This window comes from Sminthopsis crassicaudata, chromosome 1, assembly GCF_048593235.1.
Source record: "Sminthopsis crassicaudata isolate SCR6 chromosome 1, ASM4859323v1, whole genome shotgun sequence".
NCBI lineage: Eukaryota > Metazoa > Chordata > Mammalia > Dasyuromorphia > Dasyuridae > Sminthopsis > Sminthopsis crassicaudata.
Genome location: NC_133617.1, coordinates 199,782,698 through 199,926,876, shown reverse-complemented (window position 1 = coordinate 199,926,876; position 144,179 = coordinate 199,782,698). Strand labels below are relative to the sequence as shown.

Here is a 144,179-nt window from a genome sequence, read left to right as displayed (position 1 = left end):
AAAAGTAGCTTATCATTACTGAAAGTACTACTGCATTCTGCTCTCCTTTAAACCTTCGATCAATCTGGCAAACACTGGCCTTTGGGGAGGAGACATAATGAAGCTGGTGATATCCTATTTCTTATGATTTTGACAATCACATTTTATCTTTTATTCTTGTTCCATTGATGGCAACATGTACTCCCCAATCAATATTCTTAGATTTCCTGGGGGCTTCTATCTTGCTAACACATGCATTAAAGGACAAAGAGACAAATAGAAGCAATGGTACCTTGGGGACTCTGTCATTTCTTTGGACACTGAAAGGTGACAGCTGCCCTCCAGAAAACCAATACCACCTTGGAAAAACAATGCACCACTAGAACATGAAGGCTCACCCTGGTTTGGTTTAGAATAGGGTAATAGTTCTTTAAGACTACCTAGTGACTTTTGGATAGACTTGGATAGATTTAAATCTATTGGATCATTTGCCCAGATTTAGTTACTTTCAAGTATTTTATATCATACACATATACTTACATATACATACAAATACATATATACATACTATATATATATATATAATGTACACATATATGTGTGTGTGCATATTTGGTGCTCCAATTTATGTATGCAAATTTTGGAGGCCATGGAAGCCCACCCCTTCAATTCATAGATAAGAACATTGAAGCACAGAGAGATTGTTAGTTGCCAAGAAACATATAGCATGTGTCAATCAGAATCATCCTGAACCCAAATTCAGTGTCTTATCTACTATACCATGATGTCTTTCATTAAATAAACATTTTGATATTAAGCATCTTCTATTCTTATAAAATTCTGTTATTATACAACTAAGTTCCTTGAGGGCTTTCATTTTTGTCTTTTTATCCCCAATATCTACCACATTAATTGAGAAATAGTTTACTTAGTAAATGCTTGTTGAATTGCATTGAACTATAAACATGAGGCAAAATTTACTTTATATAAAATAGAAATAACATTTATACAAATAAAAAAACTACTACAGTCAATCCCTGTCCATCTAGTTTTAAAAATACAGCCTGTCCTCACTGTGGAAACCAATCAAAAGAGGCTACTCCCATCCATGTGGCAGAAAAAAGTACAGGATGCTTATTAAGTAAGCATGCCCTGGTCAAATCTCCCAGTGTATATAAATCAAATACAAAGTAATTAGGGGTGGGGTAGGACTGGAACATGGAGCTAGAGAATACTTGGGCAATGAGGAAAAGCTACAAGTGAAAAATAGCATTTAAACTGAGGCTAGGAGAGCTTGAGATTCCAAGAAGTGAAAGTGGGGAGAGAAAATATTTCTGAAATAAAAGTCTATGCAAAGGCAGAGAAGTGAGAGATGTTATGTATAGGGAACAGAAAGTGATACATGACAGAAAAAGAAAAGAAAATGGACTTCTGCATTTGAGATCAGATTTGTCCATCTTTTCTTTGTGATTCATTGGCAGTGTGTCCTTATGGTTCTTACTGAAGTAAATGGATTGTGGAAGGCTTCCTTTATTCAACGAATTGGATAAAAAGCAAAAAGCTAAGTTGTGTGCTGCATCTTTATTGACATGATATTCTTTTTCAGTTAAAATATAACTGTTGCTATGGCTGGCACAAATAGTAACACCATTTCAGAAAAAGTCTTTGAAAGTTTAGAGAAAAGTGACATTTTTAGGAAAGAGAGAGAGAGAAGAGAGAGAGAGAGAGAGAGAGAGAGAGAGAGAGAGAGAGAGAGAGAGAGAGAGAGAGAGAGAGAGAGAGAGAGAGACAGAGAGACAGAGAGACAGAGAGAGACAGAGAGAGAGACAGACAGAGAGAGAGACAGAGACAGAGACACACAGAGACAGAGACACACAGAGAGAGACAGAGAGACAGAGAGAGAGAGACAGAGAGACAGAGAGAGACAGAGAGACAGAGAGAGACAGAGAGACAGAGAGAGAGAGAGACAGACAGAGAGACAGAGAGACAGAGAGAGACAGAGAGAGAGACAGACAGACAGAGAGAGAGAGAGAGAGACAGAGAGAGAGAGAGACAGAGAGACAGAGAGAGAGAGACAGAGACACAGACAGAGAGAGACAGAGAGACAGAGAGAGACAGAGAGACAGAGAGAGAGAGAGAGAGAGAGAGAGAGAGAGAGAGAGAGACAGAGAGAGACAGAGAGACAGAGAGACAGAGAGACAGAGAGAGACAGAGAGACAGAGAGACAGAGAGACAGAGAGAGAGAGAACAACTAGGATATCAGTAAGTACCCAAACAATCTCTTTGGCAATCAGTTCTTTAAACTCACTAATCACTGGGAAAGAGACCAACGCTTAAGCTAAGAGTTTTAGAGACATGTTTTTACACAATACAAAAACAACTAAGCCAACAGCACTCAAATACTGAAATGAATCTGTGATCTCAGTGATTTCATCAGTGATGCAGAGAGAAATCTACCTATGTAGATTTCTACCAGAACACTCATCTACATCCTTCTAAAAGTTCACCACAGGGAGTCTTATCAAACAGGGTGGAAGCCTTATTGCCTCCTTCGCAATAGCACGAAGTTATCAGTGAAGCCTCTGAGGCATGTTTCTGTCATCATTTGTGTTCAATATGTTTTTGCCAAGCTCATCTTTTTCTGTCATACAATTCTTTGTTGACATCATTAATCCTGTTCTTCAGGATTTGCTTGCACTCACCACTCACCTTCTGTTGCCTTCTTTCTAATACTCATCTTTAAGTCTTTGGAGTTTCACCCCTCGTTGCCATACAGGAAAATATTTATAGTCAATGAATGTATCTTTGACATTATTGGAAGCTTGGAGTCACTATAAATTCTTTGGATTTTTCCAAAAGCAATCCATTCCACTCTTCTCCTCCTTTGAAATTCTGGACCTAGCTTTATTCTGTTATTACATCTTCAAAGTAATCTTGACTGATTATATCTATTCTACCAATTGAATACCTTTTCATAATCACAGACAATAAACACTTTAGGATCTGATATTCTCTTCTTCTCTGTCAATTATGAGATGGGGAAAAAACTATTCCATTTCTGAAGGTCACTTGTAATAATCTGCATGATTTTTCTACAAGGATGCCATCAATTTATATTTATATATATATATAGATAGATAGATAGATATAGATATAGATATATAGATATAGATGATCCTCAAAGATTTTATAAAGATGGAAGAAAAGGTTTATCAGTCATCAATTGTTGATATTTTCTCAGTCATTTCTTTTTTGGTGTGCATATGGAAATGATTGGAGATAAGGAAAGAAAGGAATTTATAAGATTTGAGATTTTCTTCTACTCTGTGACATTTTTTTTCCATCTTTAGATACCTGTAAATCAGTCTCTCAATCCCCTCACAATTATATAACCTCTGGGACATCCATATAATTGATCCAATCTGATTGCTTTTTCTCTCTTTGGTCCTAGTGCCATTTCTATGTCCTTTATAGAGATATCAACTGGACTTAGTAGTGGTTCTATTTATTCTTAATGGAGAAAACAGTTTGTTGTTGTAAGTTTTGCAAGTATTTTCCATTGTTCTTCTGTTTGTGATCCTTATTCTGTTTTCAACCTTGAATGCCCTTAGAATGGCTTGCTTAACTAGACATCTTCTCAAATTGTTTTTTAACCAGTTTTATCAGCTAGTATTTTTCTTTGACATGAGACAACAGGGCTTGCCATCATGCATCATCCTTTTTCCTAAGCTTTTATACATAAGTTAATAATCTAACCCATTATTGCCTTTGCCACTTCTCTCTCCCCATTTGGAATTAAGTCAAATACTTGTAGAATAATTCTTTCCTGGACTCTTTTGTTCTTTTGGTTGTAGAAATTAATTTACATTTGATGTTATTTCTATTCATTTTCAATAACATTTTAATAATTAAGGATAAGTTTTCTTTTGCAGGTTTATTTTTTCTCATTATTATTCTTTCTTCTTGCTTATTATAAATCATTAAATGAGCTCTAACTGTCCTGACTTTTTATGTTCAGCTGATATAAGAACAGCTTTATATTAAGACTTTACCTAAGTGATAAAAATTTAGTCACTTTAATTCTTTTGATATAGTTTGGTGCTTTTCATGTCCAGTACCTACTAATTATTTTTTTCTTTCTTTACAATAAAAAGAAATCATGACATAGAGACATGAGGCTTCTTTATAATTATGTCATTATTTTCTCTCATTTCTTTTTTCAGAATCATACTTTCCCATATTCTTTCCATTCTGATTTCTTTCTACTGTTTTCATTAAAGTCAACAAGTGCGAGTGTTTCTGACAATACAACCAACTTTATGGATTTTAAAATCTAAGATAGAATTACATTGGCAGTTTACATTAGCGTGTTGATGTGGAATATAGTATGGCCATTTGGGGTGTAGTATAGCTAGCTTGAATACAACTTATGGAGCTGTTATTTGTGGATTCTATGTCTTCATGCTAAAAAGTTTCTAGCTGCTATTTCTTCTTTAAAGAATTCATCAGATTCCTGTTTTCCTCTTTAAAGAAATACATTTCTTTTTGTTTTAAGAGATATTCTTAGATTCAGTTTTCTATCATATTTAGGTTATGTCTAAGATCATGTCACTGAGCTTTGTCTTGGCAAAGATTTTTCTTGCTTCCCACATCTCTCTAGATTGGGACGGGAAAGAAAAAAGAATGAAGATATAATTCTAATGAGGACAATAAAGTTTTAATTAATAGAAATATCTTGAAAAAATTAGTAGTCTGCAGCAGGAGCAACTTGCAATTTTTTCCTCTAGTTATACAAAAATGTTGGTATGTTTCTCACAACTGTATCTTGGGGGGCATCATTTTATAAATATAATAGTTGATATAGTATAAATGCACTCAACAAAGAGAATATGACAGCAGAAAATGAAAACATGTCATATGTGACTGAGATGAACTGCCCATGACAACATGGGTTTTAATATATTAATGAAATCTTAAGCTAAAGATATGATGTGCTAACTTCAGAATTACAGACATCAGCCAAGAGGTGGTGTCTGGGAAGGGCTGGAATGAGTGGTGTACTTTGAGGGCAACAGGGACTTTGCAGTGTCACTATATATATATAATTTCACTAAAATTATACTGTGCAGAAATCAACTACTCTGTGTACTGCTGAGGCCCCCTAATGGTATCTGCCTGATAGTTGGATGAATGATTAAATAGACTTACCCTTTTAGTAATTCAGCAGTTTGTAACTATGTAACTATGAGGCAGTTGTATCAGATCATAGAAGGCCTGGTAAAGTCTGGTAGAAAAGGTATGCCTTAAAAGTCAATCAGGTCAGTAGCAATTCAGTCAGTTTGGGCCACATTACATAAAAGCAATGAAAGGGAAAATTGTGGAATAGAAGTGGAATACAGAAAAACAAACAGATGAAGGAGTGTCCTAAGTGGCATCTAAAGCAAGGAAGAGGAACAAAAAGCCTGGGAGAAATTGAAATAGAATGAAAAAAATAATTGACAGGGAAAAAGGATGTGAAAACCCAAGCAAATATATCAAGTAACAAAAAGTCAGAAATCCATAAATGTAGACTGGGCAACAGGGATCAGAATCTAGGCAAGGCAGCTAGACAAGATGCCCCCTTAGCAAGAAAGGAACTCATTACTGAGTCAATCATTCACCTCTTTCCACAGATTTTATGCACAGATTCCTAAATTTAGCTGGCCTGAGAGTCACATAAGAGAACACTTGGTTATAGTGGTAAGTATAAGAATGAAGAACTAGGTAGTTCCTGACTAGTAAAATGATTCAAAAAACAAATCATGAAAATATATTAGTTCTTCTTGGAGGGTAAACACATGTTGTATCTGAATAGAAGCAGCATTTTGTTTTAGATGAGTCTATTTGGATTTGTTTTCTTAATACCAAAAGTTAGAGAGTTGCTACAAATCCTAAATTGCTACAGAAGTCCAAGTAGATTGCAGCTATCAATAGCAACTGCAAAAGGATGATGTTACACAGAGAGTTAAGGCAGCAAAAGGCAGAATTAACTGTTGATCTCTTTAAACAGACCAGATTTAGAAAGAGGTTAGGGATAATTGAATCATAGAGAAAATGTTTTCAGTCAAAATTAATGGATGACAAGTGTGAAAGACAGAAGATTTTTCTAAAATAAAGTCTTATGATTTTCAAGTAGACAATGCTATTGACAGGAGAAGGTGAGTCAAGAAGGTATTTTAGCAATCACATAAATGTTTGAGCAAATAGATAAATTGTTTTTCAATCATTTCAGTCATGTCTGATCCTATCTGGAGTTTTCTTAGCAAAGATACTGGAGAGCTCTGCCATTTCCTTCTCCAGCTCATTTTATGGATAAGGAAACTAAAGCAAAGATTAAGTGACCTGCCCAGAATCACACAGGTAATAAGTGTCTGAGGCCAAATTTGAACTCATGGAGAATCCTCTTCCTGAATCCAAGCTCAGTGCTCTATCCACTGTATCACCTAACCACCAAACAAATAAAAGATCCCTGCTATTTTTCAGCTGTTGGTTTCAGTTTCCTCATTAATCAAATGGTAAGGTTGGGCCAGATGATGTCTAAGATTTCTTCCAGCTCTAATATTTAGTATGTTATGGTTTATATTTAGCACACTTTGAATACAAATTGTTTGAATACAAATCTTGCTTCTTAAGGCTTCAGCTCAAGTGGGAAAATATTTCCCTTGCTTATAACATTAATTTGCTTAGCAAGCTCTCCTAGAACCAAATAAAATCCCATTATAAGGATTCTATGTGACAAACATTTCCACATCTCTGGATTTAGCCTATAGTAACAGTGCTGTTGTTGAGCTGGTTAGGAAGCAACTTCACTGCAATGAATGATCTTGTCAATAAATGTTTTCTTTTATCCGTGACCTAAAGAAATATAGATAGTGGCAAAACTATGGAAAGAAAATCTTAGAGTCATCAAAAAGCTCAAATGAGCCCTAGACACTATCTAGGTGAATAACCTCATTTTAATAGTAGAGTAACTGAAGCCCATATAGATTAAATAATTTGCCTAAAGTCACATAGATACTAAATAGAAGAGACAGGATCTGAATCTACATCCTCTGACTCAAAATTCAGTGCTCTTTGTTCTGTAGCATGCATTGCCTTTTAGCTTGGGCCTCTCCAGCCCTCCTCTAAGTAGAATGGAAATTTCTAAATGACAGGACTGGTGTGTGTGTGTGTGGTGTGGTGTGTGTGTGTGTGTAGGTGCTTAAGGAATACTTGGTAAATTGAATTGAGTTCTGGCTCTGTCTCTTAATAATTGTGCATCTTTGGTCAGATTTCTATGGCTCTTAGTGAAAAGGTTCCTTTTTGGTAAAATGAGTTCTCTATATAAAATACCAAGTGAGGATCTCAAAAGGGAACTCAAAAGTCAGCAAGTCTGCCACTCATTTTATATGTGAAGAAATCACATCCCAGAAAGACTAAAAAATTTGTCTTAAGTCACACGCACAGTAAGCATCTGAGACAGAATTTGAATCCAGGTCTCTTTATTCCAGAAACATTTCTCTTTATATTGTACCACACTACTGTCCATGAGCACACAACAGAAGAGGGTTATGAACTTCAATATTCTTGACTCTGCTATGCTGCCTATCCAGTGGCATCTAGAGAGCTACATAAAGTCATACATTGATTAAATAATCTCTATGGTCCCTTTACTTTACATGCGAACTGTTGTGGGAAGTTAGGCTAGATTATTTAGTAGAGACCTTCTAACTCTAAAATTGTATGACTTTATGATCCTATATTCTCATTGAAATTTGTAAATTGGTAGATTTTTCTCTTTTGGAGGTCTTCAAAAAAAGACTAGATAACCCTTGTTAGGAATATTGTCTTTTACAGGTATTAGAATAGGTGGCCAATGAAACCCCTTTCTTAAAACCTGTAATACTGTGAGCTTCTGAGTTATGTCCTGTTAATTTCACCAACTTTTGCAGTTAAGATGCCTATAAAAAGTATTTAGTAATGTTGAATATTGCTTAGGTAATATTCATATATCCTCAACCATCTTGTAGCTCTTATCAGTAAAACCATCCAACACTTTCTCAGTATCAGAGAATTTAAGTCCTTACTTTTATGCTTAGTACTTTTTTGATCTTGGGCAAGTTATCTATAAAATGAGGAATTTGGAATATATGACCACTAAGGCCTATTGCAGCTTTCTCTACAAGTAAAAGATCTTATAGTCTATGATCCCATGACAATATTTTAACAGATTCATTGATATGTCCTTCCTCCAATAAATATAGATTTTAACTTTTTCATGCCTTGATAGATATAGTAGAAATCAATAATGGATATCAATATCCATGAAATACATTTGAAAGATTTACTTAAAATTCACTTAAAATATTCCCATGCAGGGTACATGAGTTTCTGAAGGGTTAAAACAATCACTACTTTCCAATGATGAAACTTTCTGAATTGAACCATAGTTCATAGAACTCATAGAAAGGAAAGATTTATATATTCTATTGCCCATACTCAAAACTCTTCAAATTTTAAAGAACTTCCCAGAGCTTGATCCTGGGTCAATGCTCTTCCATTCTATTATGAATGAGGCACTAAAACCTTGGAAAAGCACTTGTTGTATAGTTCTGTTCCTTTCATGAGCTGTGAGATCTTCTCTTAATTTGTTTCTTCAACCTTGCAATTGGTAACCCAGCATTAACTTACATACTTTCATCTCTCTGACTTTTCTGATTCCTAAAACAATTCCATAATGTGTTCTATTATCTGTACTTTCTCTTCTGACAGCATCTTAATCTGTCTTTTCTTTTAAGCCTACTACCACTGTTCTCTTCTCCCACACTCTGACAACCCTAGTTAATGTCTTTATTCTTGTTTAACCTTTTATCAGCATGATCACATATATATGGATTTCTCTCATTTTATGTTTGATTTTTTCCTATTTTTAACAAAATGTGCCACTTTAATTTTCCTCTGTACTTTCCCCTGTTTATGGGCTTTGTTAACTATTTTTGCACTTGGTAATATTTTGTTTTATTTTTAAATTATTTGGTTTTATTCCTTCCCTGAATCTTCTTTATATATAAGAGCAGACAGAGAAGTAGAAGAAGATATAGGAACTGTTGTCAATCAATAAACATTTACTGTCTGCTATGTGCCAACCACTTTGTTAAGAACTGGGGATACAAAGAAAGGTGAAAGATTGTCTGCAGTCACGAAGATCATAATCTAATGGGGAGAAAACACAAGAACAATGTTCAAACAAGCTCTCTTTAGGAAAAACGGAAGATAATTTAAGGGGTAAAATTTTGTGCATGACTGTAACAAAATGCTGAAATAAGGAAAATGATCCATGCCAACCTACAAAGTTAGAAAACAGAAAAAGGAGGCAATAAAGTTGCTGATAAAATGCAGGATTGCATAACAGGAGATATCTAGATACTCTCAAAAACAGAAAGTCTTTAAAACTAGAAAAAGAACTTGTTTCAATATTGTGTCAACTGAGGAACAATATTTGATAAAGGAAGAAACCAGTTATTTGATCAAGGATATAAAAATTGGAGCAATTTGCAAGAATTTTGTATTCTCTTCTCAAAGACTACCTGAATCTATATATTCAGGTTATATGCATGTATTCAGACTACTACCCATGACCATCAATAAACTCATTCATTTGAGATATTTTCTGCTTCCTGATTTTTATTACCCAACATAATCAACAGAGGGAAGGCCAGAATAATAATTCATCTTTATAAAGATCATTAATTTAGACCCAAGATTTGTAGAAGTTAAGTGACTTGATCAGGATCATACATTTAGAAAAATGTGAATTCAGGTATTTATCATTCCAAGTCCAGTGTTCTTTCTGTATACCCCAACCTTTACAATACTGTATAACTTGTGTTGGATCAATTCACCAAACTGGGTTTGATTTTCCTCACTTATAAGATGCTCCAACTGGACTAAAGTGTCTCTAAAATAATATTCAGTTTGAAATCTTTGATTTATGTCTTTCTTCCAGAAAAGACCCCAAGAAGGTAAACAGCTATTCCCAGTTCCCAAAGTCTGTCCCTCTATCTTCCAGAGGTGGAATCCTAGAGCTCTGCCCCAAGAAAATAAGTACCCAGTTTATCTGGAGGTTCAAGGTCCTGGTGGGCTTTGGGCTGGGGCAGGAAATGGGGCAACAGTCAAGGAAGAAGCTATTTCTCCCCCCTACTCATGATTTGTGAGGCAGGGAAAGGCCACCACTCCTACAGGTCAGGCTTGCTGGGATGTGTCCACAGGGAGTTGAGCTTTGGATTTGCCATAAAGGAAAAGAAACTAATCATGAGAGCTTTGCCTAAATGTGAATTCTCCCCAAGTAAAAGTAAACAAGTGTGTTGTTTTTATCCGAGGTCTTGCAGCAAAGGCTAGATGACCACCTGTTGCATCTTGTGTAGAGAATTTCTCTTCTAAGGGAATAGATTGGTATCAATGGTTCTAGAAGGAGGATCTTTCTGTGAAGGAACCCTCACCCTCTACTATCCCTCAGGAAATCTCTACCTTTGAAAGGTCTGTGGTTTTTGTAAGGATAAAGCCAGTTCCCCAAAAATGGAGCTCAGGAGTCCCTGAAAAGCAGGGGAAGGAGAGGAATGAGATTAATGCCCAAAGAGATAAACAGATTGATGTTCATGGCCCATGGGGTAATGAAAGCAATAATGCCAGAAGGGATACCTGGGACAACATTAGGGTAACACCTGGCACACTACTGTGGGTACCATCAAGATGTTGTTACAGGCCTTAAAGAAAGTGATACCTGAGCAACACCTGAGGGGAACTGGAACCTGTGGTGAAAGCACAGCTCAGACAAACACAGGGAAAGGCAACACCTGTTCTCTCGAACCCATTTTACTGAGTCAAGACTGAAAGAGCTAGTCATTCAGACTAGAGTGTGCCTGGGTCAGTGCAGAAGGGGTCAGGAAGCCCTTTTCAGTCAATAAATATTTATTAGTGTTCTCTGGGTGCCAGACCCAGTGCTAAAACTGGAAACACAAAAAAAGACGAAGCAATTCTTGCTCTCAAGATCACAGTTGAATGGGAAGAAAACATACAAATGACAATGTGCAAACAAATTCTCTCTCTACAGGATGACTTGGAGAAAATCAGCTGAGCAAAGCACATGTATAATTCTGCTGCTTAAGCTCCCTGCTCCCAGCAGTCAGCACTCTTGGTACCCTTCTTCAAACTATTTCACAGGATTAGCTAACAATGGTTCTCTCCTTCAGTTCATCAAGTAGCAATAGCCTTGGGATCCCCGTGGTCATTCATTCCCTTTATGACCCTAGACCAGCACCATTGTTCTGCCATACTGAGAACTGAACTAGCAGAAATCACCTGAAATGTACCATGGCCATAAATAAAAGATGCAAAAGTCATGTATTACACCCAGAAATCACAGACTGAATAAAAATGAAGACAAAACCGCCACCTCTTCGAGCATTAACTGTCAGAGTGATTTCACATCTCATAAGGAGGCTGGGAAATATTACCCACATTTTAATACTAATCCATTATTTAAAATGATACAATATTTCATGTATTACTTTTTTTTTTTGCTAAGGGTTAAGTTACTTGTCCAGGGTCGCATAGCCAGTCATGTATTACATATTTTAAAAAAAAAACATATTAATAGGAAAATTATTTTCTGATGAATACTTTTCTTTTTTTCTTTTCCTTTTCTGTTTTTTTTTCCCCTGAGGCAATTGGGGTTAAGTGACTTGTCCAGGGTCACACAACTAGGCAGTATTAAGTGTCTGAGATCAGATTTGAACTCAGGTCCTTCTGACTTCAGAATTGGCGTTCTATCCACTATACCAACTAGCTGTCCCTGGTGAATACTTTTCTTTGAAAATTTATATCAGAGCAACATTGCTTTTTATGTCTTATTTACCTAAATATATATATAAATGTTATTTGTGACACAAGAAACTATTTATTTATGCCTCTGATAAATTCCCTTTTAAAAGATTATTTAGATTAGTTTGTAATTTTGTTGTGCAGTTGTTAAAGTTGTGTATAATTCTCTATGATCCAATTTGGGGTTTCCTTGGCAAAGATACTAAAGTATTTTGACATTTCCTTCTCCAGGTCATTTTAGAGCTAAGAAAACTGAGGCAAACAGGATTAAGTGACTTGCTTACAATCACACAGATAGTATCTGAGGTCACATTTGAACTCAGGTTTTGCTGAGTCCAAGCCTGGCACTCTATTACACACTTAGCTGTGTGTATTCCAGTAATTTTAAACTTAGAGATTTAATTCAATAGTAGATCATTTTTATTTCCTAAATTTCATGAGTTTGAGAATGTCATTTTTGCCCTTTCATTCATTATTCATTCAACCCTTTTTAAAAAATGACTATTCTTTTCAACAATTGGTGTTACACAGAGGATAAGGGAGAGTACTAGTGGTATCATTTTGCAATAAAGGTAGGTAGGTAGTTTTAGTTTATACTTAAATTGAATCAGGAAGACCTGAGTTCAAATCTGGCCTCAGATATCTACCATCCATGTGACTCTGATTAAGTCATTTAACCTCAGGCTACCTTAGTTTCATCTACTAAAAAAGGGGGGGGTGGGAATAATGGCAGCACCTACTGCACAAGATTATTGGGAGAATCAAATGAGATAATATTTGTAAGGCACTTTAGCACAGTGATTGGCACATAGTAGGCACTTAATGAGTGTTGTTCTCTTCCTCACTTTCATCTTTGGCAGTTGCATAATTATAGGTTAGCCACTGACAGCTTTCTCAAGTCAATATTGATCAAATCTCCCACTTGCATTATACTGTCATTATCTTCAAGACATCCCATCCAAGGCGAATTCTAGTACTTCTCAAACAAAAATCTTCCCCTGGATTTACATGTCTGAAATGATTTTTATATGGTTTGCTGGAATATCTATATATCTATATATCTATATATCTATATATCTATATATATATATATATATATATACACACATACATATATATATGTATGTATATATGTATATATATACATATATATTCATTTGTGTAAAAGGCATTAGAAAGGTACAAAAATCAAAACATTTTTGTATCTATGTTCACTTTAAAGAACAAGGTTTAATGTTATAAAGGGTAAAATTAACATTTAATTTTTTGAAGAAACTATGGTTAATGCCTACAAAATGCCAAAAGTAAATCTCTAATAAAGATTAAATTCTTGTTGATGGTTTATTGAAAGGCATTACCATCCTTCTAACCATCCAGACTTAGAAACTCTGAATCACTCCCTATAATCCCATCTCCCCCATGCTCTACATACACTCTTTGACAAGCTATCAATTGTAATTCCACTGTAATATTTGTGTTCTTCTTTTTAAAAACGTATCAGTATCTAAGCTTAAGCCATCATCATTTCTCATCTGGATGTTTGAGAACCTTTTTAATGGTTTCACTACTTTCAGGTCCAACTATCTTCATTTCATTATCAACATGACTGCCAAATATGTATTTCTAAAGTTTATGTCTATGTTATCCGCGCAGGAAAAATCCGTGGCTTCCTAGTGCTTCTCTATTTGATATTTAAAAGCTTTTACAATATGGTTCTAACCTATCTTTTGTATTACTATTCTTCAGGCACGCTATATTTTTTGCAAAGCTGAACTACATAGTCGTTTTAGTACATGCCATTTCAACTCTTACATTCATGTCTTATTCATGCTGTTTTTTGTAAATGCTTAAAATATTCTTCTTCCTTACCTCTGCTTCATGGAAGCACAGACTTCCTTCAAAGAACCACATAGGTGCTGTTTCATTGGGGAAAAAAAAAGGTTTTCCTGATACCTCCAGTTATTAGAAGTCCTTTGTCTTTCTGAAAAAAAAATCATAGAATAATTTTCTATTAACTTTATATTCTTAAATATTCAAATAGACCTATGATTTTCATTGATTCAGCAGTTCCCTTCAACAATGTAACCCATCCTAGCCTATCAATCTTGTCTAGTTCTCCAAATTTCACTACAAAGGTTCCTCCCAAGGACAACAAGAAGTGGGAGAAGCCAGTACAAATTATTAGAACAAATTTTTGTCAAAATTACTGAAACTTTAAAATTTGATGAACCAATAAAAACAAAAAGCAATTCCATTTTGTTTTTAATGTTGCATTCTAGAGTATTTATTATGGTATAAATTATAATAATGTAATGAATTATCTCAATTTAATTTTTAAGTATTTAAAAAATAAACAATTTATTTTCCTAATCTATGTTCTATTTGCATAGGAGGCAGGGCACATTTGCTTGATTGGTTTTTCATTTATGTTTTTGCCCATCAATTCAAAATCCCATGTAATTATTTTTAACTATAATTTTAATCTCCAATTGTCCTTTCCCCCTTCCTTTTCTCCATTGTTCCCCTCTTCTTTTCTCTTCTTCCTAATTTTAGCCTTTGCTGAGGATTCTAAAAAAAAATTTTCATTGCAACCCAAACTTTCTTTGGGCAGCTCTAGGTCTACCCCAAGATTCTGAAGATTTTTTTTCCCTAGGAAGTACCAAATATGTAACTGTCAATACTTCACTTTTGCCATGTGACCAGCACATTTTTCTCTCTATTTTACAATTTCTTGATAACATTCTTTCTTCTGTTTTTGTTTAGAGGAATAGTTGCTCCTATGTTGTAGTTTGATAACACCCACCATGTACATCTCAATTACTGTTTGTGGAATACTTAGCTTAGTGCTTCAGAGGTAATGTCCCACACTTCATTGCCATATAATAATATCAATATAGGTCTTTGCTTTCTTGAAAACTTTGTGGTCTGAAAAAAAAAAACTTTATAATTTCTTAGAAGCAATTCAGCTCGTTCTCTTCTTTCTCATCTTTAGGCCTAACTTGTCAAAGGTAAAAATGATAGGACTTTGCAAAAGATTGTATATGGGAAGTAAGAGATAATAAGAAATTTAGGCTTCTAGCCTGAATGACTGGAAGGATGGTGGTAATATCAATAATAAAAGAGAAGTGAAGAGAGTATTTGGGGCAGGGGGGATGATTGTGAGTAGAGTTTTGAATATGTTGAGTTTAAGATGCAAAGGGTACACCTAAAATAGAAATATCTTATAGGTAGCTAAATATGCAAGTCTATGAGACAAGAGAGGAGTTAGGTTTGAAAAAATAGATATGAAAATCATGAGCATGGAGATGACGGTTTAATCTATGGAAACTGATAAGATCATTAAGTGAAAGAACATAGAAGGGAAAAAGAAGCAAGTCCAGAAAAGAGTCCAGTAGAACAACCATGTTTGGCAAGCTTGACCAGAATGAAGATCCAGCAAAGGAGAGTGAGAAGGAATGGTCAGACTACAAATAAGAAGAGATAAGTGTCACAAAAAGTAAAGAGAAGGATATGTCAAAGGGAAGAGGGTGATTGAAAGTATCAAAAACTATAGAGAGGTCAGGAAGGATGAAGAATGAGAAAAGGCCATTAGATTTACTACTTAAGAAATCCTTAGTAACTTTGGAGAGAGCAATTTCAGTTGAATGATGAGTTTGGAAATCTCTTAATTTCAGAGAATTAAGGAGTGAGAGGAAAGGAAGCATAAGCACCTATTTAGCAACAAAGAGAAAACAAAATATGGGATGATAGCTAAAGGGGATGGATAGAAGAAGTGACAGTTTATTGAGGATGGAGATGACATGAAAATGTTCTTAGGTAATAGAAAAGCTGGTAGCAGACAGGGAAAGATTGAAAATAAATTAGAGTAATGGTGAGGAAAATGCTGGAGAAGATGGTTTATTGGGATCATTTTTGCGTGTAGAATAGTTTGCCTTGGCAAAAAAAAGCCATTCTACTATGTGAGAAAGTGGTGAAAGAGAATCTTGTGGCAGAACGTATCTGTGTGATGTCATAGAAGAAGAGGCAGCAAATGATCTTAAGGAAAGAAAGAAAAGGGAAGAACCTGTGATCAGACACTGAGCAAGGAGAAAAAAGAAGAGTAATAGAATGGAAATAGATTACATAAAATAAAGATCATTAATATTGAGCACAATTCTCTCTCAACACCATTTTCTTTATCCTAAAGCACAGGAGCAGGGAGGATCAAAGAAAAGAAAAGCATAAAATCATAGGGTAGAGAGAAATATACAGTTAACAGTCATAATATGAACACAAATTAAACATAAAATGGAATAGAGTAGTAGAATGAAATAGAAAGCAAAATCCAACAATATTTTGTTTACAAGAAATATGCTTCAACAAAAAGATTCAGTGTTAAAATATGGTGCTAGAATGTCTATTCCACTTTAATTGAATTGAAAAATAAGATTTAGCAATTGTGATTTCAGGCAATGCAAAAGTAAAATTAGAACTGTTTTAAAAAATGAACAGAGAAACTATACTACAATGATAAATATTCCTTTAAAGCCACCCAAGACAATTAATTACTATCAATTTTAAATAGATAGATATAGATATACACATATTTTATGTGTTTGTAAAGAAAACAAATTATATAACGTCTAAATAATTAAGAGGATATTTACTTATAAGAAGAAAGAGATAATAAAAGTATAATAGCTAGAGATTAACACATATCCATCTCAGACTAAACAAGCATAATCAAAATATAAATGAGTGAAGTCAAGGACCTGAATAGAATTTTTGAGAAATTAGATATGATAGATTTGTTGAATAGGAACTGAAAAAACTAGACAAATGGCAAAACTATATATGGCACCTTTTCAAAAATTTATCACCTATTAGTATGAAAACCTCACAAACAATTATAGAAAAGCAAAAATATTAAACATATTCTTTATTAACTGCAACTGAAAAATTATATTCAATAAAGGGTCTTTGAAGAAAGTAGTAAAAAAAAAAATAGAGACTAAATACTTTCATCCTAAGGAATCCCTGGGTTAAAGGACAAATCCTAGAAATATTTTTTAAAATCATTAACTAAAATAACAACAATGAGGTGATACAGCAATATTTTTGTAGCCAAAGCAAATTTTAACAAAATGTATGTCTTTAAACAATTTACTCAAAAAGGAAAAAAAAAAAGAAAAAAAGAAAAAAACAAATTAATGCAGTGGACTAAAAAATAGAAAATAACCGATTTTTAGAACTCAATTTAGTACCAAAATAGGAAATCTGAACTCAAAGAAAAAATAAACAAATCAAAAGCCAAGCCTTGAATTGATAAGTAAAACTAAAAGTTGTATTTTGGAAGAAAATTATAAAAATAGATGACTAAATCTGACTTTTCAAAAGAGGAAAGAAAGTCAAATTGCCAGCATAAAAATGAAAAAGAAGAAAATGATAACATATGAATAAAGAAAATTATTTAAAATCAATTTGTCCAATATGTATACTAATAAAACTGAGTTTGAATGGAATAGATGGATATGAAATATCCAGAATAACAAAGAAATTAAAATTTTAAATAAATTGACCTCAGGAAAAAAGAAATTGAATAGTCTGTAAATCAAGTATTTTCAATTGGCATCCATTGACCCTTAAGGGATCCATGAATAGATTTCAGGAAATAAATGAACTTGGGCGTGGGGAAAAAATGATTTCTTTATTTTAACTGGCCTCTAATTAAAAATTCAAATTTTCTTAGTCAAAAAGAAAAAAAAAAAAAAAGGAGTCCATAGGAGAATATAATACAAGAGTTTAAAAATTGTGTTATAAGTGAATCACTAAAGAATAAAAAAATGAGTCAATAAATTTAAAAGCAAATACTATCAAGACTAGGAAAATAAAAGAATTCTAATATTAAATTGTAAAAAAATAAAATAAAATAAAATAAAATAATGGATCCTACCAACTTTCTTCCATGACTTGATACCTAAACTAGGGAGAACAAATCAGAGAAACAAAATTATAGACAAATGATTTATTATATAAATTAATGTAAAAATGTTAAACAAAATATTAATGAAAAATTTTTAGCAATATGTTTAAAAAAAAAAAAGACTGCATTATAATCAGGTAGATTTTATGCCAGGAATGCAAAGTTGCTTCAATATAAGTAAAACTATAAATATATAGGAGGCCATAAAAATAATAAAAACCATCAAAATCATGTTGTTATATCAATAGATGAAAGAAAAGGATATTTTGACAAAATACAATACTAATTTTAGTTAAACAACAACATTAAAAAGCAGAGGATAAATATACATTTCGTTAGTATGGCAGATTAAAGAACCCAAAATTATATGAAACCAAGAATTAGTATTAGTTCAGTTCAAAGTACAATACTAACAAGCAGGGTGGCTTTGAAAGAAATCTGGTGAATTTATTATATGCTTTTTAAAGAGCAAGCTGTACATAATATAGATTCATGATTTCACATACAATCTTTATTTTTCCTTTTAATGAATAGAAATTTTTTTTTAATTCAGATTTGTTTTTTGCTCATCTTTTCCATGTTTCTTCTTTTTGAAAATTTCCATTTTCCTTCTTGAATTCTCTGGGGCTTACTTAGATAGTTTGATGCACTTTATTTAATATAGTTTTATCCTCCATTGCTTTTTTCTGCTTTATGGGTAGTATTATTCATAATTGTGTATCAGCCTTCTTCATAAAATTTTATGAACAAATTTCTATTCTACCCTGGTCTTGCTTATGGTATCCATCTCTCTCCATTTTGCAAGTAAAGCTGTTTGCCAAGGCATTTTCTGGCCTCTTTTAGTTTTCTTCTATGGCAATTAATTTATATTGGTTAAACTGTCAGATGAAATTATTATAGTCAGTATTTATTTGATGACCGGTGCCCATAACTTTACATATACTTTGTATTTATTTATCTGTGTATGAATTATATTGCCCTAGCAGCCTGTAACCTCCTTGAGGGCACAGACTATTTTGGTTTGTTTTTGTATCTCCAGTGACTAGTACAGTACCTTATATACTCTGTATGATATAATAAATGTTTGAGTGAATTGAACTTAGAAAGTCTAATCTAAGAAGTGCAGGTATATAGAACATCTCTAGCATAAAGAGAACAAAGAAAATTTCAGAGAAAATGGAAACACTTAAGCTTATTTTCATACTCAAAAAATTGCCATACATGATTTCATATTTAACATCTCAAGAAATGAATTGCTAGCACTGACTTTTTCTTATAGCATATTTCTCCACAACACACTAATTACCAAAATGAAACATGTCGTAAAAAGCATGGACTTAGGATTTTATTTTATTGTTGAAAGGGATCTTAGAGACCATTTGGTCCAATCCTCTCATTTTACACATTACTAATTAAGGTCCAGAGAAGTCAAGTAATTTGCAAAAGATCACACAGAAAACAAGTGGAAGAGATATTGTAAAGGGTATCCCAAAAGTTTTCCACGTATTTTGGCTCTTAAAAATTCATCTGTCTTCAAAACCTACAACTATCTCATTCTTATTACTTATTATTCTTACTTCCTAAAAATCTTCCACCTTCTTTTTATTTCCTTTATCAAGGCTAAAATAACACAAACAAGATAAGTAATATCTCCATTTCAGAACTCTTCTGGAAAAAATGAAGTAATAAAATATTCTAGGTTTGTTGCCAGGCCTCTATGCTCTGGATTAACATTTATTTTTAATGGCATCCCAGGAAGTCTAGAAATGCTAAGAACATAAATTGGCACATGGCTAAAACAGTCAACTACTTTTTCAATATTTTGGTACAGAAGCCACCATTTTCAGGGGATTTACTCACAATATAAACACAAAGAAAATATGGTTTTGATTCATTCATTCATAAGGATTATGGGCATCTCTAGCAATGCCAGCAGTCTGTGACTGTATGATATAATGACTTAAAGCCAAATAATCTCAGCTAAGCCAGTTTGAAAATGCAAGTATAAGCAAAGCTATGCTGTCACATTCTGTAATTTGCTAAATATCACAATCTCCAAGTCCAGAGTTATTTGTCCCTGACAATAAAGGTGGAACAGATGAAATTATTCAGCTCCAGACCTGAGACAAAGAATAAAGTCATCACTAAGATAACATGAAGTCTACTGCCAATCAATCATTCAATCAATAAACATTTATTTATTAAATTCCAGACTCTTCAAGACTCTGTGTTCTGATCGGTGTCATGAAATGATTGAGGAAACAAGGATGGGTCTTTTGAGCTTATCAATTTATTAAGCAATACATGGCAATTTATCAACAAAGAAGAAGACATCCTCAGCTCAGGTCTGGATCCCAAGTATGGGAAGACAGACCTTTTGATCAAATAAGGTCAGTTAATGAAAACAGTACAACATTAGGCAATCTGATTTCTTTTGGAGGAAAGATTAGAGACTTATCAAGTTGGGAGGGGAAGAGCAAACAGGCATAATTCCCTACATTCAGAAACAAAGGTATTCCACTTCCCCAAGTGTCTGTAAACTACCAAAGGAACTTGGAAACAATAATTGATAAGACAAGACACATGGGTTGCTTGAGATGTACATGTATGAGATAATTCCTTACATAAATTTTATATTCTGATGGAATTCTTAGTCAGCATAATCTAAGTCCTTGTTAAGGGTTTCTAAACAATAGGAAGAGATGGTCCAATTTCCCACCCATGTACAGGTAATTTCAAACAACGGAATAAAGTTTTCTCCCAATTCCCACAATTAAATAAAATTTTCTCATAAAACAGAAGATGGACTAAATCCATAATTAACTAGGTCTAACTTCAAAAAAACTAACAAAAAAACTAACAAGATGAAGTCACTGTGGTTCCCTCAGTTCCCACAATTTACTCCTTGCTATGCTAATTTCCTCAATTTCTCAGTGGTAAGGGCTGGAGCAAAAGAATTCTTGCTCTCAAGGAGCTTACAACCTAATTGGGGAGAAAGCATGGAAATATATAGAAAGCAAATTACATTCAGGACAAATAAGTTAAAGAGAGGAAGGCCTAGAATTAGGAAGAGTTAGGGAAGACAGATGGGATTTTAATTGATGGAAGTCAAGTGACCAGATCTAGTTTTCGTATCATTATCAGCATCTTACAGGCCTTTGCTGTCATGTCAGATATGGGCTTTGGACTAAAAAGAGCCAAATGATTTTCCAACAATATCTTTTTCAAAGGTAGACCTCTCCTCCATCACATATCACAAGTATTCTCTCAAGAGAAGTCCATTTTTACCAGAAGATCATTATACACTTCAACAACAACATTATATGATGATCAGTTCTGATGGACATGGCCCTTTTCAACAATAGGATGAACCAAATCAGTTCCAATTGAGCAGTAATGAACTGAACCAGCTGCACCCAGCAAAAGAACTCTAGGAGATGACTATGAGCCACTACATAGAATTCCCTATCCCTCTATTTTTGTCCACCTGCATTTTTTATTTCCTTCACAGGCTAATTGTACATTATTTCAAAGTCCAATTCTTCTTGCACAGCAAAATAACTGTTTGGACATGTATAGATATAGTGTTTTTAATTTATACTTTAACATATTTAACATGTATTGGGCAACCTGCCATCTGGGGGAAGGGGTGGGTGAAAGGAGGGAAAAAGTTGGAACAAAAAGATTTGCAGCTGTCAATGCTGAAAAATTACCTATGCATATATCTTGTAAATAAAAAGCTATAATAAAATTTTTTTAAAGAAATCTGGAAACAAAAGAGAGAGAGAGAGAGAGAGAGAGAGAGAGAGAGAGAGAGAGAGAGAGAGAGAGAGAGAGAAGTCCATTCTAAAACTGCTTGCCTATGTTGCTTGAATTCTGACTTTCTAGATATCTCCTAGCTTGAGTCCTGTTATTATGTGTGATCCTAACTTAGGTTTGTCTAGAGAATGGATCACTACTCACCCACTCTAACTCTGTCTCTGACTGTGGCTATTATCTGTTTTACTCTCATTGATTTACCTGGTATTTTGATTCAAGGTCTTGACCTTGCATGTCTCATAAATTTCTATCTAGAATTCATATATCTTTGCATGTTCATCCCAGACCCTTGATAGAAACAAATTAACAGATATTGTCAAAAATATTATTTTTTTAAATTAAAATTGCCTAGTAAAACATGAACACATTATCACACTAAACACCAAACACAATGAAATACTTCCACCTTAAAAGAATCCAGAGAAACTGATGACTAACAAGTGTCTTTTCCTCCTTAGAATTCCCACTGATTTGGATGTACAAAGATCACCAAAATAACAAAATAATGAAATTCTTGACCTCATTTTTCCTTTTAATATCTATAGGAATAGAGATGTGGAGAAATCAGTTTGTCTAAACTAAATACTTTTATCCTATAACTTAAAAGTTCATTAGCTGCAAAAGGGACACAGATTTAGACCCTGAAGGAATATAATTGGTCATTTTGGAAAAGGTCACCTTTCTCTTTGCCTGCACCAATTCTTCAACTTAAGTGCCAGATCTCTCAAGAGATCTTTCCTTATTCCTACAATTGTTATTCTTCAATCACTTAGCAAATATCTTGCATCTAGTCTGTATTTATTTTCGGTGCATAAGTCCTACCCCCCTATCTAGAATGTAAGTTCCTTGAGAGTAAGGAAACCCCACTTCTGTATTTGTCTTTTCAGTACTTTATAAATGCTTATTGATTGAAATGATTTAATCCAATATAGTGTGGAGGAGAGAGAAAAGCTGCAGGGTAGGCTGGACTAGATCCATGATTTTATTAGTATAGTGAGCTCTCCATAAAGAAATTACCACCATCAATTCAAATTGGCAACTGTTTAAAAAGTTATTCTTACAAAATGACTACTCAAGTTTATACACCCAGAATGTGTCGGAAATATGACTTTATAACACACTTCTTACTGACACAGTGTAACCTATTTTATTCACTATGTCATACTGCATCACAGTCCATTTTACAAATGAAAATGAAGCTCACACATAGGTTGTGAGATTTGAGGTTTTACTGGCAAGTGTAATGTTCCAGTTGGTTTTCTGGAGGTCTCTGGACCAGCCTTCATTTCAGAAAATTAATCACCCCAAGAATAGCCAGGGTTAAAGTCCAAATTTTTTATTGTCTCCTTCGCCTGATGCTCAGCTAGCTTTCTTGTGGCATTCAGCCGGGATTTGGTTTCAGCGAAGAAATGAGAGAGAGCCACCAGGAGCCTGATCAAAGATGGAATGTCTGAGTCCCAGGATTTGTGCTCCAGCCTTCAGCCTCCAGTCTTCTGTCTTTTCTGGCTCTGTCTCCAAGCCTTTCTGAGACTGTCTCTGGCTCAGATGGGCCTTTGGTCTCGATGGAAAATGCAGGAGGGCAGGTGTGAGATGGAATGAATGAATCTGGCTGAGTTTGTCCCAGCTTATATACTCTATTATAATTACATCATCATAGGTGTGAATCTTGTAGAACTATAGTAAATACTAAGTACATGAACTGAACCAGAGAACTGTTAATTACCATGCTAAACTAAATAACCATGGTCTTATCATTTCCACTTACTTAACACCTTGTAAGAATCCGTGTTTCAAGTTCAGAGTTCTGGCCATAATAGGCAAGTAAATTTTAAATTATTTAATTTTCATGTTGCTATATTCCTTTTTTTAAATTCGGTTTTATTTTAAAAAATCAGAAGTTTTTAAAAAAGGAAAGAAGAAAAGTAAAAGAAAACAAAACAGAACATTATCAAGTGCTTAGCAGAACATGGAGGATTCAAAATATATAATAATAAATTACCAGTTCAAGAAAGGATCTATAAGAATAGGAAGAATTATATTCATGAATGTCCATCTTTGCTTACTTGAGGGTTATTCATTTGTTCTCTGCTATGCATATTTTATTTTATTTTTTCCCCTTCCATCTCTCCACCTTTACCAAGCAAGCAGATGCATACATACATACACACACACACACACGTATACATATATATACATAAATACACATATATATACACACTTCTCCCACCCCTCCATACACACACACACACACACACACACACACACACATACGCATTCACACCCACCCAAAGACTCACTTACATAAACATTTACCCAAATATACACATAAGGAAAGCAACATGCATAAATATCTACATGTATTTAAACACACATATTCACATACATATTTACTCATATGCAAACATGCATCTAAAACAGTACTAGTATGGCTGATGTATAATGTCGATTTCTTTCTTGATTGAATTTTTAGGTTTGACTTTTCTTTCTTATCCTTGCTATAATTTTGCTCCTTAACTTGCTTTGCTATTACTTAACCTCTCCCCACCCATGAATCCCTCCCTTATCTTCTTCCCCTATCCTTTGCTTCCCCTTCTGCTCATCCCTCCTCTATTATCTCTTTATAGAATTTAGAGGGTACTATGCCATTCATATGTAATGTTGCTTATTTGATCCATTCCCACTGTGAGGAGGTTTTCAGAACTACAAATCCTACTCCTCCCTCTAATTCCTTTGTGTCTATTCTTCCTCTGCACCTCATTTGTAGAACATAATTACTATTTTTATCTTTTTTTCTAGGAGTTTTTGCTTTCTAGAATCAGGTCATAATCAAATCTGCCCCAATCTTTCTTTTGAGCTACCCAGTTGCTGGTGTCAAACTTAAACATGTGCTATAAATTTCCATGTAAAAAAATAAATAAATAAAAATTTGTCCATGTTAAGTTCCTTTAAATTGCTCTTTGATGTTGGCTCTTCTATGTTAAATTTTCTATTGAGTTCAGGTTTGGTTGAAAGTCCTGAAAATCTTTAAGTTCATTGAATGTTCATTTTTTTATTCAATATTATGGATAAAATTGCTGAATATGATATTTTTGGTCACAGGTCTAGTTTTTTTGTTTGCTGTTATATGATTCTAGGACCTTTGGTCTTTTATTGGGGCTGCTGATAAGTCTTGTGCAATCCTAATTGTAGCTCCATTATATCTGAATTGTTTTTCTCTTGGTTCTTACAAAATTTTCTCTTTGATCTGGGGGTTTCAAAATTTAGCAATAATATTCCTGTGTGTTTTCCACAAAGGATCTCTTTGTGGATTTCTATTTCTACTTTTCCCTTATGTTCTATCAATCCAGGATTATATATATATATATTGCATTATTTCTTGATTATTGTGTCATGGTCTTTTTTTGGTCTTAGCTTTCAGACAGTTCAATTATTCTTATATATTCTCTTTTTGATCAGCTCACCAGATCTCATTTATTTTAATAAAATATTTTACATTCTGTTCTATCTTTTCACTTTTTTTTTTTTACTTTTCACAATATAATTTTATTTCTTGGTCTTTTATAGCTTCACTGGCTTCCCTTTGCCCAAATCTAATTTTTAAAGAGTTATTTTTGTCTTTCAGAGTCTGTTTCTTTTTAATTGGTTAACTTTTTTCATAATCTTTTCTTTTTTTTTTTAAATTTGACTCAGTATGTCTCATTTGATTTCTAAATTCCCTTTTGAGTTCTATGAATTCTCTCTGGGCAGGGAGTAATTTCATATTACTCTTTGGGATAGAAGTATTTTTTACTTCAGTGTCCCCTCTGAAGATGAATCCTGGTCTTCCCTATTCCCATAGTAAGTTATTATGGTTAGCTTCTTTCTTCTTTGTTAGTTCATTTTTTTTTATTTATTCATTTTTTTAATGAGAGATATTAAGTGTAAGCACTTCTAATTGTGGGGTAAGGGAAAGGTGCATCTAGCTTCACTTCAGCTCTCCCTTCAGGCCTGGAACCTCAAATCTTTTAAAAGCTCCTCCCTCCTGCAGGTGCCCAAAGTCTATAACACCCCTGCCCCACTACTTCTCATTGGAGTTGCTGGTTCCTTTTTGCCCAGGGCTGTGTGCAGCTGGTGCCTCTGGTGTTCCTAATCAGCCCAGATTCACTCAATCTTTTGGTAATTAGACCCCAAAGTCCCAGAGGTGGAAATTTCTGTGGTTCCTGTTGTGGCTCTAGCCAAACCCAGCTAATCCCAGGGGTCCCCACTCAATGTTTCTGAGGAGCTAACCTGGAGATGTGTACACTTCACACTAGTTAATCCTGACCTAGGGTCTTTCTTCAGATCTTCTTGGGCTATATCAGGACCTCTGCTGTGCCCCAAATCTTTTTGAATCTTCACCAGTCTATGTTCACCCTGAGACACAAATTTGTTCTGTTTGTGGAGGAAATGTGGAGTTTGAAATGCAGTGATCTAGTCCACCATCTTCCCAGAATCTTCCTATTATAATACTTATAGTACTTTACAATAAATTAATTTCTGTCCAGAGAGTAAGGGGAGTCCCACAGAAACCTATTGGTATTTGTGGGGCCATATGGAGATATAGGGTTTCCTATTAATGTAAAAGAGAGTTTCAGTTCCAGGTTGGCTCTTCTGCCCCTACACACATACATACACACACCTCTATCTATGGATATGAGCTATATAAATTTATATATTATTTTTATTTCTCATCCAGTGGCCCAAGTATAACCACACCATTGACATGATTATTTTAAATAGTATTTTATTTTTTCCAATTACATGTAAAGAAAATTTTAACATTCATTTTAAAATTTTGAGTTCCAAATTTTCTCTTCCTCCTTCTCCTTCCTCTTCCCTAAAAAGGTAAGAATTTTAAATAGGTTATATATGTGCAATCATGTAAAACATTTCTATATTGGTCATGTTATGAAAAAAGCAGTAGACCAAACAGGAAAAACAATGCATAATAATGTTAAAGAAAGTAAAAATAGTATGCTTTGATTTGCATTCAAACGCATCAAGTTCTTTCTCTGGATGTGGAAAGCATTTTCCATCATGAGTCTTTTAGAACTGTATGTATTGCTGGGAAGAACTATATCTACCATAATTGATCATCATACAATGTTGCTGTTGCTGTGTACACAAGTCTCCTAATTTTGCTTACTTCATTTTGTATCAGTTCAACTAAGTCTTTACAGGTTTTCTGAAATGTCTGCTCATTTCTTATAGCATAATAGTATTCCCTTACATTGATACCACGACTTGTTTAGCCATTCCTCAATTGATGGACATCCCCCTCAATTTTTAATTCTTAACTAATCCAAAAAAAAAAGTTGCTATAAACATTTTTGTAAAAATAGGTTATTTTCTCTTGTAAAAAAATTTGGGGGAGGGGGGGATACAGATCTAGTAATGGCATTGCTAGAGCAAAGGGTATGCACAATTTGACAGACTTTAGGGCATAAATTTAATACAATATAGCATCATATAACTAATGATGAAGCACTACATTTGAACTAATATCATCCCCCTCAGTGTACTACAGAAGTGGAAATAACACTTGTTTAAAAAGACAAAGAAATGCATCTGTACAACACACACATACATATTTGGAAAATATGAATACACCAGTTTTCAAGATATTTTTGAAAGTTAGATAAAAATGACTGAGAAAAAAATTGTGACATATTACTTGGATCAGGAGATAGGAATGGGTATGGCAATCATATCTATTTCTGATTTTGAACCACCTGACAGCACCAAGACCTTTGATGCTGAGAATTTAATTTTTCTGATCTTCAGTAATTAAAATGTCAGAACTTCCAGGACCAGGAACAAATCTCAGGTTGCATCTCTATTGGGGGTGCCTCTACAAAAGGTAGCTTTGGATGTTAGACTGGAAGCAGGACTGATGGCCTGAGAAGGTGCAGCCATTCCTGGCTTTGGCTTACCTACCAAATAGTGACTTCTGGTCAACAGTCAGTGGTGGAGGTGGCAGCAAAAACAGGCACTTTCTCTACAGTGATTGATTCTTTCAATAATGGTTGTGAAGCAATATGACTAATATGGATTGTTTAAAATGAATATACATTTATAACCTATAGCAGACTGCTTGCCATTGTAAAAACAGGGAGGCAAGGGAAAAAAAATTTGGAACTCAAAAATCTTACAAAAATGAATGTTGAAAACTATCTTTACACATAATTAGGAAAAAAAAATACTATTAAGGGGGAAAAAATGGTTGTGAAACCCAGGGCTAAAAGCAGCCTGGATGATTTTGTTCATCCTTTGTTTTCAAAGGCAAATGACATCATGTGTAATGTCTTGATTTGTAAATGAATTGTATTTAAGTCAGATTTGTACAAAGCATGTCACTGGTGTTAGTCTTTCCTCCTCAGTTGATGTCCAGTGCCAGAACAAAAGTCAAGACACTGCAGTGGATGATGTCTTCAACGTCTGACCAAGCTCTAAGTGCTCTACAGCTTCAGTCAACACATGAGCATATGTAGAGGTTTGGGTATATACATACATATATATAAATCTAATAGGTCTCTTCTTACACATATATAATGTGTGTGTGTATATATGCACAAACGTAATACATATATTCTTGGATTAAGAAGTAGGATAAATTGGGCAGAAAACAGAAGTTACCAAAAAAAGACTTCTTGAAAAGTTGCTTTCCCAAAGCTGTGTCAGTTAGAAACAGGTTGATTCATCAACTAAGTTATTCCTAAATGGCTGCATAGAGAATTGACTTTATTAGTAAAAGCACAACACTTGAGACTTATTTATATCTCAGGGTTAAATCCCAGCATCTACCTCAGCATCAATACTGTTTAGTAGGAAAGTTATCTCCTAACAACACTGCCAGTTATTGAGCACTGTGTATGACACACTTCCACACTTTATTCATGAGCAAAATACACTTTTTTTATACTTTGAAAGATCTGGTATTTCATTGATGATTACCTTAAACTGCAGTGTCCCTATTACCTGGTGACTAACTTTACTGTGATGAGTCTATCTTACACTTATGTAAACTTTTTTTTTTTTTTTTTTTTTTTTTTGGAAAACAGATAAAGCCTCTCACCAAGACCATAAGGACTTTTTATATTAGTAAGACCTGCCAGAGCTTGCGTTCCACTGACAACCTTAAAAAACTCAGGATGATCTCCTATACCATGATTCTATGTTCCAATCATTTACCTACCACACTTAATAAAACATCTCCAGAGTTATAAGATTTATATATTATAAATGCAGTATTTGTTTAAACCAACTTGTTCAATGAATTTTATATACAAGTGGAAGGTATAATTTAGTCTCAGGGGAAGTAACAGCATGACACCAAAAGATCAGTCATGAGTACTTTTTTGATAGGTAAAAATAAAACAAGGTGAATAAACTTCATATTAGCTAAATGCAAAAATTAGAATTAACTTCAAAATATGAAATGTCACTTATCTGTATGCTACTTTACTTTCATATACTTAATTTCTGAGGTCTAAAACACGTTTTAATTCACTCAAAGAGGTATTTTATGTTGATCTTTTTACTTGACAAAGGCAAATCTTTTTGACCACATTAATCTCTTTTTTTTAAACTAGTTTTAAGATTTAATTTCTTAATGCCACTTCTACAATGACTTGTTCTTTTAAATAATAATAAATCTTCCCAATGTTTAAGACACCTTTATTTCCATGATTTAGGTCATTTATCTACTTTGCTAAATTTGCTGATATAAATTACTGAATACCATAAATAAAGTCCCTTCTAGTCCTAATAAGCTTAGTGAAAGTGATATTTAAATAATATTTTAATGTTCTGAATTCCTACCCAGTATAGAAAATATATTTATAGCACTAGTGATTCCATACTGATAGATGAGCTATGTTTACTTATGTAGCACTATATCATTTCAGATGATAACAAAAATAAATGTGTGTGTATTTCCTTTATCACAATCTTTACAGGAAGATTTTACTGTGCTATTAATTTTTCATATATTTTAATATCTCATAAGTCATCCAAGAAAAAACACAAAAATAACCATACTTGATATTTTTTCCACATGAAAGGCACTAGACATGTGGTTGCAATCATGGTACAAGTTTTATTTTAACTTATACAATACCAACAACAACAACAACAAAAAAAAACAAACTAGTAAGAAACAAAACAATTTCCTGCCAGACTGATGATCAGTAGTTTGTTCCAAACCAACTGTTTACTTTTTCTATCCTTAGGTAAAGAGCCAGGCTAACAACATAATACTCTTCTGTCTCTTCCATCCATACCAGCTCCAAATTCACTTTTCCTACTGAGTCTATGTAGGTTACATAAAAGTGACGTCCTCTGTAATTAAAAAAGTCAGAAGATCTGGTAGCAGGTCTCATGCAAACTGGGGAACTGAAACACCAAAATGGTTTCTCTGTTTCATCCAAAAGAGTAACATCCATCATATAACAATTCTACAAAATAAAAGACAAAGAAAGTTGTAATACACATTTACTACTTAATTATACAGTATTAGCCTAGATTTCTGAAAGTTATTGAGAAAAATATGTATTCGAGGCTTTCAAATCAAAATGTAGGGCAGTCATTTTCAATATATCCCCAACTTTCAAAAATATCTTGCTTTAAACTTTGATACATTGAAGGTTTATATTTAATTTCTTAATAAGAATAAGACATTTATGGAGACATGAAATTTGGTTTCTAATATCAGTTCTGCCATTGTATAATCCTAGATCTGTCACTTTCCCTCTCAAAAAATCAAATTCCTAATATATAAAATGAAAGGGTTGAATTAAATTCTTTTTAAGGTTCCTTAAATCCCTAAGATTCTGATCCCTTTTGGCACTAGATTATTTGAGCCAATGCTTCAACATAATGCCATATTTAATGAATATTATGTTAGAAGGATATAGACGTTTGTAGAGAAAACCTCTTACAGGGAAAGAAAGATTGGGAAACTGGCTTCACTCATTATGAATGTCCATAAAAGAGAATTCTTTCAAGCATGCTCTGGCAGGTATTGGACTGTTGCATCTAACAGATCAGAAATGGAAGAATCAATCTTATTTTTATCAGATCTTAGAAGAAAGATCTCAGGAAAAGAGAAAGGAAAATCTTCTGGTAATTTTAAGGCATTTTAGGGTTGTATCTTCCTTCCCCAGCTGCCAAATCTTTCCTTAAAGTGAACAGGAAAACCATAATAACTTAATTCAATAGTATACTAATATGCTCCGCCATACTCCAGCACTAAATTTTATTTTTTCAACCTAATTTTCAGTAGTTCTTAACTCTCCCCTTTCTACCCCCATCCTCTCATTTTCATGTACAAAAAAAACTGAAACAGCATAGTATCAAATAAGGTCTAGGATTTTTAAACTTTGGTCTGATATCAATCTCCTTTAGCTATGTGTGAAATGTAAGCATTAATGCAGCTAAGTAGTAGTCAAAACTAAATGAGCAAACAGTTTTAAAATCAATTTTCTGCAAAACAGTCCCACTTGCCATGCAAGATGTCAGATTCAAAGGTCTATCTTTGGGCAAGCTATGGCACTTAGATATGAAGAGTCAAATTCTCAAAACATAAATTCCTTTTTTACAGATATCATTTATTGTCTATATACATTCAACATAGCATCACTTCATTAATTAGCTAGAGTACCAGTTCCTAACTTAAATACAGCTATAGTATAAAAGGGCTTTAGCAAGGGAGATCTTATATCACCCAGTCCATATATTTCTAGATTTCTTTAACTCAAAATAAACTGTTAATTATATATTTTCAATAACTAAAGCTGAGGCCAACTCCCACACATCTATTTGTAAACATTAATGCATAAACATATTTCTCCACATAAAGCAGGAACAATATAAAAAAGGTATTGCCAAAGTTGACAGTACTAACATATGGAAAAGAATAAAATATTAGATTCTAAATTGGATTGAAGGCTGTAATTGACTTACCTTTTATAGTAACTACTTGGCCCTTCATTTTCTTAAGTAACCATGTGCCCAGCAATTAAGTACCTAGTAAATGTTTGTTGAATTGACTGAAATATAGCAACTGCTTTACACACACACACACACACACACACACACACACACACACACACACACACACACAATGTTGTCATAGTTACTTGAATCAATAGAAGCATTTCTAATGTATGCTTAGGATCAGTAGACAGCATCAGCATGGAGGTCAGGACTTCAAATCTAGCTTCATACACTTGATATCTGCTAGCTGTGTAACCCTAGGCAAGTCACTTAGCCCTAACTGTCTTGCCCTACTGCCCTCCTCGCCCACTTCTAAAAAGAACATGCTTAGAAATGACTTCATCCTTCATATTGATCTCTATCAACCTAGTAATACTAAATCTAATAGATATAAACTGCCATGTAAAATGTTAATCTCAAACTGTTAGAAAAAAATTTTTTTTTTTTTTTAATTTTAATCCCAGTGCAGTAAAAAGGACATTGGATTGCAGTAAGGGACAGGTAATATAAATTCCAGCTCTACTGCATATTGACCCAGTTTTAAAATGTGCTATCATATATTTTATTGTATTTGTATTTTATTATCTCCCAGTTACATTTTAATCTAGTTCACTCTGCCCCTAGAAGTATTGTGAGCTACATATAAATGTGGGCCACATGTCTGACACTTCTGCTCCAAAGGTCTGAGCTAAGAAAATGGGTAAATAATGCAAAAAAAAGGAGCTTTAAAAGGAATATATTTAAAATTTTCCAATAATCAGTTACCCTAAGGTGGAATAAATTGCTTTTGGAAAAAATGATCTCTTCCTCACTGGAAGTCTTGCTAAGAATATTGTAAAGAGATCCTTGGTTAATTATATTTTGGACTCCATTGCCCCTGAGGTTCCTTTCAACTCTGAGATTCTGTGAATAGAAGAATCCTTCAGTATCCATAATAAAGAGAGAAAAGGAAGTAGAAGAAGCCAAGGAAAATAAGCCTCATTGACAATTTATAAAGTCTCCACTTTTTTCTTTTCACCTTTTCCTTCTCTTTCACTTCAAGTCTCAGCCACTGAACTGGTCAAAGGAAAGAAAACATCTATGGGCCCAAATTCTCAATATGTATTTTTTATCATAAAAAAAGTCCATCAACTCAAATAGATCTAATAGCTCTTTATATCAGTTTCCCCTGTGGAAGAGAAAAGTTCTGATTTGAAGGTGTCTGGTGCTCTTTTGCTTTCTTTTCCAGGCTGCTAACTCATCTCAGACAAGGAAAACAGGCAGTTAAAACATAAGATGGAAGCACTGTTGCTTAGTAGCCTAAAGCCATACAATATGCTATATACATCTTAAGTTCTTCCTTATCTTTTAAAGCATCTTTGTACAACTCAGAATTCAGGCATAAAATTAAAGTCAGAGTTGAGAACATGGACAGGCAAAAGAAATAAAAAAATAGGAACTCTAGAACCACAGTGGGGACAACAGTAGATATTTTAAAACCTTCTTCTAGCTCTCTCCAAAAGTAACCCCTGGATTTAAAACCACTTAAAGAAAACTTAACTTCAAATCCCAGCCCTGCCACCTGAAAGTACCTGTGTAACTCCTATCTGAGCTTTAGTTTTCTCATCTGTAAAATGATGACCTGACTCTACATGTATTATGCATGGGACTGGAAAAGTAAAGACTTAGAAAATATGCACATTCTTATTAAATAATGATCTAGCTACCTTAAAGAGAATGGAGAAGGTTAAAAAAAAGTTTAAAAAACAATCAGTTACCTGTATACAACCTGCAAAAGCATCTGTTTTCCAACAGAGGCCAACTTTTCCAATGAGAGGTAAATGCTGTGCATTGTTTTTAAAACTTATAACGATGAGCTTCATGTATCCATTTTTAATGAAATCTGAAAAGATTTTAAAAATAATTACTAAATATTAGTATAGTATCATCAAGAATTAGTCATTACTTAACTTTCAAAATTTCTTTGCCTAGTTCATTTCTCTTATATTTTATTTTGGTCCCAGAAGTATCATATGTCCTTATATCTAAATTATCTGAACTAGGAACAATATTAGTACAGCTAAGAAAAAATAGAAGAAAAATTGCTAGAAGCATTGTCTGGATCAACTGAGACCAGGGGTATGATAGTAATATCATAGTAAATGTAACCAGCTCTCTCCAGGGAGGGGAAAATGGCACATAATATGGTAGAGTTTAATCTGTATTATCAACATTTCCTCTAACATTTTCTTAAATCTAGACAATCAACAAAACAATAAATCAAGCCCTGATCTGAAGCAACTGCAATTTTCCAAAGTGTAAGTAAATGTTCACACTGAAAATATAATAATTAACTCCTTCAAACTAGTATGAGCTGATATGCCCCTGCTTGTGTGATCCCTAGAGGGAAAGTTCAGAGACCTAGAAAAGTGTTTTCTAGGAGAGTCACTAAACAGTTCTGTTAAAAGAAGAAAATAATCTTCTGATCTGACAATAATGGAAAAATATGAAAACAGCTCCATTTCTATTAAAAACAATGGAAGAAAGTAACAATAAAGTTATCTTGCAACTGAAGGTCCTGTTAAAAAAGCTGAAAGGAAAGAGATCCCAGAGATTTTGGAGAAATCAAAGAGAAGTTTTATGAAGCAGCAGTAAGAAAAATAGCCACTAATTAATAAGATGACTAAAAAATGGTATCATCATAACTAGGTGAATAGAAAAGAAAAAAAGATCCAGAGCATAAAAGCTATGAAGTTATAACCTAAAGCTAGAAGTGGTCCTACAAAAATCAGTAAGTATAGCCTTAACTATATCAATAGATCAGACATTTCTATAAAAAATATGACTAAGTATAAGAATTTTCAATAGTACTTCCTATTTTTGGTAGACATAAATCATCTTTCCCTCACCTGTACTCACATAACAAGCTATCTTTTGAAGCAGTTAACAAGCTATCTTTTCAAGCAGTTACCACCTAACTAATTTATAGACACGTGTAAAGTTTTTTTTCCCTTCCTTAACAAGTCATATGCTATTTTGTATCAATACAATCTACATTTTCTACAAATTTATATTCTCTAAATCTATTTTGTGGCTATAATGATGCAGTTTGTTATGGAAATCATCTAGGAATCCTACCTGCTTCCTTTTCCTATTTTCTAACAAAAATACCAAGAAATCAAAGCTCTCATTCAAAAGAAAAAGGAGAAATATGAGTCAATAACTTTTGACGTCCTAAAAACATTGTCAGTATTTTTCTCTCCACTAGCTATACTGCCATAATCAGTGACTTCATTGTTCAGAATTCTTAATTCTTTCAATGGTATTTTCCCTTAAATTATTGTGGTTATTGTGTAAATTGTCCTGCTCGTTTCTATTTATTTTGCTCTATATCAGTTCACATAAATCTCCACATATTTCTCAGAATTCTTCATATTTGTCATTTCTTATAGAATGGCCACATTCCATTTTATTCATATAGCATAATTTACTCAGCCATTTCCAAAATAAAAGCTAGCCATTTTATTTCCAGTTCTTTTCTACTATAAAAAGCACTATTATAAATATCTATGGGACCTTTCCCTATTTTATCTTGCAGTATATGTCCTGATGTTGTATCACTGAGTCAAAGCTTATACATGGTTTAATAATCTTTCTAGTATAATTCCAAATTGTCCAAAATGGCTCAAAGTTCTACCAACAATGCAGTATGCCTATCTTCCCACAATTTAACATATTTTCATTTTTGCTCACTTGATGGATGTAAAGAAAAACTCAAAAAAAAAAAAGATTTTTAATGGGCACTTCTCTTATTAGTTTAGAACATTATTTTCCCCCAGACTATCTAGAAGTTTTGTTGATTGTTCTTTTTTTTTAATGACAAACTTTATTGCAGGCATTGGTACAGTACTTTTTGGGTTTTTTCCTTTTTTAAAACTTAATTGTCTTTAACATTCTTTTTAAATTTTGAATTGATCTGGATCATTCAGTGTCTGATTGTATCTTCCGTTCAGTGGGGAATGGCTCCAGTCTTATATATGGATCAATTCTCAATAATATTGGATAGCAAATATTTCTCCACAATATTTATTGGGAAGATTTTTTTTTAATTTATGTTATTGGACATAACTCAGCCAAGAGCATCACATTTCTCTCCTTTCTTTTCCTTGAGTCCAATGGAGTGCTTTGTCACTGAAAATACCATATTGTTGCTTGCAGATATTTTGTTTGTTGTATTATTTTGAATGGAATTTCTTCTCAAGTTATTGTCTCTTTCTTCTTGTTTTAATTATAGATGTGAGTAGCAAATTTCATTTGTATATATACTCAAGAAATTTTTAAAGAGCAAATATTCAATCAAAAAAAATTTTTTTCCTCAAAGAAACTAAAATGTTTTTAAATGATGTTAACTAAAAATTCCTGGAGAAAAGAAGGAGGACAGACATACATCTGACTCTCAACAGGAGCTAGGTTCCAATAAAACTGAAGTGCCCTAACAGGAGAATGAGGCAGCACTTCAGATGGTATGAAAATAGGTCTTTGAGGAGCCCTGGACTGTAAGGCCACTAATGGCACCTCCACCTGCCTTCTTCACCAGAGCCTCAGGAAAATGGCTGAGGAAAAGCAAGTGAGAAGCAAAGAAAGAAAGCAAGATGGTGTGTGCAGCAACTGAGGATTCTTCATAAACTAGGAAAGCACTCCCCTATGTCTCTACTCCATATCCAGGTACCCTATCTTGTAGGCAAATCTTTAAGCTTAGAACAGATACATGGTCCCCCAAAACAAAGAAAACTATCTGGCAGAAATTAAGTAATATGTCTACTATGCAAAATATGGCAAAAAGTGACAGAGGAAAAAGCCAGGATGTAATAAATGCTTTCCAATCTTGACTTTGTTGACACATAGCTTGGCTCTTTTAAAGTGGAAGATGTAAACAGATGAACAGATAAAGGTGTGAACTACAGAGCACAAAAATGATGATATACACAGATGTGTGGTTAGTCAAAGCCCTACTGTGGTGATCACATACACTATTCCACAAATGAAGGGGAGGCAATAGATGGAATCTACTGCTTCCCTGTGTGCCTCCCTTGTGACACAATGGCCTGCTTTATAGATAGATATTTCTGTGCACTGCTGGAAGACATTAACAGTATAGCCCACATAAAGTGAGTCAAGCTGTAATTATCTGAAAGTCTTCATTCTAGCCCAAAGACACAGGCTGTGCACACTTCCTTTGCTGCTGCTGAGTAATTAGCAAGAACTATGCAGCTTACCTCTCTTTTCCCCAGGCATAAGAAAGGATGCCAGATAAACCCTGACCCTTGCCAAACAACAGCTATACTGTTGTCTCAGCACACCAAATGGGGGCAAAGAGGAAACCTGTAAAGCAGTGATGCCTCCTGAGGAGAAATAACAATGACATTCTGAATGAACCAGATGTGACTCTGCCCTCCTCTATTATTGGACAACCATGCACAAAATCAAGAGACTCTAGACTAAGTGAGACTAAAGCAGGGATGTGTAATGGCAATCAGATTACTGCCAAATGAGGAAATAGTCACTTATTTTTCTGTGTTGCTTATATATACCAGATTGCAGAAAATGGCAGTAATTAAAAATCAACAGTTTCTGAATGGTAATGTCTGAGCTAATAGATATTAATTCCCTTTAGTAATCACAGAATGTCTTTATTTTGTCATTTCTAGAGAATCCCACAGCTAGAATAATCTTTTCTCTTAAAGGTCAAGACTTTTCACAATTACTCTGTAATAACTTGCAGTAGGGAATGATACTTGGAAAGTTGTTTTTTTTTTCGTTTGTTTCTTTTGTTTTGTTTTCCAAGTTATACAATGCATTCATTACATGTACACATACATGAAGGCTGGAAGAAAAATCAAAGAAAAATATATACACACACACACACACATATAACATATAAGTGCAACTGCTAAGTACTTTACAAACATTATTTAATTTGACCCTCATAACCCTGGAGGTAGGTGCTATTATTTATTCCCATTTTATATTGGAGAAAACTGAGACAGACAGCAGTAAGTTATTTGCTCAGAGTCACATAGCTAGTAAATATTTGAAGTCATATTTAAACATTGGTCTTTGTCATTCTAAGGTTTGGTATTCAAGATATATAAACAATTAATTATTTACTGTACCAATTAGCTGCATCTAGTATTGAATCAGATTTCATATTTCATAGTGAATTTTTACTCACCTAATGCTGAGTTTTTGATGTTGCTATAATAGTTCTGTTTTACATATACTAAGCTCATAGTATTTATGCTACTGAACTTCTCACTTGCATTTTGAAATATTTAAAGACAGAAGTTTAAGTGAATAAAAGTGAGTATTTAAGTATACATTAATGCTCACATCCAGAAATCTTTAGAATTAGAAAAGCTGTCAAAATTAAATAACAACTTGAGAACAAACATTACCTCACATTTCTATGGTGTTGTATGCTTTAAAAAAATCAATTTTCTTACGAACTATTCTCTGAAATAAGCAATATCATTAACTCTATTTTGTAGCAGTAAACTAAAGTATTGGTATGTGAAATAATTTGCCAAGTGCCACAATACTACTAAATGTGAGCCAGAACTCCCTTTCCCTTTCCTTCTTCTTCTTCTCTTTCTCCCTCTTCCTCTCTCCTCTCTGAAAGTGGAGTTAAGTGAATTGCACAGGGTCACACGGCTAGGAAGTGTTAAGTGTCAGAGGCCAGATTTCAACTTGGGTCCTCCTGACTTCAGAGCTAGTGCTCTATCCACTGCACTACCTAGCTGTCCCTCCTACATTTCTCTTATTTAGTTTTCCTATTTTTGTTTCCCTCCTAGTTCCTAACTATGAGTATTCCAGAAAGCTATGCTCTCTTCATATTTTCTTCTTTATTACATATTCCATTAGTGAATTGATTCACTTAACTGCCCTCAACTCTTCTTTCTATCCAATAGAACTCTTTGCACAGAATAAATATTTTTAAATGTTTTAATTTAAAAAGCTATCAAAAAAATCCCCCTCTATCTCCAGCTCTAATAGCCTTCCCAACATAATATCAATACTTAAAACTGCCTATGGGATTTCTCATGTTTGGATTTGCCATATAAATAGTATCTAAAAGTAAATTTCTCATTCTCAATCCCCTCTCTTTTCTATCGGGGATTACCACTATTTTTATAGTCTACAAACTTTTTAAAACATATAACCAATCTCTCCTCACAGTTATTCCAATTAATCTCAATATCACTTGTTTTTTGTCCATCTCCATTTGTACTATTCTGGTGCAAGCTCATATCATCAATCATGGATTACTGAAAGTGTCCTAGATGGTCTCCCTAATTTCCATCTCTTCTAATTTCTAATCTTCATGTACACTGTGGCCAGACTTTAATATTTACTCAAGTGGTCTGTTATTTTATAAGTTTGTATACAGCTTTCATCAACATATATTACAGATCCACTAAAAAAATAACTAGTCATTATATTCAGAATTTTCATTGCTTAGTTGGCAACCTTTATGATGATCCTTTTCCCTCTGCTGGAAAATTTCCATCATCATCATCATCATCATCATCATCATCATCATCATAATAATAATAATAAAAGGGTCATTTCCACAATGAGGCATCACAGCAATTCCTATGCCACTATTTTCATTATGTAATTTCCCCATTCTTAAACCTACAATAACCTATTGCATAAAGTACAGTCTCTTCTGCAAAGTTTTCAGAGCCCTTCATAGTCAGATACATGCTATCTAGCATTACTTCTTACTTTGGTGGCCAACCTTCTCATTTTATAGATAAGGAAATTTAAATCCAGAAAGAGTAAGTAACTTGCACATAAGTGGCAGCACAGGTACTACTACTAAATTCAAGCTTTCTCACTCTCAGTTCAGTGCTTGTTCTAATATAATAGTTTGATCTTTATTTCTCTTTTCTCCTCTGCTTACTGATTTGGATTCAATTTTCTTAACACACACTATTATCATAATTTGGTCATTGATATTACCCTTTTTGAGAATAGGTTTCTGTCTTTTTATTTCTCTCTCAATTTCATACCTCCACTTCATTATAAACTTGAGCTTCTCTATTCTTTCCTATTTTCCCAATCTATCACTCCTTCTCTAGTCTCACATTTGTTCCTTCACAGCAGAAATTCTTGACCCTTCTGGTGTCACAGTCTTCTAGATAACCTAATTAAGAACTCAGAATAATGTTTTTAAATGTATAAAATGAAATAGAGATGATTAATAATAAAATCAATTATGCCATATTAATCGTTAAGATATTTTAAACTATTCATTATCCCTTTATGTTACTGACAGTCTTCCTGTTTCAGAGCTAAATTTCTTTTTTAAAAAAAAGTATCATCTACAGGTTCTGTCTTGATTTTTAACACTTCTCATTCACTCCTCAGTCCTTTTTTTCCCCCCTCTTTTTTTCTTTCTTTCTTTTTTTTTTTTGGGGGGGGGGGGCTGAGGCAATTGGGATTAAGTCACTTGCCAAGGGTCACACAGCTAGGAAGGTTAAGTTCCTCAGTACTTTTTAAATTCACTTAGAACTCCACCTTTGGTCTGAAAGTGAATCCAAGGTTAATGACTCTTTCAAATGAAAAAGTCTCTCTGGTTCTTTATACACCTTTGGATACCGTTAACTATCTCTTTTACTAACTGCCTTGGTTTGCCTCATTGACACTTTCTATCCTAGGTTAATGTCCACCTGTCTGATTATTTTTTCTTCTTTTAGTGGATAATCATTCATCTCATTTTCTTAGATGACTGCCCCTTAAAGGTTCTATTCTGGACCCTCTTCTCTTAGTCTACATATTTCCCCATGGATCTATTCCTATGGATTCAAATGTCAATTCTAAGAAACAGAATTCTATGTTTGTGGCAGCCCCCTTTGTAGTAGCCAGAAACTGGAAACTTATGTGGATCCACATCAATTGGAGAATGGCTGAATAAATTGTGGTATATGAATATTATGGAATATTATTGTTCTGTAAGAAATGACCAACAGGATGATTTCAGAAAGGCCTGGAGAAACTTACATGAACTGATGCTGAGTGAAATGAGCAGGACCAGGAGATCATTATATAGTTCAACAACAATACTATATGATGATCAAATCTGATGGACGTGGCCATCTTCAACAATGAGATGAACCAAATCAGTTCCAATAGAGCAGTAATGAACTGAACCAGCTACACCCAGCGAAAGAACTCTGGGAGATGACTATGAACCACTACATAGAATTCCCAATCCCTCTATTTTTGTCCACCTGCATTTTTATTTCCTTCACAGGCTAATTGTACATTATCTCAAAGTCCTATTCTTTTTTACAGCAAAACAACTGTTTGGACAAGTATACATACATTGTACTTAATTTATACTTTAACATATTTAATATGTATTGGTCAACCTGCCATCTGGAGGTGGGGGGGAAGGAGGGGAAAAATTGGAGCAAAAGGTTTGGCAATTGTCAATGCTATAAAATTACCCATGCATATATCTGGTAAATAAAAACTATAATAAAAAAAAAGAAAAAAGAAGAGGGAAAAAAAGGGAAAGAAAAAGAAAAAGAAAAAGAAAAAAAATAAATATTTATTGACTGAATGGATTAAAAAAAAAAAAAACAGAATTCTAATCTATACATCTAATCCTAATATGACCTGAATTTTAAGCCCCACATTAGCTATCTACTGTACATGTCTACTCAAATATACCAAATATCAACTAACAAAAAAATGTCAAAAATTAATATTCTCTTTTCCAACTACCCCTCACCTGCCTTTGCTCCAAATTTTATTATTTGTGTCAAGGCCACAACAATTCTCATAACAACCTACATACATACTCTTGGAATCACCTTTGGAAATGGCAAAAAGATAAAGAATTTAATCAGGTGCCACATCCTGTTGATTGTGCTTCTACAAATCTTTCAAATCTGTTCCCTTCTTTTTACTTCCAAGGAGTTCAGCTCATCATTACTCCTTATTTGGGGTAACGAATTGAATTACTGCTATAACCAATTAATTGCTCCTCTTGCTTCTAGTCTCCCTTTTCTATATTACTTCTTCTATATAGATGCCAAAATGATACTCTTCAGACAACCATCTAATCATATCACTTTCTTGTTCAAAAATTCAATGGCTCCCTAATATCTCCATGGAATAATGCACTAGTTTATTGTTAGATTCTTACTAAGTGCTAAATCGGTACTTAACAATTCTCTAGTTCACACCTTTGGTTCTGGCCTTTAAAGGGAGTTTACCCCTTTGAACTTCTGAGGAGAGTTTACATAGGAAAAGGAGTTTACACAACCTTTAAAAGGAGCAAGTTCATTGGTTGAAGTAATTTTCCCACAAGCCCCTGAGTTCTCACACGCCCATTCTCTGGGAGGATAAAAGACGACAACACTGAGCCTGGAGGAGAGTCTACTCTAGGACAGAGTTGGGACGGCTCTCTGGAGGAAGAAGAGTCTACTCTAGGACAGAGCTGGGGCAGCTCAACTGGAGGAAGAAGAGTCTAGTCTGGAATTGAGTTGAGACAGCAGATCTCCTCCCAGAGAGCGATCGGCAGTTTCTGGAGACAACAGAACATTACAGTTTATATTAAATTATACTGAAATGAAGTTATCAAAATATTAAAAAAAAATTCTCAGACTTCCAATTAAAAAGCCTTGAGCTAAGATGAAATACAAACTCTTTGGCCAACATTTGAGATCTTCATAAAATAGCTACTTTTCCAGCCTTATGCAATAACTAATCTTCTCTTTGAATTCTGTTTCAAAGAAGGTAAAACAGAAATACCTGTTGATTATACTCATCCCTCATCCTTCCTTTCTGAAATTTCTGCTATTTCCTATGCCTTGGAAGCACTCCCTTCTCATCAAGATTTTTAACTTCCTTCAAGGCTCACTTCAAATGCTACTTCTTTGGTGAAGCCTTCCCTGATGCACAAAATTGTTGGTGAATGCATAAAAGCATAAAACCTCCTTGCAACTTTCTCTTATCCATTCATCACCCCAAAAAATTATCTTTTATTTATTTACTTACTCATAAAAAGTCCTACATTCCAAAAGTAGAGGTTACTGGGTTCTTACTGACTCCACAAACATTGCACAAACTCTGGCAGATTCTACATTTCTGGAGAGCCCAATGAGTCAACTAATAAATATTTAATAAGCAACTACTATGTGCCAAGCACTGTGCTAAGTAATGCAGATACTATAGAGAAATAAAAGACAGTCCCTGAACTCAAAGATCTCAGAACCTAATGGGGAGAAACAAGAACCAAACAAATATGAACAAACTATATTACAGGATAAATAGCAAAAGAAACTAGAATTAAATTGTATAGGGAAAGGCTTCCTGGAGAAGATGGAATTTAGTTGGAACCAAAAGGAAACCATTAAGTGAAGATTAAGAGGGAGAATATTCCAGGTATGAGGGACAGCCAGAAAAAAATGTGCAAAGCCAAGATAGTAAAGAGGCAGTGTCACAGGATCTAAGAGTACTCAGAAGAGAGTAAGGTGTAATTACATTGAAGGGGAGGACCCTAGGTTGTGAAAAATTTTGAACATGAAACAGATGATTTTGTATTTTATTCTGAAGGTGACAGAGAGCCATTAATCAGTTGGACAAGCATATTAGGAAAAGGCTTCCCCAAAATGATTGATATGTATACTATATACACTTTCTGAAGACCAGGATAATTAAAGACAGGGAAATACCACCAAGGAGCTAGGTACTATACAATAAAGTCTCTAGTCATGACATGGAAAAAAAAAAATAAAATACACAACAGCCTACATGCCTATAAGCATTGCCTTCTACTTCTTTAGTAACAATAGTAAAGTGGTAGAAAGTAGGGTAGGGGGTATTAAAAATGACAAAGATTTTGGGGTCACCAATAGTAGCAACTATAAATAATAATTACAGCTTATGTGTTAACAGCTATTGCAGTTTATGAGGAAGTCAAGAAATTATATGAAGGATTCAAAATGGCCCTCAAAAGTAATTCAACATACTACATGATATTCGGTGACTTCCAAGTCAAAAACAAGATGATTTTTTTTTTAAAAGTCACAAAACATAATCCAGAGAATGAAACAAACAAACAAACAAACAAAACCTGTTAAAGACTCATAGACGACATATAATCCTCAATTACTATCTTGTTATAGGTATGTACTGTATTTGGCCAATAAATCTTTAAATTTGTTAACTCATTCTATAGTACACATATGGTTTTCTGATTGAGTATTTGAAAATGAAAGTACTATTAGTCTATTCTTTATGAATGTAAACATTGATTGTTTCTAAAGAATATATAGGACTCTCCTCATTCAGGAGATCCACAAATGTCAGTGAGGTGCTGTTGTTAATTGCCATGTGGAAAAACTACTCCACTCTATGTACATTTTCCAAACAAAAATGGATCCTCTAGGAATATTTGCTACATAGAAAATATGTTGAAATCTTAGTCTACCCCACAATCCAATGTGCCTTTAATGTATAAGAGCCCTTTTGTGAAGGTAGAATTAGAGGTTAGATTAAAATAGTGTCTATAGTATTAGCTTTGTTTGACTTTCCAGATTTCTTGCTTGCCCCACTACATCATTCTCCTCCTCCTCCTGCACTCCCCCACACTTTCTGGCTCCATTTTATGTGCTATCTTCTCTCATTAGATTATATGTTCCTTGAGGACAGGGGCAGTGTTTCATTTTCCTTATATTTTTATCCCCACCATTATTTTAGCACAAGCTCGGCAAAGAGTAATTTCTTACTACAAGACTATTGAATTGAAACACATCACACATCCCCCCTCAGTCGTACAATTGCCTAAAAGGTATATAGAACATAAAATTTGTGTTTACTTTATCTATACTGTGTTTACCTGTGTATAAAAAAAGCTTTTGACTTGGTAGAGCAAAATGCTATTTTAAAAGATCTCTTCCAAGATGATGTTTCCTATGTATATATTAAAAACATATATAATTCACGGAAAGATGCAACAGAGATTTGTTGTTCAGTCATTTTAGTTATGTCCATCTCTTTTGTGATTCCATAACACACCAATAATACCCTTGGGGTTTTCTAGACAAAAATACTGGACATTTTCTATCTTCTTCTCTAATGGATTAAAGCCAATATTAGTTAAGTGACTTGCCCAAGATCATACAACTAGTAAATGAAACCAGATTTGAACCCAGATATGCCTGCCTCCAAGTCCACTGGTTCTAAATTTAGGAATGATTATATCAGGAAATGTGACTGTACAATCATTCAGGCTTCTATAATAACTGAAGTAGACTTTTTACAAACGTTTTATTTCACCTTAAAATTATTACTTGGATATCATCTTTTCTAATTATCATGTAAATGATTTTTCTACCCTTCCCCACCCCATGTAAGAGATGGCTGCCATTAGACACAAATAGGTCTATATAATGTGTGTATCTGTAAATCATTCTGTATATATACTTATATTTGTCAGTTCTCTTTCTGAATGAAGAAAGTGTCTTTCTTCATAGGTCCCCTATAGTTAATTTGGATATTTATAATAGTCAAAATAACATTCACTCAAAGTCATCCATAAAACAATATTGCTATTACTGTATACAATGCTCTTTTGGTTCTGGCTCACTTCATATTTCCTTATTTCATGCAAGTTTTTCCATGGTTTTTCAAAGATCATTGGGCTCATCATTCCTTTAGCACAGTAGTATTCCATTAAAATCATATACCACAATTTGTTCAGTCAATTCCCAATAAATAGGCATCCCACAATTTCCAATTCTTTGCCACCACAAAGAGAACTGCATTTTAGCACATGTAGGTTTTCTTCCTTTTCCCCTAATCATCTTTGGAAATAGGCCAAGTAATGGAATCAACCACATATTTAATAAGGGTCAGTAAAAGATCACAAAGAGAAAGAACAGGTAATATAATGCCTAAGGAATTTCGTTGCAACTAGAAATAGCTGAGTTATGAAGAAGAATCTGGTACAATTGGTACAAGTGGCAAATGAAAGCATTATTAATGAGGGAATGAACAAATAATTTTATGAATGTATCATATAAATTAAAATTATGAAAGAACAACCTTAAAGAGAAATAAAATATGAAATAAAGGAAGGAACATATGTTCTGAAAGCCTCCAGTAAGATTAAGGATTGTCTTATAAAATCTGACTTAATTTGAAAGGCATCAAGCTCTGGTCTTTAGAAAAGCTTGAAAGTATAGTTAACAGCTATGGTTCTCAAACTTTTTAAATAAGGGGCCAGTTCACTGTCCCTCAGACTGTCTCTGCCCCTCAGCCCAATTGCCATAACCCGTCAGGCCGCATCAACGTCCTCAGTGGGCCGCATCTGGCCCACAGGCCATAGTTTGAGAACCCCTGGTTTACATTATAGGGCCTGAAACAAGCAAGTTTTCATTGTACCTTTCAATGTATCCATAATCAATGAAAAGTGGTTTAAAAAAAAATGGTTCCTGACAAGAAAAAGTAAACTTTAAAAAAAAATCTTGGGAGTGGGTAGAATACCCATGTGTGTATATGTATGTTATGTAATACTTTGATATTAGTTTGATATTAGTTCATGAGGGAGTTTCAAGCTAAATAACAAATATAAGGAATAGCTTTTTTCCCTACAGAGAAAAGGAATAAAAGGAGAAGAATGAAGGGTAGAGAAAGGAAATGACACCAACTTAGAGATACACCACCTCTCATAAACCTAATGCCAAAAAATGTTTGACAGCATAATATAATAAAATATTAAAATTCTGAAAAAATGACCTTTCTTCCTCATTTCTGAGATCCTACTCCTTTTAAAATCAACAGATGAGATATGATACCAAATTGATAATGGAAATCTAAGTAAATGGTTATGGTAGGAATAGAAAAGGAGACCAAAGGAGACTAAGAGTATTCCTGCTATTGCAATGCAAAACTGTTTCCAATAACCACTAAATTGAAGCCTTATATTTTCCCTTGACCTTGACACAAAAAAGACAAGAAGCAATAATTAGATACAAATCACTCATACACAGCAACATCCATTTACATCAAGTAATATCCATAGGCAGGATCTGAACAATCCTATTTCCTAAATAAGAGATATACTTAGCAATTCTAAAAGAAAATGCTAGGTAATCAGCTACACTGTCTCCTACATAGCAGAGATTAAAAGCACAATTTTTATGGCAAAAGATCTTTGTGCATGAATTTGCTCTTAGCTCTGTTTTTGCTATGGCTAATTAGTTTTTAAAAAGAGGCAAGCTCTGAAACTAGATCCCATAAACTTTTCTAAAATTTAAAAAAAAAATTGAAAGTGCCCTAAAAAAAAAAAAAAAGTATAAATGCAGTAATGGCCTATCAATACAAAAACACAATTTCTTACTGAAAAAGCAAAAAAAAAAAAAAAAAAAAAAAAAAAAATCAAAAAAAGTTCATTCGAATTTAAGGGATAAAATACTTTTAAGCATAAATGAAAAAAGGAAAATTAAATCTTGCTAAGCATAAAATTTACTCACTGACACAATTTCTCAATGCAGGGAATGTGTCTAGATAGGAATCAAAGGAGGAAACCCATTTTCCTGAACCTATTTAAATACTAGTTGCTATACAAATAGTTGCTAGGGCAACTGGGTGGCTAAATGGATAACACCAAGCCTGAAATCAAGAGAACTCAACTTAGTGAGTTCAAATCCAACCTCAGACAGTTAGTTAACTTGTTTGCCTCAGTTTCCTCATCTACATATATGAGCTAGAGGAGGAAATGGCAAACCACTCACTAGTATCTTTGTCAACAATAGCCCAAATGAGATCATAAAGAGAGATACAACTGAACAAAAACAACAAATAAAAGCTTTCCAAGTAAAGAAATGTTACAATATTATAATGAATGTCAATCCTAGCCAAATTCATATTTCTCGCTATTTATATAAAAAATCAGCTTGTAGACATCATGGTCTTCTTAGATACCTAAGCAATTTCACTATAAGAACACAAAAAACTATTTGCCATTTTGTCAACTGATTTTCTGAAGGGGGGGGGGCTGATGATAAAAGAGGAAAGGAGCATATGTGTTTTAGGGTCAGAGAAGAGGACAGAGAGAGAACTGGTATATTGGTATATTTTCACAAAAATGGTAATACTATCCAACTGACAGAATTCATTTGAAAATCCTGTTAGACAATGAAGAACAACAAAAAAGGTGACAAGTCTGCTGATATAGTTTTAATTTTGGGGAAATTATTTCACTTGAACCTCTGTTTACTCACTTGTAAAAGAGGAAGAGTAGGCTAGATTTGTAGTACCTCAATTCAAAGGCCATTAAATCATATACAAAGATTCTTATAATTTAGAAAACTACATATTAGTAGTATCTATGTTCTTTTTTATTATTTTTGTTAAATAATTTCCAATTACATTTTATTCTGGTACAAGTTAAGTTGTGTGCAACAATGCAGGCTACAGTGTACAGATTTTAAATCTCTGTATTAAGACAATCTCCAAGGTCTCTTCCAATTCATAAACTGAGTTTGAAGCTTTATACCTAATTGAAAATTCAATACTAGGGAATCATTTTTGCCTTATCCTAAGAATGATATTTGTATTTCTCCTATCCTAAATCTTGTTTTAGGTGACATGATACAATAAAAATCATAACTGATGGTCATTATTGGATATGCTGAAAGAACTAAGATCAACATTTTTGATGGATAAAATGTAGTTTCAGTGACAACCAAAATTTTTCTTGAAAGAAAAGTAGTCTAAATTTAAAATCAAAATTATTAACAGCAAAATGAACTAAGCATAAGATGTAATCAAAACTACAACAAAAGTAAAATTAACATGAAGAGCAAGATGGTATAATATTTTATCTTTTGGGGTCAAATGAAAATAGAGTTTCTTTTTAAAGTAACCATCTAAAAAGAATTCTTACTTTCACCACTTTCCCTTAAAAATTCATTTTCTTTAAATACTTCTTTATTATCTATTATGCAACTAAGGACTACATAGGAAAAAAAAAAACAAAAAAACAAAGAAACTTACCTTTCTGACCAATGGGTAAATAAAGGATATCCTAAACATCTTAGTGAGGAAATTTTAAGTTTCAATAGCTTAAAAACTAAGACATTTGGGGACCATATATTATTGTTATCTATAGAGCTCTTTTAAATAATAAGATCCATGACAGTAGGAAAAAAGTTTCTTATTGAAACCTCTTTGATACTTAATAAAATATTCTGCATACCCTAATTGATTAATAAGTGGAACTGAATTCAACCAGGTAGACATAATATGGTCACTTACCTTAGATATATTTTTCAAGATTACTCTTACATGTTTTTTCTATTTGTTTAATTTTAAAATCCCTTATTAAATAGTCCAAGAGGCTCAGGAAAAAAAGGAAATAATGGGGAGAAAAGATGGAGTCTTTCTAATATTAACATACAAAGGTTGACTGTATGTTCATATAAAGAAGAATAAAAGAATAATAGTAATAAATTTCTTCCTTGAAATTAATGAAAAAAATGCAAATGAAGGGAGCCTAGTTATACCAGACCTAAAACTATATTATAAAGCAGTGGTCTTTAAAACTATTTGGTATTGGCTAAGAAATAGAGTAGTCAATCAATGGAATAGGTTAGGTTCACAGGACAAAATAGGCAATGACTATAGTAATCTAATATTTGACAAACCCAAAGGCCCCAGCTTTTGAGATAAGAACTCACTATCTGACAAAAACTGCTGGGAAAATTGGAAACTAGTATGGCAGAAACTAGGCACTGACCCACACCTAACATCGTAGGCCAAGATAAGGTCAAAATGGGTTAATGATCTAAAAGAGTGATATTATAAGGAAATTAGAAGAACAAAGAATAATTTACTTCTCAGATCTGTGGAGAAGAAAGGAAATTTGTGGCCAAAGAAGAATCGGAGCTCATTACTGAACATAAAATATATAATTTTGATTATAGTAAGTTAAAAAGTTTTTGTACAAACAAAACTAATGCAGACAAGATCAGAAGAGAAGCAATAAACTGGGAAAACATTTTCACATTCAAGTATTCTGATAAAGGCCTTAGTTTCTAAAATATATAGAGAACTGACTCAAATTTATAAGAATTCAAGCCATTCTCCCACTGATAAATGATAAAACTATATGAACAGACAATTTTCAAATGAAGAAATTAAAACCATTGCTAGTCATATGAAACGGTACTCTAAATCACTATTGATCAAAGAAATGCAAATTAAGACAACTCTGAGGTACCACTACAAATCTTTCAGATTGGCTGAGATGACAGAAAAAAGTTAATGATGAATATGTTGGATGGGAGGTAGGAAAACTGTAACACTAATACATTGTTGGTGGAGTTGTAAACTGATCCAACTATTCTCGAAAGCAATTTGGAACTATGCCCAAAGGGCTATCAAACCATGCATACACTTTGATTCAGCAGTATTTCTAGTGGGCTTATATCCCAAAGAGATCTTAAAGAAGGGAACGGGACCTACTTGTGCAAAAATGTTTGTGGCAGTCCTTTTTGTAGTGGCAAGAAACTGGAAACTGAGTGGATGCCCATCAGTTGGAGAATGGGTGAATAAGGTATGGTATATGAATGTTATGGAATATTATTGTACTATGAGAAACTATCAGCAGGAGGATTTCAGAGAGGTCTGGAAAGACTTAATAATATAAACTAAAGCTAAGTGAAATGAGAAGAACCAGGAGATCATCTTATACAATTATAACAACAAAATTATATGAAGATCAGTTCTGATGGACGTGGCTCTTTTCAACAATGAGACAATTCAGGCCAGTTCCAATGATCTTGTAGTGAAAAGACCCATCTGTACCCAGGGAGGAGTGGTTCACAGCATAGCATTTTCACCCTTTTTGTTGCTGTTTGCTATCATTTTATTTTCTTTCTCTCTTTTTTTTCCTTTTTGATCTGATTTTTCTTGTGCAGCAAGATAATTGTATAAATATGTATGTATATATTAGATTTAAGATATATTTTTACCATGTTTAACATATATTGGATTACTTGCCATTTAGGGAAGAGGGGTGGAAGGGGGGAAATTGGAATACAAGGTTTTGCAAGGTTCATTGTAGAAAAATTATCCATGCATGTGTTTTGAAAATAAAAAGCTTTAAAATACATTTCTCCTTTGAAAAGTAATGCTAAAGGTACTGAACTACAAAAGAAATATTTGTGTCTGATTTAATTTGTGAAAGTTCTGTGTTTTGACTAAGTACATCTGGTTCAGTGTTCAAAGTCATTAAATCATGTAAAAAGTGAAGCCAGAAAACTCTGATATCTACACACAGTAGGCAATTAAAATGATTTGCTAAATGCCTTTAAGAACATATTTTACTAATCCATATTACAAAATTCTATTAAGTTATAATGTTATAAAATCTTATAATATGTTTTGCTGTGATTGTTTTTTAATGATTATTGCCCCTTTATCTGCCAAGACAGTAGACTACAACTAAAAGTGTTCTGCTATCCAAATGCCTTCACCCAATTAGAGGTCAAGATGCAATCATAAAAATTATCAAATACCATTAATTCCATTTCTGTACTATTCATCTAGACATGATAGTCTTCATATTCCTAAACGAATGATCAGAATTTCTTTCAGCTTAAAACTATTTGGTCTGCCAAGAAATTTAACAGTTAAGGAAAAGGGTCCTTCTAGCAAATACACCCCCACATAAGGAGAATATTTTTAAAAGAAAAAAAAATGAGTGGAAGAAAAAAATAACCAACAAAATCAAGTGATAAATCTAAAAAATTTTTAAATAGACACAATCCACATCCATATATGTTCCAACTGTGAAAAGAAGTATGTCTGTCTTACCATATCTCTAATGCCTGGCCATGCTTGTTTTTGATAATTCTGTACATTTACTATTATTTTGTGAAGCTTGGTTTTTGTTTACATATAGGTATTTATATTGTGCTATTGTCTGTTATATTATTTACTTTGCTTTGATCAGTTGTAAGCCTTTCAAGCTTCTCTATATTCATCATATTCATCATTTCTTATAGCACAATAATTAACATGCCACAGATCATTTAGCCATTTTCCAATGTATGGGCATCCAACTCATCTCTAGTTCTTTGCTACTATACAAAGTGCTTGCTATAAGTATTTGGTGAAAATGGTGAAATTATTTTTAATGACAAAAATTTCTAAGGCTTATATGCCTAATAGTGGAATCTCTAGATCAAAAATTACAGACATTTTGATCAATTCATTTGCATAATTTTAAATTGCTTTCCAAAACAACTATACTAATTCACAGCTCTAATAACACATTAGTAATTCTTATCTTCCTACATTCTCCACCAACATTTACTTTTCCTATCATTTGTCATCCTTGCCAATTTGCCAGATAACAGATGAAATCTTAAAGAGATGCTTTATTTGCATTTTTTCTTATTAGTGATTTGGAACCCTTCTTTCAGGTTATTAATAGTTAGACATTCTTCTTCTGAGAAATGTCATATCCTTTGGCAACTTATCTATTAGGAAATGGGATTCTGATATATCTATTCATTTTACTCTCTTAACATCTCTCATACATATCTTCTCTCTCTGACACTATTACTAACCAAGTATATACTATAGCAATAGCTCACTACTTGGAATCCCTGCAATGAATCTTTTCCCACTCTAGCTCACTCTTAACTCATGCAGCTGTCTTAAAAGTTAACAGAAATGAACCTTCCTATTCCTTTTATCATTTTTTTTCTTCAGAACCTTCAAGGGACTCATGTTGAGTATCCCTATATTCTACATTATTTTTTCTCTGTCTACTGTCCTACTAATTTGCTTCATTTTATGCAGGATTTTTATTCCTCATCTGCTGATTACCAGATGTAACCTTTCTTCTTCATCATTGGCATGTATTAGCCATGTGACCATGATCTGTCTACTTAAGTTTCTTCTGCTGAATAGCTAGGTTGCACACTGATTCTAGAATAAGACTCACCTTCATGAGTTCAAATCTGGTCTCAGACACTTTCTAGCAAACTACTGCATCTTTACCAGGAAAATCCCAAAAAGGTTCATGAAAAATTGGATATGACTTTAAAAAATGACTGAACAACAGCAGGCTAGAAATAATAGCTACTTACTTCACTATATTATGAAGAAAATGTTGGCAAAACTTTTTTTTTAAAACTATAGGAATGTGGCTTATTGTTCTTTTGCAAATATATTTATTCCCTAGGAAACAACAACAACAAAAAAAGATAGAGCTCCAAGGGCTGCTATCAAAAATCAATTATCTAGACAAAACTATTTTAGCTAATACAGGAACAGAGAACAGCAGCATAAATTCTAAGGATGAATGCTATGACAAAACAGTTAGGAGTGGGGAACATTATGCAAAATGCTGAATTCATCAAATGAAATGACACAGCAAGAGTTACTAATACTAAATATATACAGAACCACATGAGACTTACTCAAAAACTGTAGAAGGACACTGTTTGTATTTTTATAACTCTGATGGCAATAGTGTCCTCTATTGAATTCTCACAAAAGCCAAACTGTATTACATTTGAACTCAGGCACTCAATTAAGCTGAAGTAAAGTCAATTTTTTTTCCAATTCCTTTTTTTAAAAGGCTTCCAGCTAGGTAAAAGGCCATCTTGTTTCATTTAATTATTCTCCTAGTCCTCTCTCAATCTTCCTAACAATATCCTATTGGTTTTCTAGCCAATCTTTTTTAAACATTCATTTATCTATAAATGGAACTACAAATTAAGAAGACAAAGCAGAACCTTAATCTTGGGAAGTCTGAATTCTGAAAGACTTATACTTGTGGATAGAGGAGAACACATCTTTCCAGTCAGAAAACAATGCACACTGACATTATACAAATCCAAATGCCAAACCAACATATAGCTTAATTAGAAGGTTATATACAATCAAGTTACTATGCAATTCTCAGGCAAATTATTAATTTCAGATTAATCCACACACCTGTCAGGATTGGCTAAGATAACAGGAACAAATAATGATGAATGGAGGGGATGTGGGAAAACTGGGACACTAATACATTGTTGGTGGAGCTGTGAAAGAATCCGGCCATTCTGGAGAGCAATTTGGAACTATGCCCCAAAAGTTATCAAACTGTGCATACCCTTTGATTCAGCATTGCTGCTATTGGGATGATATCCCAAAGAAATACTAAAGAGGGGAAAGGGACCTGTATGTGCCAAAATGTTTGTGGCAGCTCTATTTGTAGTGGCTAGAAACTGGAAGATGAATGGATGTCCATCAATTGGAGAATGGTTGAGTAAATTATGGTATATGAAGGTTATGGAATATCATTGCTCGGTAAGAAATGATCAGCAGGATGAATTCAGAAAGGTTTGGAAAGACTTACATGAACTGGTGCTGAATGAAATGAACAGAACCAGAAGATCACTGTACACTTCAACAACAATGCTGTATGAAGATGTATTCTGATGGAAGTGGCTATCTTCAACATAGAGAAGATCCAACTCACTTCCAGTTGATCAATGATGGACAGAAACAACTACACCCAGAGAAGGAACGCTGGGAAGTAAATGTAAATTGTTAACACTACTGTCTATCTACCCAGGTTACTTATACCTTTGGAATCTAATACTTAATGTGCAACAAGAAAATTGGATTTACACAAACATATATTTTACCTAGGTTATACTATAACACATGTAAAATGTATGGGATTGCCTGTCATCTAGGGAAGAGAGTAGAGGGAGGGAGGGGAAAATTTGGAAAAATGAATACAAGGGATAATGTTATAAAAAAGTTACTCATGCATATATACTGTCAAAAAATTTATAATTAAGAGGATCCAACTCACTTCCAGTTGATCAATGATGGACAGAAATAACTATACCCAGAGAAGGAACACTGGGAAGCGAATGTAAATTGTTAGCACTACTGTCTATCTACCCAGGTTACTTATACCTTCAGAAGCTAATAATTAATGTGCAACAAGAAAATGGTATTTACACACATATATTTTATCTAGGTTATATTGTAACACATGTAAAATGTATGGGATTACCTGCCATCGGGGGAAGGGAGTGGAGGGAGGGAGGGGATAATTTGGAAAAATGAATAAAAAAAAAAAAAAAAAAGAAAAACAAATGCCATCTTCTGTTCTTAGAGCAGAATTGACTTTATGATACATGGGAATACTTTTAAATTAAAGTTAGTTTTTTTGTTTAAAAAAATTTATAATTATAAAATTAAAAAAACAAATTAAAAAAAAATTTCAGTTTAATCCTCATTTGACAATCACCTATGTGCAAAGCATAGTGACAAAGGACCAAAAAGGAAGATAAAATTAAATAGTCCTTGTCTTCAAGAAGCTAACATTCTACTAGAGATACATATACAGAGACAAGTAAATTCAACATATGTGAGGAGAAGAACAATAACAACTATATAGATTAGGGAAAGATTCACAGAAATTACTGTTCTGGAGCTGAACTTTAAGGGAAAATACATAATCTGAGAACTGTAAATAAGTAAGAAGAGTATTCTAAATACCAGGCAGAAATTATTCAAATGCAGAGGAGATGAATATAGAGTTGAATTAAGGAAGAAGTTAATGGTAAAATCTGAAGATAGCAGTGTAATGTGAGATAAGGTTTGAAAGACAGGGAGGAGCCAGGTTATGAGATGCTTTATAAATCAGGCTGAGGAATTTCTATTTTATCCTAAAGATAATAAAAAACCACTAACAGTATTTAGCAAGGGAGTGACATGATCAAACCTATACCTTATGAAAATTACTTTGGCATCTAATTGGTATGGATTGGAGAAGGGAGAGGCTGTAATTAAGGATCTACTTAAGGAATTATTACTCCAGATAACTGGTGATGGAGCCCTGAAATAGAGTAACACTTATATGAGTTATACATTTGCATGACTGGAATGATAATGTGCTACCTCAATAAGAATCAGAAAGCTCAGCGAGACAATTTGCTAAGGGGAGAAGAAAGAGGAGAAGGGAAGATGATGAGCTCAACTTTAGAAATTGCAAGTTTAAGATGCTTTAGAGACACTTGGAGAAGTTCAATAAACAGTTCAGTGATACAGAAAAGAGGTTAAAGTTCATTAATTTGGGTGACACAAAACATGCTACTAAAATCACTGATATAAAGTGTAAAGACAGAAGAGCTAAAACCTTGAAAACTCATAAGGGTATATTAAACTATGGACTAGCTTCCTGGAGGGCCTCAGGATCAGCCAGAGTCAGGATAAATCAAAGTCCTTGCTCTTTAGGGGGAGAAGTGAAAGAGGCAAGCAAGCTGCCACGTGGCTTGCCAAAGATGTATGCTAGATTCAGGAGTCCAGAGTCGCCACCCTCTCTCCTCCTCGTCCTGCAGCTAAGTGACTCTGACTTCTCTCCCCTAACCCTCAAATCCTTGCCTATGATTACCTCACCATCAAACATTCAGCAGGCACCTATGATGAGGAGAGTCATCACATCACCACCTCATATAAATATGTATATAGAGCCATTATCTCACATGGAATAGGTAATTAGCCTTAAGTGCTCGGTTGTCCGATTCAAGCATACCTTTTCAGAGTTTCAGCTTTCTACCAGTGAAGAAGACTGATTAATAGCTGTTTGACATGTATGAGAATGAGAAAAGAACAGCAAAAAGTCAGGAATGAAAATGTGCAGAAAGTCAAGAAGTACAATAACTAAGCTCTGAGGCCAGTGTATTTAACAGTTAAGACATCAACAATAATCTGTGAAAAAGCCTGTTTTGGGAGAGCAAGACTATATCAGAAACCTGGTGGTAGTATGGGCGAAAAAATGCATTCTGTTATATAATAGTGGAAACACCAGACTGAAAAACACAAAAGCCAAGGTCTGAATCCTGCTTTGAACACTATTAACTGTATAACCATGGTCAAATCACTTTCCTATCTCTCAATCTCAATAACAACTGCAAAATGAAAGAGGTTGGACTTAATACTTCTGAGTTCTCTTGCAGATCTAAACCAATTATCCAATGTCTGAGAAATAAACAAATATTAACATGAAACTTATAGGAGAGTTAGGTAATAAAAAGATGAAATAAAATTAAGTCCATTTACTGCAAAAAACTAGCATGAAAACTTTTAATTTAAAAAGGAAAAGATTTGATCAGTTTCTTTTATCCATTTTAATTTCTTCATTTAATCAAGAGATCCTTCAAACAAGTAATTATCAATCAACAATTATTTATTGAATGTCTATGTGTCAGACAATGTGGGTTATGAATTCTTGTAAGGAAAGGACTGTCTTTAAAGCCTTTCTTTGTATCCCCAGTGCTAGCACAGTACCCAGCACATAGGAGGCACTCAATCAATTTTAATGACTGACTGGCTGCTGCTGGGGATACAAGTACAATAAATGCCTTTTTGAAAGGGGCCTATATTCTAATGGGGAAGCACATGTTAAAATCTAAAAAACATAAATTAAAAGTTAATAAATAAATACAAATATATGAAGTATTTTTTAGGAAGGAAGGATCAAGAAGAATCAAAAATATTTCGTGAAGAATATGGTGCTTATATAGTATAAAGGAAAGAAGGACTTTATGAAGCCAGGGAAAGAGACAGAACATTGACCAATGCAACGCACAAAGAAAAGAGATGGATTTATAGAATATGGGAAGGGAGTAAGATCTAATGAGACTTAAATAGGTGGTGACTAGGTTAGATTAGGCTTTAAAAGCTAAACAAAAAATTTTGTACTTCATCCTGGAGGCAATAAGAAGTAACTAAAGTTGAATAAATAGCACAGTTATACAGTCAGATCTACATTTAATGAAAATAATTTTAGCAGCATTGTATAGTGTGAAATGGAATAGGGAGAAATATGAGTCAGGGAGTCCAACTAGTAACTAGACTGAGATAAACAAATTCTGAACTAAAATGGGTAGCTTTGTAATTAGAGAGACCAAGTCTTACAACAAGAGATGTTGTAAAGACAAAAGCAGCAAGATTTAGCAATTGATCTGATACATGGAGTGAGAGAAAGGAAAAGGCCAGAATAGTGTCAAGTCAACAAAAGAAATTAAAAAGGAGTAGTCAGGAAGGCAGAAAGAGAACAATATGACAAAAACTCAGAGGAGAGGCAACATATAATACAATATGGTTAGTAGTGTCAAATGCAGGAGACAGGAAGAAAAGAATAATGTCTGAGAATACTAAATCAGATTTAACAAATAAGAGGTTAAATTATTGGTAACTTTAGAGAGAGCAGTTTTAATTGAATGGTGAGAACAGAAGCCAAAGAGTTAAGTTGTGAAGAGTGGAAGTAAAAGTTGAGAGACAATTGAGTAAAAGTTGTTACTATTTTTCAATTTGTTTGGCTGTGAGAGGTGAAGGGAAATTTATGATAATATATGATGATACTTTGAGGAGATAGTGACATTTAATGAAGCTTTTATTTTATTTTTAAAGGTGGGGAAGCCTTGGACAAGCAACAGGAAGGAACTAATAGGGAAAGGCTGAAAATTCAAAGAAAAGAAGGGATGAAGATACACTCTAATGAAAAAAAAATTATAGGAAATGCAATAAAATGCACATCTCTTTTCAGAGACTGGGAAATGAATAAAGAATGGGAGATATCCAAGGGTTTTGAGATGAAGAAAATGAGATAAAGTTCATATAGAAAGGCCTCAGTTTTTTCAGAAAAGAGTTAAGACCCTAAAAATAGAGAGAACAGGGCTTGAGTGGGAAAGATGAGGTTTGTAATAGTTTCCATGGAAAGTGAGTCAGGGAATTAATTATGATGAAAATAAAGGAATAACTTGATGCAATGAGAATCCAGTTGAGGTTGCAAAATGTGAATCTGCAAGATGCACAATGAGCAAGATTAAAAGACTTCCAACAGCTACATTCAGAAGCTAAGAGGAGGCAGGAATATTTCAGGATTAAAATCTGGTAAAATAAGAGCAGCAAAAGGACAAAGGATCAAAGGATTAAAAATCTTCTGTCTGCATTAGGAAGAAAAGGAAATATATGCCTATTTTACTTAAAGTATATTCTTGCAATTAGCTAGACAGCACAATAGATTGAATACTGAAACTGGAGCCAGGAAAACCCGAGTCAAATCCATATTGAGACTAGTTTTACCCTAAGTGATCCTGGGCAAGTCACTTAATTTCAGCCTGCCTGAATTCCCTCAAACATAGAACAGGGATAACAACAGCACTTACCTCCCAGGGTTGTTGTGAAGATCAAATATTATATTTGTAAAGTGCTTAGCCCAGTGTCTGGTACAAAGTAGGAGCTTAATAAATGCTTGTTTCTTTCCTTCTTTTTTTCTTCTTTTGTGTAGATGATAGGTGAAACATTATATCCAGATTGGAGCAATGATATATCAGCTCCAATGATACCTTTCCAGTTTTCTCTTTTGCATGAGAAAAGTCCCTCCTCTGACATGTGTTAAAAATGCTCCCTCCTTTTGGAAATTTGTAATGGGTGCTAAGAGAGGTCAATTAGGGAAGAATAAAAAAGATTACTATGTAGCAATGAAGGCTTCATTAAAATTCCTAATATAAATCTGTAAGGACACAACTAACATGATGTCCTAAAGCAACCTAGAAGAGACAGGGTGGAACACTGAAAAAAAAATCTGCCTCTATATTTAAAGGAAACTCCTCTCATAACTACTAGGTTTCTGACCTTTGGAAAGCCCCTTAACTTTCTTGGGCCTCTGAATCCAAGGCTGAGTTCTGAATTCCATCATCTGTAAAATAAGGAGGCTAGACTTTGATGCCCTGTATATTTCCAGATTTATAAACCTATAAGAAGAATTGGATAATGGGAATAATGAAATATTGAGGACTAAAAAGGCATGAGTAGCAGAAAAACAAGAAGCAAAGGAATTACAAGTGAATGAAAATGTATAACTGAACTGCTTAACTACAGGGTAAAAGATTATAAAAGGAGCATCCTATAGGGATGAGAGACTAAGCATAGAGAAAAAGAAAGTAGACCTTGTGATTATAGCCAAGGAAAAAGAACAGATTTAGGAAGCTATGGGGAAAAAAGGAGAAAAGATGGAAAGACAGTAGTATTATCAAAAAGGTTATGAAGAATATGGGAAAGTTCTATAGGTATAGAAAAAGACAATTGATCTAAATATTTTTAACTGAAAATAAACCACTCTTTTCTAGAGGGAAGAACCAGGCCAAATGGATAGAAATTACAAATATGGAAATCTAAGTATGATTTCAGAAAAAATTTCATAAAACTTGAACTGTCTAAAAGCAGGTCAGACTATCTCAGTAGTCTGAGTAGAAGGCTCCCTTTCACATATGTCTTTAAGCAGAGAATGAATGATAACTTGGTAAAAGTATGTTAAAGTTAGGAAATTCCTTCTAGTATGGGTTGTAATGGATGGCTTAAGACCTTCCAATACTGAAATTCTGTAATTACATGAATAGAGTATGCAAAGTATAGGCCAGTAAGCTTGACTTGGATTCCTAGCAAAATTCTCTAACATGTTAAATAGGAACTTGGTAACCACTTAGAAAGGGAAATAAGCACCAATCATCAAAGGCCAGAATGATTTCACAAAGAATAGGTCATATCATGTTAATTTGATTTGGAACATGCAAACATGCATAGTTAGATTGCAAGAGTATGCTGACTAGGAAAAAGGGGTGTAGTGGAGCAACCCAAAGATCTTTTCTACTTAATATTCTCATCAATGACATGCAAAAAAGCATAAGTGGAATGCTTATCAAATTTGCAGATGAACAAATCTAAGAAAAATAATTAACACAATGAATGATGGGAAAATGCAAAAAAAAACCATCAAGGTCTCTTAGAATACTATGAGAAATATAGTTAAGGTGAAATCAATTAGGAATGAAGGTCTTATATTTACATTCAAAAATCAGTTCTTCAAATATAAAAGTGTAGTATATGACTAAATAGAAGTGCATCTCAAAAAGAATCTTAGCATTTCACAGACTGTTAACTTAATATTAACTAAATATAAGATATAAAGCTGAATGAAGAAAAGTACAGTAACCAGAACTAAGAAAGTTGGGATTCTATATATGACCACTGTTTACTATGTATGGAAATAACATATTTGATTTTAAGTATCAACATTTTAGGAAAGACATAAATTAGTTTGCAAATATCCAGAGGACAACCAGGACAGTAAAAGGCCTTGAGAGTATGCTACCTGAAAAATCAGTCAAACAAACTAGTGATAATGCAGAAGTAGCTTCAAGCTCTCCATTGGAGGTATATGCAGGGTACTTCAAAGGAAGATAAACTGCTATAGCATAATGTAAATATGAGTTATTATTCTATCCTTCACCACTGCTCCTGTGAATTATTATTGCCCTAATTCTACCTAAGCATATCTCACAGCTCCTTAAATTTCTTCCTTCCATTCCATCCATTCCTACTCCATCCATCATCTCCTCTTGCTTCCTTCTTTTTAACTTAATCCCCAAAAGTTCCCCAGCTTTTCCTTTCTCCTTTGCTCCTTATCTCTTTTTTTTCCCCTGAGGCTGGGGTTAAGTGACTTGCCCAGGGTCACACAGCTAGAAAGTGTTAAGTGTCTGAGACCAGATTTGAACTCAGGTCCTCCTGAATTCAGGGCTGGTGCTCTATCCACTGTGCCACCTAGCTGCCCCCTTTTGCTCCCTATCTCAAGTTTCTTTCCCTTTCTCTTTATATGACTAAACTCAAGCTCAGCTATTGGCTTGGTTCAGATGTAATGAATAAGAAGAGACAGCACTAATCTCTTTTTATCCTATTTTATTTAAGTCCTATATTCTTTCCTCATCATTATGCTATATACACATCCACCAACAATTTGAAGAATTATAATTATTTTGCAAAACCCAGTTCTAGAGCCTAACCACATTATTAGGAAATACGCTGGCACTAAACATTGAGTATAATCAGCCCAAGCTTGGTAGGCTACAGAAGTATGTAGATCAAATGGGAAGAAGCACAGCCATTAGATGATGCTTCTTGCCAATATCCCTCTCCCCAGAATTTTGTAACCCTCCCTTATAAACAAGGAAATCAAGAGATAAGGGGAAGAAAGGTATTTGAACATAGTACAAGCATCAATGGGAAGATGAGAAAATGGGTGCCACATTGGGAACAGTTATGGTGCTAGAAAGAAGCAAAGAGAAATGCAGAAACAAGTAGCACATAATTTTGGAATATAAGATATATAGATTATAACTATGAATATGCATAGGGAAAAGTTGTCATAGAAGGGAAAAGGGAACACAAGTTAAGAGAAGTGGATAGCTTTTGAATAGGGCCTAAAAACTGCCAGTTATAACTTTGTCCACCAGACCCTCTTACTTCAAAAATGTGAAATAAAAATTAAAATTCAATCAACTTCACCTTTCCTGCTGAAGAGATTACGAAATGTACCACAAAGGTAGGAACTTCCACCACTGTGCATGTCAACATGGAGCTGATAACCATGTAGTCCATATTGTTGGTCAATGTCATCCAGAAAAGGAATGTGAGGCGGCAGCATATAAGGGCTTTAAAAAAAAATACACACGAACATGTAACTCAACAAACAATATCAAATGTCAAACACAAAAGTTCACATTGGGCCCTTAAGATTTAGGATTATATAATTTTATTTTTTAAAAAAACACACATACCCCATTCACTGCAACCACTATTAAAAAAAAAAAAAAAAAAAAAAAAAAAGGCTTCCTAATAATTCTCAACATTATATAACTAAATGAGGTTTAAAATGCTAACTCTTAGAAAACGTTTATTTCTCAAAACCACTGGAAGATATCAGTTCTAGAAACATAAAATATGCTTGGGTAAAGCCCACCCAGGGTGAATACATTTGAACCATGATGTTTAGAAATATACTCCCAGGATTCTTGACTGTCCAAAGGCAAATCTATCCCTTTCTTAGCATTCTAATCAGCAATAAAAGATTACCCTTCAGGCAGAAAAAAATGTGCCAAAGGTAATAACTCTTTTTCTGAAAACTAGGGAGAAAGATTGCAATTCAGAAAAATTAAACGATGTTCAATAAAGGGAATAAATTACAAATTTTTCCTAAAAAAGAAATCAAGAAAGTCCTCAGCAAGGAGGACTAAGAAAAGCAACAACTACTTGTTATAATGTTAGTTGTTTTTCCTTTAATCATCTGTAATCATGACACATTTTTAGTTCCAAACAAATAAAGGAAATGTGCTTATGAATAATCTAGTAACTTTAGCAGCAACATGCCACTAGGCTGTGCCAACTGATTGAAGATCTATGGTAACTTAGCATAACTTGATTTGAAACTCTAATTCTCTTTCACATTTACTCTACAAAACGTGAAAAACAAGAATTCAGTACGTACACAGTGGCTGAGCCTAAAGTGCTTCTCTCCACCAGTAGATGAAAATGAAGGTTCGCCATAACAAAAGCCATTTCCTTCTCTTTCTGGAAAGTTAATTACAAAGAATACATTTTTCACCCAGACTACTTTAATTTTTTATGAGGTCTTCTTAAAGAAAATGGCATATAAATCTTGCCAATAAATGATGCGTCATCCTACTACAAGATTGGTACAATGTTTGTATATTATTACTGCTAATATAGAATTACTATTTAATAAGACTAATATAGTATACTAACAGGAAAGCCACAATTCACACAAACACTTATTATAAGTAATACTTATAAAGACTTAACATAAAGCATCCTGGCACTTATGAAGGACAAGATACTTCAAATGTGTGTATGTGTACGTGCGTGTCCTTAATTATTATTTTTTACAAAGCGAAAAAGAAATCTAAAAATAATATAACTTTAACATGAATAGTTAATTGCCTCTATAATTATCATGACTAATAATGTAATTCCTTAACACCTTCATCTACTCTCATGGTTTCAATTATCACTTCCATGCAGATGATTCCAACAACATAATCAACCTCAATCTCTTCCCTGAGTTCCACTACTATACTTCCAACTGTATGATAGATATCTCTGCTTAAATATCAAATCAGAACTTCAAACACAGTCTGTGTTTTCTCCCAAAAAAAACTTTCTCCTCCCACTTCCTGTTCCTGTTAAAAACAACATTAACATCCAAGCTACCCAGGCTCAAGAGCCTTGAAAATATCTTTACTCCTCCCCTTCTCAATATATATAATCAGTTGTCAATAGCTATCAATTCTACTTTCATATCTCTTGCATCCCTCCGTACCTATCTACTCAATGTACAACCTAAATTCAAAGTCTCATTACATCTTGCTTTAGATTGGTTTAAAAAATTTAGTCTTCCCTGACTCTTATGCTTTTCAAAATATCCTAAACATTGCTGACAAAATAATCACTGTTCAGAAGTGAGTCTATCAATCTACATTTACAGCTTTACTTCTCATTACTTTCTTTTGCCCTCTAAATTTCAGCCAAACTGGACTAACAGCTTCTCAATCTATTCCTATCTTTTCCTTTATCTCTGCATACAAGCACAGAACTCATGATTTATGGGTAGCCTCTCCATTTCTCTTAACCTATTAAAATTCTTCTCTCCCTTTAAAGTTGAATTCTGCCAACATTCCTTTAATTAAGCCTTTCTCAATTGTTCTAGCTCAAAGTGATTTTCTCCTTCCTCAAATTTCCCATAGCACTCATATGGAATAATCTTTTGCTCCTATCAGATTGTATTTTGTAATATATTTATTCTTGAAAATGTTTTGTCCCCACCTCTCTACATTTTGCTCTTATCAGATTGTATTTTGTAATATATTTATTCTTGAACATGTTTTGTCCCCACCTCTCTACCCCGGCATTAATCTATAAATCCACTGAGAATCAGAACAATGCTGTATCCCCAGGACCTAGAACAGTACCTTACATATGATAGCCATTTAATAAATGTCTGGAGATTGAACTAAATTTCTAAAAATCACCTCTATAGAATAACCTGAAGGAAACTAAATAAGAGACAAAAGGAAAAAAGATAAGAAACACATAATTTAAATCCACAGAACAAGGAAAGGAGTAATAAAAATCACATGAGACATGATTTTTCATAATATCCCCCACCCCAAAACCCCATCTCTTTTAGACATTATTCCCAGAATAAAAATGGTAGCATAAAATCCTAAATAAACCACTGTGGATAAAGCCTTATCAACCAATTAATCAGACTTACAATGGTTTGACCTAAGTATGGAAATATAAGACTATACTTCAAGTTGTGGTTTCTTTACTCAAAAAGTCTATAAACTCTATAAAGGACAGCCGGCAACCAACTAGCACCACTGAAAAGCAAGAAACTAACCTAAGTGGGAAAGGACAAATGGTCAAATTCTCTTCTAAAATGGTAAATTATGTTCAGCGTCCTATCCAGTCAATCAACAACATTCAATGACAGCTTGCTATATGAAAAGCCCCACAATAGGCATTTTGAGTGAGTAAGCAGAGGAAGAGCATAAAAGAAGCAAAAGACATGCTTCTGAGCTTCATAAAACTTGATATCTAGATAGAAAATAGAACACACATGGATAAAACAACAGAAGAGCACATGAACTAAGCAGCATATCAACAGATGCAACATAAGAGTAATAAAGAATAAATAGGTGCTGAGGAAGTAACTAACTGGAGAAGTTAACGGGGAAGAAGTGACAATCATGCAATTTCCTAATAGAAGTGAGTTCTGATCAAGTTTTTAAGGAAAGGTTGCAGAATGAGGGGATGAGTATATCTGAGGCAATAAGGATACACTTAAAGCAAGTTACAGGGTAGTGTAGGAGAAATGGAAGGATATTTGCTTAAATGGAGAAATCTACACAGAGCATTTTATATACAAAATTAGGTGGGAAGATGATGAACAAAAGGAACAGAGATGGTGGCAAACCTTTAAATACCAAGGTAAAGAGTTTGATTTTGATATGAGAGTCACTGTGAAATCCTAATCAGATTTGGGGAAAATCAAGGAAGTGACATGATCCTTCACTTAAAATTATCTTATTAATTATATGTAAAAATGGATTCAAATAGGGAATGATGAGAGGCAGAGGAAAAAATCAGGGAGTTGGCATATTAATCCATCAAGAAAAGTATGATGGATCATGGTGAATTTTGATGGAAAGTAATGACTGTAGAACTGAAAAGGAATGAGAAAATTCAAGACATTATAAAGAAGGAATCAGCATAACTTAGTGATATATTAGGTATAAGGGACAAAAGAAAGTAAAGAGACAAAAATGTTTTGAATCTAAAGAATGAAGGAAAAAAATGATGTTATATCTATATCTATATTCTGTTATATCTGAAGGTTAAAAAATTTTCAACATATGTTGAAAACATGTGCCAGTGCTTTTTAATGTCCTCATGATCACTAGAAACTGAAGAAGTCAAAGCCCTACAGCTAGAAATGTGGACTGTGATTAATAGTTAAATAAAAATTTGAGAATAAAGAAAAACTCATTATAGCAATGAGTATAGTATAGTGTGATAATATAAGCCTTTTCATAAAACCTAATATTGGTATGTTATAAGTAGCAAATGCAAAACCAATCTTTTCACACAGAAGTAAAGTGAACTCTACTATACAAAAAGGATTTCAATCTTACCTTCCATAGACCAACTAGAAGCCCTGGGTTTAAGCAGAAGGTCCGAATAAGTCTGTCAGAGCCAATCGAAGTGGATTTAGTTAGGTTAGTCAGATTGTACTCAGCAACTAGGGAACGCCTTCGAGGTCTTTGAACATCAATGCCAACCCGAGGAAAGACAGAATTGAGTTTTAGTATTATTGGAATTTATGTCAAGTAAGACGATATTTTAAAAAATCTACTTTTACAATAGATTGACAACACTGAGGAAGGGAAAATAAATCTAATTTTTGTAGACAAATAGGAAAATATCAGCCCATCAATTAATTTCATTTCACTTCTTATTTAAATTGTCTTCTCTCCTACTTTCTCTGCAAATCAATGTCTTAGTCAAAAGATAATAAGGAAGACAAAGGTATCTTCTCTCTTTCCTTTAATAAAACATTTCATAAATGATGCTGTCCAAATGGAGGAAAAATAATAAGTCTAAATTGATTTAAAATTCATATCTAGAAACAAAAATAAAGCTCAAATTTATAGAATATTTTATAATTAACAAAAGGTTTTCCTTGAATATTCTTAGTCCAACGATTATCCTTATTTTCATCTGAGGAAACAGACGATAACATTAAATGACTTGCCCAGGATAATACTTCTTAAGTGTAAGAGCCAAAATTTCAAACCATGTTTATCTTGCCCATTATTCTTTGTACTATATTATCTTGCTCTTCAATAAAATAAATTGGTTGTCTAAAAAGTCAGACTATTGTTGAACTGAAAAAGCCTTCAAAATTCACTATTAATATAGAATTTACAAATGTTAACTTGATAATACTAAAAACAAATTACAAAAAGAAAACTTGTTTTTAAATTTTCATACAAGGAGACATTGTAGATTTTTTTTGATTGGGAGTAAATATTATAAATAGCATAAAGTAGAAATTTTGAAAAAAGTTAAATAACAGATTTTAAAATAAACTTTAACAATAAAATATATTTTATACAGTACTATCATCTAATCATCCTTAGCAAACAACAAAACCTTTTTTAAAAGATTTCTTCTAAATATTGTTTTGGACATTAGAGTTCAGGGGCCAATTCTAAAGGCCTTATTATTTGCTATATAGCTGACCCCTAAGTGCAATCTCTATATGAAAAGGGTAACTGAAAATTCTCTACTAATGTATCAAGACATTTTAATATATTGTAAAACAAAGTAGAAAGATCACTGGCCTTCGAATTAGGTGACCTGGATTAGTATTCTGGCTCTGACATTTAAAAATTTTATGACTACAGGCAAGCAGTTTAGCCTTGGTTTGTTCATCCATAAAATTAAGATTACATCCTACTATCTACCTCACAGAGATACTATGAAGAAAATGTTTTGTAAATATTAAAGTGCTTTATAAATGTGAGGTAGAAATATACCTATGTGAACTTGGAAAAGTAACTAGGCTCGTTTCTTCACATGTAAAATGATAAGACTATATGGCCTCTCACGATCCCTTTCTAGACATAAACCTATAATCCCACTATTATACACATTGAAGACATATCCTTTTACTGTGCTTCCCCAAATCTCATACTACATATCTCTCTCCCTATTTCATGAAACTCTACCTATAAATTATCAACTATTATTATAATTATTACAAGCTCATATTTATGGTTTTCACCTTCTAGCAGACAAAACTGGACTGCTCCTATTTAAATGCATTTGCTCATGTATTTCCCTAAACTTGAAATGTCCTCCACACTTGCTCAATTTAAAGCATAATTCAAATGCTGCCTCCCCTAGGAAGTCTAACTTTATCCTCCCTATCCAGAATCAAGCATATATTTTCATACTGTACATATGTACTACTTATATTTTTCTAGCAAACAGTAAGTCTTATAAGGATAAGTTACTTACTTCATCTAAAATTTTCTCACCCAAATCTGAGGACAGAACACAGCAGAGGCATAATAAATGTTCATTTCATTTTATTCTGTTCCATTGTCCTAAACTACCTGATCCTTAATTTTTGAAAGTGACAAGTTAACCAAGAGGACAAGAATTAAGGCTGGTTAGTCTAATGGTACCCGCACATGCAAAACAGACATTTCTATACCTGTTAATTCAGCAAAAGCATATTCCATGTGATTATAGGAGACAAAGACAGCTTTAGAGTGCAAAATGGGAGTGGGGAGGAAAGGGAGATAGGATAAGAATAACTTTATAATAGTCTCCATAACACATGGGTATTTTGTTTTGTCTTAAAATTGCTTATGTTTCAGTGAAGGCTAAAATCCTCAGGTATAAAAAAAACACACAAAGAAGGTACCAATTTTCAAATTTTGAATAGAGGTTTGATGAAGAATTTCATGGATATACATCCATATATATATATATATCTCCTCTCTCTCCTCTCTCTCTCTCTCCTTTTTTGTTAGGTGACCAGATGAACGTGGATCATACTTCCTTGTCTGATACAAAATTTATATACCCTGAGCGGGAAAAGATTGGAGAATTCAAGAGAATAAAGCTTTGCCTTTTTAAAGAAACACCACTTAATCAGCCTTGTATTCAAAAGCAACAATGGGTATATGTAACCAAACATTTCCCCAAAAATCTAGGGCAATATAAGGCAAAGTACTTAAGCTTCATTATATTAGCAATTTAAGAAAATTCAAAAGTGTGAGGAGAAATGCAAATCATGCCAAAATGGAGTTTTGATTTATAAATCTTCAAGTAGTTATAAAGTAAGAAAAGAGGGAGGTCACAATAATTTCTCCCTTGTTATGCTAATCTATTACAATATTCCTACTCCTTTCTAATGAAAGCATTTATATCTGCAATAAAAATGTCTAACAAAGCAAATACATGAAGAATGTTTTTACTGTATATTTACTATAATTTATAAAGTACTACCTAAAATCCATTGAGATTCAATGGAAATAAATTACAGCCAATAAGTTTCCCGAATAATATCTACCATTTGTTATTATCTAACATCTATCATCATGCATATTATGATAATCTTTAGATAAGCAGTGGCTTTTACCTAGCTTTCCAGCTCAATGCAAAACAATATCTGCTTCAGTTAAATTTCATTTATTCATTTTTAATTAATGTCTGCACTTTAGACCTAAAACTTGTAAACAATATGCTATGTGTTCTCAAGTGATACAATGTTTTTTGCATCTAAAGAAAATGATACAAAAGGCACTCTCCAGAAATGGCTACATACATTATAAAGCTACATGCTCTGTTAATAGGCTAATTGCATTAGGCATGATAATTAACAGAAGTCACATAAATTACTCACTCAAACAAAAACATCACCAAAAATATACTTCAAGTCTTCATTAAAATAAAAGTTTTCCTGCCTACTTCCAGAAGAGTATGTATGGACACATAAAGAAAAAGAACAATTTATCTAAAAGTACCCTGCACCTGAACAAACTCAATTCAATAAAAGCAAGAATCAGTACCACCACTTAATAAGTGTCTATTATATGCCAAATGCCATGGCTAGACTGTAGAACAAAACAAAACAGAATGTTCCACTTAGGTTTGTGTTCACTAAAATTTAATCCCATTCTTTAGTGATGGCATTATAAAACCCAAAGAAGTAACAATATTTCCCAACAAAAGAATAATGATGTTCTCCATTTTTCAAAAAAAAAAAAAAAAAAAAAAAAGTCAATTTTGAAAAGAAAAAAAAAAGTTCTGAAGGCTGTTGAAAAGAGAAAGGATACTGATAGTGAAATTAAAACTTTTTAAGGTATAAAATAACTCACTATCACATAATCAAATTCATAGCTATGAGTGATCTTAGAAAATATAAGACATGAATTAGTTTTGGGAGGAATATGTACATGAATGTGGATTCAAGTAGACCTGGATTCAAACCTCATGAGAAACTTTTATAATTTTGTGACCTTAGGTAGTAAGTCTTTTAACCTCTTAGCCTTAGTTTCTTCAAGTGCATAATGGAGATGTCACCTGTCACACAGGACTTTGATGAGCATCAAATGAGGTAATCCACGTAAAGTGCTTTGAAAAAACTTACAATACTAAACAAATTTTAGCAGTAGTTATTCCCATCATTTAAAAAAAAAATCAGAATAATGAAGTAGAGACTTAGATGGCCTCAGAATCAGCATGTCCTGGCCTCAAAATCCATTTATGACATGGACCACTCATGTAACTTTTCAAGGCCTCCGGACAACTTTCTGAAACTATAAATTATACAAAAGGTGCAAATGTGTGTTGGTGGAGGCAGTCTTCTCGTCTATAAGTTCTCTACAGCTATGAAAGCAAAGGTCCAGCCTCTTTCAATAGCATTATTAGAAAAGTAGTCATGTGGTTTGAGATGAAGCAGTTACATATTTTATATTCCACTTTTATAAAAGACAAAATAGCAAAAAAAAAAAGTTGATAGAATTTATTCAACCTATCACTTGTTTTGTTTGAATCACAGGGCCAGTGAAGTCAAAGTACTACACAATTACAATAAAATGTAACAACTTCTAATGATGACACTGAATCATTATGTAAAGGTTAAGTTGTGTTTCTTAACCTTTAAGGATGAAAAAAAAGCACATATCAAGCACCTGCAGGCCCTGTGTTAAGTAAGCTATTATCTTATTTGATCCTCAAAAATAGTCCTAGCAGGTAGGTGCTATTATTATCCTTATTTCACAATTGAGGAACCTAAGGAAATAGAAGTTAAATCATTTGCCATGGATCACAGAGTTATTAAGTATGAGGACAAATTTGAATTCAGGTCCTGATTTCAGGCTCAGCACTCTACCTTTTTACAGTAAGTACAACAGAATGTAGTGAAGAGTACCATACAAAAGTAGACCCAAAAAGTTTAAAGATTCCATTATTTAGAGCATGACATTTTAGACAACTAAGATACTATTATATACATAACTATACAATGACACCATTTATTTCTCCTGTAGCAATGATCTGGAAGTGAGTTTTCAGATCCAATATTTATACTTTATAGTTCTTAGAAAAGTTAACATCAACCAACTTTCACTAACAAGTTTTTCTAATCTAACAATAATGAACCTGGATGAAACTTACCCATTTTTGGTGGGGACCTTATAGCGGTCCAAAAACACTGGTGTCACACCACATAAATCTAATGTTGCCAGCTTGTCTATACGTGGCCAATTATTCCCATGCCAAACAACTGTGACAGATGTGTCATTCACAGAAAACTCAGCTTGCTCCATGATGTACTCTTTCCCATTTTTCTCCTTCAACACAATCACCCAACTCAAACCAGATACTCTATTTGGGGAGAAAATGTAGTTAAAGACCTTGAATTTATTTTTTAGAAGATATAAATTTTGTATTTCGGAGTTCAAATAAAATTGAATCCTATAAACAATGAATCATATTTAAAGATCTTGTTTTTTTCTATTTTTTCTCAATTACATGTAAAAAAAATTAACATACAATTAAAATAAAAAATTCAAGTTTCAAATTTTCTCCCTCCCATTCTCTCCATTCCTTGCAAGACAGCAAACAATTTCACATAGATTATACATGTGCAGTCATACAAACGATTAAGGACAGAGGGAGGGAAGTAAGAAAGGAAGGAGAGAAAGATGGAAAAAGGAAGGAAAAACTGCAATCAGAATCCATTAGTTTTTTCCTCTGGAGGCAGATAGAATTTTCCAACAGGAGTCCTTTAGAATTGTCTTGGGTCATTGTATTGCTGAGAATAGCTAAGTCATTCATGCCTGAGCAACATACAGTATTGCTTTTACTGGGTAGAATGTTTTCCTGTTTCTGTTCATTGCACCGTGCATTATCAGTTCATGTAAGATTTCCCAGGGTTTTCTGAAACTAGCCTGTTCCTCATTTCTTACAGCATAATAATACTCCATCACAATCATAAATCACAACTTGTTCAGCCATTTCCCAATTGATGGACATTACCTCAATTTTCAATTCTTTACCACCACAGAAAGAGTTACTACAAATATTTTTGAACATATAGGTTCTTTTCCTTTTGCTTTGATCTCTTTGGGATATGGACAAATAGTATTTTCAGCCAAAGGGTATGAAATGCTCTTAAGGCATAACTTTAAATTGCTCTCTAGAACAGCTAGATCAGTTCACAATTCCACCAAGACTACATTAATGTTCTGATTATTCAACATTCCCCTACATCATCTGTCATTTTCCTTTTCTGTTATATTAGCCATTCCATTAAATATGAGGTAGCACTTCAAAATTGCTTTAATTTGTATTTCTCTAATCAATAGTGCCAGACCACTTTTTCATATGACTATACTTTTCATTTCATCTTCTGTTCATATCCTTTTACTATCAATTGGGGAATGATTTGTCTCATAAATCAGTTATCCATGTTTGAGAAATAAAAGTCTTCATTAGAGAAACCTGCTTTAAATATTTGCCCAGTTACCTGCTTTCCTCCTTATCTTAATAGCATTGATTTTCTCTGTCCAAAAACTTTCAAATTTACTATAATCAAAATTATTCATTTACATCCCATAATGGTATGTATCTCATTTGATTTTAAATTCTTCCCTTATCTGTAGACCTGAAAAGGTAAACTTTTTTGTACTAATCTAATTTTCTTATATCACTCTGTCACATACCCATTTTGACCTTTTCTTGCTGCACGATGAGAAATGCTGGGTCTATTCCTTTTTGTTGTTGTTGTCAAGTCATTTTCAGGCATTTCTGACTCTTTATGACTACCATTTGGGATTTCTTGGCAAGATACTGAAGTCGTTTACCATTCCTTCTCCAGATCATTTTCCATATGAAGAACTGAGGCAAACGAGTAACATGCCCAGGTTAACCAGCAATAAGTGTCTTAAGCCAGATTTGAACTCAGGAAAATGGATGCTTCAGATTCCCTGGTCTATTCTTAGTGTCTGCCAAACTGCTTTCCCATTTTCCCCAGAAATTAAGAGTTTGGATCTTTGTGTTCTCTAAGTATACCATTATCTCATCTGCCAAGACTCACAGTTTTGTTTCTTCATTGCCTATTCTAATTCCTTAAATTCCTTTTTCTTTTCCTATTGCTACAAATAGCATTTAAATGCAATACTAAATAAACAGTGGTAATAAAGGACATCCTTGCTTCACCCTGATCATAATAGAAAAGCTTCAGATTTATCTCCATTATAGTTAATGCTTGCTGATGACTTTAGACATATACTACTTATCATTTTAAGGAAAGTTTCATTTATTCCTCTATTCTCTAGTTTTTCTAACATGAATTAATGTTGTATTTTATCCAAAGCTTTTTCTTCTCCTATTGAGATAATTATATGGTTTTTGCTGGGTTTGTTATTGAACCAGTCTTACATTGCTGGTCTAAGTCCCACTTGGTCATATTTATATCACTCTGGTGATATATTGCTCTAATCTTCCTGCTAGCATTTTATTTAAACTTTTTGCATCAATATTCATTAGAGAAATTGGTCGATAGCATTTTCTTTGTTTTTACTCTTCCTGGTTTGAGTATCAACATCATATTTGTGTCCTAAAAGAAATTTGGAGCGATTTTCCTCAATAATCTACAGAGTATTGGAATTACCTGTTCTTGAAATGTTTGGTAGAGTTCACATATAAATCCATCTGGTCTTGGGGATTGTTTCTTAGGTAATTCAATGATGATTTATTTAATTTCTTTTTCTAAAATACTGTTATTCAGTATTCTTCTTTCATTTATTAACAGAAGTATTTCTTCTGTTAATCTGAAAAATTTATATTTGTATGAATAGTCATTTCATTCAGATTGTTATATTTATTGGCATATAATTGGGAAAAATAGATCCTAATAATCGGCTTAAATTTTCTTTCCAGTGGTGGTAAATTACTCTTCATTTTTAATATTGGTAATTTGGAGTTTTTTCCTAATCAAAGTAACTAATAGATTATCTATCTTATTGGTATTTTTCATAAAACTAGATAATTTTTTAGTTCAATCATTTTCTTGCTGTCTCTTATATTTGAGTTCCAAACTGTTAATCCTTCCTTCTTTCCCAATAGAGCACTAGAGAAAGTCAACATTTGACACATATTTATGAAAGTATGTAATATGTAGTTCCATATATCAGTTCTTTCTCAGAGCATGAATAGCATCTTTCTTCATAGGTCTTTTATAGTTGGCTTGAATATTCACAGAACATATCTCAATCATTCATATTTACTCATTGAACAATATTGTTGTTACTGTAGGAAAAAAATTCTCTTAGTTCTATTCATTTCACTGCAAATCTCCCCATATTTTTTTCTCAAATCAAACTACTCATAGTTTTTACAGCACAGTAGTTTCCATCATAATCAAATACCACAATTTATTTACCTGATCCCCAATTGAAGAGAACCCCACTCAATTTCCAGTTCTTTATCACAAAAAAGAGTGCTGGTATAATAAATATTTTAGAATATATAACTTCGGTTTTTGTTTTTCCTTTTCCCCCTTATTACCTTGGGAGACAGACTTAACAATGGTATTTCTGGGTCAAAGGGTATGCACAGTTTTATAATTCCTTGGGTCTAATTCCATATTGTTCTCCAAAATGGTTAAAGCAATTCACAGTTTCATCAACAGTATATTAGTGTATTAGTGTCCCAGTTTTTCCATATCCCATCCCTTCCCAATCTAATCAGTTTAAGATGATATCTCAAGGTTATTTTAATTTGTATTTCTCTAATCAATAGTGAGTTAGAGTATTTTTATAAATAATTATATATAACTTTGAATCTTTCTTCCACAAACAGCCTGAATTTTCATATCCCTTGACCATTTATGAATTAGGCAATGATTTATTTTCCTTTATCCAACAATCAACAACAAAAAATATCCCCCAATTTTCTCCTTTCCTTGTAATCTTGACTACTTTGATTTTATCTGTACAAAAAAATGTATTTTAATGTAATCAAAATTATTCACAATGCTATCTCAGTTATCAGAAATTCTTATATTTATCAATCTGAAAGGCAATATGTTCTATATTTTTCTAACTTACTTAGGATATATATATATGTATATATATATATATATATTTTTTTTTTAATGTCTAGCTCATATATCCTGTGTGACCTTATCTTGGTAATGTGCCATACATATACCTGATTTCTGCCAGACTGTCTTTTAGTTTTCCCAACAATGTTTACCAAAAAGTGAATGTTTATACAAAAGTTTAAACATTTACATTTATCAAACGTAAGGTTGTATAATCATTTACTGCTGCATATTGTATAACTACTCTATCCATCATCCTATTTCTTAACCAGTACCAGATAATTTTGAAAATTACAACATTATAATACAGTTTAAGATCTGGCACTATTAGATCTCTTTTCTTTTTTCTCCAATAATTCCTTTGATATTCTTGACCATCTGTTCTTCCAAATTAACTTTTCTACTATTTTTCAGGCCAATAAAATAATTTCTTGGTAATTTAATTTAGATTAATATTTTGGCTGCATCCCATAAATTTATGTTGCCTCAATGTCATCATTATCTTTAATGAAATTATTTCTATGATGGAATTTATTACCCATCCATTCTTTAGATTACTTAGCTACCAATTAATTTTAACCTGTTTCTACAACCCTTTTTAAACTTATTTTTTATTGAAAAGAATGCATTTCTACATTTGTTTATGAAGTTTTTATATCACAATACAAAGTTAATTTTTGTAAAAGTGTCATGTACAATTGAAAAGAAAAGTACACTCCTTTGTATTCCTATTCAATTTTCTCCAGAGGAATATTATAACTTTCCTAAAATCTATTCATCTTATTTTTTGTTCTTATTTTATGGTTAAATAGTTCAAAAAGGGGAAAGCTAAAGTCTTTCATTAGTATAATTGTACTATTTCCTTCTTTAAGTCATTTAATTTTTCCTTTAAAAATTTGGATGCTACAGCATATATATTTAGTATTTGTATTATTCCATCATATATGTTATCTTTTAGCAAAATGTAGTTTTCCCTGCTTATATATATTTTAATTAATCTGTTTTGGCTTTTGCTTTGTTTCAAACAATTGCTTTCTTCTATTTTTTTTTTTTAAATCTCAGCTAAAACATAATTGATTCTACTCTAGTTCCTATTTATATTTTATCTCTGTTTCAAGTGTGATTCTTGTAAACACCACATAATATGGTTTTTACTATATTCTGCTATCTACTTCCATTTTATAAGTTAATTCATCCCATTTACATTTGCAGTTATGATTACTAACTCTGAATCTCTATCCATCCTATTTTTCTTGTTTATTTTCTTCTATTTTTATTGTCTTTCTTCAAGTCTATTTTGTTTCTAATCACTGCCTCCCATAATCCGTTCTCCCTTCTATCAAGTTTCCCCCTTCTCTTATTCCCTTCCCCTCTTACTTCTCTGCTAGTTAAAATAAATTTCTATAGCCAACTGCATGTATATATTATTCCCTCTTTCAGCCAATTTTGATGAATAAGACTCAAGCATTGTCCACAGCCACTAGCACTTCCCTATCTTCTCTATACTATAAAAGTTTTCTCTTCACACTTTTTTATGTGAGAAAATTTCCCCCATTCTACCTCTCCCACACTTATTCCAGTGCATCTTCTTTTCTCACACCTTAATTATATCTTTTTTAAGTCATCCCATCATAATCAACTAACATCTATCTCCTCTACCTATATAAACTCCTCCTGATCTAAAAATGAAAAAGTTCTTGAAAGTTACATGTCTCATTTCCCATATATTTAATATTCCTCTTTCATTTTTACTTTTTTATGCTTCTCTAGAGTCTTATATTTGAAAGTCAATTTTTCTGTTCAGGGGCAGGCTTTTCATGAGGAATGTTTGAAAGCCTTCTATTTTATTAAATATCCCTTTTTCCCCTGAAGGAATATATTAAATTTTCTTGGGTTGATAATTATTGGTTATAATCCCAGCTCCTTTATCTTCCACAATATCATATTCTAAGCCATTTAATCCTTTAATGTAGAAGCTGCTAAATCTTGTGTTATCCTGACTACGGCTCCAAAGTATTTGTATTCCTTCTTTCTGACTTCTTATAGTATTATCTTGACCTGGAAGCTATAGAATTTGTCTATGATATCGCTAACAGTTTTCATTTTAATCTCTCAGGAACTGATAGTTTCTTTTGATTTCTATTTTTCCTCTAATTCTAGATTATTAGGGCAGTTTTCCTTGATAATTAATTGAAAAAGGATGTCTACAAACTTTTTTAAAATTTTAATTATGGATTTCAGGTAATCCATTAATTCTTAAATTCTCTCCTTGATCTATTTTCCAGGTTGTTCTGCTGATAAGATTTTCTCATTCTTTTGATTTTATTTTATTGTCTCTTAATGTCAATGGAGTCATCAACTTCCACTTGCCTATTTACAATTTTTAATGGAATTATTTCTTCATTGAAGATTTGAAACTTTTTTTTTTCCTCTGAGGCTGGGGTTAAGTGACTTGCCCAGGGTCACACAGCTAGGAAGTGTTAAGCGTCTGAGACCAAATTTGAACTCGGGTCCTCCTGAATTCAGGGCTGGTGCTCTATCCACTGTACCACCTACCTGCCCCTGAAACTCTTTCTTTTTGGCCTCTACTTTTTGAGTTCTTCTCTTCAGTGCATTTCTGAGCTTTAATCATTTTGTCAATTCTGTTTTCAAGGGAGTTGTCTTCTGGGTTTGTCTTTTTTAGGGAGGGAGGGATGTGCCTCTTTTATCAAACTGTTAATTCTCTTTTTCTAATTTTCTTGCATTATTCTCATTCCTTTTCCCAACTTTTCCTCTACTATTTGGTTTTTTAAATTTCTTTGGGCTTTTCCAGAAATTCTTATTGGACTTGTGTCCAGATCACATTTTTCTTTGAAGGATTTGCTCACATCTGTTACATCTTGTCTTTTTCTAAATTTGTGCCTCATTCTTCCCAATTTCCAAAGTAACTTTATATGGTCAGGTTTGTTTTTTTTTTTTTTTCTATGCTTATTTTTTTCCAGTCTAGTATTTAAATTTTAACTTTATGTTCTATACCCAGGGAGGGGTCTTATTATCCTGTAGCAAGTCTGGAAAAATCTTGTTTCCAATAAGACTTAAAGATGGGGGGCAGCTATGGTGCAGTGCACAGAGCACCAACCCTGAAATCAGGAGAAGCTGAGTTCAAATTTGGGCTCAAACACTTAATATTTACTAGTTGTGTGACCTTGGGCAAGTCATGTAAATCCACTTTCCCCCCCCCACACACACACACACGCACATGGACAAGCACACTCAGAAAAATGAATAAGTTGCTTTACAGATGTTCCTTAGTATGTTCTAAGAGACAGTAAACTGGCCTAAGATGACATATTTGGCTTAAACAATTTTAAGCTTTTCATGTCATGGATTCCCTTTTGGCAGTCTGGTGAAGCCTATGTTTTTAAATATTAAAATAAATTATATGGGATTGTTAAAGAAACCAATAATATTGAAATGTAGATATCAAAATACAAAAAGTTCTAAGATCATAGATCAGGGATTTTCAAACTGCAGCCCGCTGAGGACATTTATGCGGCCCACCGGGTTATGGCAAATGGGCTGAGGGGCAGAGACAAGAGTGTGAGGATTTGTTTTTACTATAGTCTGGCCCTCCAACAGTCTGAGGGACAGTGAACTGGCCCTATATTAAAAAAGTTTGAGGACCACTGCCATAGATCCTTCCTCTGAAATCTATTCACAGATTCCTCTGAGGTCCATGAAACCCAGATTAAAAACCCCTGATAGAGACAGAATTAGAAATAATCAAGGACTAACTTTAGGCTCCTTACTATGAGTGCTTTATGTTCAAGGTAGGAATAATACCTGAACTCCTGCCCTCATTCAATTTAAGAAAATGTTTCTTTAAAGATACTGAGACTATCCTAAAGATTTAGTTTCCCAAGGAAACTATGGACTCAAGTTGCTTCCTTATCACCATGGCATAAAAAGTCAAGTTTCAGGACTCTTCCTGATGCTTGCTTGATAGACCATAATGAGTAACTCAGGCAAGAAAGCATTGCTCAAATGATTCAATGTGAGTTGACTTCAATATCCATCCTAGTTGAATATTCTTCTCTTGCTATGGCTAACTAAATCTTTTTTTTACTTTTAACTGACATATCAATGTCTCATTTGTTCTAATATCCAACTTATATTGTCAAAAATCTAGCCTGAGTCAGACCCAACCTGTAACACTGTGGTTATTTTTTTTTAAATATGTTCATAGAATTCTATAATTCTTCTACATCTTCTTCAGAGAAAGTGCTGTGGCTCTATGAGCAAAGCAGAATTTAATTAGCCTAGAAGAAATGCAAAATGCACAAAGTTGGAGAAGCCCAGAATGTTCATAAGGACTATTTGTATCCAACCTGTGGCAGAGCATATTGAATTTGTATTGGTCTGATCAGCCACATTGTAATTGTCAGATATACTGTAACTGGAATGAAATACAGGGTGTTCTTTACTTTACATGCATTTGTTACTTTCAATATTTGTATGGGATTTTGAGAGTTATCCACATCTATAGAAACCTATAAATATAAATTTCTCAGAATAAATTTGAGTGGGTAGAAGAAGCCAAAAATAGACATTGGAATTTTGGGACAGCATTCAAGATTAAATTCCAGTCCATTTCAACTCAAAAGTTTTGGGCATCCTGAGTCACAGGTTATATCTTAAAAGATCAATACTTTCCTAATATCTCTCCAAAACATAACATGCCAATATTAAACATTACCTGCCCTTACAAAGTACTTCACCAATCTCAAATCAATCATTAAACATTCACACTTACATCATGGGACAGGAAAAATGTGATTCTCACTCAGTAATTTGCTACTTACCTCAGGGCTTCTTTGGTTTTCACTGGCAGACCTGTATATGGATTTACAGGTTTTAGAAGCTGAGTTACAGCTGTTTTTCCAGCTGCTATTTGTTTCACAATATATTTTTTCTTCCAGTATCCAGTTTCTTTATCATGAAGTGATGTATGGCTCAAAGATACTGCTGTCTTCTCTACTGAATTCATTTCCCAGTTTGACCTCTTAGGTGAAAAAGAAGCGGAGTAGATTCTGAACCAAATAAAACTGGAGAAAATTAAGGAAAATAAATGATAAGTTCCCCTTTCCTATTAGTAGTGATAATCAATCAAGGACTAGTTGTCATATTCAAAGTGATTGTTGAGTCAAGAACAAACAAATTGAGTCATCTAGGATATTCATCAGGTCATAACTTTATAGCTAAAAAAGTTCAAACTCCTCATTTTGTAGTTAAGAAAACTAAGCCAAAGAGAAGTAATTTGCCCATGTCACACAAGCATAATAATGGAAAAGTCAGGATTTCAACTCAGTTCCTCTTATTACAAATCCAGCTTTCTTTCTATTAAATTCCAATTAAATCTTCCAATGAATGAGTAAGCATTCATTAAATAAAGCAATTACATACTCAAAATTTAAAAATACCTTTCCTCACATAGCTTACAATTAACAAGAGAAACATGGTCATATACAGATAGACAGACATACAGCTAGATAGATAAAAACACATACAAATGAAATTAAAAAGTAATCTTGTAAAGAAAAAGTAATACGTGGGGGTACCATGAAAGGCTTCATATAGTAGGTGACTGACATGAATCCTATAGATTGAAGTTGGAGGGAAAAAAGCCTCCATCATGGGAGAAAATCAGTATGAAGGCATAGAGATGAGAAATGACACAAGTAACAACCAGTTGAAAAGTATGACTAGACTGGAGAATATGAAGGGAAATATGTAAGTAAACTAGAAAAGCAGAAAGAGGTAACATTGTAAAGAGCTTAAAGTACCCAACACAAAAGTTTAGATTTGATCCTACAGAAAATATGTAGGCACTGGAACTTAGTAAGTAGAGTGGTGACATGCTCATCTTAGTAAAATCACAAGAGTAATTGTGTGGAATTGGACTAGGGAAGAGATTTGAAATCCCAGAACTAATAGGCAGCCCTGAATAATAGCTACAATATTTTTTAATTTTTTCTATTAATTTTGTAATTATAACATTTTTTGACAGTACATATGCATAGGTAATTTTTTACAACATTATCCCTTGTACTCTCCCTTCTGTTCCGAATTTTCCCCTCATTCCCTCCACCCCCCTCCCCTAGATGGCAGGCATTCCCATACATATTAAATATGTTATTGTATATTCTAGGTACAACATATATGTGCAGAACCGAATTTTTGTTGTTGTTTTGTTGTTGCAAAGGAAGCATTGGATTTGGAAGATAAAAATAACCTGGGAAAAAAAACAAAAAATGCAAACAGTTTACACTCATTTCCCAGTGTTCCTTCTGTAGGTGTAGCTAATTTCTGTCCATCATTGATCAATTAGAACTGGATTAGATCTTCTCTATGTTGAAGATATCCACTTCCATCAGAATACATCCTCATACAATATCATTGTTGAAGTGTATAATGATCTCCTAGTTCTGCTCATTTCACTCAGCATCAGTTGATGTAAGTCTCTTCCAAGCCTCTCTCTATTCCTCCTGCTGGTCATTTCTTACAGAACAATAATATTCCATAACATTCATATACCATAATTTACCCTACCATTCTCCAATTGATGGATATCCATTCATTTTCCAGTTTCTAGCCACTACAAAAAGGGCTGCCACAAACATTTTGGCACATACAGGTCCTTTTCCCTTCTTTAGTATTTCCTTGGGATATAAGCCCAGTAGTAGCACTGCTGGATCAAAGGGTATGCACCGTTTGATAACTTTTTGGGCATAATTCCAGATTGCTTTCCAGAATGGGTGGATTCTTTCACAACTCCACCAACAATGCATCTGTGTCTCAGTTTTCCCACATCCCCTCCAACATTCATCATTATTTGTTCCTGTCATCTTAGCCAATCTGACAGGTGTGTAGTGGTATCTCAGAGTTGTCTTAATTTGCATTTCTCTGATCAGTAGTGATTTGGAACACTCTTTCATATGAGTGAAAATAGTTTCAACTTCATCATCTGAAAATTGTCTGTTCATATCCTTTGACCATTTATCAATTGGAGAATGGCTTGATTTCTTATAAATTAGAGTCAATTCTCTGTAAATTTTCGAGATGAGGCCTTTATCAGAACCTTTAACTATAAAAATGTTTTCCCAATTTGTTACTTCCCTTCGAATCTTATTTGCATTAGTTTTGTTTGTACAAAAGCTTTTTAATTTGATGTAATCAAAATTTTCTATTTTGTGATCAATAATGATCTCTAGTTCTCCTTTGGTCATAAATTCCTTCCTCCTCCACAAATCTGAGAGGTAAACTATCCTATGTTCCTCTAATTTGTTTATGATCTCGTTCTTTATGCCTAAATCATGGACCCATTTTGATCTTATCTTAGTATGTGGTGTTAAGTGTGCCTAGTTTCTGCCATACTAATTTCCAGTTTTCCCAGCACTATTTGTCAAATAATGAATTCTTATCCCAAAAGTTGGGATCTTTGTGTTTGTCAAACACTAGATTTAATAGTTACAATATTGGATTCAAAGTCAGAACAAACAAAATTATATTTTCTGACACTAACTTCCCTGAGTTTCCAACAGCTTCTAAAATTTCTAAAATTTAGCCTACACAGGTGCAAGAAACTCTTACACTGATGAAACCATAGATCACAACCTAATTAAAGGCAAAAAAAAGTTAAAAGAAATTGAGACTCTGCATTAAAAAAAGAGTAGTAACTTCAATTTATAATTCAATGATGAATTCACAGAACCTCATTTTTCTTCGTAACAATGTTAGTCTTTTTATTAATAATATATTCTTAGCAATGGATTTTCCTACAATATATTGGGACAGAAATTAACACAATATTGAAGAAAAAAGAACTGCTGGTTTGTACGGAAGATATAAAGTAAAATAATAGGCTAACAACATCAAAAACAAAGAAAATATTCCTGGAGTGAGGGAAGGGATTACAGTTTTGGCTTTGTTCCTGGACTTTGAAGAAATTTTCTGTTTTTACTGAAAAGGGAAAATAGTTTAGACTATAAATATTTTTAAATGAAGCACAATATTTAAACATTGGAGGTACTTAATAAATGTTTAATTCAGTTGAATTATAAACCTGTTCATTTTTTCTGTAAAGAAATTCTCCAGCAATTTAAGCAACTCACTGTTATTTTAGAGTCTTTGAAAATTTCCTGCAGAACTAGGAATGTGAACGACTTCTCCATGACACTTTAACATATGTTTCAGAAGCAAGACTTGAAATCAAACTACAAAACTCATCCTCTATACTACATCATATTGCCTCTCTTCTCCCTTAAAATGATTTCTAATAGCTTCATCTTCCCCGACGTGGTTAAACTCTGGAGGATATCCATCAGGTCCTCTTGAATTTCATCATCCTGCAAGATTACATCAGCTCTAAAACTCAGACCTTCATAGTACTCATTACCCCAGGGGGTCTGCCCTTCCTTCTGACTAGAAAGGGGAGAAGGTGACTAGGGACTTGTCATGAGGAAATTCACTCAAATAATTCAGGCCAACTTCTTTTTTATAACAGAGAAGTTAAGTGAAGTCACTAAAGTCCATTAACAAGGAAGACTTGTATCCAGATCTTCTAGATCTTTAAGTCAATTCTCTATTCACCATTCCAAAGTACCTCTTTATGAAATAAAGACCAGAATTCGTAAAAATAATTCAAGGTAACTTGGAAAAGCAAAGTGTATGTGTGCATGTGTGTGTGTGCGCGCGCGCATGCTCAATCTGATGATGATAAAGGCACGTAAAAATTCAATTAAGAATACCAAATTACATTGCATAATACTTTAAAGTTTACTATGCTATAAAGTGCTGATTAAAGACAGTATCATTTTCATTTTTCAGATAAGGAAACTGAGGCTTAAAGAAATTAAGTGATCTGCCTATTGTTACTTTAACAAGCAAGCACCAAAGCCAGGATTAAAACTCAAGTTTCTTGGTTCCAAATCCAATGCTCCTTACACTATATTACGCTATTACTCAACATTTAGCAAATAGATTAATGTAATTTTCTAATTCATAGCTGTGCAAAGAAAATTTAAGATAAAGTATGACAAATGAATCTTTCTGTTATTATCATAATGTAAGCAAGGTTCCAATCTTAAGTATCACTTGAAGGTCAAAGGAAAAGACACCATACTAAAAAATAATTACCTAGGTGTTATAATCCCTTTTAAAAATCTTTTCCTTTGGGTTAGGTATTATTCTCCTCAAGCAGCACTCCTTTAAAATGCAAATAATCTAATATGAATTAATACATTAAAGTCAGCTTAGAGTGACTTTACTAATTTACCTTCTATCCTGAATGGAATGTCCAGGAATGTAAAAAGACAAGATATACCAGAGAAGCAGAGGAAAAGTTGGGGTGTGAAAAGTATGGAAAAACATGAAAAATGTTTTAAAATAAACCTCATTTACCTAGGCCTATAATTCCTACTATTAGATAATGCTAAACCTGATGAACATCTTGACTTCAAAAGTTCTGACTGAAGTAGGGTTAAAGCTGAACAGTGTTCCCATTAAGTTTGGTATTAAGCTTGGCCTCTCAAGAGTGACTGCCTAAGCAGGAGCAAACTAATCCCAGCTTGGAGAGAAGGAGAGGAGAGAAAGAAGGCAACTTTAAAAGAAAAAAAAAAGTTAAGTAAAAGTTTCTGTGTATGTGGATGGATATATCAATTGCTGCTGCACTTCCAGCTTGAATGAGATAGGAAGACCCAATTCAAAATAAGATAAATTTCATCTATTCCACAGAACTGTGGAAGACTGAGGGAAAATCTATACTGATCTAAATGTCAAAACCAGATATTACTTTTTAAAAACTAAATTCTTAGCATTAGATGTTATTTTATGATTAATGATCTTTAAATGCTTAATTTAATGATTTTTTTCATTGACAAGAACCTTAGAAGTTATTTAGCCCTTCTATATACATTATTTTCTAAATGTGGAGAGGAAAGAAATGTTAAAGATTCAAATTGGTCAAGATTTTGCTGTACTGAGAGGATTATTCCACAAAATTTTACAAGAGGTACTATGGATTTTTTTATTATAAGACTGTATTAAAAATGTGTATCTCACCCAAAGGAAAGCATTTCTATAAAGCATATATTAAATTTGTTTTGAAAAAATAGGTTTAAAATAGCAATACAATATTTTATGTAGTACCTTTTCTTCCCTCTCTAAGCACTTCTTAAAAACATCCATTGAACTGCTGATTTAGCTAATCAACTAAATTCTTACAAACACCATGAAATATTACTAATCTTCTTAACTATACTAAAAAAAACTACACGTGGATTTTTAAAGCTATGAATGCAAACAACTGAATTCAATCTAAGAGCTTCATGTGGCATTAGCCACTATTTGATTTTAGAGTTTTTGCTTTGATACCAGTTTCCCTTAATTTTCACAGAAATGTCTAGTGTATTTGTAAAGGAGAGAGAATAAGATTCCCTATGTCTCAACTTAGACAATTCACAACAGAAGTGGTTAAGTATTAAGCAGGTATAAATAAAATTCTTTAAACCCTATTATTCTTTGATGAGGCATGAAACTGTCTGATTGGATCAAGAGAGAAAACAGCAAATAAGTCAAGCTAGTTACCCTTATAGGGATTTTAAATTGCTGGTGAAATGTCAAAAGTTCTTTAGGTGGAGCTAGAAGAAGAATCAAAGGAGAGAAAACTAGTAATTCCCTTTGAAGATAAAGGAAATAGAGTGGAATATATTTCCTTCTCCAAATGACTATATTGAAGAAACTGGATAAGTAGGAGAGAATGAATCCATCTGGAAGCAAACTAAGTAAAGAAGACAAAGAAATATGAAGTCACCACCCAAGGGAGGACTGCAGCTTTAAAGCATTTACTCCCTAGTGGCAGGAAGAAGCACCAGCTATGGATGAAAGACAGTAAATTTTAACAAGTCTAATTGAATTATACTAATCCCACCCAACTCCATGTTTTACTCATATGCCTCAACAACAGTAAACACTAAATTTTAATCTACTTACTTGTTGAATACATGGATGTGGGTGTATTTTCTGGAAATGTATATCCTAACTTTTTAAGGGGAATGTTCTAACTACACCACTTTAATAAAGGCTGTTGCTAACAAAGCTAGTTAAGTTTACTGGTTTATTAACTGCAAAGGCTCTGGTTAAGTGCTCATGAACTAAGATAACAAGAATAGTACCTATACCAACAGTAAAAGCCACCCTTTTTGGGACTCAATCTTCAAATACAAAATAGAGGGAGTTGTCTCACAGGAGTGTTAAATATATTTCTGGCATTGTTATTTAGTTCTCTAGGCTTTAGTTTCCTCACCTGTAAAACACAAGGTAAAATAATTTTCAAAAGTAAAAATTAAAGACAAGAGGTCTTCTCACTCTAACTCTCCCTACTCTAAATTGTCCTTTGCATCAGGGAATCTTATGCTATACATAGGAAAATGGGTAAGGTATACTTTACTTTTTTATAATTTTTACTTTGCTCAGGTTTTTTGCTATGAGGAATAACTTTTCTAAGTTTATCTGACTAACATTCATTCTTTAAAGTTAGTTAAATTTAACTTTAACTTTAACTTTAAAAAATACACACTCTGCATGAAGCCTTTCTTGATATCCCTAAGATGGATTGCACATCCTGTATTAATTGTACATCCTAAGACAATCCTTACCAAAAAAAAAAAAAAAAAAAAAAATCAGCAAAACAGAATCTCAGCTAGTAGATTCTTCTAAGATAGTGGATTAGTATTTTTTTTCATAATTAAGGGTTTAGGAAAACACATTTTTCCTTTTAAATCACAATACAGAGGTGATTGTGTGATTAGAATATCTTTTTACATTGATCCGGAGTTCATCTTGACTGGTAATTTTGTCTTTTCCACTTTGTATTTATCCTTCTATTTAAGGTCTGATTAGGCAAACTTCCCATCACCTTGAATTTCACAGATATTACTGTTTGATGAATTTAAAGCACTTACTTAGCATTAAGTATTCTGTGTATTTGTGTACTATTCCCTAATTAGACTAATCATGATTCTAAAGTTTAGATACCCCTAAGACTTAGCACAAGGCCCTTTATCTATAATAGTTGATTAATAAAAGATTAAAACATTGAATTGTTATGCTTTTCTCCTTACTTGTCATTGGCCAAAGAATAGAAGCGCTTGTTCACACAGCCAATACATAAAAGGGTAACCGCATCCAAGTAAGAAAATATCTTCAGAAGAATCTCAGAGGGCATACTGAGGAAAAAGCAGAGAGGAAAAATATAAATTAGTTTTCTCAGCTAAATAAACAAAGAAAAGTAATAGTTCTCACCAACTATAAATGAATGCAAAACTTAAGGAGAAAGGGAAGGAACAAACATTTCTCAAAAGGCTATTTGCCATGAAGTAGGCTGAGGTCTTTACAAATATCTCCTTTGATCCTCATAACAACTTTGGAAGGTATATATTATCATTCATATTTGAAAGCTGATCATACAGACAGAAATTAAGAAAATTTGTTCAGGGTCATGAGGGATAGTAATGGGTAGATAGGTGGTAAAATGGATAGAAGACCAACCCTGAAATCAGGAGGAGCTGAACCCAAATCTGGCCTCAGACACTTACAGCTCTGAGATCCTGGGAGAGTCATTTAATGCCGTTTGCCTCATATTTCCTCATCTCTCAAATGATCTGGAAAAAGAAATGGCAAACTATGCCAGTATCTTTGCCAAGAAAACCCCAAATCAGGTCATGCATAGATAAACACAACCGCAATGACTCAACTGCAACACACTGTTAATGTCTAAGGCCAAATCTGAATACAGGTCTTCCTGACTCTAAATCCAGTGTTCTATGTACTGCATCAATGGCCTCCCTTTAAGATAATTTGTAGCATTACCCTTTCTTGTTTTCTTTATTGGGGAAAAAAACATCTTCCCTCATGAACTTTTCAATAATCCAATAAAGTGACCCAAAAGCATAACAAAAAAAGGCAAATTCCAATTTATATATAGTTGCAGAAATTCTCCTTCCTTACCTCTTCCTTTTAAAACTTGTAGATTTTTCCAAAGGTCAGCTCAAATTCTACATAGATCTTTCTAATCCCTCCCCCAGACATTTATATCTTCTCCCAACAAAATTATCTTGTAGTTCAACATTTATTTTGCACAAATGTATGCCTAAACATGTTGTCTTCTCTTAATTTATTCCCTAAAGGCAAAGACAATTTCACTTTTTAAAAAAATTCACAGCATTTAGCATAATGTTTAGTAAACAGTAAGCAGGTTCTTAAATCTACTTTTAGCACTTTTCAATCAGCACAATTTAGTAACTATCACAGAGGATTTCATGGGATCATAAACTGAAGAACACATCCTTGACTAAAATGAAAAAAACTTTTTATTAAAAAAAAAAAACTATTTTTAAAACCTACCAGAAAATGACTTAATATTTTTCAAATTTATCTGAAATCACAGTAGTCACAATCAGAGATCAAAGACTTACCATTTGACCATCCTTACCATATTCATCCATTTTAACTCAGTCCTCAAGAGTAATCTCCCCAAAAAACTTTCAGATGACCTTCTTAGTGTTTCAAGGTGAAATCGGAGTCCTACAAAGTTTTCTGAAGAACTTAAGCATTCACTTAGCTAAGGGAAAGAGTTGGGCCTAATGTTCTCCCAAGGTTCTTTCCAGACAGATAGAGTCTAGAATTATATGAAACATTACAATTGTATGATGGCCTGTGGGATGTTTCTGCTATCGAGAGCCATAGGAACAGATTCATCAAACCTTAAATAGAAGGATAAATACAAAGTGGAAAAGACAAAACTACGGGTCAAGATGAACTCTGACCAATATAAAGGATTATCCTAATCACACAACCACCTCCTTATTATGATTCAAAAGGAAACATGTGTTTTCCTAAACTTTAATTAGGAAAAAATACTAAGCAACTATTTTATAAAAATCTGCTACTCTGAGGTTGTGTTTTGTTTTTTTTAAAGGACAGTCTCAGAGTATACAATTATGATATGTTTACACATAATATCTGAGATGGAAAGAACCATGCAATGGTCTTCTCAACAAAGAGGATTGTAACTTTTTTGCAGTGGATATCTATTAGAAAGAGTTTAATCACTCAGTCACAAACAGGACAAACTGAAAGCAAAGAAATGTATCAGCATGCTAAGGAAACTGCTGATTGCAGCTTCAATCTCTTAATGCATAGATTTAGTTTTTATAACTCTCTTGGCTGCTTACAAGTATAGTCAATCAGCAACATTCTTCAGAAACATAGGACAGGGAAGTAATACTTTTCTTTTTCTTTTTTTTTTATTCATTTTTCCAAATTATCCCCTCCCCCCAATAGCAGGTAATCCCATACATTTTAGATGTGTTACAATATAACCTAGATACAATATATGTGTGTAAATACCATTTTCTTGTTGCACATTAATTATTAGCTTCCAAAGGTATAAGTAACCTGGGTAGATAGACAGTAGTGCTAACAATCTACATTCGCTTCCCAGTGTTCCTTCTCTGGGTATAGTTATTTCTGTCCATCATTGATCAACTGGAAGTGAGTTGGATCTTCTTTATGTTGAAGATTTCCACTTCCATCAGAATACATCCTCATACAGTATTGTTGTTGAAGTGTATAGTGATCTTCTGGTTCTGCTCATTTCACTCAGCAACAGTTGATGTAAGTCTCTCCAAGCCTCTCTGTATTGCTCCTGCTGGTCATTTCTTACAGAGCAATAATATTCCATAACCTTCATATACCACAATTTACCCAACCATTCTCCAACTGATGGACATCCATTCAACTTCCAGTTTCTAGCTACAACAAAAAGAGCTGCCACAAACATTTTGGCACATACAGGTCCCTTTCCGCTCTTTAGTATTTCTTTGGGATATAATCCCAATAACAGCAATGGTGGGTCAAAGGGTATGCACAGTTTGACAACTTTTTGGGCATAGTTGAAGCAATACTTTTCACAAGAAAGGAAAAAACAGAAAAAAGGGGAATCAATCAAGGTAGAAAAAAGGAGGAGTTCTGGAAGAATATCTGTTATGTAGCTGGCAGGGTGTGTTATCAAAATGAAAAAATATTCGTTATTCTGGGACAAGAGATTAGAAAAAGTGACCAAATACTTTTACAATTGTGAAAAAAAAATCCTTTTAGATAAAACTTCAGGAATGAGGTAACCATTTACATAAAACTATATGTGTCTTGTCCAAGAGACAATAAATAAAGTAGTGAATGAGACTAACCAAAACTTTTATTTCTCCTTACTTTCAACTATTATGCCACCAGACAGTAGGAAGATTTCTACATTGTTAGTCCATCAAAATGTCATGAATGAAAATATAGTAACTTGACCAGTCACATAGCCAGGTGTCAGAGGCAGAACTTAAATTCAGATCATCCTCAAAATTCTAAGTACCTCCCACTGAGCCAAAATAACCATGTAATTTACTTTGTATAGATTTATATGTGGGCATATTGTTTACCTCCAAAAAAGTAGAAGCTCCTTGAGGTCAAAAACTGTTTCATTTTTGTTTGTAATCCCAGGACCTAGCATAGTGTTTGCCATATGGTAGAGATCTAGAAATGTGTTTGCTGACTGATAGATCACTGACTCCAAAGTCCGCTCTCACCAACCATCATAACTGTTATAGAAAGCTATTATAAAAACGTTCTGTCTTAGCTTTTAAAAGATTCACTTTCTTAAGGAATTGTTTAAGTTTACAATAGATAGAATCTCAGTGATAAGAGAAAATAAACTAAATTCTCTTCCTGTGAGAAGCCTTACAGAGACTGAATGATAAATATTTTTTCCATAACTGTAGGAAAGATACATGGGTGTATTCATATAAATGCATATATGTACATATTTATGTGTATAAATACATACACACAAAAAAATGCAAATTTAACCTACTAATATTTCAATGAAACTATGATTTCATTAATATAGGTACGTACTTCCGACAGATTCTAGACTAACTTTATCCCAACCATACATTTTTATTCTATGCAATTCTGATCTATGTTCTTGATCTCTTGTTCTTATGCATAGGTGACATTCAACATATTTAGTCACTCATTTCTTCTAAGTCTTTCAAAATTCTGTGGTACCAATATAGCATTAGCTTTTCATCAGTGCTATCTCTCAATCTTTGAAATTATCTTGTTTTGTTCCTATTTACATTCACTGTTCCCATTAGCAATATAAACTGTGTAAGGGCAAAACCTGATTTTAGTTTTTCTTTGTAAACTTAGTACTTAACATGCCACCTGCAGCACATGATAAGCTGATTTGTAATACATTTCCTAGATGCTACTCATCCTATCATTTCGTGCACCTAAATCTACATTGGTAATATGCCACAAGATTGCTTATCACCATAGTCCACTGTTAATTTGGCTCCCATACAATTCTAATACTTTGTATATTTTAGGTGAAACAATAGTTGATACACTTTTTCTCACTGAGATATCATATTTCAATGAGAATGTATCAATTGAATGAAAGTAATTCCACCAAATTTTATCAAGCTTCTCATTAAGATATCATATAAATTTCATCCTCACTTTTTTTTTATTTGTCACTTATAGCACAAATTTATTCTGCATATAAATCTTCTGATTCAATTGATCTTAGCAACTTTATTTTTTTAATGTTATTTGCATTTCTCAAATAGTCCATTAGGTTTCAAATTCACCTATAGTAATTCCATTCCACTATAGAAAAGCAGACAAATATGTTCCATTTTTCATCTGTTTGTTATCTCCCTTCAAGTTTAATCTGAAAATGTTCTTCAGATAATCTGGCTTAATTTGATCTAATACCAAACTTTCTTGCAAATTTATTTTCCTTCCAATGCTTTTCTTTATTTTTGTGAAAAGGTATTATTCACAATCTTGCACTATTTTCCATAATATTTTACAGATGACTTTATACTATAAACTTGTTTTTTTCCTTTGGCTATTATGTCTCTACTTGGTAAAATCAAGTATTTGCTGGCTGTAGTAATTTGCAGGTTCTTTCCATATCTTAAAGCAATTTATAATCTTCCACTTTTGTTTATAACAAGAATTCCTATTACTTTAACTCAATTTCTCCAGTAATATACTATTTCATTTGCTGACATATCGAAAGAACCAACAATTAACTGTTTAAAGTTTTTAAAATGATTTCTTATTGCTCTCCTCTTCCTCCTTTCTAACACTTCAGAAAAGGCCTGAACAGAACTGATAATCTTTTTTCTTCATTCCTGACTTGCTACTAATGAGAAATATATTCATATTTATGAACGTACTGGTACTCAAACAAAAGATTCAAAGTCTTAAAGCCTTTCTATCTGAATACAAACTACAAGACCTCAAATTCCACAAACATAGCCTTTAAAATTTCAGAATCACATTCATACTACAAAGTAGCAGAGAAGATCTCTTTAGGAAATACTGACTACATTTTGTTTTTTATTTATATTTTATTTATATACGGACTATATTTTGTTTTTATTTATATTTAGATTCAAAGAAAATATTTTTCATTAGTATCATCATTTGATGATTTTAACTATAATTCAAAAAAAAATCCTTATGTGACACATTTCATAAGACATGCATTAGATTTATTAAAAAAAAAAAAAAAGGTTCTAATTTATTTATTTTTTCTGGGTAATTTAATCATTTCACTAATAATGCCAGCCTGTTTATTAATGAAAGGATGATCATCTGGCTTTATCTCTTAGACTAAAGACCCCTTATGGGAGTGGCTTTACAGTTTATATGTACTCTGAATAGCGTTCCTTAGGAATAACAATCAACAATTAATGAAAGAAGGAATATTACAATGAGAAGGTGAGCTTTGTTACAATGAGGGTCTTGGAGTCTGTGACTTGAGTTACCCAGATCTGGGTCAGAGACTTATCAATTTCCTAATCACCTTCCTCAGCAAAGGGATAATCAATACTTCCCAGACCTGTCAGAGCAAACACAAGGAGCCGGAATGTACCCATTAGCCCAGAATTTATTTGATTAGATTATCTTTGTCATCCTCACTGGACAAATGATTCCCCACATTGTTTGATTGCTGAATGAGGAAGTAGAAAAGGGGAAACACTTTTATTCTATTACAATAATTAGTTAATAATACATGAGAAGAATAATCATTTCTCCAATTTGATTCTATTGACAGAAGAAATCTCAATGAATCACTAACTGATATTAAAACACTATCAAAGATTCTTAACTATGGCTTTAACAAGAGAAAACAATGTGAAGGAAAAGGGCAAAAATGGACTGCCACTTGGACAAAATCAAAAGGGCCAATTCCATCTGATAACATTTTGACAAAATCAAAGGGGGCCATCCCCTTTCATACCTTACAGATAAAAGGCAAAAAAAAAAAAAAAAAAAAAAAAAAAAAACAGTAAAATAAAAGTGTGGTCTTTTAATTCTTTGGAAGCATCAAACACAGTTCTCTGGTTTGTATGTGGTCTCAGAGCATTTCTTCTCTGGCTTGGGTCACTTACAGAGATATTCTCTGCTGAACATTTCCTCCAACATTGGTCTTAACATGATTTTAAATTTACTTTGCCAATAACCTGATCAAATAATTAAAGTTAGCTCAAACTAATTTGTTATCTGGGTAGGGTCAGCTCAGTCTCAAAACCTATTGAATTCAATTCAAATGCTAGGCCTAGCTGAAACCCAGCAAGGAGCCAACCTGGGACTCCACCCACAAGCCCTCTTCAGCTTATAACCAAAGCCCCAGCCCTATGCTTGGCACGCTAAGGGTCTCTGTCCACTGGAATACTGTTTCCAGTGCCCTCCTCTCTTTATCATCACCTATTTTCTTAACTAGACTTTAACTTTACTTCCAATACTCATAATAAACCTCTTTTATCAATCTAGGTTTTCAGGTCTGTAAATTCCTTTACAGAGAACTGCTTACACCACCACTAGACCTCATTTAACTCCCTACCCTTGTGCCAAATTCTGAGAGGTTGCAGGGAGCTCCATTTGACTCCCTGAACCCCAAACTTGCCACCAGACCTCATTTAACTCCCTGACCACCAGAAACCCTAATTTCATTTAGATATCCCAAATCTAAACTTCATCAAAACCATATGTCTCTATTACTAGAAAATCAAACTTACATGTTTTTACATTGGACAATTGTCATCCTGATAGATAAGACCGATGAAACTCAGATACAAACAAAAAATTAGAACCCAGTTTTTATGCATAGTATTATCCATTTGCCCATTAGGAAGATGAGATTCCACTAAAGAATATAATAGTAACATTTTTAATAAGAAGATGGATTCATTAAATAATGAATTCATTTAAAAGTTGCCAGATGAATTTCATTTGTAACAAAAAGTTCTGGGGAAATGTATAAATACACTGACTAATCAATTTTAAAACAGTGCATATCAAATTACTTATAATAAAACATTTTCAACTTCTAGCCATATTCAAATGAAACACATACTAAAAGAGAATCTTTCATTTAAATCACTTACAAGATGGACCACAAGCCATTCTACTCTAGATGTAACTCTAACTGTGTGCTGCCACTTTTTTCACTGATACAGAACTGAGCATTTATTATATTAATCTCACTAACAGAATTATATCCTTGGTTTCCTAAATTTTTGCATTATTTCCTAATTATCCTCATACAATTTAAGAGAAATTAAATTACCTCAACTTACAAAGAAATACATAACTAATGACAGGTAGCAAAGCTAAATAGTTGTTTAGAATACAGAGGGATTAAAGTTCTAGGCCAAATAGCTCAAATCTTACACCTGGAATCTCACTACATAACTCAGATATAGTTCAGCATTAACCTAAAATATAAGGATCTAATATTGTATTCATACTGATCATTACACTGTATTCATGAGGGGAACTAAGAACAAAAATTTAAAAGCAAGCAACTTAGAACCAAAAGATTAGAACAATGAGAAATTCAGTTAGCATAAAAGTCAATAATGCAAACCAAAAAGTGCCTACTACTTTATTATGTTTTCCCTAGTTATCAAAATAGGTAGAGATGTGGAATAGTATGAAATGCCATAACAGACGATAATTCTATTAATCACATGTCATTTCCAAGCCTTAACAAGACATTAATAAGTCTCCAAACAGGCCGATTCTAATTAACTTGCATTAAGTTTCTACAAAGTTTATTAATTGAGGCAGCTAGGTGGTATAGGAGATAAGAATGTTGAGCCTAGAGTTAGGAAGCTCTGAGTTTAAATCTTAACTTCAGACACTATATAAACCTGGGCAAGTTACTCAACCTTTGCTTTCTTTAATTGACATACTTGTAAAGTAAAGATAAGATTAAAGGATATAATACCTATAAAATGCTTAACACAGTGCCTGGCACATAGTAGGTGTTTAATGCCTTTCCCTAAATAATTCACATCAACAATGTGTTATATTATTATAATTATTTCACATGGTAGAGAAAAAGAGAAATGGAATGAAAAGGTCATTTTATTTACTAAAGAAGTTTAAATAATATGTTAAGCCAAATTTTACTCCCAAACCTTAAGAGTTCCTATTTTTTAAACATTTATAGAAAAATTTAATATAGAAATGCTCTTTCTCTCCTTCCCTAACATATTATCATGTAGCTTTTCAAAAATTTATCACAAAAAAAAAAATGTATTTCTCCTGAATTTCTCCAATATTTAATTTACTACTATCTTTCCAAATTACAGTGTTTTAAGTACAAAATTGAAATTTTTAGCTTTTCTTCTCTGGTACCCAATTACTTTTCAAATTCAAATTCGAAAACTGAATACTGCTTCTTGATGTCTAGAAAGTATTTTATTTTATCACAAAAAAGAAATCTCCTATAAAAGGCTAAACTTGCTATTGAAGCACAAGTTCTAAAGGGAAGATGATAATCTTCTAACATCAGATAATTCAGGAGAATACTCTGCTTTCAAAGCAAAAACTGCTCTCTCCTCTTCCCAATGTTCTCTGACAGAATAAAAGTTAGAAGCAGTTTAACAACAAGAAAATTAAATTTACTTGCTACTTTTAAAGGTTTAGTTTCAGAAAACTAGTCTAAATGATAATAATGACTGCCTGATGACTCACATCAACCTCTCTGTACTGTACATTCATCCCACACCCCTCCTTCTATTTTTAAAGAGCTCAAAACCAAAATAGCAATTTGATATATACAGTACCATAGCCCCTCCCCCCCAACATCTCCTTCCCTCCTAAAAAAATGACAATCAAAATGACAGACTACTTCTGTTACTTACCCTTCAATGTGCATAGAAAGTTTTGAGGATGACTTTGCACAATGTCTTTCACACATGGCAGAATGCTCTGAAGTTTTAGGATTAAGCATGACATCTGATCCTTTACTGAAAATAATCAGAAAGAAATTAAAGTTATATAATAATCAAATAGAAACTATATTATGCACATAAAAAAGAAAGAAAAGGCAATATAAAATTACAGGACTAAGAATCCATGGCCTAAAAATTTATTATTGGGATGACACTTGGACAAGCTAAATCACCTTTAGGAGCCCAAGTATCCTATCATTTGTAAAATATTTGCCTCAGGATTGACAGAAAATAAACACTTGATGAATGGCTAATTTGAAATATTTTTACATGATGTCACAGGTTTAATTGATGTGTTCTCAAGGGAGAGGGAAGGAGGAGCGGGGGAAGGAAAGAATTTTGAATTCTTAATTTTCTAAAAAATGAAATGTTTAAAATGTTTTATATGTAATTGGGAATACTTAAATTAAAAGACATTAAAAAAAAAAAAAAAAAAAAAACTTGTTGACTGAGTTAAGAGAACCCTGGATTCAAATCCCTAGCTTAACTTCCCATCTACAACACTGTGGATAAATGAATCACTTTTTCATCTGTAAAATGCAAGTAATTAAATAAGAGTACTTTCCTGCTTGCAGTTATTATTAAGAAAGCAGTTTGTAAATTTTTAAGAAACCCAGAAATTGTTAGTTATAAAAATGAAGCATCAAATTGGAAACATATCAGCATGTTTTTATTCAAATGAATTTCTGACGGGCACTAACTTATAAACACAGACCTATAAACCAACTGCAGTTGTAACAATTGATAGAAGATTTTAAAACTAAGCAATTTTTACCTGCATGGGATGGAAAATAAAAACCAAGATTCTTTTCCCCTCCTCTTTAACTTTTAGGAAATCTCCCAGAAAAATACAAATTTGCATCTCTAATTCATATATAATTTCACCACAAGGGTCCCTAAAACAAGTATATCCCCTTATAAATATGTATTTTTAGATAGCTGCTGTTTCCCTTCTATGAAAGAAATAATGTAACTATAATAAAGAATAAAAAGCCAAACCAATACAAGCATGTTACCAAAATGGAACTAAAATGGATGAGGTCATCTATACATGATAGCAATCTCAAACACTGGAAACTACAAAAAAGGGTACAAAAGTTTAATTAAGAACAAAATATTCCAATTCCTTTTTAAAAGCATTTCAAATTTTACTATTTTACATATAAATTTATTTTATAGTTTTTACAAAGTATCCTCCTTACACCCATTGTCATTAATCCCACTACAAAATTATACAATGGAGACATGCTCAAGGTAATCTTAAAAGTTAAGTAGTAGAACTGGGATTCAAATCCAGTTCCTCTCTTAACCTAATGATCTATTGGTACACAAAGCTGAATTTTAGAATTAAAAGAAAATATACAGATCATCTTCTCTAGCTCCTTCAAAAAAAATAAAAAGGACCAAAAGAAATTGCCAAAAATCAGTTAATAGCAAAGCCCATACTAAAATCAGTCTCTTGATTCCTAGATTCTTCCCAGAATATCATCCTTTCCAAACCATTGAATATCATTAAAAACACATTTCTCTGATTGCATAAAATTTATTAACCCTTCATTTCAAGAATTAGTTAATTAACAATACAGCAGATTCTTTATGTATTCTAAATGCATATGTCCACAAAATTAAAATGTACTTTTGACTCCTAGACACCATTAACATGTTTTCTAATATTAAAATCTTAAGTTGAAGGGGAAAATAAGTTCTTTATGTTGTAAAGAGACACTCTTTAATCTGTCATTTGTAAACAAGCACAATAAAGAAGAAAAGAAAATTAGTTCTGAGCTCTAGTTTTTAAAATATCATCAAAAAATTTAAATAATTTTTTCTAACATGTTTTCTGTATTTCTGAAATTTTGGTATTTTGAAATTTATGGTCTCCCATAAATCTACCCTTCTTTTTAAATAGAGAATCATGAATTCCTTCCTAACATTTCATTTTCCTGTCTTGCCTTGAGAAGTTAAAAATAATCAACTGATCAGACAATATACAGCCAACAAAATGATTATTTATAATTGCCTTTCCTTTACCAAACAAATCACAGATTTACTTAAGCTTCTATGCCAAACATAATAAAAGGCATTGTAAACATATCATGCTGTCACTAAGTTCACTCAACTTTAAAAGTACTGAAAGGTTCAAGACATAAAAATCTTAGTTTTCCCCATAAAGGGGCCACACAAAATATATAATTTCAGTAAAAGAGGCAAATTGATTTAAAATCCACATTTCCCATTTGAGTTCCAGGATGTTTTTCTTCTAACCAAATTATTATTTTGCCTTCTCATTGTTATCTGTCATAGGGTTTGTGGTATTTATAATTCCTGAGGCTAGTGGATAAACTGTGCTAAGAATTCAGAATAATTCTAATCTGTGAACTAGAAAATATGGGAAGTAATGCAAGCAACATAATATCCCTTTATCCCGTGAAGATTTATTGACCCAGTGGAAAAGACAAGCCATTTAGGATGCCAGTAAAAGACAAGACAGACATTACCTAAGAAGAGTACTCTAACTGGAATATAACTTTAAAAAGCATTCAGATTCAAAGTCCATCTTTTCCAAGTGAGAGCTACCTCCCCTAGTCTGGGAAAAGTCTTCATTAAGTCATGTAAAACAGTAATAAAAGCTTACTTTGGTTATTCCCTACACTGTCTTCTTTCTTTTCCAATTCTCTCAAATACATATCCCCAGGGGATCAGGGAAAGCTTCAAAAATACAGAACAAAGAAAAGGAAAGGCAAAAACAAAAGTCCCAAAGGCTGTACCAAGCTGTGCAGAACTGGTCAACTATAATAATCAATCATAATCATAATTATAACATTTATATAGTACCTACCATGTGCCAGGAAGTGTGCTAAGCTCTTTGAAACACTGTCATTGAATCCTTGCAACAAAAATCCTAGGAAGTAGATGCTTTTGATTATCCTCATCTTATTTTAGTCAAAGAAACTGAGGCAAACTGAAGGTAATCGACTTTCCCAAGGTCACAGTATTTAGTGTCAGAGGCAGGATTTGAATTTAGCTCTTCCTGATTTGCAAACTCTATCTGCCTATCTGTCTCTAATCAGAGATATTCTGTACAAAAAGGACATAATGAGATTATATTATAATTCCCTCAAAATTTGGAATTTACAATAAATAACTTACTTGCTCAGATTGAAATGCTAGCAGTAGTAATGGTGTGATGTAGCAGAGCCAGCACTGTATATCTGGAATCAGAAGATATGGGTTCTAATTCCAAATCTATACTCTTTTTAACTCTCTGATTTGAAGGCAAATCATTCAACCTCTCAGTTTCAACAATGATAAAAACAGGGATAAACAACATTTTACTGCCTTACTTGATTATTGTGAAACTCAAACAAAAATGTATGCAAATCAATCAAGCAGTTATTAAGAATCTAATATGTTTCCAGACATTGTGCTGGGTGTGTTAAGCATACAAAAATAACAACGAAATATTTTGTGCCTTCAAATACTTAAAATGTATTGGGAGAGACCACATGTGCATAGAAACTACCATTTCAGTAGAGGAGGCACTAAGAGTAGGAGAAATGAGCAAAGTAGAATCTTAATATGCACTTTGAATTTCAAATGGCATATTAACAGTAGTTATTGATATGGCTAATATCAAAAGCATTTCTATCATTTATCTATGCTTTCCAGGATTAGCTCTGGATTTAAGAGAGCTCTGTTAAATCCAGTGGCTTTTTCTCCTTCATGACTCCTCTGCAGCATCTGACATTGTACCTAAATATTTTTCTCTGCTTTCTCCTGCTTCTCCTATCTCACTGTTCCTTCTAAGTTTTGATAAATCTCATGAGTATATGATAAACTCCCTTCTTTTCTTTGCATACTTGTGCAGTAATCTCATCACAAGCCTCTTGTCTTAGTTCCATACTGCAATCATCAACCACCTGTTAAGACATCTAGATATAACCACCTGGTTATCCCTTAAACAAATGTCCTTGCACTCAAAAAAGCATGCATTCTACAGAAGATAGGTGGAATAAGGATATAAAGTATTACCAAGTTATTTCTGGGGAGATGAGGATGGCACTGGGGTTGAAGAAGAATCAAGATAGATTACCTTATAAGAGATGACTCTCAAACTGAGTTTTGAAGGATGCCAAGGATTCTATGAGGCAGAAATGGTAAAGTAGTACATTCCAGGCATAGGGACAGCATTTACAAAGGAACAGAGGCAGGAGAAGCAACATTATATTTTTCAATAGTAAACTTGACAGTCATTCTAGAATGCAAACCTCAGAAAAAGTAATGTTATTAACATGGAAAACTATCAAAGATCCCTCTTCTCCAATACATCCTCCATATTACAACCTACATATGGTATTCTATCTGATGCCTCTACAATTGTTCCATATGCCTAGAATGCTCTCTCTCCCTTTATCTCCATCTCCTGGAATCTCTACCATCTTGAAAGTTGAACTCAGTTGTCACCACCTAGACAAGGCTTTCCCTAGTGGCCCAAGTTGTTATTTTGTATATTTTGTTTCACCTCCTATAGAATATAAATGTCTTGAGAACGGAGAATGTTAGGCTTCTGTTTTTGCATTATCCATGGGTTTTCCTAACTTCATATGTTATCATATATCCTACATAGCAAAAGGAAGCTGCTTAATGCTTGTTGAATTAGGAATCCTAAAGGTATCTGGATAGGTCCATTTCAAGCGCTCCCCTCCTTTCTGGTTTTAATAACAAGTCAAAAAGATGATGGGCAGAAGTCCCAAGTTCCTCCTCAGCCTAGACTCTTCATGCTTGGTGTAGAAGGTACAAATGGCACAGAAATTATTTCACAGAAAAGACTTGGGCAGCCATTTCCTTTTAGACAGTCACAAGCTTCCCTAGAGTTTGACTGATGCTAAGCAACATAGGTTAGCCTCACTGACAGATTTCTAGTAGTGAGGGCCTCTTTCTTCCTCCAAGTTCAGTCATGTAGAGATGGTGAAATTCTTTGAGTCTTACAAGAACTTTTCATTAAATAAAAAGTATATTTCTTCAAATTTCCTTGCCATTTCTCCAAGAGTTCAGCAAGTGATTTGAAAATGCTGGAAGAATAAAAAGACACTAGCCAAAAGGCCTTAACCTGAAGACCATAAACTTGTGTTGATATAGTTTTGGAATAAATGTATTCCAATATTTGTTTTCCTTTGTAAATCTTTGAATTTTATTTTTATGTATTAAAATACAAAGCCGTAAAACTGTACATATCCTTTGACCCAACTATGCCACTGATACTAAGAGGAAAGAAAAAGGAAAAAGACCTATATGTACAAAAATATTTATAGTAGTTCTTTATATAATGGCAAAGAATTGGAAACAGAGCATGCTCAATTGCAAAATGGCTGAACAAATTGAGATTGAGATATGTGATTGCAAAGGAAGCCTATTACGCTGTAAGAAATGACTAGCACGATGGTTTCAGAAAAAAACTGGAAATATTTGTTATGAATGGATGCAAAATGAAATGAGCAGAACCAGGAGGACACTGTATACAACAATAGCAATATCACACCAATGGTCAGCTATTCTAATCAAAACAATGAACAGAGACAATTCCAAAGGGCTCATGGTTTACAAAAAAAAAAAGAAAAAGAAAAAGAAAAAAAAGAAAGGCAGCTGTCCACTTCCAGGACTGGAACTGATGAACTGAGTGCAGATTGAAGTATACTTTTTTTACCTTATTTGCTTTTTTTTTTTTTTTGGGGGGGGGCAACATGAGTAATATGTAAATGTTTTGCATGACTCCACATGTATAACTGATATATTGATTGCCTTCTCAATGGATAAAGAAAGAAGAGATTTGGAAGCTCAAATTTTGAAAAAAAAATAATTAAAAATAATTAATATATCAATAAGCAGAGAAGTCAATAAACATAAAAACAATATATGAGAAGAGTTCACAGATTTTTACTAGGCCGTCAAAGGGATCCATGACACCAAAAAATTAATATTAAAATAAAGGTTAAGGACTTCTGCTGGATAACTGGCACAAAGAAAACAACGAACATGCCCCAAAAGGGAAGATTTCTATTCATTCTCCTACTCACTTTGGGCCTCATTATAAAACTATCACAGAAGGCTACCTGCGATGCCTGCCAGTCCTAGATACAAGATCCCTGTACCTTCCTCCCCACTCCTCCGACCCCTGCCACACCCCTCCATTAAACCCAGAGGCTACGAGGCCCAGGTGAGATACCTTGGACCTTAATTCCTCTCTCGCGCAAGCGTAAGGTGCGGTTCTCTTCCCCGGGGTCACGAGGTCCCCGTGGCCTAAAGGCCAACTCCGATGGGAGAAGCCCTTCTATCTCCCCTCCCCCCCTCTGCTCCAGTTCGGCTCCCTTCCCCCTCTCCATCACCCCCCTCTCCATCACCCCCCCCCCTCCCGTGCTCCCTCTTCCTTTGCTTCTCCCTCCTCCTCTTCCTCTTCCTCCTCTCCCCCTAGCTAAGTTACCTGGGCCTCCGGAAGAAATAGGGCCCCGGGGCCCTGTCGAAGGGCGCGGAAGGGGAGGCCCAGGCAGCGTCGACGGGCGGGAGACACAGCTGCCACGGGATCTCCTCGGCCGCTCGCACCAGCCCTTTGCAGTGCTGCCGGAGGATCCAGCCCCGTCCGGTCGCCATGGAGACGCTAGAACGCTGGCCCGGGCGGGACGGAGCCCGAGGGCGGCCCGAAGCCCAGATAGAGGGGAGGGGTTCGTCGCCTTCCCCCTTAGGAAGAAGAGGAGGAGGAAAAGAAGGAGGCCGCTGCGCTAACGACCGTCAGCGACTCCGCACTCACGGCCCCCGCCCGCCGCCGTTCGCCGAAGTACTCCGGGCCTCCGCGGAAATTTCTTCCTCAGGCACCCGGCCCCATCACCGCCTGCGGCCGGCCCGTTTTCCTCCGCCCGCCGGCCGCTGGCGCGCAGGTCTCACTTGGGTACTAGGCGGCTGAGCTGGCTGACGATGGAAGGATGGAGTGGGGGTTATTTAATTACCCTTTTATTAAAATTGCTGCCCCTAAGGACCTCGGGCAAATTTATGGAGAACTGATTGAAGCCCTGGAGTAATTGATGGGGAGTGTCCCGGGAGAAGAGAGAAGGAGAATCCTGACATTTCTCTTTACAAACAGTTTGTAATTTAAAAAAAAAAAAAAAAATACTAGAGAAGGACGAAACTCAAGCTGGTGGGTTGGGTTTTTTGTTTGTTTTTGAATTTGACGAAATCTATAAATTATCTATTAGCTAATCTAATGGGAGCGGGGGAAAAGAGATCAAATAGCAATTAAAAGATGAATAAAATGAATGCACATGAGAAGGAAATTAAAATTATTAAAAATTACTACTATACGGCTGCACAACAAAGAATTCAAGGGAAATTGACAAATGTCTACAAAAATATAAAACACCAAAATGTATCGGAACGATGATGACGCGCCTCTTTGCTGCCAGGCTTGAGCTTCATTTTATACGTGTTCTATGTCGCCCATATCTTGTAAGCTCCTGAAGGTCAGAAACTTTGCTTGTCAGGAGCTTGAAAATCTCATTAATTCATTCAAAAAGCTTTGTAATTATCTCACATTACCTCACCTCCGCCCGGTAACCTTTCTGGTTTGGGTGTTCATTTATCTCTCTACCAAATCTGTGCACAGCGGTAAAGACGAGGAATCTGATAATTTTTATGTAAATCCATATATAAGCAAACAATTGTTTCCCTAAACTGAAGCAACATATTTGTTGTTTTCTCAAGTTGTTTTTTTCTAAATAATAAAAACTATTGAAGATAATAATTCTTAGCTTTTTGTCATGAATTTTGTCAACAAATAGATGCTAATGTTAGAACTAGAACTACTATCACATGAGGGCGACTTCCATTTCTTATATGATAGGGAGATTAGAAAATACGGGGAAACCAGACCTGTGCCTCAGTTTCCCCACCAGGAAAATGAGGGGTTTCCACTGTTTTTTTCCATCGTTTAACAATCCATAATTATATGGTAATGCCATTAATGCAGGCTTGTTAAATATGGAATCATTGAATTAGTGCTGAAGTTTATCATCTTGATTTTGTGTTTAGAAATATAGGTAATTTGGCCATAATCATAGAAAAAAAATCAATGAATTATGAAGAATTAGAAGTAAGCCAATTTAAATTTACACAGTCCTTTTAATTTAGAGTACTGGGAGATGTTTATAGATATTAGATATCCATATAACTCTTGACTTTGCGAAAGGTTAGAGGAACAATGCCTAATTAAACTACAGAAAAGGGGGAGAAAGGAAACTAGTCATAGTTTTTTTTTTTAAAGCATACTCCATTCTAATACTTCAGCTACGTGCAGCCCTGCTACTTTCCCACAAGAGCCTGAGAAGTGGCGAGGGGGTTAATTTGAGCTCCACACGCATTGCATTGTGGGATTTGTGGTCCGTTTTTACTTTCCTACGGCGGGCAAGTCTATCAATAACGAGTCTTCAAACTACTCATCCCAGGGATCCTCGATATTTTCCAGGAAACTTTGGAAATACAATGGCGGGGGGATATATGAATGTCACTGTGCGGTGGGTAAAGTTGTCGTTTCTAGTAAAGTAAGAAGAGGGCCGTAAAGGAACGCAGGTAGAAGTTAATTTTTCCATTGATAACTTCGTTTTAATTAGAAATCGCGACAGTTCACGTTTCTACATGAACCCTGTGTTTCTATTTATGGTTCTAAGGGGCAGTCACGGCAGACCGCGGTAGGTGTCTTGGCGGCCGGGTAAACTCTATAAACTTGTGCAAAGTGTGGAGCAGGTTCTGCCCAGCGAACCTTTCTTCTGAACATGATTTCTGCGTCTTTACTTCGAGCTATTCAGTGCACAGAAAAGTTGCACAGTTATCCTGGGAAGCGACTGTTTTTGCTCCAGTTGGTCCCCCTTAACAAAGCCTATGTTAAGACGTGGCCATGTTTGAGGTGGGGGCTGGGGGAGCCAAGGGAAGTTGTACTGCCGCCCAGACGCATCCTTAGGGTCCCTCAGAAAGCCATCTGGACTCAGGGAAACAGGCACCCGAGAGCAGAAGAGGACGGCAGCAAACAAGTGTCTGTGCAGAAAAGTCAGAGGGGAGAGCCTGCTGTTTCAGTTTCACAGAGAGGTAATAATCAGCGAGTGGCTTGTGCCTTTTAAATCCGATGTACTGTTTAAATAAGAAAGAAAAATGTATACAGAGATAGAATTTGAACACAATCCCGAGTCACACAAGATGGGTTTGACACTTCCTCAGCAAATTCGAACACTGCCCACATTTAGTACTATCCAGATCCTACTTTGGGCAGGGGGGGGGGGGGGGGGGGAGAAGGTGTCAAGTCACTTCATCTCCCTAAGCCTCAAATTTACATCTGTAAAATGAGGGCCTTGGACTAGAGAAACTTTAAAAATTGTGTGTTAGGAACCCATTTTGGCAGTCTGGTGAAGCCTCTGGGCCCATTCTTGGAATGATCTTTAAAAATGCATCAAAGATACAAAGAATTACAAAGAAAACCGTTGTATTACAGATGTTCCTATCCGAGTACTGTTCCCCCCGAAATCTCTCCAGAGTGCGCCCGAAAATTAAGGTCCTTTTCATTTCTAAATGTATTTAATTACACCTGAAAAAAAAAAATGAGAGGTGGGTGGAGTGAGGGGAAAAGAGTTATCACTTATAAATTTTTAGTATCTATTAGGGAAAAAATAGGGGGTGGGAGGAAATGGATTTTTTAGTATCTTTGGGGGGAAAAATGACTGGAATCCAGCTCAAAAAAAGAAAAGAAAAAAAATTCCCATTTAATTTTCATGTGATTATTTTAGTGATAGTCAAGTATTTAGCATAGTCCCTTCTAAGAGCTCAAAAGTGTGGCTGTCCAAAAGCAGCCTTTCCCTGTCTCTCTGAAGTGTTCCTCATCTTTTTGTATGAATATACATCATGAAATAATTTTTGAATGAGAACTGGTTAATAAGATACTAAAGTCCAGCCATGGCTGTTAAAAAAATGAGACTATAAATTATGTTACAGATTAAAGAGAGAGATTAGTATGGGACAGACCCAGTAAGGTTTTACAGAAGAAGTTGAACTTGAATTGGGTCTTAGTAAGTACAATATGGCTAAGGCCTAGCACAGGGTTATGCAAGTAGTAAATAAATTGAGTGGGTTGCCATATGTTAGGGAGACAAGTAATGGAAAATGGGGTTGGAGGGTGTGGGTTTGAATCAGGGTTTATCCACAAGCATCTAAACCAAGAAAATCATCATCCAGAAGAGTCGTTGGCCCAAAAAAAGAACAAATGATTTATTGTGGGATATAAGGTCATATAATATGCATGTACATTATTTGTTCCTTTACGTTATTTTATTTTGTGAAAATCCAAATACTAAAGGAATCTCCACTGAAAGCTTTCTCCACTTCTGAAACTTTGTTGGGAGATTGGATGACAACCTTGGCTATGTGGTGAGAAAGCTCTTATTTGGAACAATAAATGAACAGTACATTTAAATCCCGGTTTAAACTTTATCAGAGTTGGTATTTGTGCCATCTCATCTCATTTAAGAATCTCCGTTCAAACCTTGAAAAAGTATGTGATCCTAGTCATTTTTTTAAAAGAAGGAATTAATCATATATAAATTTATTTATGGATATGGTGTCAGAAAGTACATTACTTTTCAATATCAAATGTTCCTCACAGTTAAATATATTTTCCTATACATTTGTGGCTAGAAGTGGCCTATCCCCAAAATTCAGGATCTATTTCATCCATTTATGAAACTTTCTTCAATTTTCACAAATAATCCTGTTTCTAAATAGTATGGTGAATATTTTTTTCTGTACTGAAAAAATCACATGGAAAGTGCAGGGCATTCCCCACATCTGTTTAGTTTACAACTTATTTGGGGTACCTAAATTCCCTTTTCAATTTACATTCTTACTAAAGTTAGTTGTTGTTTTTCTGTGCCTCTTTGAATAATTCATATAGTATTGTGTTCTTTTAATAATGCACAATGGTTTATAATTTACAAAACTCTGGGCAGAATATGGGAGCAGTTATGAGAATTGAATTGTCTTTGCACATAGGAAATGTGGGGAAATTTGGCATTTGCTTGGCTATATGATATCTTAACAGTTTTAAATAAAGGCACTTTGAAGACTGATTACTATTTGAACACTATCAACTTGAAGAATGTTTCTTAGTGCTGTTTTCTACACATATAATCCCATATATTTGGTCCCCCTTGAAGACCAGCAGTTTTCAACTATAATAGCTTCCTTTTTTTTTTACCCACCTCTAATTGAAATTTAGCATTTCCTTCCATTATCTTTTTAAAAATGATAGCTTTTTTTATCTTTCAAAATGCATGCAAGTATGGTCTTCGACATTCAACCCTGCAAAACCCCATGTTCCAAACCTTTTTTCCTCCTTCCTCTAGAGAGCAAACAACCCAAAGTAAATTAAACGTGTAATTTGTCCAAAGATTCACATTTATCATGCTGCATAAGAAAAATCAGATCAAAAAGGAGGGAAAAATTCCGTCCATTATCTAAAAACATTCTTTTGAAAAGAGGTCCATAAGCTTCAATAGACTGCCATAGAGTTCCTCATCACACATAAAAATGTTAAGAACCCTAGATCTTAAAACTGAAATCTTTAAAACTAGTTCTTTAAAATCTTGTTGGGAAAACACAATTTAAAATACTGAGTTCATGTTTTTGAGTCACTAGTAACTAACTATTCAATTGTTTTCAATCATATCTGACTCTTCATGACCCTTTTTGAGGTTTTCTTGGCAGATACTGTAATAGTTTGCCATTTCCTTCTCCGACTCATTTTACAGATGTTGAAACAGAAGCAAAACAGGGCTAAGTGACTTGCTCAGAGTCACACATCTACTAAAGTTTCTGAGGCCACATTTGAAATTAGGGAGATGAATCTTCCTGAGCCAGAACAGACACCTAGCTGCCCTTCTACTAGCAGTGTCAACATTTATTTATTGATATGTATATAGTGCATCTTTAATTTTTGTTGTTTTCCCTTTACAGTGAAAGAAGCTGGAAGAGATTTTACATATTTAATAATAGTGCTTATTGGAATCAGTGTCACAGGTTGAAAAAAATAGCAAGTACAATTTCTAAATTTCTCTTATTTCCATGTTGCTTCATTTGGATCTTACTTTGTTTTCATCTGATTATCCCGTGATTTCAGGTGGCTTATTCTATGTTATTTTCAAAGAACTTTTCTCTGCATCCAGTCCCAATAAGATTTTTGGAAGAGCCTTAGAAAAATGCAGATGTCATCCAGAGGTTAGTTATTAAGATTGTTACCACATGTGAATTAAAAAATAAAATTGAGACAAAAAAGAACCCTGTGTTACACAGGGATAATCTCTTATTTGTAAATGATGCATTTCCAAGAGGAAAATGTGATTCTATATTAGAAGTAGAATGGTATAATAAAAAAGAGTACAAGACTTAGAGTTAGATAAGAGGTTGGAATGGATGGCCATTAAGATTCCTTTCACATCTATAGGATCCTATATTGGAAGCATTTGAGCTCTTCCAAGTGAAACTCAAACAAAAATTCATGGTAGTGTTATAACATTAATAGCATACAATGCATTCTTATATGGTTAAAATATGCCAAGGTATTTTCCGAATATTCATACAGTATTCAAATATGTTTATTTTTCCAGGACCCATTTTAATGTTGAAAAATATTACTTTACTTGATATCAGAAAAATAGTAATTCATCTTTCATTTATAGTGCTCGATTTACTTCCCAGAAATAGCTCAGTTATTGGGAGGATCTCATAGTGATTAAGATTTAAATGAGTAACTTGAAAAAGGTATTGGCAGCATTAATATTAAGATAGTATCATACATAGCCAAAAATTAACATCAAGAAGCCATCACTCCCCCCCCACCTCCCAATGTAAGCCATTTTATGGTGTGAATTACTTCACTCTCTAAAGTTTTCCATTTTTCATTGTTCTTCAATTCTTAGAAACCAGCATAAAATTAAGAGTGTCTTCTGGGTATAGAAAACCAAGTATACATAATAAGAATAGTCAATATAAATAACATCATAGCTAGGAAAATTGCTTTATAGAACTCATCTACTTAGAGGATGCCCACTGTTGGTAAATAAAATGAAATTTTCAAAAATGGAGCTAAGATTGGTCACAATCAGAATTTGTATGATCTAAAAAACTAACTTGAAGTTTAACCAAGCAAAACAGTTATTAGAAAGAAATAATTATTATCATATATTTAATCTGTTGCTCTTTGAAGTTAATTATATGAATAAGCATTTGTAACTATTCCAGCTTCAGAGTTGATATATACTTGTTATAATAGTACTCTTGTAAATTATGCCAGAAACCAAAGAAACTGAATAGCTACATCAGGGTTTTAGAGGAGTGAGAGAAGTAATATAGCAAAAGGGAAAAAAAATTTATTTGGATAAAACAATTTATTTGCCTTACTAGGGATATCTAGAGGTTAATTTAAAACTTTAAAAATCGAATGGCCACTTCACTGTGAATTTCCCATAAGTAGTAGTTTATTAAAACATTTAGACCCAATCTTTTCTAAATATGTCAATATTATTTGATTTCTACCTTGCTCTAGCATTTGTTTCTTAAAGTATTTTGTTTTAATAGCTTCTTATATTAAACTTTGCTCCTTAAATCACATTAAAAACTTTAAACATTTGATTTTAGTAGCACGTATTGCTGTTATTATCGAATATCTGATTGTTTTGTTTTCAGAGACTTTTTATGTTGAGTGGGTGTTGGTGAAAATAAGATTTCACTTCAACTTTGGTTGAGCTTTTATGCACAGAAGTCTTTAAAGAACTAGAAATCATCCCAAAAACAACTCTTCAAATTTCTTTCAAGGTCTTTGTTTACTTTCTTAATTAAAAATAGGCTTAAGCTTCTGATTTGTGGTAGAATAAATCTTGATCTTCCTGTAAGAAATATTTTACATGAGAAACATCTTAACAACTTTTTAGCTTTTAAGCTACTTTCTTTTTTTTTCTATAGGTAATCAGTGTTTTTGGTCACAACATTAAGGGTTATGGGGAATCAACAAGGAGAGGTAGAAGACAGCATGTCAGGTATGAAACTTTGCTTGTAATGAAGTTTAGTAATGATGAAAATTAAAAATATTAAAAATATGATCTGTTTAATCTTTTTGGCAGTTATGTTGAATATGTAAAAGATGGGTTAAGTTATATGCGTCTGAAATTCTACATTGAAGGCTCAGTACCAGGGAAGCATGGAACTGTGCATCTTGAAATGAAAGAGGTATGGAAATACCATGGGTGACATAATAATGGAATTTTCAGAAATTGACATTACTGGAAAGAATAACATCTTGAAATATGTTTTTCCTATTTTCAGAACCCAGAAAGTGGCCAATATGAATTTCGCTACATATTTGTGGATGTTGATGTCTTTCCTAAAAGAACCATTATTATAGAAGATAATCGATCCTGAAATAATTAACCAAAAGAATTAAGCAACTCTGATATGGTCTACTATGCCACATAGTGGGGAAATCACATCTGTTCCAATTTTCATAGTTCTCTTTGTGAGCCTGTTATGAATAAGACATAAAAAAAGATGTTTAATAAAAAGGGGATTTATGTTACATTAGAATGATAATATTAGAGATCTTCAATTGGGCAAAAAGCCATGAAATAAAGTACATCTGTATTTTATCCAAATGAATTGTTATTCAGGGATGTTATTTTTGCTTCATCTAGAACAATGCCATCTTTCAAAATAGGAATTTTATTTTATTGAAACTTTATGCTGCAGAAATATCGAAGATGAATTGTGGGGCTCCATGCCTTATGTTATACAACATTATTAAAAAAAAATCTTTGAAATAAAATTAAACTTGAGGAAAAATGTTAAAAGTAAATTATTTTGTTGTACAATTTGAATCTGAATTCAGTGAACATAAGAAAGTAACTTAGGAATTAGATCATACCAACCAATAAGGAAGTTAAGCCATACAAAATTAACAAAAATTGAATGCTGTATAACATTAATTATAATATTTAGGTATTTTTCATATATGCCATCTTTTATTCTATGTTTGTATATTTTATAAAGCCAAAAGAAACCTTGGAAATAAATAAAGTTCGTATAAGTAACAGTTCCTTTGATTATAAAAAATCTCTAGTTATTATTTTTGTTGGGATTTTTTACTTTTTGGGGGGAGGAGAGGAATGGGACCTGTCACCAAATAGGGATAAAGAATGCTAAATTTGTTTCTAAAATTTTGGGTACCAGAACAAAGTGTAAGGTTCAAGTGTTGACTTTCTGATAACTAAGACATTGATATATGCTTGCTAAAAGAAGAAAATGCTTTTTTCAGAACATTTAAAATAAGACACTTGTTTTGAGTTTTAATTGTTAAGACAGGCTATTGAATATAGAGGGGAAAAGCACTAGATTCAAAGTTAGGGGAATCCCAGTTTGAATATCTGCATTATCATACAACACAATTCAGCTTCTCTCAGACTTTCCTCATCTATAAAATGGAAATAATATTTACATTATTTACTTCTTCATAGCTCTTGTGAGAATCAAATGATATATGGTACACAGAACACTGTAAATCTTTAAATGCTATAGAAATTTTAGACATTAAAGTATTATACTGGTTAGTTTTGAGACAGACCACTTTGTATGAGAGACGTGGTAAAAGATTTTCAAAGTACTTTTGAAGGTAATAATCAGAGTTTGAAAACCTGTATGCAAATTTATGTTAATACTGAAATATTTAAGTATCATTTTGCCTCCAAACAAAGCATATGCTGTCTTTTATAGAGATTTTTTAAAATTTCTTTGGATTCTGAGGGGGTTCCCTAACAGTACCTGTGGAGATTTCAACATGCCCTTGAAATCTTACTGCTGTTGGCCAATAGGGTGAGATTAACAAAGATTTAGTCTCCAAATAAACTCTGTGAATTTTTTCTTAGAGAGAGGAAGGAAATTTACAAGTCTTATTGAAACATGTACTATTTAGGGAAAATACTAACTCAGTGCAATTATAAATACTATGGAAAAATAGTTTCTATAAATTGAGACCACAACAACAGTGCAACCTCAATATCATGTTACTCACATTCAAATCAAAAAGATGAAATTAATGAAGACAATCAAGATAATGAAGGGACTGAAGATTATGGCCTATTGAAAGAACTATTTTGGTATTCATAAACTAAAAACTAAGATGAGGATGTCTTTGTTGTCTGTTACTCAGTTTTCCAGACTGTCATCTGAAGAGGAAATAGATTTCTTTTGCTTAGCCCCCAGAGGACAGATTTAGGATCAATGGGGAGAAATTACAGAATAACAAATTGAGTTCTTGTTTTGATATTAAGAAAAGCTTCCCAAAAATTATGAATGAAATAATGAAAAAGTAGAATATTCTGCCTCAAGAGGTAATGGGGTCCAACTTTAAGCAAAAGGGGAATAACTAGTGTACAACAATAATGTAGAGACAATTATTAAAGTATAGGCTTAATAGGTGGCCTCTGAAGTCTCAACTCTGACACTAAAGAAAATCACAATTAAGATACAGATACCTTTTCAACTGAGAGTCTATGAATTAGATTATAGTTATTACAGGTGTCCCTTTTGAGTTGAAATGATATAAGACTACATGGCCCAACAGCTTCACCATTTTCTGGGAAAGGAGAACTGAATAAGTAAGCCCAAGAAGAAAATCAAAGAGATGTACAGTAAGCTATTTTTTACTTCCATTCCCTTCCTCATACACACAAAAAAACAAGAACAAAAAAGCCCTAAAGCACTTAACCTCCGGGGCCACACACACACACACCCAAAAAAAAAAAAAAAAAAAAACCCCACCACCACAGGAATACAATTAGTAGAAAACAACAAAAGCTGCTATTAGCAATAAGAGGTAAAGCTGAGGCACATAGACACAAGGTTCATGAAGAAAAAAAGATTTGACCTTTAAGGTCACTTATGATTCTAAATCTATGGTACTGTGAATTAATATTCACTAAGTGATAGGGGATAGAGCATTGGACCTTGAGTTAGGAAGGCCTTAAATGCAAATCTGATCTCCAATAGTTTTTTTGGGAGTTCTGGGCAAATCAGCCCCTGGCTGCCTCAGGTTCATAATCTGTAAATTAAGAATAATAATATATCTCCCAAGGTTGTTATGAGAATCAAATAGTCTTTTGTGAAGATTTTTGCAAACTTTAAAAGGTTATTGTCAAGCTATTAGTAGACACCCTGTTTTCCAAAGCTAAGGCCCAGCAAGCAGGCTGTGCCCTGGGATTGGCGTAAGAGCAATCCTTTGCTCTCACCTTCTGTTTGATCTCAGTCAAACCAAAACCCCAGAATTGCTTCACAATAGCATCAGGTGGTCAAGTGGCCAAGTACCTGTAGTGTCCATGTTCTGTAAAAGGCAGAAACTCTGAATAGGTGCACTGGAATCAGACAACTGAGCACTTAAGGCTAATTATCTCTTGGACAATACTCTATTAGCATATATGGAAAATGGCCCTTCTCACTATTCTGTACTGGCTCCATCTTTGGTATATACAGATAATTGTAGGAAGGATTAGAGGGTGGAGTGATAAAAGCCAGACTCACTTTGCAGCAGCATAAGGAGAAGGGAGGCTGGCGAGCTTATGGCAATTTATCTGTCTCCTTCACTTCTCCCCCTGAAGACTTTTGCTTACCCTGACTCTGCCTGATCCTGAGATCTCCAGGGAGTTAGCCTGGACTTCATATTTTGGTGCCTATGTGAACCAAGGACCCTAATTTCACTGAAGAAGTCCCAGGTGACCAGGAAATAGGGTATTTTAATAGACACACAGGGAATTTACTTTGTTAAGGGCTAAACTAATAACTTTTTCTAGCTGAAACAGGGCAGATAATAGGAAAAGATTCTCTCCCATCCTTAGCTCCACCCCCATCCCTGCCCTGAGGGAGCTTTATGAAAAGCATACTTAGGTTGATCAAGTGACAAGGTTTGCTGGTAACTTGGGAGCAGATCAGTGGACTCTTGGAAACATTAGCATGCATGTCCACTTGGTTTTTCAAGGAAGAAGAAATAGAGGCAGATAATTGGAAACTAGTAGGAGATCAAGTATATGAATACTACAATGATAAAGGTCCTGATTCAATTTCTTTTTATTTTTTATATTATTATAAAGTTTTATTGACAGAATATATGCATGAGTAATTTTTTACAACATTATCCCTTGCACTCACTTCTGTTCAGACTTTTCCCTTCCCTCCTTCCACTCCCTCCCCTAGTTGGCAGGCAGTTTTATACATGTTAAATATATTATAGTATATCCTAGGTACAATATATGTGTGCAGAACCATACAGTTCTCTTGCTGCACAAGAAGAACTGGATTCAGAAGGTAAAAATAACCTGGGAAGAAAAACTAAAACACAAACACAAACACTCATTTCCCAGTGTTTCTTCTCTGGGTGTAGCTGATTCTGTTCATCATTGATCAATTGAAGCTGAATTAGATCTTCTCTTTGTCAAAGATATCCACTTCCAGCTGATTCAATTTCTAAGGAAACATTCTATATATACATCATAATACAATTGGCCTTAAAGAATCCAGCAAGTTATACAAAAAAAAGAAGATGAGGAAGTATGAGGAAAAAGAGGAAGACAACAGATTAATGGCAATATCAACCTAGGGCATGAGGACTTAAGTGAACTTGAAGGGCGTGGTAAAGGGTGTGGTGATTCACTCACAGCCCAGCTTCAACTCCACCCACACCAGAGCAGGTCCTAGACATGCCCCCATCCACTTCACCATCTGGGATGGAGGGAGGAGGAGGAGGAGGAGGAGTGGGAGAGGCAGTGATACCACCAGCACCTCCTCCCCCCCAGCAATCATCCCCTCCTTGGACTAGATTACAAAAGGCACTACTTAAAGCCACAGAAGAAGGGCAGGATTTAGCTGATTTGATCATAATGTATCCTGTGATTCAACAGTTTAACTCTTCAGGTCAAGAAAGGAGAAGATATACTCCTTTTGATATACAAATCCTCAAAGACCTGAAAAAGGCTTGCACTCTTTATGGGGCTACATCAGCTTATGTTAAGATGTTATCACAGTATTTGGCTTATAAAGTCTTAACCCTTAGGTACTGGAAATCTATAGCAAGGACATGCTTAGAACCTGGACAAAACTTGTGGTGGCTTTCTGAATATAGTGAGCTCTGTAGGATACAAGCCCAACAAAGTGGAGTTAATACTTCAATCACCTGTAACCAACTTCCAGGTGTAGTTTCTTATGAAGACATTTCAGTGTAGATTAATTACCCCTTAGCAGCATATGAGCAAATTGCTGCTGCTGCTATCAAAACATGGGCTTTTCTCCCCGGTAAAAACGACAAGGGTGAGGCCTTCACAAAAATTGCACAAGGGCCAAATGAACCCTTTGCTGATTTTGTGGGACATGTGCAGACAGCTGTCATAAGAACTAATGGTGAAAATGCAGTCACAGATATTATGATAAGGCAACTTGCTAAAGAAAATGCTAATGAGGTTTGTAGAAGGATTATTCTAGGACTACACAAGGATGCTCCTTTAGAGAAGATCATAAGACATTGTGCCACAGTGGGCACAAATAACTTTTATAGCCAGGTTATGATGAAGACTTCCCAAGATCCCAACATGGGAAGACAAGGTCCCTTTTGACAAGGCACTTCCAGAGAGACTCGTCAATGCTTTCAATGTGGTAAAGAAGGGCATCTGAAAGCTCAATGTTGGCATAGAGACAGAGTGAGAAAACAGGGTGGGAGAACAAGACCCAATACCCCATGTCCAAAATGAAACATAGGATTCCATTGGGCATCAGAGTGTAGACTGATTCAGGGAAACGGGATGCGGGGCCTAGCCCCAGGGCCCAAGGCAAAAAATAAAAATAAAATAAAATACTTGGGGCATGATGGCAGCCAATGCTACACCCAGAGAGTGCCTAGAAGTTCAATACCCAGACATGACCAATCAGCCAGGAAGCAATCTGATGGGAGAAAGGGATTATACAATCAATCAGCCAGGAAGCAACCTGATGGGAGAAAGGGATTACAATTGGGGAGAATAGAGTTGTATGCAACTGGGACTACTGAGAAAGCTCCTGGAGAGGTGAAATTTGTTCCTCTCCAGCCTATGCATCCCTTGCCTCCAGGCACAGTAAGCTTGGCTATTTCACCTCGTAAGAGTGCTTAAAAACCAGTATTCATTGATACACTGATGTGGGAAACTGGGGAATGTGTAGATAATATCCCAGTCACTAATACAGGTAAACAATGTGTCAACCAGGAGAAGTAGTAGCATCAGGTTTAACTGAGACAGACCCCCAATAAGCAACTTGGTGATAATCACCCACATTCTAACTCTAAGCAGCAAAATCTAAGAATATACTAGACAGCATCTGTGACAGCTGACTGACACATGCTCACTATCTATATAAATGGCATACCATTAGAAGGATTGGTAGACACTGGTGCAGATCATATAGTCATTAGAGATGCCAACTGGCCCAGTCACTGGCCAAAGATTAAGACAGACACTAATATGTCTGGCACAGGAAGATCAATAGCAGCTGAAGTTAGTGCTACCCTTTTGAGATGAACTTTTGAAGGCAAAACAGGAGTTTTTACTCCTTTTATAGTTGAAAAAATCCCCATCAATCTGTGGGGAAGAGACATTTTACAACAATTAGGATTAAAAATGAGTACTTCAATTTTTTAGTCAGGGCTGCTGTTGAAGGCCTGCCAACACTTTCACCTGTTCCTATCCAATGGAAAACTGATACACCAGTGTGGATAGAACAGTGGCCCTTAGGTAGAAATAAAATTCAGGCCTTATTAGATACAGTACAGGAGCAACTTGACCAAGGACACTTACAACCTTCTCTAAGTCCTTGGAATTCCCCAGTATTTGTTGCAAGAAAGAAATCTGGAAAATGGAAGATGTTGACTGATTTAAGAAAAGTGAATGAACAGATGGAAACTATAGGAACTCTTCAGCCTGGACTTCCATCTCCTACTCAGTTACCTAGAGAATGGCCTCTTTGGTTTATAGACATTAAGGATTGTTTCTATTCTATCCCTCTAGATAAAGAGGATATGAAAAGATTTGCCTTTTCAGTGCCCAGTGTTAACTTAGCTGAGTCTTATAAAAGATATGAATGGACAGTTTTGCCACAGGGAATGAAAAACAGCTCTACTATGTGTCAAATGTATGTTGCTGCTACTCTTTCTCCAGTAAGAAAAACATTTCCAAAAGTAATGTTATTGTATTATATGGATGATATATTGGGATGTGCACCTGAGGAACAAATGTTAGAAGCATGTCTACAAAAGACCATGGAAACACTAAGGAGCTACAAATTACACATAGCTCCAGAAAAAATTCAAAGGCATGATCCTTTTTAATATTTAGGATATGAAGTATACCCTAAAGTGCTTACAGTACAAAAACTTTTCTTAAGTATAGAGAAGCTAAACACCTTAAATGACTTTTAATTGATAGGAAATAGCTAATGTATGTGTCCATTGACTTGACCACTTAATAATTGCAACCATTATATGACATTTTAAGGGGAGACAATGCTTTAAACTCACCACACCAGCTTACAAAAGAAGCTCAAGAGGCTTTGAGAGAGGTTGAACTGACTTTATCCAATGTGGTTGAAAGAATCACTCAAAAACTCTTGGAAATATCAGTTTTTGCTACACAAGAGGCACCCACAGCAGTCCTTCATCAAGGAGACAGTGTGATAGAGTGGGTGAACCTCCCAGCACAACCAGAGCAAAGCCTTACTCCTTACCCAATGCTTATGGCTAGAATTTTATTAAAGGCCATTAAATGAGCAGTACAATTATCTGGGATAAGACCTGACAAAATATACAGCTTTTATACTAATGCACAAATTAATGTGGGCTGTGAAACCATCCCAGAATGGCAAATTTTATTAGCCACGGCTCCAAATTTTACACATTGGTCTCCAATAAAGATAGACTATTACATAATTGGTGATGGCTTCTTGAAGAAAAGGTTTCTAAAGTTCCTCTTAAAAGGACCAACTATCTTTACAGATGCATCCAAACATAACATTTGTGCTATATACTCTTATGACTTAACTATAAAGAGAGTAGTCAGAACTCCTTTTCAGTTTACTCAGCAGAATGAATTGTATGCAATCATTCTAGCTCTTATTATCCAGGAGACATAAATATAATATCTGATTCAGCCTATTCAGTAGGTGTGGGACAAAGAATTGCCACAGCCCAAATAAAATTTGTAGCCTCTAATATATATCAGCTCTTTAAGGAACTTCAAGAGCAAGTGAGAAAGCATCCAATTAAGATTTATATCTTCCATGTCCACTCTCATAGTAGACTTCCAGGTCCTATTTTTGATGGTAATTCAAAGGCAGATAGCCTTCTAACCATGTTGGCCAGTACTCCTTTATTTCAAGAAGCACAAGAATCTCATTTTAAATATCATCAGGCTGCTCAAGCTTTACATTTACAATTTGGAATAACAAGAGAGGAAGCTAGGAGCATAGTAAAAGCCTGTACAGCTTGCCTTCCTTTCCAGGCTCCTATACTCCCTCTAGGGAAGAACCCTCGTGGTTTGAGACCTAATGAAATTTGGCAAATAGGTGTGACCCATTATAAATCTTTTGGTCGTCTTTTATCCATGTTGTGGTAGACACCTTTTCAGGATTCACTTTTGCAATGCCAGCAGCAAAAGAGACAGTCCAAGTAGTCACTGAATTCCTTATACAAGGATTTGTAATTATGGGTGTGCCACAAGAAATAAAAACAGACAATGGATCTACATATACTTCTAAACATTTTGTACACTCTTCTGCACAATATAGATTTTACATACCACTGGCATACCCTTAACTCCTCAAGGACAGGCAATAGTAGAGAGAAGAAACAGAGACATTAAGACACTCCTCCAAAAACAAAAGAAAGGGGGACCCACAGGTAACCCTAGAGAACTTCTAAATTTAGCTCTTTATACTATTAACTTTTTGATTTTTGAAAAAGATGCACTGGCTCCAGCAGACAGGTTTTATAACCCAAAGGAAGGGAAGTGTCCAGTGTGAGCAGCTCCACTGTCTTTAGATAATCGCCAGGTGATGTGGAGAGACCCAGAAAGTGGTGAATAGAAGGGACCAACTGCTTGAGGGAGAAGGTTTGCTTGTGTTTCCACAGATGGAGAAGGAATCAGATGGGTGCCAATGAGCTGTATTTGCCTTGTCCATCAGAGAAGAGACAGAGCAGACCTTTAAAACAAAGGGGGAGACCCAAGAAACATTGGGTGGTTCCATTGCTGACTGTGCCCACCACTGAAAGAGCCTGGCAGTTATGGCGTGTGACTCATGGACAACCATGAGTCTTGAAAACCCTTAGGAATCATTGGATTCTCCAAGACATGAAGCAATGGATAATAGACTGATTTTGAACTATCTCTTAGCTGCTGAAGAAGGCGTATGTGTGACTGATGTTTACATACCCTCCTTCTAGGACTTCTGGAAATCTTTTACAACACCATGTTGATTTATATTGTTTATTATATCTCACCATATTGAGCCTGCACTGACTGTGGGGAAAGTCATTACTGCTAGCCTGTGCTTTATTGCTATGTGCTTGTGTAATACCTCCCATGCTAATGGGTTTGTGCATACCTGTTTCTAGTAAGACCTTTCAGCCCAGAAACCTGCTAACAATTCCCACTTCCCTTTGCTGCTTTTCACCTCCTTTCCTGAGGGCTGAAACTTTGAGTTGATGCACTGGAATCAGACAACTTTAGATACTTAAGTAGTTAAGACTAATTACCTATTGGACAATACTCTATTAGCATATGCTTGGGAAAATGACCCTTCCCACTATTCTATGCTGGCTTGATCTTTTGGTGTTATATAGATAATCATAGGAGGATTAGAGGGTGGAGTGAGACAAGCCAGACTTACTTTGAAGGAGAATGAGGAGAAGGGAGGTTGGAGGTGAGTTTGTGGCAGTTTTGTCCATCTCCTTCACTCCTCCCCCTAAAGACCAAAGACTTTTGCTTATCCTGACTTTGGCTGATCCTGAAGCCTCCAGGGAGCTAGCCTGGACTTTTTAATGTGCCATTCATGAAGCCCTACTATGAATCAAATTTTTCATATTGTTGCTGTAACCTCTCATTATCAGCACTATAGGTCACTTCTTACCCATTGGTACAAGTATTGAGATGTCCTCTGATTGCCTCTGGGACTCCCCACCACCGATTGGGGGCCGGGGTTCAGCCCAAGTGTCCTTGCTAGTTAGTCATTTGCCTCACTTTAAAATTTAAACTTCTGTTTGATTTCTGACTCCTGTCTCTAGCAGGTTAGAGGCCAGCTGTGGTCTGCTTGACCCTATATTGGCTAGCAATTTTATTATCCTTGATCAAGTTAGTCTAAGAGGAAAAGAATAAGAGCCCATTATTTCTACTATTTCTAGTCTAGCCATGTCATGGATAAGAAAGTCTAGTTATATATTTCCCTTGCTAGTTTCAGGATAGCCTAATATTACTACAAACTCTATAGGTGGGAAGTGGATAGAAAAGAGAGGAGGATGAAATTGGAAGGTCCTACATTGTTAGCTCTCACATGTTCACTTCAGGGAATGAAAGATGGGGACTGAATCTCTTAATAGGGCCAGGCCAACTAGAATCAAAAGGATCCTGTTATCAAGGATCCTGTTTGATTTAGTTATATAACCTTCCCCATCCAACAAAAGTCTCAGACCAATTCTATCCAGGCTGTTGCTCCATTTTACTTTGGGCCAGATTTCTACTTTACAGATACCTAAGACAGAATACAACAAAGTATCAGTGGTTGCCAGCATTATTATTCATACCAGAGAAAGCCAGCTCCTGACACTACAGCACCTGCCACCCTTCATAGAAAGGGGCACTTTCTCCCATCTCCACTCATCCACATACGCACAGATAACAGAAATAATGAAAAGTGGATTTTTTCAAACAGCATTGTCATCAGGGCATTTAATATCAGTGGGAGCAGAGACTATTGTCATTGTCAGTAGCCTGATGGAGAAGGTAAATAAACAAGGGGTTCTATATAGTTCTGAAGCTCTTGCTGATTTGCATCATACCCAACTGGGACAGTATTTTCTCCAGTCTTTTTTTTTTTTGTTTTTTAACATATGAGACCTGGTTTATTAAATGTTCAGAAGATAGACTCATAGTTTACAAAAGTCAATGGACCCCAGAGATAATCTTAAACCACATTATATAAATTTTGTTTCTATAATCAGGAAAGATAGAATGGAATTTTACAAAAGGCCAAAGAAGGCAATAATTTACACATCAAAGAACAATTAGCTAAAGGAGATCATCAGGTAAAATAATGAATTAGTTAGTAAGCACTGGGGATATATCTTGAATTTGCACCTGAACAGTAATTATTTGGGTTTTTTTGGTTTTTGCTGAAGCAATTGGAGTTAAGTGACTATCATTTAAAAAGGACAAGTGTGTGTGTGTGTGTGTGTGTGTGTGTGTGTGTGTGTGTGTGTGTGTGTGCCTGTGCATGAGAGAGAGAGAGAGAGAAATTAAGTAAAATGAGGAAAACCCTATTGGGGACATATTAGATAGATAATGCAACAGGGTGGGAGACAAAAACAGGGTCACATAGCTACGAAGTATTAAATGTCTGACACCAGATTTGAACTCAGGTCCTCTGACTTCAGGACTGGGAGATCCTTACATCCTTTTTTTAAGCAAGTGGTAATAATAAAGCTAGGCAAGAAATTCTCTTATGAAGAGATATCAGTGGGAAGAGTAGAAAGATATAGGGTTACCTGTGTGGAACATGTGATCAGGACATACATAATAACAGAGACAACTGTACTCCTCTAAAATTCAGGACTTGATGCTTCTCCTGACATTCTCATGGTTCTTCAGGCTGCACAGTGTCTCAGTCATAGATGCTATTTCTCTGCTGAACATGCCAGTATGTATCAAATGTGTAGTAATTTGCCTAGCTTCTGACTTTAGCCGAAGCCCTAGGAGATATCTTCCTCTCTCCAGTCTTTTCATAGAACTCTCCAGGTTATGGATCCTTTAAATCCCAGCCACACGTAGCCTGTGTACCCAGACTGCTTCCTAAAAAAAAAGACAGTCATAGAATCACCAGATTTTGGTGCTATAAAGGGATTTCAGCGTCCATTCATGTAGACCAGCTCCAGATCTAAAATGAAAGCTCTCTAAAGTTTTTTTCTGGACACAAAACTTCAGTTTGCCTTTTTATAACTTCTAGCTATTCTTTTTACTAAATTGCTATGTGGCCAAACAAGGTAGTTCACCCCTTTTTGAAACAACACTTAATGATCAATCTCAGCTTTATCAGAAGTTCTGGTCAGGCAATTGGTTCCAAGTTTTCCAGTCAGCTGCTCTCCACCTGTCCCTGGCTCAGTGACTACCTACCCACCTGCATAAGATGTTGATTTTTTGTGTCCAAAGTATAAGTACTTAGGACTGAGAAGCATATGCTGAATGGCATAGTCTCAGAACAGTCATCCAGTGCCAACAGGGAAAATGCACATTGGGAAAGCATAAATTAAGAATATGGCTGTCCAAGCCACTGTATCTGCTTCCTGGGACTTGACTCAAAATCTATTTCTGGTTTCTGCCTGCTGTTAACTTTTTCATCAGCCAGTCAATCAACATGCATTTATTATGCTAAATCTACAAACCTTTTGTTAACCGACTTTGTGCTAATGTCCAAACACTTTGCTACACATTGGGGAATAATAACAAGACAAAGCAGAGCCTGCACTCAAAGAGCTTATATTCTCTCAAAAGAAATAGTATTTACAAATATAAGCAGATACAAAATAAAAACAAAGTAATTTGGGAGGAAGAGCCATTACCAGCTAGAGAAATCATATTAAGTTCTCATGGAGAAAGTGGAACTTAAACTGAGTTTTTGTTTTTGCTGAGGCAATTGGGGTTAAGTGACTTGCCCAAGGTCACACAGCTAGGAAGTATTAAGTGTCTGAGATCAGATTTGAACTGAGGACCTTCTGACTTCAGGGCTGGTGCTCTATCCACTGCGCCATCCTTAAAATGAGTTTTGAAGGAAAGCAGGGATTCTAAGATTGGCAAAAGCCAAGAGGGAGTGCATTCTGAGCATGGGGTATCAAGGCCATGCAAAGTCACAGAGAGTAAGACAGAATGTGTAAGGTACAAAAGATCAGTTTGGCTAGACTGAAGAGTGCATTAAGAAGTAATATACAACAAGACTGAAAAGGCAAGTGGGAAACAGATTGTAAAGGGTTTTAAATACCAAAGAGAGAGCTTTGTATTTTTATGCTGAAGGTAATAAAAAGTCACTGGAATCTAATAGGAGATGGATGGCATAAGAAGAGCTATTCCTTAGGAATACCATTTTGGCTATTATGTGAAGGAAAGATTAGAGTTAGGAGAGGCCTGAGATGGAAGAGCAATTGGAAAGCTGTGTAGTTGGAAGGCTAGTGATGCCTTTAAAAGTAAGAGGAAAGTTCGGAATAAAGATAAAATAATGAGATGAGTTTAAGATAGTTGTGGACATCACTCATCTTTCCCTATAGATAGGGCCACCAACTTTCCCTCCTCTTCTCCTGTCTTAGTACCTAAATTTAATATAAATCTCTTTAATTGTTGGGGAAGGCAGCTAAGTGACTCAATGGATAGTGTTGGGTGTGGAGTCAGGAAGACATTTTCCTGAATTCAAATTTTATCTCAGATACTTACTAGCTATGTGACCCTGGGCAAGTCACTCACTTAGCCCTGTTTGCCTCAGTTCCCTCATCGATAAAATGAGCTGAAGAAGGAAATGGCAAACCTTTCTAGTATATTAACCAAGAAAAACTTAGGTAGACTGAAAAACAAAACAACAAAAATTGTTGGGGAGGGGAGGGAAGTGTGAACCTCACTACTTGTCTCCCCCAATGGCATTGGTAATTTCCAGAAAAAATATGATGCTGTATGAAGCATTACAAGGAAGCAGTTAGCTCCAAAGGAACAATGTTATAAATGAGCTAACAGAGCTTGGCACGTTGTATGTTTTTGATGGCTTTGGTTTTAAAGCTTTAACAGTATTCTGGCAAAATGATGTTGCTTAGGTTTATATCTCTATGTCTGTAATCATTTTGAGAAAACATAATAGGAATTCATAATAACAAGCAAAGGGAAAAGTACAAAATTACAGAAATGTTAATAGCTAACTCTTGTATTCCAAACATATGTTGAAGAAACTAGGAATTAATCTTTCTTAATTCCTTCTTTTCTAGGACAGCTAGGTGGCACAGTGGAGAGAGCATTAACCCTGAAGTCAGGAGGACCTGAGTTCAAATTTGTCTCAGAGATTTAATACTTCCTCGCTGTATGACCCTGGGCAAGTTACTTAACCCTAACTGCCTCAGCAAAAAAAAAAAAAAAAAAAAAAAAAAAAAAATTAAAAAAATTAAAAAAAAAATATATAGATAGATAGAGATAGAGATACATACAAATATAGATATATATACATATATAGATGTAGATATAGATATCTGTATATATAGCCCTCTTCTCTTATTGATTGAACTCTTTTAGATCTTATACCCAGAGTAAACACTTACCCCAAACCTCTCCCTCTACTCTTTTTACTTCTTAAAATCGTTCTATCCTAGGATACCCTTTTTTCTTTGAAGAAAGAAGTAAAATCCAAATAATATCCTTGCCTCCTTCCCCACTATTTCTGCCTGTGCTTCAGTACTACAAGCTGAGTGCATAATTCAGGTTCAAAACCATAGCTCTGGACTAAAAGATTAGATTCAGTATTAAAGGCTTTTTAACAACTATGGCTAATTTCCTCACCCCTCTAGGTCGAAATCTACCTAGGAGTATTTAAATTTTTCCTGATACTAGCTGGCTCTAAATTAGCAGTATTCAATTTTTCTACAGACATTGAAGTTACAGAATGTGAAATTTAGTAATAAGTATGCAAAGAAGAAAGAAGAGACTGATATGCTAGCATAGTTAACAAAGGAACAGTTATTGCCCCCAAAATGGCCAGTTTTTCCTTTCTCTTAGGGGTTCAGTTACCACCTGAAAACATATTTCTTGGTACCAACTAATAAAGCCCCTACTTCATGAAATGTTATAATAGATGACAATAACTGATATTTAGCTAAATATTTTTAAACATATTTCCTCACTTTAACCTCCCAACAACCCCATGGTATAGATACTGTGACTATCAGTATCTCTATATTACAAATGAAAAAACTCAAACTCAAGTTAAGTGACCTATTTCTGGTCAGAACTGGGGCATCTGGATAGCATTGTGGATAGAATGCTGGGCTAGATTCAGGAAGACTCGTCTTTCTGAATTCAAATATGGCCTTAGATACATATGAGTTATGACTGGGTAAGTCACTTAGCCTTGTTTGCCTGTTTCCTTAGCTGTAAAATAAACTGAAGAAGGAAATGGCAAACACTCTAGCATCTCTGCCAAGAAAACCCCAAATTAAGTCATGGAGAGAGAATAGGACAAAATTGAAAAAAAAAAATCCAACCCCCTTTTTTTTTTGTCAGAGCTAGTATCAGCAGCAAGATTGGAACCCAGTTCTTTCTAACTACATACTATATATTATACCACTCTGCTTGAATTTAGGAAAAGTTTCCTAACCTTTGAGGGTACACAAAAGTAAAATTAGTTCCTTCAGGAAATAATAAACTCCTCTTCACTGACACAACCCATCAAAAGCATTCAACATGCCAAGCTCTGTCAGTTCACTTATCACATTGTTTCTTTGGAACTAACTGCTGCCATGTAAAGTTTCATATAGCACCATATTTTTTTCTGGAAATGACCAATGCCATTGGGGGAGACAATTAGTAAGGTTCAGCCCTTCCCTCGCTCCTCAACAATTTTTGTTATTTAGTTGTTTCAGCCTACCTAAATTTTTGTGACTTCATTTGGGGTTTTCTTGGTAAATACACATACTTTAAGTCAAAGTCTAGACAAACACTTGTTGTGAAGATGATTCCTATTCAAGGACAGACGGAGCTTCTGTAATCAATTCTACACAAATACTTCTTTGTGACATCTTTTAGCTACTGTTTAAAAGCCCCTCTGTTGCCTAGTTGGGTCAGCCTCTATGTATCAGGTTAATCAATCGTCAGACTACAGGGATGACTAGGGTATAACTGTGGTGTCCACTCTCTCTGATGATGTCACTTGTTCGCCCAAAGAACCAAGGTCCTCTGGGGAATTCAGGCTGTAAGAGCTCACTTTCACTCTCCTCAATCAGCCTGTTTTGCTCAGACTGCAAGGTGAGGTTCCTTCTGAGCCGCTCTCTGCTGCTACCTGCTGGCACTTCTCATGAATGCAGCTGCTACTCTGGGAGTCTCTGCTCTTTTGCGTCTTGTGCCTCAAGCTTCTTTCATCTCCTTGATGCTGCTAGACTTCAGTTCCCAGTCCCTAGCCAGTGCCTCAGAAAAGCCTTTCAGCATTTGATGCTGTCTGCTTTTGAGTTGAACTCTGCCACTACTCAGATGCTTCTCAGTCTAAACTCTTATTTAACTTAGGTACAGAAAATACCTTTTTTACTTTTATCATACCTTTGGTTGACAGTCCAGGTCACTGAAAATCATCCTGGGAGTTACACTTAGCAAAACTCAGGCCTGGTTGGAGCAATGAAGAGATTCTATATTTAAACCTGAGTTAATGCAAGTCACCGTGGAAGCAAAACTGAAAACTGAGTAGAGCTAGTGCCCTTCACTCAGCTTTTCCCATATTTACCCTCAGAAACCAAACTGCTGCTTTTATGAAATGGGGGACCTTTGGCCTTACTACTTATACTCCACCAGGCTGTGATCTTTATTTCCCAATACACACATTCTACTCTTTGTTGTTGTTCAGTCCTGTCCAATGCTTTGTGACCATCATTGGGTTTTCTTGTCAAAAATAAGAAAGCAATTTGCCATTTCTTCCTCCAGCACATTTTACAGATGGGGAAACTGAGGCAAACAGGGCTAAATGACTTGCCTAGGGTCACACAGCCTATAAATGTTTGAAGAGAGATTTGAACTCAGGAAAATGAGCCTTTCTGACCCTAGTCCTAATGCTCTAGACACTGTGTCTCCTAGCTGCCCCATTTTACTTTAGATGGTTCTTTTTACTGTTCTATGAACATGTCATGATCCATGTTGTAAAAGAAATAGTATTGAGCTGAATTATACTCCTCAGAAGCACTAAATTACTTTGAACAAATTAGGGAACTTCTCCGTCTACACTATTATTTCAAAAATCAAGGGTCTGCTCTTTAAAGAGACATTAAGATTCCTTCCAGCTCTAAAATTCTATGGATCTCATTTCTTACCTTGAAAATCAAGACTTGTGTTCTTTCTCCCACTTTGAGTATTCTCCTCCTTCATTTCTGCCTATTCAAATCACAGCCCAATTCAAGCCCTAAAATCCTAGCTCAATTCAATTTCAATTCAATAAGCATTTGTCTGTTATGTAAAAAAGCTGTACTTCTGTGAAATCGTCTCTAAATATTCTAGTTCTACTTCTTTTTTGAACTTTGCTGTACTTAAAATCTATGCCCCCAAATTTAGCAGTTCAAGGAATTTAAATCTCAGGAGAGAGGATTTAAAGCTGGAAGGAATTTGGGAGATTATCTAGTCCAGCCCCTTCAATTAACACATGTAGAAGCTCAGACATTGATGACTTAATTATATAGAAAGGCAGCCAATGTCATAAAGAGCTCAAATGATTTCAAAAACTGATTCTAATGTTTCCTAACTGTGATCATAGGAAAAGCACCTCAGATCTTTGAACCTCAGTTTCCTCAATAGTGAAATAGAAGACAATAATACTTGTATTACCTACATGACAGAGTTGTTGTAAGGCTGAATATATAAATATAACTAAAAAATTGGCCACACTATTGTGATCCCATTGTGAGTCCTTGGATTGAATTAGAAAGAAAACCCAAAAAGGATGAAGAATAACAAATCAGGCTTGTCCTAGTATCCAAAGGCCCTGCTGGCATTTAACAATTAGTTTAGTGAGTCCCGAAAATAGTTTAAAATGGAGCTCAGCTCCTGGAGGGATTGGTAGAAAATGCTAATAACTAAAAAAAAGAAAGCTATAAGAAACATTGTAGAGATAAAAGAGCAGAAACTAAGAAAGAAGCAACCACTTTTTTATAAAGTCCCTGAGAGTAAAGTTTCATGGACCAACTGGCAATCAGTTAAACTGGAATAGTTTTACTAAATCCCATCACCCGGATGACAAACACCAGAGTGATAATCTTGTACAGTTATCCCTTCCATATCTCAAGATTTAGGGGTATGGCACCCCTGCCATCTGGAAAATCCACATAAATTTTTTGACTCTCCCTTTATACCAGAGAAGTCGTCTGAATTATTTTGGTATTAAAAGATAAAATATGTTTTCTGTGTCATCTGTTGGCCTTCTTGTATTGTGTGCACCTTCTGCAAAACTCCCAAAGAATTCCCATTTAATTTCTTATGCTGCCTCAACTTATATGGAAACATGTGGAGAAAGTCACAACGAGGAAGAGAGAAATATATTTCCTTTCACTCATGAAGATCCTTCAATGAAGCCTGGAAACTTTTCCTCTGGGAATATTGCAGTCCAATTCACCTTTGTTTTATAAGTGTATTTTGTCTTTACAAACATGGTTAAACCATGAGACATTAAAAGTTGAAGTATTTTTATTTGGAATACATTTCTTGAGCTCAATGAGACCTGGATCTCTCCTAATGGTACAGCCACTGGCCACTTTTTCTAGCACTAGTTGCACTTTTATTCATACCACCAATTCAACTGATAGTGGGGGGGGGGGGGAATTGAGATAGCCTACTGTCAATTCCAGGCTATCTCTTCAAGCAGAAGTTATTCAGATACTTGCTTCAGTATTCCTGGCTTCCACCTTTGATAGAGAAATGGAAGGAGCTGGAGCTCTCTTTCCTCTTGCAAAATTTGCCCTACCTTTCATGTAGGACAGGCCCTTTATCTCTAAACAATAAGGAAAGAGTCCCTTACCAGTGGCCTTTGGGGCAAGAGTTACACAAATATAAAATCATATTTGGCTTTTAAAGTCCTTTACAACTTGGCCACTTTGTACATTTCCAATCTGTTTAATCTTAATCCTCTCCATACATTTTATGATCCAGTGACACTAGCCTCTTTACGTTTCTTTATACAAGATACTTCCATTTCTATATCTGGGATTATCACTATTGTCTATGCCTAAAATTTTTCTCCCTCCTCTTGGCTTCTTTGTCTTCCTTCAAGTCTTACCTTAAGCCCCACATTTTACAAGGTCTTTTCTAGTCTTCCTAAATCTTGATGTCTTTTTTCTGATATGATCTTCAATTAATTTCTTAAATATTATGTTTCTATATAGTTGCTTGCATGTTGTCCCCCCCCCCCATCATGCTGTGAGTTCCTTGAAAGCAAAGACTGTTTTAGACTATTATTATTCCTTTCTATATCCAGCACTTAATGGAGTGTCTGGCATATAGTATATGCGTAATAAATTGTCACTGACTTGACTTTAAAAGGAAACTGAAAAGGAAATATCCTCAGAAAAAAGACAGAGATAGACATAACATCTAGGTGTTTTGCCAGTTCAGTCCCTGGCCGGGAGCTCAGAATCATACTTCCTTTAATATTATTCCTCAGAATGAAGAAGGAGCATTTCAACTAGAAAACCTATCTGGGCAACAAATTAGTAGTATGGGGAGGTGCAAACAGTAGATTTTGAACATCCTTGATTATCACTCCGCTCTACCCCACCAGTGCTACACACACACACACACACACACACACATACATGTCATTATATCAATGACCACCTACAACTCCAAAAGACTGAAGATGAATTGTATGATCTACTTTCAGAAAGAGAAGTTATGGATTCAACATGTAGAAAAAGACACCTCTTTTTGGACAGATACAATATGGGAATTTATTTTGCTTGATTATGAATATTTCTTATAAGGTACAATATTTACAAGATGAATATTTCTTACAACAGAGATAGGAGAAGGGCAAATAGGAGTTTTTACTTGAAAGGAGTAAAATGAAATTCAAATTAAAAAATACATATATATATATATATATATATATAAATGCCTTGGACAGACTCTGCAGACTGACAATGAGCTAAGTCCAGAATTGAAAAGAGGAAGGAAGCAGATGATACTGCTTTGGGGAAATTGTATAGCACTTTTAATAACCCTGTGTTTGTCTTACAACATTAATCCATCATTTTAATACCAGTCCTTTTCCTTTGATGTTATATGGCTTCAAATCACAGAACACCATAACTCCAAAGAAACAAAATTTCAGGTGACCCAAAGGGCAATGGAGAAACGTATGGTATATGTATGTGGACTGCAGAATAATATCAATAACAATAAACTCACAGAGAGATATCAAAGATATAATTAATAACTAGGACTAGAAAAGGAGGTAGATTAGTCTTATAGCAAAAAAGGAAATAAATAGATAGCCCATGTGCTTCATTGATAGACAAAGAATGATGATTAGCCTAGAGGAATATCTCCATATCATAGGCAGAATCTCTATGGAAGATTATGGGAAGCTGTGGACAAAGTGTCACACATGGTTAGGTTGCTGTCTGCAGTATTGAACGGAGTGCTCACATCCATGAAGTCACAAAATCTATTAAGGTATTAAAGAAGTCTTGGGTTCCCAATTAGATTGTCATTTTCTACAAGGAACCATGTGTTCTACTTTTTTTTATGCCTCATATTTTCAAATACAGTGCTAGGCACATACAAATGATGTAAGGCAGACCATAATAGCCTGTCTCTTGTGTATTTATTTTTTCACAAACACCTCAGTACCATAGTGACAGATACCACAGAATCAGACATTTTATCCTCTTACGGGGAAAGAATAGCTTTCTATAGTATATGTTCAATTATTCTGTCTAGTCTATTGTAGTCTTAAATGTCAGGAACAGTGAAGCATCTTGCTCTACAGGATGACCCCAAAAATAAACTGAGTGTACAATATGACTTTATAGCTATTGCAAAGCCTTATGAAAAAGCAACGTGTGACCTTTACAAGCATTATTTTCTTCAAAGCATATAGATAGTAAAGTAGGTGTGATAGAGGCAAAAATATGATAGTAATATATTAATCATACTGTTATAGTGATTATGCTAATATGCAATATTGGTATATTATAATACACAAACATGCACTCATGAAAAGCCCCCTTATAAGTTATATGTTAAGTCTAACATATATATTTTTTGTATAGAATAGATCTGAAACTGCTGCTTCTGATTTTTTTTTTTTCATTTTCTATGAAAGTTTAAATGACCATTATCTTCTTAGTTAAGCATTTTCTTCTATATAGATTCTATGCTCTGGTTCTATAATATTTTCACAAATCCTCTACAAACTCTTATAAACTTCCACATGAAAAACCAGACTGTTCAATTATTATTGATATAGCATTTAAGAGATGCATAATGACCCAGAAAACTCAGCCCAGGGGCTCATTCAGGAAGACTTACAAAAACAGAGGAGAGAGTTAAGAGGTTGGTCTAGAAGATTAGGAGACTGGAAAATAACAATTACTACTCTTCCTCTTCCAGATTTGGCACTTGTAGAATTAAGTGGACTCACTTTATCATTTGAGAAAGGTTTATAACAAATTGTGTAGAATACACAAATAATATCAAAATGTCAAATATGTTCCTCAACTTTGAAACATTGCATCAACTGAATCCCTGGCAAAAGCATTATATCAAACTGGAAAATACACATCAAGGTAGCATAAAGTGATATATTCAAACGTTGTTATACTCTATTATTGATGACAACCACAACTCTGAGACACTGAAATCTCTAGAATAATAAAACATCAAACCAGAGACTTAATATTTAACCTCTATTTGAGAATAGCACCCTGACTGATACTCAACTCTCCAGGCTTCTCAACCTGAGCCTGCAGAACTCCATCCTTTACTCTTCCAGCTTTTTCATCTCAATCATACAAAAGTACAATTTCCCTCTTTGTTCCTTCTCAATTCTTATTATGTAGTATCACCCTTAAAGGTCACTCTTTGAAAGTAGAAACTGCTTTCTTTTTTATTTCTATTTGTGTGCCAAAATAAACTTAACAACATGTGCTTAACAACAACTCATAGAAAGTGATAAAGTTCCCTTAATCTTTCTAGCATTTCTCCTGTTTCCTTTTGAAATTTCATCTAAATGTCTCCCCCAAATCTTCTAAAACCCTTGCAAGATAATAAATAAAACAACTGACAAATGAGAGGTAGTGTGATGTAACTAGATAAAAGAGCTGTCCTTAGTTGGGAAGAGCTAAGTTCAAGCTTTATGTTGGACAGCCTGGCTATGTGACCTTTGCCAAATCATTTAACCCTCAGGATTAACCTGAGCCATTGTCAACCTGCATTGATACTTCTATCCAGACCTTATCACCTGGAGTTACCTACACTGATGAAATTTGGACTATAAAAATTTTAAACAAACAACCAAAAAAAAAAAAAAAAAAAAAAAAAAAACCTCAACACAAAACAGACAAATAGAAAAGAATAAGAAAATCTAATCTTTTATTCTTTTAAAATAGTTATAATTTAATAATAATTTTTTAAAAATTAATGAAATGAATACTGGGAAGTGAATGTAAATTGTTAGCACTACTGTCTATATGCCCAGGTTACTTATACCTTCAGAATCTAATACTTAATGTGCAACAAGAAAATGGTATTTACACACATATATTGTATCTAGGTTTTATTGTAACACATGTAAAATGTATGGGATTGCCTGTTATCGAGGGGAGGGAATGGAGGAAGGAGGGGACAATTTGGAAAAATGAATACAAGGGATAATATTATAAAAAAAATTACTCATGCATATATACTGTGAAAAAAATTCTAAATTAAAAAAAATAATGAAATGACTTTTAGAAAACACAAGAAAATTAGAAGTGGTTGAAGGATTATTTTTACAACTTCAATAGTTCTGTAGATACTACTCCAATGGTATGGAGCTTAACCAATGCCTTCTTCTTATTCTGGTTGATATTTGGCCATAGCTTCCAATAAATCTTTCAGAAAAGATCTAATTAGGATGATAGAGATTTCCCTCTAGGTGTCCTAACATCTCATGGGTACCTGTACAATAGTTAGGAAATAAAAATGTTTCTAAGATGATGGAAATATATATATGTATATATATATATATACACATATATGTGTGTATACACATATGTATATGGAAAGAACCTTAGAAGTCATCTTTTATTCATTCTTAAGACAAGATCAGCTTATCTCTTTTCAAAAAATCATTTCTGTATCTACATGCATAAAGCACTATACCCTTCTCCAATTCTATTCTCCAATTTCATAGATTGGTATGATGGAAAGAGTGCTATATGCCCAAAGGAGTATAAAATCATGTATATCCTTTGATCCTTTGATCTAACAACGCTACTACTGGGCATAAATCCTGAAATAATTTTTTTTTAAAGAGAAAGGGCCTAATGTTTACAAATATATTTATAGCAGCTCTCTTCTTAGGGCAAAAAATTGGAAACTGAGGGGATGCCCATCAGTTGAGGAATAGCTGAATAAATTGTGATATGTGCATATGATAGAATATTATTGTTCCATGGAAAATGATGAGCAGAATGTTTTCGGAAAAACCTGGAAAGATTTCCAAGAGCTCATGCAAAGTGAAATGTACTGTGTACAAAGCAACAATAGTATTTTAAGTGGATCAGCTGTGAATAACTCAGTTATTCACAGCAATATAATGATCCAAGACTACTCTGCAGGACTTATGATGAAAAATGCTATCCCTAGCCAAAGAAAGAACTGATTTGTCTGAATACAGAATTCTATTTTTCTTGAGGGGTTTTTATTTTGAGGAGGGAGGAAATCTATGTTTTCTTATATAACATGACTTTTATGGAAATATTTTGCATAACTTCACATATGCCTTCTTCATAGGAGTTGAGAGGTGAGGAAAAAGGGAAAGAATCTGCAACTCAAAAGTTTTTAAAACGAATGTTTAAAAAATTGTTTTGCATGTAACTGGAGGAAAATAAAAATATTTTTAAAATTATTTTTAAAAGTGTTCTGAGTCCTGTGGAGGAGGAAGGAATTTATGACCAGAGGAGAACTAGAGATCATTATTGATCACAAAATAGAAGATTTTGATTACACGTTTCTATACAAACAATACTAATGCAAACAAGATTAGAAGGGAAGTAACAAATTGGGAAAATATTTTTAAAGTTAAAGGTTCTGACAAAGGTCTCATTTCCAAAATATATAGAGAACTGACCCTAATTTATAAGAAATCAAACCATTCTCCAATTGATAAATGGTCAAAGGATATGAACAGACAATTCTCAGATGATGAAATTGAAACTATATCCACTCATATGAAAGAGTGTTCCAAATCACTACTGATCAGAGAAATGCAAATTAAGACAACTCTGAGATACCACTACACACCTGTCAGATTGGCTAAGACGACAGGAACAAATAATGATGAATGTTGGAGGGGATGTGGGAAAACTGGGACACTGATACATTGTTGGTAGAGTTGTGAAAGAATCCAGCCATTCTGGAGAGCAATTTGGAACTATGCCCAAAAAGTTATCAAACTGTGCATACCTTTTGACCCAGCATTGCTGCTATTGGGCTTATATCCCAAAGAAATACTAAAGAGTGGAAAGGGACCTGTATGTGCCAAAATGTTTGTGGCAGCTCTTTTTGTTGTAGCTAGAAACTGGAAGTTGAATGGATGTCCATCAATTGGAGAATGTTTGGGTAAATTATGGTATATGAATGTTATGGAATATTATTGCTCTGTAAGAAATGATCAGCAGAAGGAATACAGAGAGGCTTGTAGAGACTTGCATGTACTGATGCTGAGTGAAATGAATAGAACCAGAAGATCTCTGTACACTTCAATACTGTATGAGGATGTACTCTGATGGAAGTGGAAATCTTCAACATAAAGAAGATCCAACTCACTTCCAGTTGATCAATGATGGACAGAAATAACTACACCCAGAGAAGGAACACTGGGAAGTGAATGTAAATTGTTAGCACTACTGTCTATCTACCCAGGTTACTTATACCTTTGGAATCTAATACTTAATGTGCAACAAGAAAATGGTATTTACACACATATATTGTATCTAGGTTATACTGTAACACATGTAAAATGTATGGGATTGCCTGTCATCGGGGGGGAGGGAGTAGAGGAAGGGGGGAATAATTTGGAAAAAATGAATTACAAGGGATAATGTTATAAAAAAATTACTCATGCATATATACTGTGGAAAAAAAATTCTAAATAAAAAAAAAAAAACAAAAAACGAAAAAAAAAAAGTGTTCTGAGTTTCAGCTCTATTATTTACTACCTATGTGTAGTAAATCAATTTGATTAAGTAAATCAATTTATCTCTTTGGAGTTCAGTTTCCTTTTCTGAAGAAAATGATTATTAGATTAGACTTCTAAGACCCTGTCCAGCTCTAAATACATGATACCAAGTCAGCAGGGCAACTATCATATTACCAATTCTTTCAGTAGGAGTTCAAGGGAGTTCATATTGTCTGGGTTGACCTGAACTTATCAAGAACAACTAAAATTTGTTTTGGCATCAATTCCCATTTTTAGCCTGGTCTTCTAGTCCAAAAATCATCAGAAGAAAAATAAAATTTGAGCACTCCTACCTTTTCTTAATTATATTTGTCTCTAACCTAAGCAATAGTTTATTCCTTTTTTGATGTTTCTCTTTTCCTCAATATAAATTTTTAGAAAATATCTTTTTTGTTAGTCTTACCTTTCCTACATGGCGGCTTCAATTCATATTGAGCATTAGCACTCCTGATTCTTCTTACAGGACCCTGGCACACTTTGGCATATTTTTCATCATCTGGTCTTACTTCTATCTTCAGCATGTCATTTAAAAAATCTAAGTTGGTTGAAAGATTAGTTCCTTGTTCATCCATTATTCTTTTTAGGCAATTACCATTTTTTTCCTCCTCATCAAAATTGGATTTTTGTGTCATTATTAATGTCTTTCTTGAGAACTTTACATTCTTGATGAGATGATAGCCAATTTGATTGTACAAAAAGATAGACCAACGAACCTGAAATCAGGAAGTAAGTGAAGACACTTATTAACTATGAGATTTTGGGCAAATCATTTAAATATCTACCTCAGTTTGGTCTAAAGTGCCTAACTCCCAGGATTGTTGTGAGAATAAAATTTATAAAACCCTTTATAAATCTCAAAGCACCATATAAATGCTAGTTGTTAATTTTATTATTTTCAATATAGAATTTTAGGCCATAGGATTCTGCCTATCCTTCCTATGAACACTTTGAAAACATCTATAATCTAGAATGAATGACAAATTATGACCAACTTCCCTCTCCTTCACAAATTCTGAGCATGTCACTTCTACTCTAACATTCTTAACATTTCTATCCTATCAAATGTTTTCTTCCTTATTCATGGTAATCAAATTTAGTATAGAATTTCCCTATGTTTATTCTTCCATCTTTGGAAAGATAGAATTATCATTAAATACAATCTAAAATTATAACTTGTTCTTGTTTATAACAGAGAGAAATTTTCTTCAAATGTCCAGATAACTGATATTCCTATATTACTTCTCTATTATATACTTCCAGAGGATATTCCAACTATGGATCTCATATCACCAACTTTCAGTGATATATCTGACATTTTTTGCTTCCTTGTGCTAGGATGCTTTTTCCTTTGATTCCTTCTTGGATTTTGTTTCTTATGAAGTTTTGAAAGTTTCTAATGCTATTCTTATTATAGCTACTCTTTATGAAATCTAGTTATATGTACATATATACACACATATATACAATTTTTCATTCCACATTTTTTCAATTTAAGTCCTTTTTATTAGGGCTGGAACAATCTAGATAAATATCTACATATATATCGAGACATACAACAATGACAATGACAATGATTCCTGAAGCCCCAAGCTCAAAACCTAGAGTTTACATCTACCAGGAACCTCTCTTTTGCTTCTTTTGGTGATTTTTATTTTTCTTTTTTTGCAGACATATGCATTCTGTCTCACTGCCATGGAGAAACACCAGTAGGATGTTGAAGTTTAAAAAGACAAGTTTTTGTTTTCAAAGAAAATTTGAGGTCAATAAAGAAGCTCTGTCTTTTCCTGAAGGAAATTCAACCTGCTTTACTCCTTCGTTTCAAGTCTAAAGCCAATTCACTGTCCCTCTGTACTCCTATGGCAGATGGATATAATGAAGGACAAACTCTATAATTTGTCTATCCAAATGCAAGTTAAGTTCTGGCTTAACAGACATTCTACATCCATTTGATCTTTCTTATGCAAATGAATAGATCAAACTTCTTTCAAGTGATTACAAATTTCTTCCAGGAGGTTTTGCAATGTGCTAAGGAATACTAAGCTATCCTGGTATAACAGTTCAATTCAATTGCTTTCCTCCCAGTTGAGATCACTTGCATTAAAGAAATGAGAGTTTTGATTAGGGGTGTTTAGAGGAAAGTAATTTGAACATATGGGCTACTCCATAAGGATAAGACAGACCCAGGCAGGTTGCCACATTGAGAGTCTTAGGTACTATAAAAGTATGAGAGAACTTGGAAGAGTATAGTAGACAGTGAAAGGCATGTGATCCAAGGAAGGTGGGAAGGTGCCAAAGACAGACTTTGCCCATTCTTAAAATTTGCATCAGGGTCAGCCCCTGATCCCAGAAACCATAACAACAATATTAGCTGTAGTTTTGAGCTATTTTAAGGATTACAAAGTATATTAAATGAATTCTCTCTCTTGATTGATCAACCAAAAATTATTTATGAAGTCCTAGGGCTTTATAGGGTTTTCAAGCAACACTAGCAACTTTAGTATGAGGGTTTGTCAAGCTCTTGGTAGGAAATGAATATTTCTCTCTTGCATTAATAACTAATTATTGTATTAGGACCAATTTTTTCCCATTTTCTATTTCCTCATCCAGAAACCAACTAGTATAGGAAATTTTAGGCAAAATTTACCTAGATCATACAGTAATCATATATCTAATCATACAATAAAAAATTCTATGTTTGGGCAATTGAGTACATTCCTATTCATTGTGTGTGTTCAGAGAGGTGTGGCAAGTATTGATTCTCCCTGTTGTCAGACAAATGATATGGAAATTGATGTATTTTGAACCAAGACTTGGGTAATCCTAGTCACATACCCCAAGACCCTCACAATACTATAACCCAGACTCCCATTGTAATATCCATTTTCTCATAAGTGATTAACCAATCAGAATTGATTGCCAGCCCTCAGAAACACCTATTCTTCAAAGGATTTATAAACTGTGAGCCCACCGCCAGTAATAGTTTTTGGTCTAAGAGAGGATGGACAAATAACCATCCTTTTATTAATGAACATGGTGGCCTTATTTTAAAAATTATTAAATTACCCAGAAACTATGTCTTTTGGAATTTTTTAATTGTAACATCTTTTCAGGGTTTGTCATCTACCTTTGGTATTCCCCTGTCACTCAACTCCACCAAGGAGTCCAAGAAGCTGTAGCATGTACATTAGATACACTGCCTAAACCAAGTTGAGGGCAAACTGACAGGTCTTGAACCTGTTAAGGCGATATCTACCCCAAGGATGGAATGGGCTGATGGGAACGATTTGTCCCAACATCTGAAGCAGGTGCTGTGGAGCACTTAGAGCTTGCCAAGGTCATTTGCTGCATCCTGAGCCATCATCAGTTGTTTTGACTTTTATCTTGCCACTGGAATTCAGTGATTGGAAGAGAAAGTGAGGCTGACAACTTTGTGCAATTCAGCCCCACTTAAATTGAATTCACAACCTGTCAAGATATTGCCTCTGATGTCATTGGCTCTCTTCAAAAAATAAAAGACAAACAAAAATAAATATCTACTATGTAAGGAACTTGTAACAATCCTGGAAGAAAAGCCAGTCATTTAGAGGGGGAAAGACAGTATAGGAGACATGCCATTGACATTGATGATGTATAGACAGTATAGATGACAACTATAATGGTATAGTATAGATGTATAAATATATAGTATAAACATATAGATAGTGTAGACAGTATAGATGACATGGCATTGAAGGGAACTCTAATATCTCCCTTTATTTGTTCTCACCCAACTGTCCCCTTCCTACTTACTGGCCACCCCAGGAACCCCTTAGGTTGGCAGCTTCTTAGGTCTAGGTAAAAAGGAAGTCATCTTATTTTCTACCATCAATCTCCCACAATTATTTTGCATTCCCAATAGCTCTTCATCAATGCTTCAACCCCTACAGAAATATAGGAGCAATTTTAAATTTGCTATTCTAATCAGTATTCCACTATGGGTCTCTAGTTCTTTGTCAGATTATAATCTGATTTTTTTTATATGTATTGAAATCTTGATCTGATTCTGCCTATGACTTTGATTATAACTGGCATAGAAAGACTCTCCTAAATACTGAGTGATTTCACATGAATATTAAGTCATCTATGCCTTTTCAGCTCTATTCTCTGTATCCTTTTTTTTCATATATGTTAGAGTAGGAATATTCACCCCAAATGGAAGTGCTCTAACTCTAATAGGGTTTGCAGAATTGTGCATTCAGGATTTCTTCACAGACTTATTTTATATAATTACCTCCAGTTTCAGACATGATGGACTACTAGAAGTTCCCCAGACATGGCCTGGCTGCTCTCAGGGCCATGCATATGCCTTTACACAGGCAACATTCTTCATGCCTGAAATTCATGCCTTATTCATTTTCTCCTGGTAGACACTCTTATTTCAAGGCAGCTTTAGTGATATCTCTTTAGTACAGCTTTCTCTGATTCACTAGCTGAAAGTATTCACTCTCGCCTTACATTTTCCTGGAGCATGTTCCTTTTATCTCTTCTTATTTCTGTATACCCTATTTGCCTCCACCATCTCCATCCCCAGGAGAAGATAAACTTCCTGAGGATAGCCATTTTGTCATTTTCATCTTTGTATGACCAAATCCTAGTTAAATACCTTGTAAATATAATAGACCTTATCAGGATTTATTAGATTTATTGAATTCTAAAATATAATATTTGTCAATGTCAGTGTGGGCTCATAACAATGTTTAGCACTTCATAAACATTCACTAGTGAAATTTCACAAAATTGCAAAGTAGATGGATTTCAAATACAAAACCCAAGCACAAGGAGTGTTGGAAACATATTTTATAAACCTCCTTTTAGTTTGTCTGGAAATATTAAGAAATACTATACACTAAATAAAATTGTTTCTGGCAGGCCTGAGCCTAAAACATGGAATATATTATAAGGATTAATTTTTTTTCTTTAACATTTGTACTCTATGAAAAAAAGGAATCACATTATACAAATCTCCATGTGTCCAGTACAGCTCTCTGCAGTCAATCAACTTGCACATATACAGTAGAAACTTTATGAATGCATATTGGAATTCAATTCTTCAAATAGTAAAAAACCAGAAGAGGTAGTTGACCTCTTGTTCATGTGCATCATAGATGTACCAAGAAGCACACTTACTTTACCTTTTTACAGTTTTAGAATTTGCTTAAGCAAAGAATTATAAGATTGAACAAATTTCCATATGGTGGTGGTTGTGTTAGAATCTTCATGGCTCAAGGGACCATATTGTCCATGGGATTTTTTTGTTAAAGATACTGGATTGATTTGTCATTTACTTCTCCAGTGGATTAAGGCAGACAGAGTTTAAGTGACTTGTCTAGGTGCATACACTTATTAAGATCTAAGGCCAGATTTTTACTCAGGTCTTCCTGATTTCAGGCCCAATGCCCTATTCACTGAGCAACCTACCTATAAATGTAAGTCTGCAAAAACTTTAGTTACACATAGAACTTTATTTATTGATATCTACACAAAGAGACCTTTTCAAAGTCCAACAGCAAATCTATTTTGATATAGGCATCTGATTTTCATATATTCAATAATACCCCAAATAACATAAATCTTGTGTTTGATCTAATTTCTCATAATAACATCCAATCTGCAAATACTTGATAAATTCCTATTATGTGCAAAACACAATACAAGGCCCTACAATTAATATGCAAGGAAAGCTCCTTTTTAACAGCTTGTGAGATTTGGACTGGGCCTTCTAGTTAAACATTAGATAGTAAATGACACTGAGTTGAATAAAATGCCAGATTTATTTCTGAGTTTCTGATTTTCTGATTCTATGAATTAATTCAGCCATATTTACTCTAGGACCTATTCCAGGATCAAGCATTTAGGAATAAATTATATATATTTTATCTTTATATACAATAAAGATGTTGATTCACCATCACTAACATTCATTTTTAGTTATTTCTGTCAGTAGTGGTGCTTACACTGAACCAGTCACACTATCCTTATGAGACTGGTAGCATATAATTTCAAGGAGTGGTGCTAGGATAAAGAGTGTTATTTGTATGTAACCACAGTTTTCAGTGCAGCTAAATGACTCCCACAAGGATTTTTAACTATAAATGACCTCATCAGAACTAATTAGCTACCAACTAATATACTTATTAATTTATGTCAGACAGAGTTCAGAATAAGAACCTAAGTAATCAGTGGTAGAGGCAAGAGATCAAAAGACAAAGAATTTTTGTGTGGAACTCAATTATCTTTCTTGGCATCTATATCATCTCTCCCAGATTGTGACTATTTAGAGTCTAAGTTGCTAAGCCATTGTTCAGCATTTATACAGCACTGACATGGTGATAACATTTATTGATGACATTAGAAAGTAGCTTCTCATGGTCATACAATTCAACAACAATGTAATTCATGAGGAAATTGTAAAATTTGATAAAAATGTGTTTAATTAAAAACCAATCCATAAATTAAGCCAAAGATGCTCACCCAGGATTTCTGTGCCTGTATGACCCTCCTACCTGGCCTGCCATGGAAGGAAAAAGTAAGAGATTAGAAGGAACAGGTAGTGAACTTGCAGGAATGTTAGCTAGTCAGATGGTCGACTGTCTGGGACAGGTGAGGCTCTGGTCAATAGATGGTAATGATCTTAATAGATCATAATAGATGGTCTTTGTGAGGCCATAATCATTCTCTGGGATTATTTTTAGAAAGGAGAAATCCTCCATTCTTCCAGCTATTTGGTATGGAATGGCTTTTAGTTGGCCCACTATCTTGAATGCAGCACAATGAGATTTTATTTTTTGCAGAGCTCTATAAACCTTGTTAAAAATCTTGACAATGAACTTGGGAGTTATACCATTGCTTGTTTCTATAAGTATTTTACTAAATTGAGGCCATAAACCAGAAGCTGACCTCTCTCAAACAAGTCTTCTACTGTGAAATTATCCTATATCTTTTTTCCCATTTTTTGAAACTCTAAACTATTATTCAATCAGCAAGTGTGATTCATCCAAATATGAGCATATAGTATCATATGATGCCCAAAAGAGATACTATGTTGATTTTTTGAGTTTCCCAAGTCTCCTCAAAGATAATGAAAGATGCCATCCTGCTGTACAAGCCATTCAGATAGTTGATATTTTCCAATAATATTTCTATAAGTGACTGATGCCCTCAATATTTCTTTATATATATATTCAAATTGCCAAAATTCTAATGAAGTATTCTATGGTTCCACTTTCATAAAAACATAAGTCATGAGTCCCCAACAATGTGTTTACTTCCAATAGCCATCCAGGGGACACAACTCAAAACAAAAGCATTTATTGATATTTATGTTATTGTTGCTATTGCTAAGTCATGTCCAACTCTTCATGCTGGATCCAGTTGACACTCCCCTAACTCACCCATGAGTTTGTGGCCTGTTGGTTACCTTCAGCTTGGTTTAGTCCATTTGCCAAAACATTTACCAGGATGTGGTAGCAGTGTGCATGCATTCTTGGAGGGTAGACACTAAAAGTGGATGAGAAATCTTGAAATCCTGAAAAATCCTGAAAATCCTGAAAAAAAAAAGGCTCAGCAGGCCCTCTAACCAAGAAGTACTAGTCCTCCTTGAATGCCCTTATACCCCACTTTGCACACATGATCAGGATGTTTAGAAAATTTCTTAATTTAATCAGAGATGGAGCTACCTCCTTTATACTTTCTTTATAAGTAGTTTTAACCAAAAGGCTAATGCCGTATATTATCCATCATAGATTTTAACTCATTGCCTTGAGGTAGAAGGTGGTATAAATATTCTCTCCCTGCCTTGAAAAGTTGTACAATGAATCAACAACTCTATTCTACAGTTCTGAGCCACCTTGCTCTGGCAAAA

The 144,179-nt window shown here is 34.2% G+C and overlaps 2 protein-coding genes across 6 annotated transcripts; one reads left to right on the top strand and one right to left on the bottom strand.

Moving 5' to 3' along the window:
• Nucleotides 1-29,754: 29,754 nt before the first annotated feature.
• Nucleotides 29,755-142,911, bottom strand: FBXO15 (F-box protein 15). Of its 5 annotated transcripts, XM_074273931.1 has the most exons (12): nt 142,790-142,911; nt 136,683-136,992; nt 122,613-122,916; nt 96,629-96,733; nt 87,467-87,571; nt 80,150-80,392; nt 71,375-71,584; nt 66,313-66,439; nt 63,084-63,166; nt 62,105-62,250; nt 33,430-33,554; nt 29,755-30,132 (listed from the first exon to the last, which is right to left on the bottom strand). In XM_074273931.1, exons 4-12 carry the CDS (start codon nt 96,715-96,717, stop codon nt 29,863-29,865), a joined length of 1,398 nt encoding a protein of 465 aa, XP_074130032.1. In that variant the 5' UTR covers nt 96,718-96,733; nt 122,613-122,916; nt 136,683-136,992; nt 142,790-142,911; the 3' UTR covers nt 29,755-29,862. The 5 variants fall into 5 exon arrangements, with proteins under 5 accessions (XP_074130032.1, XP_074130028.1, XP_074130022.1 ...); XM_074273927.1 differs by lacking the exon at nt 122,613-122,916; XM_074273921.1 differs by lacking the exons at nt 122,613-122,916; nt 136,683-136,992; nt 142,790-142,911 and adding an exon at nt 103,197-103,652.
• TIMM21 (translocase of inner mitochondrial membrane 21) lies at nt 105,226-111,444 on the top strand. The gene is made up of 6 exons (XM_074273959.1): nt 105,226-105,844; nt 108,758-108,820; nt 108,921-109,018; nt 110,762-110,835; nt 110,920-111,025; nt 111,122-111,444. Exons 1-6 carry the CDS (start codon nt 105,535-105,537, stop codon nt 111,215-111,217), a joined length of 747 nt encoding a protein of 248 aa, XP_074130060.1. The 5' UTR covers nt 105,226-105,534; the 3' UTR covers nt 111,218-111,444.
• Nucleotides 142,912-144,179: the final 1,268 nt, after the last annotated feature.

What these genes read in the sequence shown, in the direction of transcription:
- FBXO15 (XM_074273921.1), bottom strand. Translation starts at nt 103,363, where the DNA reads ATGGCGACCGGACGGGGCTGGATCCTCCGGCAGCACTGCAAAGGGCTG. An exon ending in TATTTCTTCCGGAGGCCCAG is followed by an intron (nt 96,734 to 103,196) that starts GTAACTTAGCTA and finishes GATTATTTTCAG; the next exon opens with TAAAGGATCAGATGTCATGC. An exon ending in TAATCTCTTCAGCAGGAAAG is followed by an intron (nt 33,555 to 62,104) that starts GTGAAGTTGATT and finishes AAATCTTTTCAG; the next exon opens with ATTTCATTAAAAATGGATAC.
- TIMM21 (XM_074273959.1), top strand. Translation starts at nt 105,535, where the DNA reads ATGATTTCTGCGTCTTTACTTCGAGCTATTCAGTGCACAGAAAAGTTG. An exon ending in AATGCAGATGTCATCCAGAG is followed by an intron (nt 109,019 to 110,761) that starts GTTAGTTATTAA and finishes TTTTTTCTATAG; the next exon opens with GTAATCAGTGTTTTTGGTCA. An exon ending in GGTAGAAGACAGCATGTCAG is followed by an intron (nt 110,836 to 110,919) that starts GTATGAAACTTT and finishes TCTTTTTGGCAG; the next exon opens with TTATGTTGAATATGTAAAAG.